The 141,030-nt window shown below is 49.8% G+C and overlaps 2 protein-coding genes across 10 annotated transcripts; both read left to right on the top strand.

Moving 5' to 3' along the window:
* Positions 1-1,055: 1,055 nt before the first annotated feature.
* On the top strand, positions 1,056-76,417 carry TRAF3IP1 (TRAF3 interacting protein 1). 9 transcript variants are annotated; one of them, XM_064587374.1, is made up of 17 exons: positions 1,056-1,260; positions 4,952-5,020; positions 5,415-5,576; positions 7,398-7,541; positions 7,644-8,066; positions 11,059-11,130; positions 12,070-12,145; positions 16,586-16,681; positions 21,430-21,531; positions 23,830-23,850; positions 24,814-24,898; positions 25,357-25,440; positions 28,032-28,155; positions 28,356-28,392; positions 31,240-31,316; positions 61,663-61,886; positions 63,838-67,988. In XM_064587374.1, the coding sequence occupies exons 1-17, from the start codon at positions 1,138-1,140 to the stop codon at positions 64,001-64,003; spliced, it is 2,085 nt and encodes a 694-aa protein (XP_064443444.1). In that variant the 5' UTR covers positions 1,056-1,137; the 3' UTR covers positions 64,004-67,988. The 9 variants fall into 9 exon arrangements, with proteins under 9 accessions (XP_064443444.1, XP_064443438.1, XP_064443436.1 ...); XM_064587368.1 differs by lacking the exons at positions 16,586-16,681; positions 63,838-67,988 and adding an exon at positions 76,250-76,417 and having other exon boundaries at positions 23,830-23,880; XM_064587366.1 differs by lacking the exon at positions 16,586-16,681 and having other exon boundaries at positions 1,057-1,260; positions 23,830-23,880.
* Positions 76,418-81,864: 5,447 nt separating this feature from the next.
* ASB1 (ankyrin repeat and SOCS box containing 1) lies at positions 81,865-102,635 on the top strand. The gene is made up of 5 exons (XM_045867619.3): positions 81,865-82,205; positions 85,807-85,948; positions 87,999-88,301; positions 95,682-96,067; positions 97,304-102,635. The coding sequence occupies exons 1-5, from the start codon at positions 82,157-82,159 to the stop codon at positions 97,429-97,431; spliced, it is 1,008 nt and encodes a 335-aa protein (XP_045723575.1). The 5' UTR covers positions 81,865-82,156; the 3' UTR covers positions 97,432-102,635.
* The last annotated feature ends 38,395 nt before the right edge of the window (positions 102,636-141,030 follow it).

The following is a 141,030-nucleotide window of genomic DNA, read 5'->3' on the forward strand; positions in this document are numbered from 1 at the left end:
TATAAAAACCAATGATAAGAACATCTTGATACAGGCAGATACAGATACAACCAGATACATAGAACAAAGGACTAGAGCAGACTTCCCTTCGGAAACTATGTAATCCGGACGCCGGTGGAGAAAAATCTGTAAAGTACCGAAAGAAAAAAAAAAGTTAACCCAGGCTTGCATACTCTGTGAAACAATCTTTCAAGTGTGAAGGTGAAATAAACACTTTCAGACAAGGGGAAGGTGACAGCACTCATCACCAGCTGACCTTTGCTAAAAGAAAGGAAGTTCTTCAGACCGAGGAACATTTGGAGTCTATGCAAAGACTCCAAATTCGAGTCTATGGAAATTCGAGTCTATGCAAAGAATGAAGAGCACTGAAAACGGTAAAAATAAATGTAAATAAAAGTTACAAAGATGCAATTACCAGAGCGAAATGGATGAAGGGGGTCAAAAGGTGCGAATTTCCAGTTACAAGGTAAGCAAGTCACGGGGCGATGAGGTACAGCGTGGTGACTGTAGTTAACACTATTGTGTTACATATTTGAGAGCTGCTACGAGTGCACCTTGGAAGTTCTCATTGCAGTAAAAACTCCTTGCAGCCGTGGCGGTGCATGTTAACTCGACTTACTGCGGTCGTCACTTTGCAATATATACAAATATCAAATAATTGTGTCGTACCCTTGAAGCTGATGTTCCGCATATCAATTGTCTGTCAGTAAAAAAAGACTTGAAAATGCAGGGGCGATCAGCACCTTTCTATAAAAAAAGAACCAGCAGCAGGTCACAGAGCTTCCGAACTGCTGCGAGGATTTCCGCGGTGGAGTCGCGGCCGCCGCGGAGCCGGTAAGGGCGTGGCTTGGTCCCGGTTGCCAGGCGCGGGCAGGACGCGCGGTCCGGACCTCCCGCAGCCGGCGCCGCGCCGCGTCCGTTGCTAAGGCCGCGCCGCCCTGGCGACGGGCGCCGGCCGCCCCGCGCACGCGCCGTGGCCGACTCCGGTGCACTGTGGGATGGGAGCCCGAGCGGCGCGTCGAGGCGGGGCGGGCGGCGGCGGCTGCGGGCCGGCGGCGGCCGGGGACGGCGGCTCAGGCTCTGCGGGCCGGCGGGGGCGCGGGCGCGGGCGCGGGCGCGGGCGCGGGCGGCGCCGCCATGAACGCCGCGGTGGTGAAGCGGACGCAGGAGGCCCTGGGGAGGGTGATCCGGAGGCCGCCGCTGACGGAGAAGCTGCTGAGCAAGCCGCCGTTCCGCTACCTGCACGACATCATCACGGAGGTGGGCGCCGGGCCGGAGGCCGGGTGCGGGCCGAGGGCAGCGACCCGGGGGGGGTCGGGGCCCAGGTGGGGGTCGGGGCCCCGGGTGGGGGTCGGGGCCCGGGTGCGGGCCGGGGGCGGCGCTGCGGCCAAGGGTCGGGGCCCCGGGTGGGGGTCGGGGCCCTGGTGCGGGGGTCGGGGCCCCGGGTGGGGGTCGGGGCCCGGGTGCGGGCCGGGGGCGGCGCTGCGGCCAAGGGTCGGGGCCCCGGGTGGGGGTCGGGGCCCTGGTGCGGGGGTCGGGGCCCCGGGTGGGGGTCGGGGCCCAGGTGCGGGCCGGGGGCGGCGCTGCGGCCAAGGGTCGGGGCCCCGGGTGGGGGTCGGGGCCCTGGTGCGGGGGTCGGGGCCCCGGGTGGGGGTCGGGGCCCTGGTGCGGGGGTCGGGGCCCCGGGTGGGGGTCGGGGCCCAGGTGCGGGCCGGGGGCGGCGCTGCGGCCAAGGGTCGGGGCCCCGGGTGGGGGTCGGGGCCCTGGTGCGGGGGTCGGGGCCCCGGGTGGGGGTCGGGGCCCGGGTGCGGGCCGGGGGCGGCGCTGCGGCCAAGGGTCGGGGCCCCGGGTGGGGGTCGGGGCCCTGGTGCGGGGGTTGGGGCCCCGGGTGGGGGTCGGGGCCCGGGTGGGGGTCGGGGCCCTGGTGCGGGCCGGGGGCCGCGCTGCGGCCAAGGGTCGGGGCCCCGGGTGGGGGTCGGGGCCCCGGGTGGGGGTCGGGGCCCAGGTGGAGGCAGGGCCCAGGTGCGGGGTGCAGGCCGGGCCGGGATCGCGGCTGGCGTTCGAATCGGACCTCCATAGCCTAGCGCAGGCCCTGACAGAGGAGCCCCCGCCGGGCCCAGTTTCGCGGTGCCTCTGCGTGGAGTTCCTCGCCCCCAGCCCTGCTCCTTCTTTCTCACCCTCCTGCTGGGCCGCCTCTTCCGGCCCCTCAGGGAACATTCTTCTTTCCACACCGCTCTTGGATCTGTTAGCACACCTTCCACGCTGCCCGGCGGAGTCGTTTCTGTGAGTCCCCCCCCCCCCCCTTCAGTGCCTAGCTCGTGAAAGGTGATCAGAAATCGCTGGAGAATTACTGTGGTTTTTTGCGCCCCCCCCCCCCGCCCACTTTTTCTCCACACTACTCTGCATGGTGATCACGTTTGGGTGCTTAATAAATACCTGTGGATAAATGTACCGAAGGCGGTTGTGGTGGGACCCCCAGGGGAAAGCTATGAAAGAGCAGGTTGGTATTGGCTGATGAAGGGCACAACCTCACCTCCGTTGAGACTGGTTGTAACTTTTCCCCATGGGTGGCGAATTACCGAATGATGGAGGCAGTTACTTGTTTGTTGCCATATCCTGGGTGAGTGCACAGAAGGTGCACAGCACACATTCGTTGTTGAAGGACGCTGTCTAGGCTCCTGGTAACTCATCTCCATGGTGCTCCTAAGAAGGGTATTGAACTCAGGAACATGGGTGTGGTCTTTGGGACTTAGGAATCCGGTTGAACTTGCAGACTTCCGAGGGCTTTGCATATCGGTCCTCAAACTTCATTTCTTAACTCTTTCCAACAGGTTGGGTGTATTATTCTCCACAAGCTTTGTGTAATCATTTGCTGTCTCAACTTAGTTTATAATGTGTGCCTCTGTGTTGAAAACCCTAATTGTGCTTAGAACTCTCTGCAATCCCACGCACATCCCAGCGCTGTCTTGTCCAGCCTCCACCTCCTCCTGTAGCTGGGGCAACACTTCCACCTGTCTTGGACAGTGTTTGGGGAAGGGACACGGCTGTGAGAAGAGCCCGGTGGGAGCTGGGCTGTGCACTGCCTTACCCATGAAGTAGGCAGGTAGCGCCCCCAAACCCAGAATGGAAGAAGTGAGTTAGCCAGCAGGTGAGCCTGCCTGACTATAGCAGTTGTTACCATACCCTCACACTTGTATCTTCTGTGTTAGTCCTGTCTCCCCACTGAAGTGGAGAGCCCGGGAAGAGGTAGCGGGGATAGGCCTCCTCCTTTGGGTCTTGGTGTGGCACTGGGCTCCTGGAAGGTCAGAGTGCCTCAGGATGGGGAAGGAGAGGGACATTCAAGCAGAAATTGACTTGGTGGACCAGTAGCCAGGCTGTGTGGAAGCAGTTGCAGGTTCCCAATCAGGAACCAGTGTTTTCTTCCTAATCTAATTCTGAAATTAATTTCTCTGCCTCTGTAAAGGTAAATATATTAATTGTCACCTACTTGTTAGAATGATTGGCATATTGGAAAGCATTTTCAGGTAAGAGGTGAAGAGCCTCCTGAAAATTCTTAACTCTCTGAGTATTATTGTCACAAGTCACCATATTAGTAATTTAGCTACGGCTAAACTAACTCTCTTTTTCATAAATCAAAGCATTGATCTTATAAGGTTAATGTTTCTTGTCCCTTAAAAGTATTGTTCACAGTTTTAACTGCCAGCAAAGTAGGAAAACCCCAGAAGAGACAAAATGAAAAGGCTCTAGGAATATTCAGTGCGGGATACTCTTAATAGTCCATCTGTCTTCTCAGGAGAAATAATAGCACAACTCTTAGGTAGTTGATGAGGAATGAGAGCCAGTTTAATTAGTAGTGAGGTGTGCTTGGTCTCAGAGAAATAGCCTGATGTTAGCATGGGACTGTCTTTTTTCCAACAAACATGTCTTGCACTAGTACATATGCTTTATATCCATCCAGGACATACACGTGTAGGTGTATTCATGCTTCCTATATACAATGCAGCTGACGTTTTCTTTTTTGAAAAAAAAAAAAAAAAAAAAAAAAAAAAAAGCTTATTGCTACCCATTATGTTGATTTTACAGCAACTTCTTGCATTTTGAAAAACTCTGGTCTGAGAGAACGAGGAGCCTGGCTGTGTGTGGGTGCGGGGAGGAACAGGGAAAATCACTACCCCTAAAGCTGATTCAGGGTAATGGGGAGCTACAGGTTGACTGAGGGGAAGGACAGGCAGGGAGAGAACAAAAGTGACAGTTGCACAGAGCACCCCCCTGTTGTAGCAAGTGAGTGAGGAGAAAGACCTTTCCATCCAGGTTCAGAAACCCAGGCTGAGAAATTTCTGTTCTTTCCAGAATCCATTCTCTCCACTGGGCTTGAGTGACCCTTGTAAGATGCTGTCCCCCTGCCTCTGAACCTTTCAGGGCCTCCTCGTAGTCCTTAGGCCAAAGTCCGTATTCCTGAGCATCTTTGAAGGCCATCTGGGTCAGGCCCTGCCTGCTCTGGCCCCGCCGGACTCTGGCCTCAGGCTCCTCCTGCCCTGAACTTTTTTTGCTCCCTTGAATGGAACCCTCTGGGCCCAGGACCTTTTGCAGGGATGGTTTAGCCTGGGACATGGGTCCCAAACACCCCCGCCCCCCACTCAGCCTGTGGTCTCGGTGTAGATACCATGTCTTCTGGGAAACTTCCTCGGACACCCTCGCCCCTCCTGTGTTTGGATTAGGAACTTAGCACCCCGCAAGTCTTTGAGATGTTTACCCGTCTGCACCTCCAGGCTGGCTTCTGCCTGGTAAAAGGCCTCCCATATAGTAGACACTCAGAAGCTTGTTGAGTAAGTGAAGGAATTAAATCCTGGGTATGGACGGACTCCGACAGCTCCTGACTGTGGGGTTCAGGGAGTGAGGGTGATGAAGAGGCTGCCCTGTGAGGTGCTGACCACGGCCTTGATCTTTTCAGGTGATTAGGATGACCGGTTTCATGAAGGGTCTCTACACAGACGCCGAGCTGAAGTCCGATAACGTTAAGGTAGGCTCGGGGGTGGCTGCCCCTCACCCTAACAAGTGGGTTTTCTGTAAGCTGTGAACTGGATGTGTGTCATTTATATGCTGATGTGTGTTGAAATACAAGGTTGATTAATTCGTGAATTGTGGTATACCCTTTCTCATTTCATTTTCTTATTTTTGCCAACTGCATATCATGCTAATTTTATCCACTGAGAAATGGAACTAGTGTTTTAGAGGTTTCTGCTAGCCTACTACCAACTAAAATTAAAAGCTTAATTTTTTTTTTTGTTACAAAGAGTTAGTATTTCCAAATCTGACATGATATAAATAGTAACTGTGCCTGTTGAGCATACTGAAGATGGTGGAAACTTTTTTGGAAGTACTTTTTATTTGTATTTTAAATGGAAATCTTTCAGGATAAAGATGCAAAAATTAGCTTCCTTCAGAAGGCCATAGACGTGGTGGTGATGGTTTCAGGAGAGCCACTGTCCGCAAAACCAGCGCGGATCGTGGCCGGGCACGAGCCTGAAAGAACAAACGAGCTGCTCCAGAGAATTGGAAAATGCTGTCTCAGCAAGGTAATGCGGAGGTGCCAGAGTTTAGACCCAGCAGCCCTGAAAGACAAGACGGGGTGGTAGGCGACCGCAGGGTAGTGGGCAGTGTCTCAGGCAGGAGTGTTTGGTGGTGTCTGCCAAGCGCTGTGCTTTGGAACCTCAGAGTCCCAGAAGGGGTGGTTGAAACTATACAGTAAAACGAGGGTACGCCAAGTATGAACGAGGGAACTTCACAGACACTGGCTCTTGGGGCGGGGGCGGGGGCAGGGGCGGCATGCCCGGCAGCAAGCCCTGCCTGCCTTCTCCTTGTGGGCCTCCTTGCAGGGTAGGGCCTGGGGCTGGAGGACCTGCTGTGCTGTTGCTTTGGGGCTTATGGGACGCTCCTGTTCTCCGCCTGCCTTTCCAGCCTCCAGGGTCTGCTTCTCTCCTTCCATTCCTTCCTCCCACTCTCCTCCCTCCCCCTTGCACTCTGTGCTTCTGGTCCTCTTTCCCTCCTGGCTGTTGACCGCAGAGCTGTGCCACCTTCAAAGTAATCCTGAGTCTCTTGTGTAGGGACTGATTCGCTACTTCCTGAGATCCTCACTGTGGGTTGGAAGCTTGGCGTCTCTGCTTAGATCCAGCCCAGGCTGTCCTCGCTAGGGACGCCAGAGGGCATCTAGGTTTGGCGGTGCCGACAGGGCGTCCCCAGGGCCTTTCTCCTTTGTGGGAGCCGCATCGCCCCCGAGGGCAGAGGGCATAGCTGATAGAGCCCTTCGTGTACTGTTGGGTGGTGGGCTGGGGCTAACTTTCCATGGTACCAAAATGGGAAAGGGGGTGGGTTTCCGCTCACATGGCAGGGGTGGGGGTGGGAGGTGGTGGCCCCAAGGAGGCCTCGAGAGAGCCTTGCCCTGGTCTGCATCCAGATCTCGGGCTCGGAGGCACGCAGCTGATTTTGCCAGTGCCCTGGCCTCTGTACCCGAGTCCCCACCCCTGCATCCTTCCTGTTACTTCTCTGTCAAAGCACATTTGACTCCTGTCTTCCCTGCTGAATCCTTTGCCAGCTTCCTGTTGCCTCTGGGCCCAGCCAGCTCCGTGGCATGGCTCACAAGCGTCCTCAAGAGCTGTGGCTACGCCCTCCCCTCCGGTTCTTTCTCAGCTCCCGCACCCGTGCCTGCACCCTGAGGCCCCTTGCACTGGTCAGGAGCCCTCATTTCTTTGTCTGGCAGCAGTGGGGGATCGGTTGCTGGTCTGGGAGCCCTGGCCTTTCCTCTCTCCCAGGCTGGCTTAGGCACACCGATGTTTAACTGCTGCATCTGGCCTCTCCCCCGATACACAGCGTGTCCTCAACCTGGCGTCTAGTGCCTGGCGAGTGATGGTCACTCAGTGCGTCCTCGTGGAATGAGTGTGTGAGCGAGTGGGATTCCTGCCTGGAGGTGTTCAAAGCTTCTGTGCAGAGTCAGAGATGCTGCAGAAGGGTTTTGGCGTGTGATGGAGCTTGAGTTAGATCATTCTGTGAGGCCCTGTCAGTGCCGGCCTCTGACCTTGTGAGAGGTGTAAGGCGTTTGTGGGGTCGCGCACAGCGCTAGGCTGTCCTTGAACGACACACACGTCCACACTCGACAGCTCAGGGGATTGAAGTGCGATTTGCTTAGCTAGGGTCTGCTCTGCTGTTCACGTGTAAAGTGTTGGAGGTGATGCTGTACTTGGTGATGACAGCATTTCCTTCTAATATTTTATCCTTTGACTTTCATGTCCACGTGTTTAACGTGTTTAGTGAACCTTCTATGAATGCAGATGCTCGCATTTGTCACTTGTGTTGATCTCATTTTCACTGTGTGTTTAATTTCCTCCCACTCGGACTGCAAGCTCTCCAGCGACGAAGCGGTGAAGAGAGTGTTGGCTGGAGAGAAGGGGGACCTGAAGGGAAGGACCTCACTGACGTCAAAAGCTCAGGACTTGGACAATAAGAATGCACGAGAAGAAGAGCCCAGAGTTCATAAAGATAAAGAGGTGACTTGCAAATTGCACATATTCAAAAATGAAATAATGAGTCTTTTTATAGTTCAGATGAAGACATTCGTAAGTGATATTGTTGTTTGACCTTCTTTCCAGGATAAAAGGAACTCTGAAATAAACGAGAGAAGTACAAGCAGAGATCGAAAAGAGAAAGAAGAAGTGAAGGAAGAAAGCAAAGGAAGAGAGAAGGACAAGGAGAAGGAGAAGACGAAGGAGACCGACCGTGATAGACATAAAGATCCTGAGCGAGACAAGCACCGAGAGGGGGAGAGAGAACGAGTCAGAAACCGGGCCAAGCAGGACAGAGACCGAGGCAACAGGGACCGTGACAAAGACCTGGACCGCGCAAGAGAGAAAAGGAACGAGGGAGGAAAGGAGAAAGAGAGGTGGAAAGACCGGGAGAGGGAGCGCGAGCAGGACAAGGCCCGGGACAGGGACAGGCGGAGGGTGAAGGACGGGGAGCACTCCAGAGACCCCGACAGGGAGAAGACCAGAGAGCACGACAAACCTGACAAAAAGGTAAAGTCCTGCTTGAAAACCTCTGTCTTTAAGAAGAGTTTGTGGTGTTCTCGAACGTGTTTCCCGTCTTTGTCGCAGTGTGATTGGGACTCTGCTTCTCTCCAGCACTGCGGTAAGGTGAAGCCACTCGGGCATTCCCAGTAGAAACCCAAACCGACACCAGTTTTTGCTGGGGTTCCGAGGTGCACTGTTCTCGCCTCGGGCTGAGTGTGTGCATTTGGGTGTTTTTTGAAGACAGGGGGCCCACCCCGTAGCTGCGTGAGCGGTCCTTCCGAGCCGCCTCGGTCGTGTGCGTGCTCCTGGGCACGGCTGAATTTACCAAGGCTCAGGGCTCCTCTCTAAGTCTTGTGGGCGTTAGCAGATACGTACCAGGCCTCTGTTACTGTAATTTTTGTTTAATTAAATTTTCAGGTAAATTTATGATTGGCCGGAAAATGTGTTTGGTTTCAGTGTTTCCTAAGTGTGCAAGTTACTTTTGGGGTCACTACAGCTAGTTCAGGTCCCCGTCAGGGCTGGCGCTGCTCATGCCTGTTCTCGTGGGGACAGCACATTAGGAAGTGTCTCCGGAAGGCTGTGGGAATCTCTTGGTCCCCAGCTGCTAGGAGGGAGGGAGCGGAGGTCTGGGGAGGTTCAAGATGTGCCCACGGGGCGCGGCGGCGTGGGGAGGGGCGAGGCCTGCGCCGGCGCTCGGGGCTCGTGCACCTGGCTCTGTGGCATATTGTGTCTCAGGCTGCGGCAGTACCGGGGTGAGGGCCGCGGGTCGGACCCTTCGAGAGCCTCGTGGTCTGCCGTGAACGCCCTAGAGTACTGGGCCCCGTGAGACAGGTCACAGAAACCCGGCTTCCCTCAGGAGTTTTAGGAGTAACAAGGGCGTTCCCCACCCCTTGCCTCGTTGTCGAGGTCTGAGGAAAGGTGTTTCTCACCAGCCTGAGTCCTCTGAGGCACTAGCGTGCTCCCGCGTGTCTGCCTGGCGTGAGGCGGCCGCCGAGGGGCATGGCCCCAGCCCTCCAGGTTTTCCGGCGAAGTTTCCCATGCTTCACGTTCACGAAAATTGCTGGTGCCGTGAGGAGCGTTCTTAATAGAAAGCTAATTCCAAAGAGAAGTTTTTATGGGGGGTCTGTGGGATTCTGGAGCCCAGCGGCAGTGACGGCTTGGCTGCGAGCGCGTGGGGCCAGGGCGCAGGGTCCGGGCCTCTGCCCCGGGCTGGTCCGCGTCCCCCCGAAGTCGGCCTTGCGTAGAACTTCCGTGGTGGTTTTGCTGGGTCAGCTCTTCTGGGGGGCAGCGCTTGCCCGTGGCAAGGACACCCCGTGTGGGCCACCTCCCAAGGAGGCTCTGGGGAGGCAGAGACTCCCTTCTGACCCGCCTCTGCTGGTCTTCACCCTGCGTCAGATCCCTTGATTCTCCTCCATTCGATTCCCGTCTGGAAGAGACACTGCTGGGACCTTCTCAAGCCCCTCAGGCGGTGTATGAAGAGAAGGCGAAGTAGTAGGTGTGTGCAGAGTGTCAGGTGTGGCGGTAAAGGACCAGGTATCCAGGCGGTGTGCGCGGCGCCCCTCACCCTCAAGGGGACAGCCTGGCGCCTCCAGCAGGAAGTTAGGGAAACGCATCAGGGTTGAACTCGACAGTCAGCCCTTGCTTTTCAGTCTTCATGGGGCACAGGGTCTGAGGTCTAGTCTCTTCTAGTCCTTACATTAGGATGTGTCGGTCAGAGACTTGACTGTAGCTATGAGCTGGGGTTCCCAGGTTTCCTGTACTTCCTTTCGGGAGGATTTCCCTTTTTTTTTTTTTTTTAACACCTCAAAATTTATTTATTTATTTATTTTAATTTTTCTATTAACAAATAATGTATTATTTGTTTCAGGGGTACAGGTCTGTGATTCATCAGTCTTACACAATACACAATGCTCTCCACAATACATACCCTCCCCAGTGTCCACCACCCAGCCACCCATCCCTCCCACCCCCTTCCACTCCAGCAACCCTCAGTTTGTTTCCTGAGATTGAGAGTCCTTATGGTTTGTCTCCCTCTCTGATTTTGTCTTGTTTCATTTTTCCCGCCCTTCCCCTATGATCCTCTGTCTTGTTTCTCAAATTCCTTATATCAATGAGATCATATGATAATTGCCTTTCTCTGATTGACTTATTTCGCTCAGCATAACACCCTCCAGTTCCATCCACGTCGTTGCAAGTGGCAAATCTCATTCCTTTTGATGGCTGCATAACATTCCATTGTGTATATATACCACATCTTCTTTATCCATTCATCTGTCGATGGACATCTTGGCTCTTTCCACAGTTTGGCTATTGTGGACATTGCTGCTATAAACATCGGGGTGCACGTACCCCTTCGGATCCCTACATTTGTATCTTTGGGGTAAATACCCAGTAGTGCAATTGCTGGATCGTAGGGTAGCTCTATTTTCAACTTTCTGAGGAACCTCCATACTGTTTTCCAGAGTGGCTGCACCAGCTTGCATTCCCACCAACAGTGTAGGAGGGTTCCCCTTTCCTGCACCCTTGGGAGTATTTCCTGAGGGAGAGTCTGAAGCTTTTGCTTGACGAGAACCCTCCATTGGAAAGTGCCCCGCCCCCACCGGCCCCAGAATGAGCAGGGGCCGTGTTTCCATGGTGGCTGGTAGTTTCTCCTGTTCACTCCTTCCCACATTTCCAGATTCCCCATGTTTTACTGAGCGTTTCCAAGAGGTTTGGCCTTGGGTGGGCATCCCACGTGTCCCACTATTCCATAGCTTCCTGGGAGGCGCCGCCCCAACCCCCTGTGCCCCCGGTCTGCCCCACCTGGAATGATCCGGACGGCCCTTTGGGATGAGGGCTGCATGCCAGCCGCAGATACTCAGGCCTGGAGTGGGATGGACGCTCTTAAGGGAAGGGTGATCTTGCTGCTGCTCAGCTAGAAACATCTGGCACCTTGATGTGTTTTTGGATGTAGCAGATTTGAATAATTCTAGAATGTGACGATTTTTTTTCTTAACAGTCCTCAAGCTCAGGGGAGGTGTCTAAAAAGCTGCCAGATGGATCTTTGAAAGATTCCAAAGCTGAAACAGAGGTAAACTTTAAAAAATAATTTCAAGGGACATAAACCGTGGCTGTGTTGACGTGGCGACTGCCATGCTGCGGTCTCTTCTAGTCTGTGGAGACCGGCGGCTGGGGACGTGGCGCAGGCTCACGCATGAGTCCCGGCTTCTGTGCTCGGCTCCTGGCTTTCCTCATACAGTTGTTTGACAGGTGTGACGTATGGGGTACAAAGGGATGGGGGAGTCATTTGGGAGAGGGTCTGGTGGAGCTTCAGGTGAGTCTGGGAGAAGATCCAGTCACCAGGCAGACTGGGACAGCTGAGATGCTGGAGGGATCCCTCTGAGCTCTGCTTGGCCTGTGTGGGGCCCCGTGGTGCGTGTCCTGTGGCTGGGGCGCAGCCGAGGCTGGGCCACATCATCTCCTCGTCTCCAGGCCATGGAGGTTAGACTCAGCCCAACTTTCCTAAAGCACTTTGCATTTTAGAGAACGCGTCCAGGCAGCTGCAGGGAAGACGGACCAGGTGCGGTGTGGAGGCTGAGAGGCCAGCTAGGAGGGCATTATGGCAGGCTGAGCAAAACCTTATGGCTGGTGTGTGCTCTGTTTAAACATGTGTATGTTTGCACTCAGAATTGTCACAGATGCATGCGAGTAATTAGCATATAGCAAAGGAGATGGAGTTCTCATAAACACATCTGATAAGACGGTGCTTCTCAGTGTGGTTGGCGGATTGCTGGGCTTTGGAGAGCTTTGCAGAAAGATGGATTTCCGAATTTAGAGTGAAGGAGGTCTGAGTGTCCTCTGTTCACCCTCAGGTCTGGGGTGCTGAGCTCTGGTATCCATTCCTCTTTAGGGGATGGTGGTGTTCTGTTTCCTCTTTGTTCTTCCTTGAGCAGAGCTTGACTAGTAAATCTACTCAAGGCATTGCTGTGTCATGCACCAACTAATTCTTTTCCATTCTCTTTTCTTTAAGACTGAGATTTCCACTAGAGCATCCAGGTCGGTGACAACAAAACCATCAAAACGGCGATCCGAAAATTCCATGGAAGGTACTGCAGATTTATCATACTAGGAGCTGAAAATATGGATATTAATCACAGTATCTGGTAGAAAAAACATCCTGTGGCTAGAAGGCAGATCTGCCATTGGGGGGGATAAACAAAGACTGTGTGAAAAGGATGCAGATATGTCTCTCTCTCTCTCTCTCACGCACGCACACGCATGCACACGCACGCACACGTCTGCGCGTACGTGTGTGAGCCCAAGACACCAGTGGCCGGTAGTAGCACCTCTTTGCTGGAGATCTGTTGCAATCTAAAAGATGCGATCGAATTTTAACTTTCCGGAAACGGTTATCAGTCACCCATGTTTCACTGACTCTTGTCATTTGAAGTGGTAGGCTTGAAAGTAATCCCGACTCGGTGGCCAGCAAGAGCATCCTGCTCGTGGGTGACGTTCGTGCATTTAAAAAACAGCAGGACCGCTCCCCGGGAGCCGTGCTACTGGGAGCTGAGGTTGAAGCGAACAGGCCTAGCCGGGGGTTTGCCCAAGGGTGGCACCGGTTGAGCCCGACCAACAAGCCAGACGGGGGTCCGTCCAGGGCGGGCAGGTGCTGCTGGGGGCTGGTAGTGTTGCAGGTTTTCAGGTGAAGTGTGAGGTTACTTTGAGTAGCGGTAGTGTCTGAAACATCGTCCTTTCCCTAAGTGGTAAGAGTTGGAGCTGCACGGCAGGAGTGCCGCAGTTGGAGTTTCTCAAGTGGACGTTGCGCTGAGACAGAAAGCCCCACTTCAGAATAGTACGTGAGACTTTCGCGAGCTTGTCCCTCCGCGGGCGTCTCTGGGGACAGGGCTGTTGGCGGGGTCGGCTGCGGGGTGAGCCGACCGTGCCCCCAGCCCTACACCTTTTCCACGGTGTCCAAGGCTTGCTGCTGAGTCTGGGAGGGGAAAAACGAACAGTGCTGTCTCTTTTGAATTGCTAGTGCAGTTGTGCATTTTTATGTGTGTGAGTCATTTGTATCGGCTCCTCGGGCTTGTCTGTTCTCGGTGGGATTCCTCACGGCTGTGATGGCTGTTTCAGTGTTGTTCTTAATTGGCACAAGCTCACTGTATGTTAAGGACATCCGCCAGTTTGTCTCTCCCCCCCCCCCACCAGTTCATTTCTGTTCATTATGTTAGTTCCTGATTTGCCTGAGTGTTTAATTTTTATGCACTGGAAATGGCCAGTCTTTTTTTTTTTTTTTTGTAGTTTGTCCAGAGATTTGAGAGATGAAGATTTGTGTTTTGTCATGCGTTTTTATATTTAATCTTTTTAGTTATTTCTTATTTTAATTCATGGTGTAAGGTGATGCTCTCCATTTCAGAGTAACTCACGAGGTGTTCCAGAATCGTTAATTTTAAGCCCTTTTATGTGCTTACTCTTCCAGATTATTTTAAAACCATTGAGTCAAAGAATCTCCCCATCCACAAACAGAACTAATAAATTTACCAGGATTGAGTTGGACTCTAAGTTAAACTTATGCTTTCATTATTTGGGGAAGGTTGGATACTTCTGATTCCAAGTTAGTATGGGAGTCTCCCTATGCATGTGCTGGGCTGTGTCAGTCACGGGTCACGACAGTTTGTTTTTAGTTTGTTTAGAGATGGCATCTTCTTAGTGGTGCCAGTGATGATTGCTGGAGTGTAGAAGTGTCACGGACTGTGGTCACTGCACCGCAAACCTCACCTTGTGTTCAATCTTAGCCCGCAGTTCTTCTGTTGAATTGTGATTTTTTTGTGAGCTGACAGTTGTTACCGTCTTCTTTTCTAGTAACTTGGGGCGTGTGCATCTGAGTTTGCGCCATAGGGCTCCTTTTCTGTGGCCTCTTAGAGAATTACAGAGGTTTGCCGGCTTTCTGAGACTAGCTTTCCCCAGCTGTCGATAAGCTCATTGACTCTTTCCTTCCCTGCCGGTGAGCTGGGCATGGACCTCACTGCACATCCTCCCCCAGCACGGCTGGTGCTCCACCCTGACCTTCTGCCTTACTTAAATGGGCCGCATTTGGGCGAACGTCCAGCATTCAGAAGGTGTAGGAGGCACAGGACCTCCATGTTCTGCCCGAGGGGAGAAGCCTTGCATTTACTAGAGTGTGGGGTATCATGTTTGTTAAACATATTTAGAATCTTAAAGCTATTGTAGAATCTCTATAGAATCCAAAAAAGTTTCTTCATAAGAATATGATACTTTTGGCTTATTATTAGGTAGCACATTATAGCAGAATAACGTACTATGAGTGGGTATACTATGCAGAATTACAAATTAAGCTTAATACAAACTTTAATTATGCAATTTCATGTCAGGAAGAAGGGACTCTAGAACGAGTGAAAATAGTCTTTCCCCTGAAAAAGAACGTAACTCTTCCTACAGCGAAGCTAAGAAGGGACTCTAGAGCGAGTGAAAATAGTCTTTCCCCTGAAAAAGAACGTAACTCTTCCTACAGCGAAGCTAAGAAGGGACTCTAGAACGAGTGAAAATAGTCTTTCCCCTGAAAAAGAACGTAACTCTTCCTACAGCGAAGCTAAGAAGGGACTCTAGAACGAGTGAAAATAGTCTTTCCCCTGAAAAAGAACGTAACTCTTCCTACAGCGAAGCTAAGAAGGGACTCTAGAACGAGTGAAAATAGTCTTTCCCCTGAAAAAGAACGTAACTCTTCCTACAGCGAAGCTAAGAAGGGACTCTAGAACGAGTGAAAATAGTCTTTCCCCTGAAAAAGAACGTAACTCTTCCTACAGCGAAGCTAAGAAGGGACTCTAGAACGAGTGAAAATAGTCTTTCCCCTGAAAAAGAACGTAACTCTTCCTACAGCGAAGCTAAGAAGGGACTCTAGAGCGAGTGAAAATAGTCTTTCCCCTGAAAAAGAACGTAACTCTTCCTACAGCGAAGCTAAGAAGGGACTCTAGAACGAGTGAAAATAGTCTTTCCCCTGAAAAAGAACATAACTCTTCCTACAGCGAAGCTAAGAAGGGACTCTAGAACGAGTGAAAATAGTCTTTCCCCTGAAAAAGAACGTAACTCTTCCTACAGCGAAGCTAAGGAGCATGCCGTGAAACAGCTCGGTAAGGCGACACAAGCCCCAGTGGAGGCTGCGAATGTCGGGGAGTCGGAACCTTTGCTTCCCTTTGACCACCGAGCTGGGGGAGCCCTGTGGGTGGAGCCCTGCTGGACACGGGGCCTGGGCCCAGAGCGGAGCAGGGGCAGAAGGGCACGTAAGCCCTGCCTGCTGAGCTCTGGGGTCACCCCAGCTACCTGCCCATTTCCTCCAAGTCAGTCACAGGCTGGGATTGTCCCCTTGAGTCTTCCTTTATTCGTTCTGCAGATATTTATGGCGTACCCGCCCTTCTGGGGCACATAATGTGGAGGGACAAGTCAGATAATCAGGAGACCACAGGGTGTACACTTTCATGTTAGTGATGAGTCTTCTGATGGAAAACGTAGCCGAGAAGGGTGGGGATGTAGGGGCGGGTGCACAGGCAGAGAGGCTCTGAGGAGGGGACGTCTGGACAGGGAGTTGACTCGGGTGAAGGAGGACATGCAGGTGTCCAGGAATGGGCAGAGGCCCTGAGCTGGGGACAGGCTTGCCTGTTTGAGTGGCAGGAGGCCCAGCAGTGAGGCTGGGCGGGGGGGGGGGGACACGACACAAAGAGATAGAAGAGGCTGCACGAATAGGCAGGCCCGAGGTGTTGGGCCACGGAGGCCGAGAGTTTTGTAGTGAGTGTGAGCAGAAGTCCTTGGAGGACAGTAAGCAGGACAGAGGCGTGATTTGACAGGTGTTAGAATCATCCCCTGTTCAGAGTGGAGAGAGGCAAGTACAGAGGCTGGACAGCAGTTCCTGTCCAGGTGAGACTGATGGCCGGGACCCGAGTGTCACTGGTTGAGGACGTGTTTGATGGAAGGGATGACAGAGTGGCTGGGTGACTGGGTGGCCCTTGTTAGGAGAGGGCACAGCGAAAAGATCCATGGAGGGGTCTGGGCAGCCACGTGGTGCTGTTGCTGGAGTGCGAAGGCTTTGGGAAAAGCCAGTTGCTGGGATGGGGGACAACGCCACGCATTCTCTTTCCCACAGGTGGGATTTGAGGTGCCTGCAGTGCAGCCCAGTAGTGTGTCAGGACAAGAGCGGAGCCATTTGGGGAGGGAGTTGGGGCGACTGAAGGTGAAATCAAAGAAGTTGGGGTTTTTTACATGGTGGTCGTTCCTGCCGTCACATGAAGATCCATGTGAAATTAGTGTAGGGGAGTGTGGAGATAAAGATGGTGAACCCCAGAGCCGGCCAGGACCCACGGGGTCCTGCTCGGAGAGCACTGGGAGGGAGGAGTGGCGGTGGGGGGGGCCTCCTGTGACCCCGGAGGGGACGAGGTAGTGTGAGCCTGGTGTAAACCCCTGTTTGTCCCGACCAGAGCACCCGCATATAAAAACTTCTACAATGTTTTAATCTGTCGTTAACCATTTTACGTCAGGAAGAAAGGAAGATACTATTTCAGCTAAAATGTTAGATCCCATAGTGTCTGGATTAAATCATGAAGCAGATCAGGAAACTGCCACTTCAGAAATCGGTAAGAAAAAGGTATTCTTTAGTTTACATTCCTCACCACCTTGATATGAAATATTTACCTCTCAACATAGTTACATATTTTATTCTTCTAACCAAGAGAAAGTGAAGATCAGAAATCACTTATATGCCACTTGCTTTAACTTTCTGAATTATATGATAAAGAATATTAACTCAGTTTTAGTTAACTTTTACATGCTTTTCTATATGTAACTTACTTTTGCATCTAGATCAAGATGCTTGCTTTATCTTGCTGTTGGAATTTTACAAAATGATGTGGGTGGTCAGAAATGGTCATTCAGCTCTCCCATCCTGCTTTGCTGTGTTGTGTTGAGAAAATGCCCCATAATAAAGATTTTAAGGTGCTTGCCAGGGCGCACTGGGGAGGTTGTTCCCTGGGGCTTTGCCCTCTTCTGTTGCGGTGTGTGCATGCATCCTCGCCTGCTGGGGTGGAGCAATGAGACCTGTGAATTGGGAATTTCAATGGGGTAATCCTGGGTGAAGATCAGTATTTGCTGTCTGTGATGTTAAACTAAATTCTTCAGAAATATTAAAAATCTTGAGTGACACTTAAGGGAAAATATAGTGTAAATCTTCGCTCCAGGAAAAGACAAAAATTTGTCTAGTCTAGGCTGAACTTGTATCGCTTTGATTTTTGAAAATTCTGCGCCTGTAGCTAGAATAATGGTAAGTGCATCTTTGAATGCAAGCGAGCGCTTTCCCTTTAAGAAGTCGAGCTCGAGAGCAGGTGCGTTTGCAGGCAGCTGCTGCATCCTTGGCTCAGCAGGGGCGCAGCGTAAAAGGGGTCCTCTTAGAAGGCGGTCTTGACTGGTCTTACTCCAAGCAGGTCAGCCTTCCGTGGTTTATCTAGTTCCTCAGCGGTGTGGGGTGACCGACTGGGAGGTGCTGAAGGGAGCGGGGTGGGTTCTCAGGAACCCCCACCGCGGGCTCGCAGGGTGCGGTTCACCTGCATCCTGTGAGAGTGTACGTGTTCCCTCCCTGCGGGAGCCTCTCCCGGCTGGGGGCCCGTCCAGCCTGGTCGGAGCAGGGAAGCACCGGGCAGTCCCTGTGCGGCAGGAGAGGCCTGGGTGGTGCTGCCCCTGTGGGCAGATCTGCCCTGTCCCAGACCAGCGGGAAGATCCGTTCCCCCCGTTGCCCGCCTCTTGGCCGTGAGCTAGCTTCATGGGTACGTTCTCTGAGCCACAGTGACCTCGTGGTAGGTGGGTCTAGAAACACCTGCCTTGAGACTCAGGGAGGTGGCTCCATACAGTGGCTGGTGTGTCCCAGGTGTGCCTACGGATCTGCTTTGTAGATCCCACTGTAGTGACCGCGAGCCCTACGTCAGGTGAGGCGTGTCGCGCTGAGATGGTATCACGGACTTAAAATGAAGTGCACTGGTTGTTCAGACATGTATCCTCACTTTGTAGACACTAGGTACACCTCAGCGTCCAGGGAGCGGGAGCCCTGCCACACCCGTGGTTCTCGGTGGAGAGCCGGGCGGACGTTCGAGCGGAGCCTGGCGCCACCTAGTGGCCAGGGAGGGGCCCTGCACCCCGGCCCCGGCTGGTCCTGGGACCCCTGGCGCCCCCTCCCCTCCCCCGCCCCGGTCTTCGCTGTGCTGCCAGCCCTTTGACTTCTGGGATTCAGGGTTTGTCAGCGGTTGTCACAGCTGCTGGTTTTCTCGGCGAGTGTGATTTCCAGATGCAGGGCCTGGGTGGTCAGGGAGCCCTTCCTCACGCTTGCCCTGCACCTTGAGCTTGTAGGCCCCACCCGCTGGGCCTGCAGACCTGGGCCAGCCTGCGCCTGATGGCGGCCGTGCGCTTTGTCTTTCAGGGATGCTGGAGAGCTCAACAAGGAAATTACCCACAGCTTTCTCAGACACGAACCATTTCTTCCCTGCCCCCTCGGAATGCCCGCTGTGTGATGAGCCTCGTTCTCTTTGCAGTCGTTTGACGGTCCGGGTTCTCCTGGAACCCTGTGCCTCCATGTGTCTTCACCTTGCTTGGGTCCCGTCACTCATGTCTGTTTTATCGTGTAAAGTTTTTTATTACGAAAAATGCAGAGGAGTAGGAAGAGTGATGAGCACCCTTCGACCTCTCACACAGATTCAGTGGTTCTAATGTCTCGTCATATGTGCTTCATCTAGAGCCATGTATTTTTATGAATGATTTCAAAGTGTATCAAAACACCCTAACACTTTAAATACTTCAGCCTGCAGCTCAAAAAACAAAAAAGACCTGCTCAGACACAGCCACAACATTATTGTTGTCTCTAGCAGGATGACTGTTCCCCAATAGTACCGAAATCTTAGTGACTCAAAAGTGTTATTTTTCAAAAAAAAAAAAAACAATTCCATTAAGATGAACACACTGTATATTTTTTATTCTGTCTTTTTAAATGACTCGAATCTCAACAGCCCCCCCACCCTCTGTGCTCCCCCACCTTGCCCTTTTAGTCTCGCACACTGGCTTTGGAAGAGATGAGGTTGCTTGTCTTGTAGAATGTTCCACTCTCTGGACACGTCCATTTCCTTGTAATGTCGCTTCACTTACGACATTGCTCTCCCCCCCGCTTCTCCCCGTGTTTCTGTTTGATCTAAAATCCTCATTAGATTTGGGTTGGAACATCTGGCTTCGCTCTGACCCCTACATAGGCAACGCTGTGCCTTTATCTTGTGTCCTATCTGGATACACTAGTGTTTCTGCGTCCCATTAACAGGGTGCTGGGACTGATCGCTGGGCCAGGTGGAGCCCCTTACTTTAAGGCCTGGTTATTTGTTCGCATTTACACTTGGATGTAGTTAGCAGCTCTGTGCTGCTAAAATTTGCGCAGCTCACGGGCACAGTGGGAAGCTGCCTGGGGCTGTGTTGTGGGCCGTACCTGGTGAGTCTCAGGGATGGTAACTGACAGATGGGCGCTTGGCCAGGCACAGCGCTCCCTGCTTTGTGAAGCACAGGATCTCTTTACCAGAGCACCGTAAGCTGGGGCAAACTGGCTCGGAAGAGGCGAGGAGCCTGCTCAAGGTGCAGCCTTGGGGCCCTGGAACTTAGGAAATCAGGACGCCAAGGCCCACATCCTTACCTACCAGGTTCATTCATTACTGATAATTCAGACAACAGATTTTTTTGCCAGTTCATAATAATTTTTATATTTTGTGGGTGTATTATTTATTTTCTTTAAAGCTGTTATTTGGCAGACTGGTTAGTCTGTTCTCTATGATTAAGAATTGATTGTATATTATTAAAATTATTATTATCGTATGTATTATTATTAGTATTATTGGTTGTAGCTTGTTTTTCTGTTGTGTTTGTGTATCAGAGTTTTAGTAAAGTTTAAAAATATTAGGAAAGATGTTAAAACAACCATCATAGGCCTCTCAAAAAAAAAAAAATGCCACTAGACATTTGAAGAGAGGAAATGGGGCAGAGTGTCATCAGTCCCCTCCAGCTCTGGACAGAAGTTGTTGCATTTGGAAGTTACTTATTGCGCTGGTAGGTTTTGAACAGTGTAGGAAATTTTTGACATTTTCAAATAAAATGTAACAATCTGAAATTCTTGCATGTTTTCTTTAAAAATAGATAATCTACAATTGCCAAGCTTATTTTATTTTTACATTTGTTTTAGTATTTCATATTGATTCTTTGGCTACCTTAGATATCATAAATAATTACTTGAATCGGGCTGTTTAAATTATCATTTTTATAGATTGAAAAAAATTTCCTGGGGCGCCTGGGTGGCTCAGTCGTTAGCGTCTGCCTTCGGCTCAGGTCACGATCCCAGGGTCCTGGGATTGAGCCCCGCGTCGGGCTCTCTGCTCTGTGGGGAACCTGCTTCTCCCTCTCCCACTGCCCCTGCTTATGTTCCCTCTCTCGCTGTGTCTCTCTCTGTCAAATAAATAAATAAAATCTTCAAAAAAAAAAAGAAAAAAAATTTCCTTAGAAAATTATGTCATCTACTGTATGAAGTTCTATTACATAAATTCAGTTCTTTGATGGCTAATGATAGGTTGATTCTGATATAAACTGTTTATTTGAATACTTTTAAGAAATTATAAGATTGTATTTCAGGAAAGGGAACATTTATCTAACTTTATTTTTGTCTCCTGGTTTCATTTTAGAGTGGGGGTCCTTTAGTGATGGGTTAGTTTTCTACCCTGAGTCCTACCACATTAAAAATCTTTTCCTTCAGCACCTCCCTGCCCCCCCTTTATTTTTAATATAAAAAATGTTTTATTTCTTGGGTATTTGATATTTTTTCTATTTTTATAGACATTGGCCCATTAGTCAGTAGTTTCATGAGGTTTCGGGAGCTTTGAATATGTCTAGGATTGTGGACTATGCCAGAGGTAGTTTTTTTCCTCTTGCTTTGCTGCACTTGTCACCTATCTGCAGCTTCTCAGCTGGGCCTGGCCGCAGTGGGGAGGTGGGTGGAGACAGGTAGTGTCAGGAAGGTTCTGGAAATGGGGGTGCAGGGGCCAGTTTGCTTTGGCTGTGGGGACCCCATCCTCCTCCTGGGCTGAGTGAGCATGGGGCTTTCTCATATTCCGGGCACCCCTTCCCTCTCCTGATCCCACAGCCGCAGCTGGGAGGAACATTCTTGGTGTGAGTTCTCAAAAGCTGCCTTTGGCCAGTGTTCTGTAAGCTCGCGTGTGGGAGAGCGTGGATGAGTGTGTGTGCTCCCTGTTAATGAAGCCATAGAGGACCAGCCTGCCGTGCACATCATAATGACTCATTTTAAACTGTTTTCTGTCAGGAACAAAAGAAGCTAATACTAACTCAGCTAGTGTTTCAGATGATAATTCAGCTAGTCTGTGGCGTGAGAACGTCGAGGCAGAACCAGCAGTGAAGCAGAAAGGTAAGCAGGACACCCTCTCTCCACTCCTTTCCTGGTGAGGGAGCCTGAGCCGCTCCACACGCACAGGGGGGCACCTCTCTCCCCAGAGGGCGGCGGCCAGAGCCGCGGGGTCCCTTCGGCTCTCGGACGCACACGGGGTCCAGTCCCTGGTCCTTCACGCCAGCAGGACCGGATGTGGTGAAGGACCCCTTTTGCATCAGCTAGGGTAGGGCACGCTGTCCTTGTGTGGCGGCACTGGCGTCTCCCGGGTCCCCAGCGCTCTTTCGGAGGTAACGTGCGGAGCCCAGGTGGCGTCGGAAGGCCCGGAAACCAGCTTCAGAGTCCGTGCTGGGGAGTCCCACGGGCCGAGCCGCACGCCACTCAGACTTCACCCAGATCTCACGTTCAAAGAGGACTTTGAAGCGCCGTCCTGACCCGGTGTTTCTGTCTGTCATGTTTTCTGGGTGTCTGAAGTTGTGCGTCGGTGAGATTCTGCTTTTGGCCTAATATTCTCAGCACTTACGCTGTGGTGAAGCACACATTCGGCGTTTGTCGGGGCCCGGAGCTCCTTGCAGGCTTGGCGGGGCGCTGGCGCCCCAGAGCCCCGCTCATGGGGAAGGCTGGTGCCTGTCAGTGTGCGTGCACCAAAATGCGTGCCGACGGCCTGCCGGGTGCAGTGGTGCCCCGCTGAGCAGAGCCCGCCTGGAGGACGCCCTGTGCCCGGTCTGGGCCGCCAGGGGCTCAGCCCCCGGGTGGGGTTGGACAGAGCCTTCGGGCGGGGGGCCGAGCAAGGGGGCCAGCCCCGCGGGAGGCCCATGCCGCTGTGGGCGCGAGCGGCTCAGTCACGTGTGGGCCACGTCAGTTTGGGAGGCTTAGTGAGCGGTCCAGGAGAGAGCGGCCTGGGCTGGAGTGGGCGGTCGGGGGACGGGCAGGTTCCAGGGTGCTTCAGGCAAGGTCTGCACCGGAGATGGCGTGTGAGTGGCCAGGGGTCTGGTCGCCAGGGCGAGGGAAAGAGGCTGAGCTGGTGACGGGTCCAGAGGAGACCTGAGTGTCTGTGAGGCAGGAGCCCCCGCCGAGGGGTGGGAGACGCCATCTGCGAAGGGGGGGCCTGCTGCGTGCACTGTCCATCTGGGTGTCGGCCTTGAGATCCAGCAGCTGCACATGAACCCGCAGTCTGTCCCCAACACTGATGCTGTGAGACTGGAGGAGAGCCCAGGGGTCTGGAATCCAGGGCCCCAGGCTGCACAGCGGCTGCCACACGCTGGGCTCTGCCAAGCGCACTCCAGGTGGCAAGACGTCAAGGAGAGGCTCTGCTGCCCAGGGTCAGGCCCAAGCCCCCACTGCTGTCACCCCATCCTTCTAGTGGCGCTGTCCGGAAACATGATTTCCAGGCCCCTCCTAACCCGCAGTTCGTCGGGCTCTGTGGGAGCGGGGCCTGTCCTCTGCTCTGTGCAGTGTGACCCCTGGGAGGTTCCTGTGTTCCGTACACATAGGTCCTGTAGGGCCCCCCGCTTCCCCTTGCCCAGAAGGGCCAGAGTTCTGAAGTCTGCCCCAGCAGACAGACTGAGGTGTCTGAGGAGCGCCGTGTGTCCTCAGGGTAACCCGGGCCCAGTCCTCGTGCGTGTGAAGGGTCCCTGTGTGGAGGTGGGGCTGTGGTTTATGGGGGGCTGCACGGCAGCTCCCGGGGGTCCTTGGCTCCGACTTGGACCGTGCTGTTTTGTCGCTTCTGCAGATGTGGTCCTGTGTCTCAGGTGTGTCGGGCAGAGAGTATCTTCTGTGACCTCGAGTCTCCCCTCCCTACAGTGCTCCCGCTCATTTCCTGGGGGCCACATAGGTCCCATTTGTCCCTAAAACGCAGCACTGGAAGGAGGAGGTAGGCCCATGGGGAGCTGGAGAAATGTCCTCGTTCAGGAGCTGATGGAAGAGCCGTTGCTGACGAGCTAGGGAGGGAGGGCCCTGGTTGCTGTGACCCTGTCACGAAAAGGGCATCACACCTTCTCGTCCCTCACGCTCCCTGGCTTATCCGCTATTGCCTCATCTTGAATCTCTCTCATTTATGTCTGTGACCTGCTTTCTTCGTACTCCTGTTGCCTCTTTTCATTAATAGCATTTTAGAATTCAAAGTGCGCTTTGTTCTTTGTCTTTCGATCTTTGAAAATAAAGTGATGGCAGTGGGACCCTAGGAAAGGCTCTGTGTTCCCTGACGGGTGTCCCATTACTTAGTGTTTGGCCCTAGTCCTGCTACTTAATACACTGAGCTTTACCAACACAGAAGTCGGTCTTCCGATGTCCTTTTTTTTCTTTTCTTTTTTTTTGCAGGTGGCTCCCCGAGTGATGCAGGTGAGGAACGGCCTGAACTGCGTGTATTTGGTATAAATTGTGTGCGTGTGCGTGTAGACACTAACATGTACTGTCAGATTTGTTTTACACTGTGAGTTAGTGAAGGTAATTGAAGGAAACGTAACTCTACCACTGTAAGATTTAATTTATATATTTTATGTTCTGGAAGAATGTATTACGGTTCTTTCCAGAATAAAAAGTATATTTCTAAATTCAAAGTCTGATTTTTCTAAATTACAAAGTCTGATTTCTAAAACACAAAGCCCTTTTACTTAAAATGCAGGAATAAATTTAATTGCCTTAATAGTTAGGGGTTGTTACTTACTGATTAAATCTTTTTATTAAAATGAAGAAAGCTTTATTCAGATTATAAAAACAATTGGATGTATACCCAAAGTAGAAAGTTTTTTAAATGCAGAAAAATATCAAGAAGGAAATGAAAAACACTGTTTCTAACCTAAATGAATGTCCTTCTAGAACACCCATTGTGTGTGTGTGTGTGTGTGTGTGTTATTAGATACGTTACTGTCCTCAGTTATGTGTTAGGATGGTGACACTGTTTTATGCAAAAGGTCTGGCGAGTGACTGCCATAGTCTGCTCGCGTGACCCCCCACCGTCACTAACACAAGTGGTGGTTGGTGAACATCTTGACACACAGGATCACACGCGTCCATCCCTCTCGGGTTGTATTTCCTTTATGTTAAATTGCTTGACTGGATCAGCCTACCTCTTGAATTCTGTTTCTTAAGAAATTGAACCAGTTTGTATTTCCAGGGTTTGAGTGCACCCATCTCCCCAGATCTTACCGAATCTAGATAAGAAATGTGTTTTATCTTCATGAAAATGATAGATGAATAAAGCTCATTTATATTTGCGATTATTTAATTGCTGTCTTTTCAAATACTCATTACCTGTTTGTGTTTCTTCCTTTGTGAATTGCTCACTGGATTGTCATGGTTCAGAAGGAGAAGTGGGACCTTCTGGCCCAGAGAAGCCCGAGGTGTCTGAGAGTTCTGAGCTGCCGAGTGAGCTCCCGGCCAACATCAGGTCCGTGGGCTCCTGTCCAATGCCCAGGCCGCTGCCTGCTTCTCTCTGCACCTTCTGCAGTTTGTTTAGTGCTTGAGTTCAATTATGAGGAAATACTTGTACAAAGAAAGCAGAAACCATTTATTTAATTTTCCTATACTGGGTATAAGTTATTACACGTAGGACATTTTAAAGGTTTAGGGAAATTCATAATTATGGTAAATTATGTTTTGATTACTGAGAGTTACATGATTCCTTTTTGAGCCTTAAAATTAATGAAAACATAAGATTAAGAGACGGATACTTTTAAACCTGTCAGATTAATGGAATGTTCTTAACATTCTGCAGACTGTGTCCCGATTAGCATGTTGATGGTGGGAAATTAGCAGTAACATTGACCTGGGTTTTCTGTCGTGCACTTTTAATAAATGTGCAAGTGTGTCATATCCCCTTTTTGGTTTTCCCATGTTTGGGTTTAGAAGAATACCTCGGCCTGGGAGCGCGAGACCAGCACCTCCCCGGGTGAAGCACCAAGACAGTGTGGAGGCGCTGACACCAGACAGGTGAGGCCTCCTTTGGGAGCTGTGCTGGGGGTGGGGTGCAGGGGCAGGGGCAGGGCCGCTGCCAGCTGAGAAGGAGAGGAAAGCCGGGTCAGGCCCTGACTTCAGGCCACACGCCGACCACACACTTCAGTTAGCTGAAGAGAAAACGTGCTTTACAGCACATGGGGAAATTATTCTTTGAGAGAAGGTGGGGGTGGATTTTCTGAGCATAAAAGCGATGAGGGAAAATTAGGAAAAAAAGATTTCAAGGTTTAATTGTACAAAAATGTAAAACAAAAGGTCAGAAAGTCCTAAACGATATAAAAGCAAGCCACAGACAGGGTTCTCTAAGTGTTACAAATATCCCTGTGGATGTAGTGTGATCTTTAGAGGAAAATACAGATAATCAAACCCAAAAAATAGGAAAATAAAGCGGGCTGGACCAGAGTGGTTTGTGATAGAGCAGAGACAGGAATTGGAGACAGGTGTGGCCTTGTTGTCAGGGACATGAAGGAAGGACACCGTAGGTGGCGGGAGGGATGGTGTCGGGAATGTGACTCGCTCCTGTTTTTGCGATGAGGAGACTGGTGACGGGACCGATCCACTGGAGACGGGGGATTGGTGCTGTAGGGGCCGCGGGGTGGGAGGGTTGTTGGAACAGTGTCCCCGAGTGGTGAGGGGACGCAGACGGACTGGCTTTGGAGAAGATGGTGGAGACTTGGCGTGTGGGTGAGTTCGGGAAGCTGAGTGCCCCCTGGAGCCCCACTTGTCTTGTGAGCCCAGAGCGAGTGTGGCCGGGGAGGCCTGGAGCTGCGCTCCCAGAGAGCGGGCATCTGCCTGGGCTGGAGCAGAGGGTCCTCATCTGGGGTCGTGTCCCCCCCACCCCCAGCCTCCTGTGGGGCTGTGTCTGGAGACCCTGAGTAGCATCAGGACCGGGAGGGTCTAGAGGGAAGGTTCTTGGCATCTAGCTAGGGAGTGGGGCAGGGATGCCGCCAGACATCCCCAGTGGACAGGCAGCCCCACCGAGAGGACCGCAGGCCCCGAGGTCTGTGGTGCGGCGTGCGGAAGCAGGACGCTGGGCCGCCTCCGGTGCACGTCGGGTGAAGTGACGGGAGTCGGTGTTGCTGTGGACTCTGTTCTCCAGCTGTGGGCGGCTGCTGGGTGCAGACACTGGGCGGGCACAGAGATGGAAATGCGGGCAGTGGTGGTGCACGAGTGGGGTGCTCGGATTTGAGATTGGGGCTTGCTGCCGGTGGCAGCGCCCCAGGGTGACCCTGGGTGTGTGGCTGTGATGGAAGCAGGATGGTGGCAGGAAGGCTTGGGGGTCCTAGAGCCAGGCTTTGGGAAGGGCCACTTCTCAGTTCGATCAGCGGCAGTGTTGGCAGCCGGGAGTGCAGAGGGATGCCTGGTGGCTGACAGGGGATGGCAGTAACAATGGGGTTGAGGGCCAGAGAGGCTGGTGGTGTGGCTTCAGAGTTGGCAGACGTTAGAGGGAATAATCTGGAAGACACAGTAAGCACAAGGAGAACGCTGGCCCTCCCTCTGGGCCTGGCCACGGGAGGGTGCTGCTTGAGGCGGGGGAGAATGGAGAGGGCTTGCTGATGAGGGATGGTGGTGGGAGGGGCTCGAGGGGCGCAGGGCGTGGGAGAGGTACGGGGTGCGGTGAGGCTGGCCCTGGTGGAGGCAGGACGTTGCTCGTGAGGGTTGAAGGGCCCGGCAGAGGAGCCGAGGGTGTTTGGGACAAACGTGCACTGTTTTGAGAGCTTATACGCAAGTGCAGTTTTCCTCCTGACCTTATGTATTGTCCTGAAGCAAGGGAAAGGGTGTGCGTGTGTGCGTGCGCACGTGTGGCCTGTGTGCTAGAGCGATCGTAGGGCAGGGGAGTTAAGGGCACTTGGTAAAGCGTGGTTATGCTAAGCTGGTAGGAAAGAAGTGAAGGCAGGTGGGGCTGATGGGAGCTGGTGGGTATTTGGGTCTGGAGCCTTGTGACCCAGGCACAGTGTGGTGGGCGTGAGGGCCTGATAAGCAGAGGGCAGCTGGCAGTGGCCTGCAGTGGGGTGACAGTGGGTGGGGCAGTTCCAGCGGGTGGCCACAGGAGGTCCCCTCGGATGGAGGTAGTCACCTGGGAGGACAGGGCCAGGCCTGGTGGCCAGGCAGTTGGGTGTTGGACTGGCGCAGAGCGATGGTAGGACTTGGTGGAGAGGAGGTGCTGGGCAGGGATTGGCAGCCAGGAGGAGGCCGCTGTGTTGGAGCAGGGGTCTGGGGCCACATCGCCACCCCTGCCCTGATGTTAGCGATGTGGAAGAATAGGGCCCTCCAGGTGAGGGGCTGCAGGTGGAGGGCTGGTGTCCAGAGAGTGCAGCCAGGGGAGGAGTGAGGCTCGGAGGGCCCTTGTGAGGTCCGGGCGTGGGGTGGGGGCTGGGTGTGGTGGAGAGAGGCCACCGGGGGCGGGGGCCAGGCCTGGGTCTTCACTCAGCTTCTGCCTGTATTTTGTGACGTTCTAGAGGTAGGTGGTGGTTAAACTCCTCCCATGGAGCCTGGGATGCAGGGGATTGATGCAGACATGCGACCAGCAGCCCTTCTCTTGTAACCTAATTTCTTTTTCTTCTTAGGACAGGGAGTGGTAAACTCGTTGCCAATGTGATTGTAGATGCGCAGAACTCTGACAATGAGGAAGACGGTCAGTTTGTGGTGGAGGCTGCCCCCCAGCTTCCTGAGATGTCAGAACTGGAAATGGTGAGCTAACAGGAGCTTCGGTTTCTGTCATTGCCCTTGGACGGCCCTGGAACTCCTACTCCAGCATTTAGGTGCACGTAGACAAAACGTCTGATTGTTCAGTCAGATTTCTGCCTTCTTTAATTTTGTCATTGCTTTGAGGAGATCCATGGAAGCAGCATATCGAGAATCAGCTTTTTCCTCCTTGCTTTCCTGCCCAGGTCCCTGTAGTAGACGTGGAGGCTGAGGAGAAGCACGGTGAGTGCCGGACGTGGCGGGCGCGACTGTGGGTGGGGCGCCCCGTGTTGCTCAGGGGTCTGATGAGCATCGGTGGGACACCGGGGCACGGATGGGCTCCTCCTCGCTTGGTGGGTTTAGCCTGGGAGACCATGGGCACTGGGCCCCGGGACCCTGGGGCTTGCTGTCAGCAGCTTCCGACGTGGTGTGCAGTTAGATTAGAGGTTTGACCTCTGGGGTCGTTCCCAAATCGACAACACTTGTAATAGTACTTGTCCTCTTCCCAAGTATCTTCTTTGATTTCAAACATCTCCAGAAGCAGAGAGAGTAGTCCAATGAACCCCTTCGTCACCCGGTGTCAATGGTGATCGGCTCGCGTTTTCTCTAAGCCTCTGCCTGCCGCCGACCCCTGTTCCCCTAGACTGTTCTCAAGTCCTAGAGAAGATCGTTTCTTCGCTTAACGTGTCCGGTGTAGCTCTAGAAGATAAGGGCTCTCTTTCAAAAAAACATAACCATGATTCTGTTGTTGTATATTAAAAAACAAAACAAAAACAAAACAATTTCTTGATATCATCAGTTTTTCCAGTTACTTTGTATATTTTTTTCTAGTTTGATTCAGAATCCAAATAAGGTCCCTGCTTTGGAGTCAATCGATCTAACTCTTAGGTCTCTCTTAACCTGTACGGCCGTCCCTCCCTTTTCCCTTGTAATGTATTTGCACAGGAAGCTGGTTGCTTGTCCTTTAGAGTTTCCCATAGTGGAGTGTTGCTCATTACATGCGCGTGGTATGGTTTTTTACATATTCTTCTATTCTTGTAACTTGGTTCCAGAGACTTGATCAGATGCAGATTTGGGGCAGGAATACTAGTAGGTGGTGTTGGTTCTTCCTGACGTCTGCTTGTGACGTTAGCCTGGATCATTAAGGGTTGCAAGATGGCGACATTCTCATCCCACCCTCCCTTCCTCGAGGTTTGGCTGGATGACACGGTGGTGCAGGGCTTCCCCCCGCCCCCAGCCTCTGCCTGTGCCGTGGCGTAGCCCCTAGGAGGAGGGATTTCCTCAGAGTGAGTCTGTGTCCCGGTGCCATCAACGCTGACTGAAGAGGGCGTGTGGGGTGGTGGTTGCTGGTATCTGTACGATATCTGTATGAGATCATGGGCTTTCCTCTAACGTGTTCGATGGGCCTCGTTTCACGCCAGATCAGTTCTTGTCAGCGACGTTCAGACTGTCTAGTATGTAATCAGTGGGAGCCTGTTGGAGCAGTTCTCTGGGGCCTTTTGACACATCCTGGGAGACTTTGCAGCTTCCTTGTTTTCTGAGAGGACCAGATGTTTCAGGCTCATTTTGCGTATTTCCTGCTCCAAGGCTGGAACCCTCCATTTCTCCAAGGAGCCTGGCTGCGTGTTGCTTCTGGGTTGGTCGTTGTTTCTAGGGGTTTTCTTACCTTTTTTTTTTTTTTTTTACATGAGAACACATATCCAAGCTCATACTGGTATTTCCAGTGCAGCTTTACTGTTCTAGAGTCTTTCCTAAATTTTTGAGTTTATACATGCATGTCTGTCTCATGCCAAAAGTCCTGGCTCCCAGCGTCAGTCGTCTGTTTGCTTCGCCCTGTGGCTGGCACGCACTCACAGCACCTCTAGAACACCACCGGCTATTAGTGACAACAGATTACTGGGGACACTGTAGGGTTTTTCTCGGGGTCTGTCTGTTCTCAGGTATGTTCCCATCAGGGATGGACAACCAATTACCCTGTTGTAAAGTTACAGAACAATTCTTTGTTAGGCTATGCTTGCCAGTTTGATGTTGTTAAGTTTATTAGTTTCATTTTGGTTTCAGTTTTTAGGCACTGAAAAATCTAATTTAATTTTGTTTTATTTATGTAAAATAGACACATTTCCATGGTCAAATGTACCAAACAAGATATATTCTGAGATTAGGGGCCTCCACCCTGTCCTCTCCCTCCCCTCTCCCCCTGTAGGTAACAGTAAGAAATATGGCTTATACTTTGATTTAAAAACTTACAAGTTAATACGTGTGCGTGTGTGTTCTTACCAGTACCTCCACGTCTCCCTCGTGCTTTTGCGACTTGGCGGCGTGTACTGACGCCCGTCCCTTAGCGGTGCGGACGAGTCTTCACTGCTGCTCACGGCGCGCCCTCCTCCGTCCAGGTGCTGCGAGGCTGTGCGCGGCCAGCTTCATGTGGATGCGCATTTGGATGAGACAGTAGTCTAAAGAAAATGTTTTGTGTGGCATTTACCCCACAGGCAATTCTTTTTTTCTTTTTTTTTTTAAAGGACGTTGAAGACTCTTACCCTAGTATAAAAGGAGTATTTGTGCTTAGAAACAGCTCAGAATTGTCACACCTGTTTGTGACGGATGCTTATCTTTTAGAATGTTAATCTACATTTCCTCATAATTGTTTTCTTTTTTTTTTTTTTTTTTTTTTTTTTTTTTTTTAAAGATTTTATTTACTTATTCATGAGAGAGAGAGAGGCAGAGGGAGAAGCAGACTTCCCACAGAGCGGGGAGCCCGATGCGGGACTCGATCCCAGGACCCCGGGATCATGACCTGAGCCGAAGGCAGACGCTTAACCATCTGAGCCACCCAGGCGCCCTCATAATTGTTTTCTATTTCCAAAGTTGTTTTTTTTTTTTTTTTACCTTTCAGGAGCTGATTTCTTTGAAACACTCTAAGATTTTATGGTTAATTTCCACCACCAGCTATATCAGTCTCTTGTAGACTCTTTTATCAAATAAAGATTATTTGAAGCTGTGTTCAGTATAGAAAGAGGAAGAATACCCCTCTACCCATTTAGAATAGAATAGATCCTTAGAGAATAACATAAAACCACTGATTCTCAACAGGAGGACTTGTGAAAAAAATTCTGGAGACCAAGAAAGATTATGAGAAGTTGCAGCGGGCGCCCAGACCTGGAGAGAAGGTAAGGAGTGAGTTATGCACATGTGCTGATCAGCAGAGTCTGCTGACGGACTTCAAAGTTCCCTCCCACCTCCTCGTTTGGGAGGATAGAAAACTCAGGGCTCCTCCAGTGTGTCCTGGGTGGGGGCTCAGGAATCAAGGCCAGAGGCCTGTTCTGCTCTGACCCCGTGGCTGTCGCCATCCTGCCTTGTCCAGTCCCTTCCCCCTGCTTGCGGAGTTGGGAGGCTGGGCGCCTGGCCCTGGCTGATTGCAAAATTAGAGACTGGGGAGTTTTCAAGTCTGGCTTTTAGATCCGGGTGCTTTTGGAACCTGGCCTCCCAGCCGTCTTCCTTGCAGCTGTGGGATGTGGTTTTGTTGGGACACACAGCTTCCTGCCAGCCACCGCCCCTGAGCATGTGACCCTGGGGTGAATACCTGCAGGCCACATAGCATGCCTCAAATGTCATGGCTAGGTTTGCTATAGCCACTTCCAAAAATGAGAATATATCCTCACTTACTGATTTTGTAACAGAAGACATTTCTTGGATAGTTTTATCGGCAGCTGACAGACACATACACAGATAATTCTGCCTAAAATGTCCTAGTTTTTCATGAAGACGTGGCCGGAAACAGCCAGTGAGGGGACTGGACAGTTGCGAACGACATCGGAGGGGCGCGGGAACAGTCCCAGGAGAAGAGTGTTGTGCAGGCCTTTGCCTGACGGCGCCCCCGCTGCCTCGTCCGGAAGGAGGACCGCCTTTATGCAGGCTGTTGTCTCGCTGTGGCATTTTAACCTAGTCCTTTTCGTAGGGTTGTCCTGTGTCCCTGGTATTTTGGGACCCACTCGGAAACCTTGAGTGTGTCCCTCCAGGCTGTTGATGTGGGCAACCTTCGAGGCTTCAGTTGGTGTAAATTTTATAGCCCTGCTTTCCATGCAGAGCACACGAGGGCTGTGCTTCGGGCTGTGTACTGAAGAGTACATTTCAGAGTGGGTACTCTGACTTTAGAAGATAAAAGGAAACAGTGTCCTTGTTTGGTGAACACGTGCTGCCTTAAAAGAGCACAGTGTTTCAGAGTTGGGGCGCTGTCTGTTACAGATGCTCAGAAACATCGGAGTTGAATTTCACTGACTGGTCTTCTAAAAACATCTTAGAGTTTTTAAAATAAAAGAAATGAAAATGTAAGGAAAAGGTGATGTCCTTTCTGCCTCGGCCCCAACCCCGCCGGCCCTCGAGCAGTCAGTCACCTGCTTTAAACGCAGCTGCCTCTGTTCTGCGGGTTTTCATCTTGCCCTGTTGCGGATACGTTAGGCGAGGTGCTTTCTTCGGGCAGCATCCTGTTCTGAGACCCTCCCTGTGGGGAGACCTGGGCATCTGGGTCATTCATCTGAACTGATGACTGGTTTTCCAGTATCTCTTCATTAATTCCTGTGCTGGTGGGCGTAGGTTCAGTGGCCTTCCCCTGTCACAAACTCTCACGGGCTCCTTCACTGTCAGCCGGCGCGTGGGGGCCAGACAGGACATATTTTAGGCTAAGGAGCCATACGATCTGTCGCAGCTTCTCAGCTCTGCTGATAGAACCTGAGAGCAGTCACAGCGTAGACAGCAGTAAACACCTGTGTGTGGCTCCGTTCCAATGAGGCTTGATTCACAGCAACAGGACCCAGCCTGGGGCTGGAGTTTTCGATCCTGCTTTAGAGTCCACGCCCAGACTCAGAATTGTGCCAGAGCGTGTGCGGAGCTTCGATTTCACCAGCTACGGCCAAATTACTCCCCCAGTGGCTGGGCCGTGGAATGAGAGTCTGTTTCCACGTGTCTGGGCCATCCACGGTCAGCACGGTGGATGTGTGCATTGCCCCCCACAGTGGCCTGTGCCCTGTGGGACCCCTTCCGGCCACGGCTCCCCATGCCCCCCCTCCCGCCAGGGCCCAGCGGCTGCTGCTCTGCTTTTGGTCCCTCTGGTCTGTGTTTCCCAGGAATGTATGTGCTCCTGTTTGCTCAGGCTGCTCTCAGTTGTCATGATTATTTTGATGATATGTTATTTTTGTAACAGTATTCCTTTTTATTGCTGGGTCGTGCACTGTATGGACGTACCACAGGGTGTGTGTCCATTTGTCAGGTAAGGAGCGTTTGGGCTGTCTCTAGTTTGGGTCCTTTGCAAGTAAAGCTATGGAGAACATTCACATGTGAGTCCCGTGCGGACAGAGATTTTCTTTCCTTTGGGTCAATACCGAGGAGCGAGACTGCTGGCTCACACAGTCAGCATATGTTCGTCTTTCTAAGAAACTGCCCAGTGTTTTCCAAAGTGGTTGCATTGTTTACATTTCCACCACAGCATCTGCGAGTCCCAGTTCCTCCACGTCCTCATCAACACTTGGAATGCTCAGTCTTTCTAATTTTTGGTGTTTTAATTTGCATTTCCTTAATGGCTGATGATTATTCTATCCTGACTGCTGGTTTCTCCTCTTGCTCTTTTCTTAGTGTTGACAACTTGCTATAGCTTTTCTGTTCCTTTGAACTAGTCATTTCTGTTTGTTTTACCAGGTCAATTTCTTGAGTGGGTATATTCCATTTTTCTATTTCTTTTTGAGTTTCTTTTGGTAATCTCTAAGAATCAGTTAAGATTGGGTTGACCTGTGAGTGAAGGAGCGATCTAAGGCATTAGTGGCTTAACTGAGGTGGTAAGTGCTTTGGCGCCTGAGTCAGAGTCTGGAGGTGGCTGTGGCCCAGATGCCTTCTGCCTCGTCACCCCACAGCTGTGACCCTTGTGCCTCAGGGCCCCTCAGGGCACCTCATGGCCCAAGGAGGCTGTCCAGGTGCAGCCAGCAGGAAGGGAGGGGAGGGGTAGAGAAGAGGAGGAGAGGAGCACACCCCTTTCCTTGGAGATGACTTCTTGGAAGTTGTGCATCCCACTGCCACTTCCATGGTACTGGCCAGATCTTTGCCACGAAGGGACCATGAAGTGAAATAGTTACTCCAGGCCTCGGTTCGCTTAGCTAATGATCAGGGCTTCCACACAGACTAGAATTTGCCAAGTTTTCTCCCTGTCTGGCACGCTCCAAAAACGATAATATTTGCAAGGCACATGGGTGAGTGGAGGAGGCTGGCTGCCTGGCCGGGGGCCAAGGGATTCTGGAAGTGGCACATCCCCCACGTGTGGGCTGCACACGGGACAGGAAGCTTTGCTGTGGGAGGGAGAGCCTGGCCGAGCCCTCCCCAGCCTTTCTCCAGGGAACTGTGTCCTTCACATTTTACAAAGCCGTGGCACCAAGATGTTTCAGCGGTGCTTTTACGAGTTTAAAAATATATCTATAGTTAACAGTTTCCCTTTTCTTCCAAAAATTTTGGTTTTTTTTTCCTTTGATGAGACTTTAAAGAAACTACTGAAACAGGCATCATCTAGCAAAGACTCAACTTCTGGTTTTGTAGATACTCACTTTTGTTTTCATTTCATTGATTTCTTTATTTTTCCTTTTAATTTCTTTGGTTATTTACGTTTTTATTCTCTTGTGTAAAATACTTAGCTCGTTCATTTTTAGTCTTTGTCATTTTAAACGAATATGTTTAAGGCTATACATTTTTTTTTTTATTTTAAAATTTATTTTAGAGTGCACGCATGGGGTGCATGTGAGCGGGGGGTGGGCAGAGGGGAGAGAGAGAATCTCTAGCCGACTCTGTGTTGAGCACAGAGCCCAACATGGGCATAATCTCAGGACCCTGAGATCATGACCTGAGCTGAAATCAAGAGTCGGATGCTCGACTGAGCCACCCTGGTGCCCCAAGGCTATACATTTCTCTTTAAGCGTGCTTTATTTAAATTTATTAAATACTAATATTAAAAATTTCTTGAATTTTAATCTGAAATGCTTTATTTTTTTTTTATCATGTGGGCTATTTAGGAGCCTGTTCTTTAGTTTTGAAACATAAGGGTTTTTAGAAAGTCTTTTTATGGACAATTTGTAATGAAATTTCATGTTCAAGGAATATGGTCTGTATGGTATCGATTATTTGGAATTAAGCCTTTCTTTGTGGCCTAGTCTGAGGTCAGTTTTTACAGGTGTTTCAGAGTCCTTGCACAGTGTGTCTGCTTTCTGTGCTTTGGATCCAGACTTCAATGCCTCTGGTGGATTTTGCAAAGAGGTGGTGGTAAGACTATGTGCTCAAAATGCACAGGCCATGTCTGCCTGTTGTCATAATTGCTATCTTCTCTCTGTCTCACTTAAAAATTCAGATGGTAGATGTTTTCTCTGCTTTTCATTTAAATTGTGTGCCTCTAGTCTCGGGCTTCCCCTTGTTTTGGGGGGAGCATTGCTTTTTCAGTGCTAAGGAGGTAGGAGCTTGCGGTTGAGCCGTCCCTCAGGCCAGCCTTTGGCGTTGCATTGGGGGGAAAACTATTTCTTATCGTACTGACGGACGTGAATAATACATTATAGAATAAATATGTGCCTCAGACTGAGCATTTTCTTCATTATCCTGGCCGACTTGCTGTCTTTTCAAGAGGAAATATAAACTTTGTTAGTAGTAAGATACTAGCTCATGCCAGCATTTTTTTCCTTCAGATTTATGAAGCAGGTTTTGAAAAACAACCAGAAAAGCAGTTTTATTAGAGCTTCCTCTGCCTTAAAAGCACTTGCTTTTTGAACTTTATAAACGAAGATGCTTTAGATGGTAGCCAGCCGTTTCAGAGATGGTGCCCTCACTTCTCATTCCTGATCTGCTGTCCCCGTTTGCATTCTCCTCTGTCAGGCTTCTCCATGTTGGGTCACTTCTAATCGAGTGTCAATTTTAGATGCTTTTTCTTTTCATTGAAATTCTTTATTTTGAAATAGAGTATTTCTCTTAGTGGGTTTCTTTTTTTAGTTCATTTTTAAAGTTTTTGTGATTTTACTCCCTCCCTTCTTGGTCATGTAAACCGCATCTTCTGGAGGTCGTACATCTCTTCAGGTGAGACCTTGGCGTGCGTTTACTTTGACGTGAATGTGTGTATTTTACTGCCCTTCTCAGTGAAGGCTGTAACCCAGGCCTAATGTAGCAGCCATGTGGCTGTAGAGATTAGGGACAGTCATCTGAAAGAATTAGGTATTTGGGAATGTGCGTCTTGAAAGGACTCTTGATGGGTAAAATGACCTTATCCTGAACATGTTCGCTTTCAGTTACAGTAAGTCGTATGTAGTGAACAACTGTCAGCTCAATTCTTATGTGAAAGTCAGGGATTTCGATTTTATTCCCTTACTTTGGTGATCTGAATAGATCTTTAAGTTATTTCTTATTTTGGTCACTAGGTGGTGAAATTTCATCACAAATACTTGAACCCTGTTAGAAAAAGGCTCCTCAGAATCACTCTTTAACTGAAAGTCTGCACCTGATAAAAGTATTTTTAGTTTGGATGTTTGTGGTCCTAGTATTATTGGATGGATGTTCTTTTGCTAGAAGTACTGTTTCCATTTAAATTGCTGTGAAAGAAAGAAAAGGGACATATGCTACGACATTCTTCACTGGTGAGACTTCAGTAGCAAAACCAGGCTGCTGCTGACACTGACTTTAGTCATAAAGAGTGAGTTAGTTATTTTAGGAAATAAGGTGATTCTTTTATTTTAAAGGAAACACAGTTCCCAAGTAGTGCAAAGTCTTCCAATATGCTGGCGGAGGATTTTAGGTTTTGGATATAAAATTGTTGCCAGCATATAATCAACAATACCACTTAAGAATATGCACAGAGGGGCGCCTGGGTGGCTCAGTTGGTTAAGCGACTGCCTTCGGCTCAGGTCGTGATCCTGGAGTCCCGGGATCGAGTCCCGCATCGGGCTCCCTGCTCAGCAGGGGGTCTGCTTCTCTCTCTGACCCTCCTCTCTCTCATGCTCTCTCTCTGTCTCTCTCAATAAAAAAAAAAAAAAAAAAAAAAAAAAAAGAATATGCACAGAAATCAGTTGCATTTCTATACACCAACAACAAGACAGAAGAAGGAGAAATTAAGGAGTCAATCCCATTTACAATTGCACCCAAAGCTGTAAGATACAAAGGAATAAATCTAACCAAAGAGGCAAAGGATCTGTACTCAGAAAACTATAAAATACTCATGAAAGAAATTGAGGAAGACACAAAGAAATGGAAAAACGTTCCATGCTCATGGATTGGAAGAACAAATATTGTGAAGATGTCAGTGCTACCTAGAGCAATCTACACATTCAATGCAATCCCCATCAAAATACCATCCACTTTTTTCAAAGAAATGGAACAAATAATCCTAAAATTTGTATGGAACCAGAAAAGACCCCGCATAGCCAGAGGAATGTTGAAAAAGAAAAGCAAAGCCGGCGGCATCACAATTCCGGATTTCAAGCTCTATTACAAAGCTGTCATCATCAAGACAGTATGGTACTGGCACAAAAACAGACACTTAGATTGATGGAACAGAATAGAGAGCCCAGAAATGGACCCTCAAAACTATGGTCAACTAATCTTCGACAAAGCAGGAAAGAATGTCCAATGGAAAAAAGACAGTCTCTTCAACAAAGTGTGTTGGGAAAATTAGACAGCCACATGCAGAAGAATGAAACTGGACCATTTCCTTACACCATACACAAAAATAGACTCCAAATGGTTGAAAGACCTAAATGTGAGACAGGAGTCCATCAAAATCCTAAAGGAGAACACAGGCAGCAACCTCTTAGACCTCAGCTGCAGCAACTTCTTCCTAGAAACATCGCCAAAGGCAAGGGAAGTAAGGGCAAAAATAAACTACTGGGACTTGATCAGGATAAAAAGCTTTTGCACAGCAAAGGAAACAGTCAACAAAACCAAAAGACAGAATGGGAGAAGATATTTGCAAATGACATATCAGATAAAGGGCTAGTATCCAAAATCTATAAAGAACTTAACCAAACTCAACACCCAGAGAACAAAGAATCCAACCAAGAAATGGGCAGAAGACACGAACAGACATTTCTGCAAAGAAGACAAACAAATGGCCAACAGACACATGAAAAATACTCAACATCACTGGGCATCAGGGAAATCCAAATCAAAACCTCAATGAGATACCACCTCACACCAGTCAGAATGGCTAAAATTAACAAGTCAGGAAACGACAGATGTTGGCGGGGATGCGGAGAAAGGGGAACCCTCCTACACTGTTGGTGGGAATGCAAGCTGGTGCATCCACTCTGGAAAACAGTATGGAGGTTCCTCAAAAAGTTGAAAATAGAGCTACCGTATGACCCAGCAATTGCACTACTGGGTATTTACCCCAAAGATACAAATGTAGGGATCCAAAGGGGTACGTGCACCCCGATGTTTATAGCAGCAATGTCCACAAGAACCCAGATGTCCATCGACAGATGAATGGATAAAGAAGATGTGGTGTGTATGTATGTGTGTGTGTGTGTGTGTATATGTATATGTATACACACGACAATGGAATATTATGCGGCCATCAGAAAATGAAATCTTGCCATTTGCAACGATGTGGATGGAAATAGAGGATATTATGCTAAGCGAAAAAAGTCAATCATAGGCAAGTATCATATGATCTCACTGATATGAGGAATTTGAGAAACAAGGCAGAGGATCCTAGGGGAAGGGAGGGAAAAATGAAACAAGACGAAACCATAAGAGACTCTTAATCTCAGGAAGCAAACTGAGGGTTGCTGGAGGGGAGGGGGGTGGGAGGGATGGGGTGGCTGGGTGATAGACAATGGGGAGGGTATGTATTGTGGGGAGCACTGTGTATTGTGTAAGACTGATGATTCACAGACCTGTACCCTGAAAAAATGCATATTAAAAAAAATTTTAAAAAGAATATTTACAGATATATGCCACAGATATAGACTGTGAAAATGGTTTGGAAACCATCAAAACATCACATGAATATGAACTTTGTGGAGATAATTATGAGTAAATAGGCCTTCTTTGTATATACAAGGGTCATGATATGGATAAAATATCAGAATACTTTCTCTGAAGGAAAACGTATATATGACTTAAGAAAATTGGATCACAAAAATGTGATTAGCTCTGGTCTGACAAACATTTCCAAACTGAATGGTCATTACCTTCTGGTTAATATGTTTACTCAGTGAGTGATAATATGATGAATAAAGATTTTATTCTTAGCATCGGGCTCCACACTGAGCGTGGAGCTGCTCTGAGCCTACCCCCCCCCCCCGCTTGTGCACGTTCTCTCTCAAAAAAAAAAAAGATTTTATTTTTACCCAAAATGTCAGCTTAACATTCATATCATTTTATATTTATCACTTTTCTAGATTTAGTTGGTTTGGCCTGGCAATCATTTTGGCCTTCTTTCCATCAGTATCCTCTTTGCTTTGCACGGACACCAGCCTGGGTCCGTGGCTGTAAATGCAGGTTCAGCGGTGAGGGTGTGAGCACAGTCTGGGCGGCGCATTGATGAGGTAGGAGGGTCGATGCTCTGGTGGCCTCAGGATCAGCAGATAAGGATTAGAATTCAGATCCAAGTCAGTCGGGGCGGAAACAAACACAGGTTGTGCGGAGAGCAGTAAGGGAACAGAGGGGACTCTGCCAGGAGTTCTGGAAGCTACAGCTGCCCGGTGAGTGCGGCCCCCGCCCCCGGCAGGGAAAGACTGAGGATGCCCCTGCCCTGCCGAACCTTTCTCACTGGTTTGTAGAAGCATGAAGACTTACGAAAGTAGCTGGTGAGACTTGAGGAGGGCATGTAAGGGAAAAGGACCCTGGAAAGGAGAGGCGTCCCCGTGGTCTGGCTTCCTTCTCCGCTGGGAGTGGCGCCGCTGGGCTGGGCCTCCGGGGTCCCTGCTCGCCCAGGTGATTCGCAGGTGACGGCGGTGAGGGGAGCCACAGCGGCTTTCCTCTCTCGGCCACGTTCCTGCGTGTGACCTCGCGCTCCAGGCCTGCGTCCCACCGCTCCCCCGGCTTCCGGGCACCCAGGCTCCTTGGGGACGCATGTGCCTGTTGGCACACAGGCCCTGTCCCACGTGGAGCAGGCACACAGGGATTCTCTTGGCGTTAGGTGGAGCATTTGCTTCCAGAATTATTTTAGTCCTGAAATTCCACGTTTCTTTGGCTTCTCTTGAAACAAAGAAATTTATTTCCTGGTAACTTTTTTTCTTATTTCTTAGTTATTTTTTGTCCTTTCTAAAACATACCTGTGTGTGCTCATTGTTTGAAGTGAGAAATGCATTTATTTTATTTTCCTAGTTCCTGTCTCTGGGTCGTTCCTGTCTGTTGACTTCTGACTTAAGAGCAGCGCCAGTGAAGGGTGCTGCTGCTGAGTCAGGCTTCCTTGGCTGTAGCTGAACCTGGGGAAACAGGCTCAGAAGGGGCTGACGTGGGCAAACCGGGGACGCAGCTTTGTCCTTTTTCTCCAGGAGATGGGTTTCAAGGGGCTTTTTACAGTAAAGAAAAACTGAAACACTTGAATTTAAAATATTTTGATTTCCTACTTGTAGCAGTGATGCATGTATGATTTTTCATATTGGTTTCCTGACGGAATTCTCCAAACCTTTCTTTCTGGCTGAAGACCCCTCCCCACCAGCTGGGACCCTTTTACTAATTAACAGAGCCCGAGGCCAGGACTGACAGCCACTTAGTGAGGAGCTTGCACTATGTCAGGGTTTTGCTAGAGGTAAGCTTTAAATTTCACAGAATATTCTTAAATCCCTTACAGGAAAAAAAAGACATTAAAATAAAATAGAAGTGTGCTTATTTTAGACATTACGTTATTTAGACATTGTAAATAAAACACACTGTGTGTGGACACGTGGTCTGAATTATGTTGTTACGTGTATACTCCATGTTACAAACACGATGATCGTCATTCTGAAAGTTTGGTTAGATTTTGAAACTCAGGAGTAATTTACAAATATTTGTATTTTTGGTACCGATTAAGTTTCCAGGTAGCTTATGAAAGCTTTGTTGTACTACAGAGAGTTCGTTTGCAGTGAAAAATGATAGAAAATCATGCTGTAAAACTAACAGTAAAGTTTGTAATTTTACACAACGTTAAAAGCAACTTTTGAAGACAAGCAGGTTCAGAAGCAGGTCAGACATGTAATGTTGTGAAGGGCACTTTTGAGAACTCTCACATACTTCGGAGATGACTGATGACGACGTTCAAGGTGCAGAGGGAGCGCGTCCCGCCGGCCGCCTCGCGGGATCTGTGCTGCTGGGCCCCTGTGGGCCGCAGTGCGGTTCGGCCCGTCAGCCCCGTGGGCGGGGCGGCTCAGGCTCGGGGAAGGATGGCCTGTCACAGGGCGTGTGTTCCCACCTGTCCTGCGACTGGGGCTGCGCGCTCGGATCTCTCGAGGGAGGAGGATTTCTGCCAGGCTTCTCCAGTGTCTCGCGCCTCGTTTTCTCTTCGTAATTACTAGCATTTTCTGGGGAGGTACTGGGAAGTGGAAGTTTCCTGCTCTCCACTCGCTGTCCACTTCGTCACTTATTTCAGTCGTCCTGGGCTCAGTTTCCAGTTTTATTCAGGGGGTTACCCTCTCTGCCTGGTGCTCAGACTGCCCCAGATTTGTTGGTGCTCAGACTGCCCCAGATTTGTCCGCTGGAGCTCCTTCAAATTGGCATCTGTGTCCTTAGTTTGTTGTTCGAGTTCTTCCTTTCTTTCTGGCTCACCAAGATGTTCCAGGCTCATCTTGACTTTCCCCGTCCCAGCCCCGGAACCAGCCATTTCTCCTGGTTCCTTTTAGTGGAGAATGGTGTTTCAGAAGCAAGATCTGCTGCTGGGCGTGCTCAGTCGTCTGCAGTGGTCGGCTCTCAGGCGCTCTTGGTGGTCAGAGCTACAGGAAAATGTGCGTGCTTTGTGTGTGTGTGCACGCGCGTGTGTGTGTGCATGCTCGCACGCACCATAGGGATCATGCCAGTTTTCTCCCTTTCTGTATGTATAATTTCCTTCTCCAGCCATGAGGAGCAAGGCTGTCCTTGTCCTTGTACGTTGACTTAGTGAACGAATCCCCTGTCGCTGCTGTTCCCCTGGCCCGTGTGCATGCCCTCTTCACCCACCTCAGGCTCTGACAACCCCTGCCCCGTGCGTGGGCTCCCGATCCCTCCTGGGCTAGCCATTTCCCCGCATGGGACTCCTTCCGCCCTGTGAAGGCTGCTCCTCCCCTCCCCCACATGGATGTCCTCACTCTGGGCCCCGTGGCTCCCTGTCCCCACCCTGCTGCAGGTGCTTCCTTGCTTGGCCCACGTAAAGGCTTTAGGACTGAATGGTTCAGGAGGAAAAGACCAGCCACTGACTTTCCCCTGCAATGGAATCTTGTAAGGTGGAGACCCAGGTCTCCCGTGGCTAGCACGGCACTAGACATAAGTTATCTTCAGCGTGTTGACTAGATGAATTTCAGCTCATGGAACAGAAGTTAGAAGAGACAGAGGGAGATGGAAAGGAACAAATGATCAGATATGAGGCAGCACTTGGCAGAACGAAATAAACAGAACTGCAGTTGGAAGGTTAGTGGATGTTCTCACGATGCTTCTGGAGAAGAGGACGTGGGGGGCGCAGTGCCATAGCCTCAGTGAGCCCCTTGCTGACCAGCAGGTGCTGTTGGCAGCCCCTCACACTGTGACTCGTGACCGCAGACCGGGGAGCAGGCACAGCCCTCTGGCCGCGTGGCTTTCTGCCCCAATGTGGAGACTGCAGTTCGGACAGTAAGACAGATTTCAAAGTAAAGTGTGATAAGAATGATGAGCTTTCTGGGCGCATGGGTGGCTCATTTGGTTGGGCGACTGCCTTCGGCTCGGGTCATGATCCCGGAGTCCTGGGATCAAGTCCCACGTCGGGCTCCCGGCTTAGCGGAGAGCCTGCTTCTTCGAACTCTCCCCTCTCATGCTGTTTCTCTCTCTCTCAAATAAATAAATAAATAAAATCTTTAAAAAAAATGATCAGCTTTCTGACCTAGATTAATGGGATGTTAAGCAAAGTCTGTTTTTTTTAGAGGCACTTTGGTACTTTCACGGAGAGCAAGAGCTTAACCCGCTATGGGTCTGCGCTTAAAGTTAAGGGCTTCATGTTCCAGTTCCAGGAAAGAACATATTGTAAGAAACAGTGGGTTCTTTTCAAAAGAGCCAAAGTTGGATTTGCTTTTAGATTTGCTCTGCAGCCCTAAATGCCCGAAGAAGAGGGGACAGTAGCCACAGCCTTTGTGAGAAGCAGGTTGACTCAGGACTCCTGTTATTTAGTCAGGTTGGCATTACGTATGTAGAAATAAAGAAAGGTGTATCTGGATGGTGCAAGGGCTCAAAAACATACTGCTCTTGGATTCTTAGGGGAAAAGATGGCCTACGATGTAGTCTACTTAGATAACTGGGAAAAGTAAGCTTGAAAAGAAGCCTCAGGCCCACAGCTCTGGAGATGAGTGCAGACACCGCTTGTCCCCTGGGCGTGTGAGCATGTGGAAAGCGGCCAGGCCGGACTGAACACAGGGTGAGGATAAAATATGCAGCAGATTTGGAAGACTCAGAAAAACAAAACAAAACAACATATGAAGTGTCTCAGTAATTTTTATGTTGAGTGCATATTGAAACAGTATTTTAGATATATTGAGTTAGATCAAATGTATCGAAATTAATTTCACTTCTTAGTTTTTAACGAAGCTAGTAGAAACTAGTAGGAAATAAAACCAGTTAAGCAAATAGAATTGAGCGTAACCATCACTATGGAACTGAGCGCAGAAGCCCTGAACCAGTTTCTGAAAAATCGGTTTTATGGAAAAAATAACACAATAAGTCTCGGTGGTGTGGCAAGGGGCAAGGGAGGTAAAATAATGTTAAAATCATTGCCCAAAACTTTTTCCCTTCGCTTTCTTTAAAGTGTCTTTTGATGGCTGAGTTCTTAATTTTAATGTAACTAAAATTTCTCAGTCTTAACTCTTAAGATTAGTGTTTTTTTTGTGTCTTAGTTAAGAAATCTGTCTTCTAAGGCCGGAAAGATATTTATTCTTTTTAAATGTTTGAAAATGTTTAAAGCTTTGTTTGGACATTTCTGTCCTTAATCCACCTGGAGTTGATTTTCCGCTGTCCTGTGAGATCGAGGTGCAGTTTTTCTGTTATGAATAACCAGTTTTTCCTCCTTTCCATGTTGCTCTGCTGTGTGTGAAAGTGACGTGTGCCCGCAGTGCTTTCTGGATTCTGTGTGCCAGAGGTTATTAGACTTTTTCTAGAAAGGGTCAGAAAGCACGTATTTTCAGCTGTGAGAGCCATGCATGCTCGGTCACCGGTATTCAGCTTTGAAGAAGCTAGACAACAACCAGATGAACGAGTGTGGCTGGACTCAAGTAAGTTTTTTTTTTTGTGTGTGTGTGTGGATACCAAAATGCAGATTTTATAGAACTTCCATGTATCATAAAATATTACCCTTTAAATATTGTTTTCAACTCTTTATTTAGTAAAAGCCATTCTGAGCTCATGGGCTGTACAAACGCCTAGGTGGTGGGCCATCCTGTGGTCTGTGGTCTGTCTCACTGGCCCTGCCCAGTTCTGCACTGCTCTGATTAGCTTTATAAACAGGCCTCGTATCGGGTGATTGGGCTATTTTTGGTCCTTTCTGCTTCCGTAGAAATACAGTAGGCAGCTGATTGAGCACCATGGGAAGCCGTCTCGGGAACTAAGTAGGAGTGTTGATGAGCAGGGATCTCTCCATGTGTTCGGTCTTCAGTGCCTCTCAGGAAACGTTTGTGGTTTGTTTCTGTAGTGACTGCACCCGTTGTTTGTTGGATTTGTGTGGGGGCACTCCAGAGGTTATTCTGGTATTGGAAGTCCCCTGTTTTAAATTTCTTTTCTAGTGGTTGGTGGGTAGGAATGCTGCGGACTTATAACCACTTCTTTGATAAACGGTTGTTTTAAAATATGTGTTGATTCTTTTGTGTTTTCTCTGCCATAGTAGCTTCTGGATACTAACACCCCAGAGAATATAGTGAGATACAAATACTGTTGTCACCCCCGTTTGGGGGATCAGGACGTGAAGGGACTCGTCTGGGGCCTCGGGACTGGTGAGCACCAGAGCTGGGATGTGAACGTAGGCGCCTGGCCGAGGCTATGCTCTTCCCCCTGAGCTGCGTCCTCATTCCTGTTGCCCCGAGTCCCCATGGCCGTGTTCCTCCTGTCCAGGCCTTGTGCTTCCCGTGCTGTTGTCTAATCGCTCCCACAGGGCCTCCAGGATCCCTCTCCCAGAGGCGTAGTAACAGTGATAGTGGGCCACCTTCTTCCTTTCTGATTTTTAATGACAGTTCTTCTAGACTTTACCCTTTTTTTAAAAAAACTTTATTTTTTGACAGAGAGACACAGCGAGAGAGGGAACACAAGCAGGGGGAGTGGGAGAGGGAGAAGCAGGCTTCCCGCCGAGCAGGGAGCCCAACGTGGGGCTCGATCGCAGGACCTTGGGATCAGCAGACGCTTAACGACTGAGCCACCCAGGTGCCCCTAGACTTTACCCTTTTCTGATGATACTTATTGTAGCACTTAATAAACAGATTAAGAAAGTTTGATTTTTTTTTCCCACTATGGGGCTTTATCATGAATGGGTGTTGAATTTTATGAAATGCTTTTTCTCCATTGGGATGATTCCATTATACTTCTTTAATTCACTAAATGACATTTGTAGCTTTTAAGTGGTCGTTTCTGAGATGAAACCAACTTTGTTATACTATATTATCTTTTCCATCCACTAGTAGATTCTGTTTGCTAATTAGAATTTTTCCATTTATATTCATGGATGAAATGGACCTGTGGTTTTCTTTTCCTCGTACGATCCTTGTCTTGTGTTAGTCCCAAGGTTAAGAGGGAGCTGGGGAGGGTTCTTTCTCTCTTTTCCAGAAGAGATGGTGGACAAGGGAATGGTATGTCTCTTGATAGTTTGTGGGACTGAGCATGATGTTTCCTCAATGGAAAACCTTTAGGGCACTGCTGTTACTTTTATATTATGGGAGCATTCAGGCTTTCTCTTTCTTCTTGAGTCAGTTTTGGTGGTCAGTGTCTTTTAAATTTTCAAGTTTCCTGGCAAAAGTTCTTGATAGAATTTTTTTTGTTGATAGAATTCTTTAAACGTGCTTTATTTGTAGTTTAGTTTTGTTCTGTTTTTATTAATAGTACTGCTAATTTGTCCTTTTTCTTCTTTTTTTGAAGCAGTGTTTTCAGAAGTTTGTTAGCCTTTTTAAACCATCAGCTTTTGGCTTCATTGGTCTTCTCTTTTGTATCTTTGTTCTTTTCACTGATTTCTCCTGTTTTCTTCATTTCCTTCCTCTACTCTTTTTGTGCTTATTGTTGTTCTTTTAATTTCTTAAGTTGGACCCTCACATTACTGGTGTTTATTTAGCATTTTTTTAACCTTAATATAAACTTGTTTTGTGATTATAAGTTACCGTGTTTTTTAAGTCAGGATTTATTCATCACCTGTCACACACTGGGCACTGTTCCAGGACTCTGATCAGAAATGGATGTCAAAGTTATCAAACATTATCTTCTTGGCAGCTGTTGAGATTACTGTATATTAATAGAACTCCTAATGTTGAGCAATTCTTACGTTCCTAAAGTAACCTTTGCTTGCTCATGGTCTATTATTTATCCAGTGCAAAACCATATTCAATTTACTAATATTTTACTTATTTATTTATAAGATTTATTTATTTTTTAGCAATGTATATACCCATTGTGGGGCTCGAACTTGCAACCCCGAGATCAAGAGTTATATGCTCTTCTGACTGAGCCAGCCAGGCGCCCCAATTTACTAATCTTTGAAAATAGAAGTCCATAGTCAACTGATACTGTCCTGGAGTTTTCATGCACATCTGTGCTGTTGTTGTTAGGTGTTAGAATCAAGATTATGTTAGTTTTATATACTTAATTCTTATAAAAATACTTCCTGTGCCCTAGAACAGTTGAAGTTAGAGGAGTGATCTGGTTCATGGAAGTTGTGGAGCCTTGGGGCTGGATGCCCTTCCCTCCCTCTTGGAAGAAGTTGGTCCTCTCTGGGGGCTTGTCTTCCCAGGACTGCTGGTCAGAAGCAAGAGCTTACTTGGTATTCGGTGGTGGCTTGAGATCCCGGTAGCTCGGAGCCCACATGGTTCCATGGTCAACTGTTGCTGATTCGTCCCAGGTTCCTTCCCTCTTGCCTGCAGGGCACATGGGTCTGAGGCCTGGAGCCCTGGGAGGGTCCTTCTCCAGCATGCTCTCCTGTGATTCCTTGTGCTGTCCGCATCCCATCCTCACCCCAGAAGTCCTGGGATGATTGAGTCCAGCTGCCCCATGGACATGAGTCCAGCAGGATCCCAGACTCGTGCAGTTTGTTTCTTCCCCAATTACTCTTTGGTTGTCTGTGGGAAGTAGGGAGGAGCAGGTGTTTGTACAGAATTATGGGCCTGTTTTCCTATAGGCCAGGTCTCTTCCTGCCCTTGTTTATGCTGATAGTCCAAAGTTATCTGGAGGCGGGCTGCCGGTCTCTTAGGCCTGGTGGACCGTAGTAGGACCCATCAGAGAAAGCTCCCATTTTGCTTAGTCAGAGATTCTTCTGTCACCACAAGTCCCTGCTCACATACCACCTCTTCAGAGACCCCTCCCCACCTCCAGCCAGCTTCGTTAGTCCTCCACCCCATCGCCCACCAGGCTCCTACCCTACTTCATTTTCTTCCTGGCCTCAGCCACTCACTGAAATTGTCTGTGTGTTTTGGGATTGACTTTTCGGCAGCTGGAGGAGCAAGGCATGGTGAGCACAAGCTTAGCGAAAGCTCCTCCCCATATCTGCATCAACATGTCAGAGCACCGTCTGCAACATATCATTGCCATCTTGGCCTCACTACTGGCAAAGGGTATTTGGGATCTGACTGTCCTCATTTGAATTTTCCTCTGCTCTTCCAGTCTTTGGACTCACGCCTTCTACTCATCGTTAATTCTGTGGAATGTATTTTCTGTGGAAGACCTCTGATATCCTGACTTCTATTACAGGTTTGAGCATCTTTTCTTCAGTTCACATGCCAACCAGAAAGTGGGTTTCATGTTGCCCAGAAACTGCCTTGTAGGATTAATGGTAAATTTGGGTGTGATTATTTTGTCTGGTATTTTTATTTTATTTTATTTATTTATATTTTTAAAAAGAATTTTAATTTATTTATTTGACAGCACAAGCAGGTGGAATAGCACGTAGAGGGAGAGGAAGAAGCAGGCTCCCTGCTGAGCAAGAAGCCAGATGTGGGGGGGCGCCTGGGTGGCTCGGTCGGTTCAGCGACTGCCTTCGGCTCGGGTCATGATCCCAGGGTCCTGGGATCGAGTCCTGCATTGGGCTCCCTGCTCCATGGGGAGCCTGCTTCTCCCTCTCCCACTCCCCCTGGTGTGTTCCCTCTCTCGCTGTGTCTCTGTCAAATAAATAAACAAAATCTTTAAAAAAAGGGGGGGCACCTGGGTGGCTCAGTTGGTTCAGCGACTGCCTTCGGCTCGGGTCATGGTCCCAGGGTCCTGGGATTGAGCCCCACATCAGGTTCCCTGCTCGGTGGGAGGCCTGCTTCTCCCTCTCCCACTCCCCCTGCTTGTGTTCCCTCTCCTGCTGTGTTTGTCTCTGTCAAATAAATAAAATCTTAAAAAAAAAAAAGCCTGACATGGGGCTTGATCCCAGGACCCCGGGATCATGACCTGAGCCAAAGGCAGTCGCTGAACCAACTGAGCCACCCAGGGGCCCTTAAAGTATATTTTAAAACTTAGATTCTTTTGCCGTCACTGCCTATAGCATGGAAAATGTTATAAAATGTAAAGCAGGTGAACTTTAGAATCTTACGTCCTTTGAAAGGTGCTTGAAGGTGCATCTGCTTAGAGCTGCTGGTGCGTTAGAACCATCCAGAGAGTTTTTATTAAATACTGGTGCCTGGCTCCTTCTCAGACCCAGTAGATCCATCTTTGGGCAGGGTCCTGGCCTTGGTAGCTTAAAAAGTTCCCCAGGTGATTCTGATGCACAGCCAGGAATCAGAAGTTGCCACAGAACTTCTGGTCTGGATGGTTGCTGACCCTGGAGGAGCAGGGTGGGGAGCTGCCTACCCTGTCCTTCGGTTTCTGTGCACAAGGGCTGGTCCTATTAACCCCTTGGAAGACCTGGAGTCTTAATGCATGGGGAGGAAAGAGCCTGTGCCCACCTCGGTCCCTGGGTGGTGGGAGCGTCCCCTTGGACCTGGCTCACTTGAGCTGGAAGCTGCGGAGTTGAGGCAGATCTTGAGGCGTCTTCCCGACCAGTAGGAAATGTGCACTGCTGCCCTGCCCAGTGGCCCGGATGTGGGCCAGTTACGCTTCTTCCTCTTGCTCCCAGGAATGGACAGGGGGCCTGGACAGATCCCTCGCTGACCCATCTGCCCCGGTTGCTGTGTCAGCAGCAGGGGTGAGGCCAGTCGCTCCCTGAGCGCACCCCCTGACCTCATGGCGCTCCGCTCCCCAGGTAGCAGCACAGTGGGAGGGATGCCTGCAAGTGCCTGGTGATCTTTGAGCCCCTGAAACCTGCGTGACCAGTACGCAGTTGTGAGGAGACCAGGGGAACGCCCAATGGGATGGCAGTGCAATAAAGGCGTCAGTGACTTGGGCTTGGGCTGCGCACGGATGTGTGGTTGATGCTTCAGTGGGAATTGCTGCAGTGGGCCCGTGATTTCAACTCTGGCCCGTGCTTGATTCCGTTTTCCCAGTCTGTTGGTCTTCCGAGGGCACCCCGGAGTCAGCTGTCCTGTTCGCAAGATGCCACTGGTTTTCTTGCCAGCACGTCAGCACTCAGGAGGGTGCGCGGTACCTCGGGGCTCTGTTTGCCTGGAGCTTCGAGGTCAGGACAGCGGGAGTCCAGAGCGCTCTTCCTCCCCCAGGCGGTACTTGCGTGATGTGTGCAGGCGCGCTGATGCAGGGCGCTGACCGTTTCCAGGGCTCATGTGCTCTTGACAAGTTGACCCTCATCAGCAAATAATGACAGGACCTTTCTTGTCTCTTATCACAGTTTTTGGCTAAAAGTCTGTTTTGCCTGGTATAATGTGTGTAGCCACTGCTGCTCTCTTTTGGTTTCCGTGTGCATTGAATATCTTTTTCCATCCCTTTGAGCCAGTTTGTATGTCTGTAAAGGGAAAATGAGTCTTGTCAGAAGCATACGGCTGGGTCTCGCTTTTTTATCCTTTCAGCAGCTCTGCCTTTTGACTGGGGGTCCGAATCCACTTGTATTTAGAGTAATTACTGATAGGTAAGGACTTGCTCATTCTATCGTACTGTTTTCTCCTCTTGCCCTGCCCTTTGTGATAATGATTTTCCCCAGCCGTCTGCTCTGATTCCCTTCTCTCTGTCTTTTGGGAATCGACTGTGGGTTTTTGCTTTGTTGTTACCATGAGGCTCACATAAAACGTCTTATAGGTAAAGGTCTGGTTCACACTGGTAACAAGTTAACTTCAGAAGCTCTGCCCTTTTACTCCCTTAAATGTTTTTGATGTCAGAGTTTACCTCTTTATGTTGTGTGCATTAACAAACTATTGTGGCGGTTATTTTAAGTCCTTTCACCTTTGTACAGAGTTGAGTGGCTTACGGCCCTCCCTCCTCCCGGGGGGTGGGGGGACGCCAACTCAGATGGTGCTCCCCTCTGCCACTGTGTTCCCTGACCGCACCTGCACCCCTGCCCCATCCGCGCCTTTCACTGCAGCATGCGGACTCCCCTCGGGGTTTTCTGGGAGGCAGGTCACTGCTGGCCGACTCCTCCTCAGCGCCGTTCGCCTGGGAGCAGCTTTACCTTGCCTTCTTTCTGAAGGCCAGCTTTGCTGGGTCGTGTTCTCCTGGGCACTTGGTTTCCCTCAGCCTTTGAGTGCATGGTCCCGCCCCCTCCTGGCCAGAAATCCGCTGCGGTCTTACGGGGTTCCTTGGGACGTGCAAGCTCTTCTCCTGCTGCCTTGAAGATTCTCTCTTTGCCTGTGATTATCTTTTTTTTTTTTTAATATTTTATTTACTTGAGAGAGAGCAAATGTAAGAGAAAGAGAGAGAGGGATAGAAAGCACTGAGGGAGAGGGAGAAGCAGACTCCCCGCTAAAGCAGGGAGCCCGATGCGGGGCTCGATCCCAGACCTCTGAGATCATGACCTGAGCTGAAGGCAGACGCTTAACCGCCTGAGCCACCCAGTCGTCCCTGTTTGCCTGTGATTTTCCAGTTCTGTTCTAATGTGTCTGAATGGGGTCTCCCGAAGTTGAGTTTGTTTGGTGAACTTTGTGAACATCATGAACTTGGATACCCAGACTCTACCCAGACTTGGGACGTGTTCAGCTGTTATTTCTTTAAATAAGCTTTCTGCCTCTTCTCCCCCTCTCCTCCGTCCAGCTCCAGTAAGTCACCGATTGCTTCATTTGATGGTATCCCTCAGATCACCTGGGCTTTCTTTACCCCCTTCACTCTTGTTTTTTTGTTTGGTTTTCCTTGGGCTGGATAACTTGGAGGTCTGTTCTGGAACTCACACATTCTTTCTTCCCGATCCATTGTGCTGTCGGTGCTCTCTGTTGTGTTGTTCATTTTGTTCATAGTATCTTCAGCTCCAGAATTTGTTTGGTTCTTCTTTATGATTTCTGTCTCTCTGTTAAACTACTTATTTTTTTTCATGTATGATTTCCCCAATTTATTGGGTTGTCTTTCTGTGTTTTCTTGTAGCTCATTGAGCTTCCTTAAAACACCTGTTCTGAGTTCCTCACCAGGGAAACGTGTAGATCTCCATGTTTGGGGGGTCAGTTACTGGAAGGTTACCGAGATATTTTGGTGGTGCCAATGTTTCCCTGATTGTCATGTTCCTTGGAGTCTTGAGTTGCTGTGTTCGTCTTGAAGTACCAGTGACCTCGTCCATCTTTACTCTCTGACTTCGGGAGACACGTAACCTTCTGTCAGCCCTGCTGGGGATTCTGAAGCTTTTCAGACCTTCTGTGGACATACCTGCCCTGAGTTTCTTGCTCCCTCTTGGGGCAGAATGCTTAAGCTTGTGTGCCTTCTCTCAATCCTGCAGCACCCCAAGGTGGGTGCTGACAGCCCTCCTTTTGCTTTTCCAAGGGCCGAGCTAAAGCTCTTGTTTGTGGTCTCTCCCTGGCCTGCAGATTCAGGCTGGCTTTGTTCATGTGCTCACTGGCTATCTGTCAAAGCTCGCTCTTGCCGCCATCACACAGGGAGCCAGCCCCAGGTGGGAGTGCGTGTGGGTGAGGCGTGCTGAGCACTGGGGGTACTGTGGGCTGGCAGGGGTAGGGATCCATGGGCAAGATGTCCCTAGCAGCTGGTGGGTGGACTTCTTGATGGGGTCTTCAGTGCAGTAGGACCCGAGTCCCTTTGATGTCCTCCAAGAGTCCTGTCTGCCTCTCTCCCAGCTGCTCCCTGCCCCTGAGTCCTATGGCTCAAGACACCGTAGTCTGAAGAGGGCGAGAAAGATGTAGGTCTCTTCGGCAGCATCCTGCACAGCTGGGGAGGCCAGGGGCTCCCCCACATGCTATCACTTAGCCCCGTAGGAGAAATCACGAGCTGAGGTCTCTCTTGGCCCTGCACTGGGCCCCCTTGGAGAGGTGATGGGGGTACAGTCAGACTGTTCTCTTGCCCTCATCAGTGCGTCCAAGCTCGTCGCTCCAGTGGTGTGCTGGAACTTCTCCTGTGAACAGGCTCTCTCAGCCGTGGTGGTTGTCTCAGACGGTTCTCCGGGACCTCCTGGAGTCTGGCCCGCCCTGTCTGCGGGTTCCAGCCTGTCAGCTGCCCCACGGAGGGACCTCCACCTCCTCACGCTCTGAGCAGAGCCAGGAGGTCGTCCCCACACAGCGAGTGAGGGTCGGGGTGGGCTGGCCCCTGTCCTTCTCAGACCCTCAGATGCGGCCTGGAAATAGCAGCCCCCGATGGTTTGCTCCGTTTTGTGGTTGTTTCCTAGCTGGGTTCCTGTTTTCCTCTTCTGGCCGGAATCTACTTAGTATATTTTAAAAGAATTATAGACCTTTAAAAATCTGTAGCTGGAATGGGTTTTAGAGATTTAAAGAAAGAGAAGAACCGAAAGTTCATGGTTAGGAACTAAAGCACATATTTTATTATATAATTAATAGTAAACTGGAGTATATCCTAGGAGCGAAGATCTACCTCTGTTAGATAAGTATGGTTCTGTTTCCGTGAATAGTCTCTGCTTCCTGCTCATCTTGCCGCCGCATCCAGGCAGGAGGCAGCCTTCTCAGCTAAAAACAAACCGAGCTCAGTGGTTGCGGCCCCCTCTAAACAGGGCTTACTTCTCTTCTCGTTAACCAAGAAACTGTTCTTGAACCAAATAAAGTCACCGGTAGGTGTGTTTTCTCTTAAGGGTAAATGGCGAATGTAGAATTCAATTTCCCTTATGACTAGAAACGTGCAGTGACGAGGATGGGGGGAGCGCGTGTCTGCACGGGGCCGTCTACATCCTGGCAGCAGCGGGCGGCTGCGCAGGGGTGAGGCTGTCAAACAGTCCTGTCCGGGGTGGCGGGGGGCTGCAGCCAGCGCAGAGACGAGTGAGGTGCGAAGTTCTCCTCCTGAGGAGGGGACAGGATCACCGTCATTCCAAGAGGACAGCAGTCCCCCAGGTGAACTGATCCCCAGAGGGCCAACTGTTCGAAACAAATGTGTGTGAAGCCCAGTGTCAACACAGATATACAAAGTCAGTATTTTTCCTACGTGTCAGCAATAGCCCATTGAAAATAATGCGCATAACGTTCCCCTTCAGAACTGGAAACAAAAATATAACTTACAGAGCCATGCATTTAACAAGAAATTTATAGCAACTATTTTGAGAAGCCACAGAATTTTACCAAGAAATATAAAAGGCCTGGAAAAAGTCGAGAGAGTGTTTCTGGATGGGAAACTCAATATGATAGAGATATTATTTCCCTCAGCTTAGTTTATAAATTTAATGGAATTCCAATAAATATTCAGTGGATGTTTTGGAGCTTGGCAAGGAATATTCTAAAGTTCCTCTGAGAGAATAAATATATGAGAATAGCCTCACATAAAAATGTTTGAAAGGACCGTTTTAGGCCAGTACAATCGTATTCCTGACTTACTTCCGTGACTTTAAGTCGAGGAAGGGTCGTTGTGGCTGGGAATTTGAGTTCTGCGTTTCCCTGTTGCCTGCCGGCTTCGTTAGTGTCCATCCGACTCACTCTCTGTGTGATCAAAGGTGGTCTTTAAACTACTTCCGATTCTTGGGGCAGTCCGAGAGGCCGATGTGAAGAGATGTCTTTTCTGCGCTGCACTGCCCTTTGGCTACCGCTTCAGTCACCTGCCGCCTCCCTCGAACTCCCAGCCCCCCGTCCGGAGACACTCCTGTCCGTGCAAGGAGCTAACATGCAGTGATCTTTCGCCCTGCACCACGTGCTCGGAGGTGCCTGGCATGCGTTTTTCCTCCCGTGGAAGCCTGCCAGGCAGTTCTTAGTTGTGTGGACGGTCATCACAGCAGCTACGGCTTCTGCAGGACTCCTTATGACGAAGCAGTTGTAAACATCACCCTTCTGCACGGTAATTAATTAGATAAGTACCATCCCTGTGTCCTAGGTTCGGAAACGGAGGCACGGACTTACTTTGTCTGATGTAGCCCGTCAGTGGCAGAGGTGGGACATCTCCCCAGGTCCGGGTGTCTGGGTGGCCCAGCCCGGGCACATGGCCCTCGTACTGCATCCCTTCGTAGACGTGCGCTCCAGCTGCGTCCTGCTCGCACCTCCGCCCTGGTCTGTAGGCGCTGCAGGGAGCCCGTCTCTCACCGGGAAGGTTTCGTGTCACAGTTAACTACCTGCAGCTGTCAGATCATGGCGATGCCGGAGGAGTGGTGTTCTTGTATTTTATGCATAGAAATAAAACATTGGTTCGTGAAAACTATTTGATGTCGCTTGGTACAACCATTTTGGAAAACCGTTTGACGCTGGGTCACAGCGTTGGAGACTTAGACAGCCTTTGGCCCACGGTGCCACTTCTCATTGCGTATCCCGGAGAATCCTGCGCCCGCGTGTACTGGGACAGAGAGGTTATTCACGGTTGTGCCGCCTGTTTCTAGCTATTGTTACCTACGACTTAGCTGTTCAGAGTACTCACGTTTCGTAAACAGTTGTTGTAATAGCCCCAGACCAAAAATAACCCGAACGTCCAGCAGTAGAGTGGGTAAATAACTCCTGGTGTATTCCTGTAACGAAGTACCTCCCGTTCAGCAGTGCAGATGAGTGGTGTATGTGCGCTTGAGCAGAAGGGGCAGACACACATGGACGTGCGCCATGTGGTTCTGTCCGTGCCGAACGAGTGGGTCAGGCACGCAGGCTCGGCACTTGCGCACACGGAGGGCAGCGTGGCGGTGGCCTTGGGCTTTCGGGACCCTGGCTGAGTTTGCTTTCTTGAGCCAGGCGAAGGCTGCCCGAGTCACTTTATCATTTTGTTACACCACACATTTATGTTTTCTGTGCCTTTCTGTGTGTGCGCAAAAAGGTTAATGTACTTGATGACACACGGTTTTATTTTACTGTGCGTTTAAGGGATCTGGTTTGACCCACTTGAGAGATGCATGTTTGGTTTACAGAATTGGGTGATTGAATATTTCTGGATGAGCAAGACACTCAGAATAGTTACTCTGTCAGTCTCTGTTTCTCCTGTAACTTGGATGCTGGCATTCCTCGGTTTATGAAGAAAATGAACTTTTGGCAGGCTGTATGTAAATCAGTTCCTGAGGTCATGGGAGAGAATGTTATTTAAAGCAAATACTTTGATTTTGTATGCCCTCCCCCTACCCTGCATTAATCAGGCCTTTGTTTATTGGGTTTGCTCAATGTAGGGTCGAGTGCTGCTCAGCGGTGTTGGTGACCCCTCGGATCCAGCGACCGGGGGGAGGGCAGCATGCAGATGCCACGGCCCTCCGCTTGTACGCTGAAGTCTGCTTCGGAGGGACTTCTGGCGGGGACGGAGGGTCAGGCTTCTAAGGTATTATCTTAAAAACAGTACTTTCTTATGAAGCACTGCGATTGGACTTTAAGGAAACAAACTTTTTAGTTCAGAGTTTTTATTTAAATGACTTAGAATAAATCACTGTCAACTCAAAATTCACCATAAACACAAATGCTCACATTTCTGGGGACAAGTATGTGTGTGGTAAATGCAAATCATATTAAGTCCCAGAAGTAAGTAACTGTTCACCTGAAAAGTCTTGGAAAATCACTTTTTCTAAAGCACATGTGTGAAGCGGCCAGCCTAACGCCGGAACACTTTGTCGGAGGCCTTCCTGCAGAAAGCAGCTGAGTAAGTAGCCTGCAGCCTGCTCGAGACGCAAGGCCCCTCAGGTAGGAGGCAGGAGGCCCCGGGCCGGTGGCGGTGTGTCCCCGTGAGCCGCACTCTGCTGCCACCCCTGCGTGTCCCCCATGGGGAGGGGGGCCGTGGCCAGGGCGCCGCAGCTGGTTGTGCCCGGAGCCGAATCCCAGGTCTTCCAGGAAGGAGTTTTGAGATCGAATTTCACGGGAGTGGGTCATCTATGTTTATAAAGTGGAGATGGGGTTGAGGAAGGGGTGTTTTTGGTGGCAGAACCCGTCTGTCAGAAGCTGGACGTAACAGCTTCTAGTTGGTGCCGACACTGCACAAAGGCATTTTTCGGAACGCACCGGAGTCGTCCGAACATGCCTGGCCTGGAGTGTCTTGTCGCGGACGAGTCCGCTGGTGGTAAAGGAGTAGTGTCGCCACCCTGCAGGAGGAGCGCGCCTGCTCCCTCCTGCCCGGCCCGCGGTTTGGCTCTGCGTGTCCGAGAAATTTATGGTAATGGCTAACGTTTATTGAGGGTTTACTGTGTGCGAGGCACCGAGCTGCTTATTTCATATTATCCCATTTAATCTCACCTGCAGGATAAATATTATGATTTCCATTTTATTGTGATGAAACCGAGGTACAGAGAGGTCAGGTCAGGCTCCCAGGGCCATAAAGTTAGGAGGTGGCGAAGCCGGATTGGCACCAGCTTCGCACCTGCCGAGCACATGTTCCAGACCCCTCGCCCCGTTTCCCCAGTGTCCTCCTGCATTCTAGGTTGTTGTAGGTCCTACAGTTTCATTATTTTTTGCTCTTCTGTTTCCAGAAATTAAGCGTATTTCATATGACTCATTCCTGGGTGGTGGATATAGTAGTAGATTCTCATATTTTATTATACGTATTAAAAGTCTATAAAACAAGGGTTTGTAATGGTTATGTTTGCCTGAAAATTTGCTGATATAGCTCTGTGAGCCTATTGCCAGAGAGGTGTGCTTTTAAAGTGAACAATCACTGACTTACCCACTCCACCCTGCCATGTTCATTTAAGTGAAAGGGTTTTTTTTGTTTGTTTTTGTTTTAAAACACCAGAATTTTCGTGCTTTGTGGCAGTGTGCTTTAAGTAGTAATGAAAGTCTCTCCTGACTGTCATAACCCCAGCCCAAATGCATTTTGCTTTGAATTCTTAATCCCTTAAAAATAAAGTTATAAATGTAAGGTTAGTGTATCCGATTCTGCTTGGTGCTGTGATACAGAACGATGAGGGAGTTTGACAAGGTGACCTAGGATAGGAGGGAGCTGGGCCACATAGCTCCTCTGTGTCTTGGTCTACCTTGTAACTCACCAGTTCTCTTGGACTTTTGCATGTTTCTGCCTCCCATCCTAAGTTCCGGATCCTGAACAGTTCTGTATCAGACTCAACACAATGCCAAATGCATAGGAACTACTTAATAAGCATTGTGAATGGGTTTTAGTATAGAATTGCATTTACTTATTTTTTAAAGGTTTATTTATTAGAGAGCACAAGTGTGGGGGTGGGAGGGGCAGAGGGAGAGAGAGAACCTCAAGCAGACTCCCTGTGAGCACAGAGCCGGATGCAGGACTCGATCCCACAGCTCCGAGATCGTGACCCGAGCTGAAATCCATAGTCGGGTGCTCAATCGAATGAGCCAACCAGGTGGCCCCTGAATGGGTTTTAGAATTTTAAATTGTTCAGCTAAGTTAATGAGAGATTCACTGATCTGTGTAAAGACAACACTTTTTTTTCTTGAGAAGTAGTTTTTTATTGTCTGGAATTCATTTTAGTCATTTAGCATTTTATTTTAAAGGCATTTGTATGGCCACTAACTCTTCTTCAGCTAAACTTATTTTGGGATAACTGTAGATTCACATGTGGCTGTGAGAAATGATGGCGATTTCCCGTGTCCTCCATTTTCCCCACCGGTAACATCCCGTAAAAGCCCCAGTACAGCATCAGCCCAGAATACTGAGCTTGATGTAGTCGAGATACACAACGGTACCGTCGCTACAAGGGTCCTTCTTCTTGCCCTTCACAGCTACGCCTCCTCCCTCCCTCCCACCTCACCCCTCCTTAACCCGTGGCAACCACTAACGGTTCTCCGTCTTTGTAATATTGTCATTTCAAGAATGTTCTGCAAATGGCATCATAGAGCATGTCTTCAGAGATCGGCTGATTTCATCCAGCCTAACTGTCTGGAGATGCATCCAGGCGGTCGCGTGACTCAGCACTTCAGTCCTTTTTATTGCCGAGCAGCCTCCAGGGTGTAAGTGTAGCACACGGTTCATTTAACTGTTTACCTGCTGAAGGGCATCTGGGCTGTTTCCGGTTTGGGGCTGCTCTGAATACAGCTTCTGTAAACATCCATGCACAGACTCCGTGGGAATGTGACTTCTCATTCCCCTGGGGTAAGTGTCCAGGAGTAGAGTTGCTAGGTCAGATGCTAGCTGCATGTTAGTTTTTGAAGAAACTGCCAAACTGTTTTCCACAGGCGCTGTACTGTCTTACACGCCTACGAGCCGTGTAAAAGTAATCAAGTTTCTCTGCATGCTCACCAGCATGTGGCGCTGGCACTATTTTTTTTTTTTTTTAAGCCATCCTGGTAGTGATCTCATTGTGGCTTTAATTTGAATTGCCCTGATAAAATGATTTTGAACACCTTTTCATGTGTTCATTGGCCATTGTGTATCCTCTTTGATGGATTGTTTGTGTCTTTTGCTCATGTCTAATGGGAGTGTTTGCTTTTTGCTGTTGAGTTTTGAGAGTTTATATATTGTAGATACTAGTCCTTTGTCAGATACATGGTTTGAAAATATGTACTCTCACTCTCTAATTTATCTTTCAGCCTCTCAACAGGGTCTTTTCCACAACAAAAGCTTTTAGTTGTGATGGAGTCTATAAGTTTTTTCTTTAACGAATCATGCTTTTTGGTAACAGTGTGAGAACTCTTTGCTTGGCCTTAAATTCCAAAGATTTTCTCCCAGGTTTTTTCCTAAAAGTTTTATAGTTTTACATTTTATATTTAGGTCAATGATCCATTTTGAATTAATTTTTGTATAAGATAGGAGACTTAGGTCAAGATCCCTTTTTTCTCCTGTGGATATCCAATTGTTCCAGTGCCACACGTTGAAAGATTCTATTTCCTTCATTGAATTGCTTTTATACCTTTGGCAAAAATCAGTTGGGCAGGGGCGCCTGGGTGGCTTAGTCGGTTAAGCAGCTGACTTCAGCTCAGGTCATGATCTTGGGGTCCTGAAATCGAGCCCCATGTCGGGCTCCCTACTCAGGGGGGGTTGTCTGATTGTCCCTCTCCTTCTCCCTCTGCCCCACACTCTGCTCATGCTCTCTGTCTCTCTTTCAAATAAATAAAAATCTTTAAAAAAAAAATCAGTTGGGTATATTTGTGAGGGTCTTTTTCTGGATTCTTCATTCTGTTCCATTGGTCTATGTATGTCTGTCCTGCCAATACCACACAGTCTTGATTACTGTAACTATATAATAAGTCCTGAAATTGGATAGACTGATTCCTCCCTCTTTATTCTTTTCTAAAAAGATGTTTTAGCTATTCTAGTTCCTTTGCCTTCCATATAAATTTTAGGATAATCTTGTCTACATTTCCAAAAAATTTGGTTGGGATTTTGATAGGAATTTTGTTAAACTTGTACATCAATTTGGGGAGAATTGGCATCTTTACAATATTTGAATCTTGCAGTTGGGGAACATGGTATGTCTCTCCATTTATTTAGGTCTGCTTTGATTTCTTTCATCCACATTATGTAATTTTCAGTACACAAGTTCTATACGTATTTTGTTATATTTACACCTAGGTATTTCTCTCTTTTGTTTACATATACAATTGTAAATGACACTGTTTTTAATTTCAGTATCCATGTGTTGACAGTATGTAGAAATATAATTGATTTTTATATGTTTATCTTGTATCCTGCAACCTTGATGAACTCTTACTAGTTTATGAATTTTACATTTCTACTCCTGTTTATTTAACAGTTTCTGTGTGCCAGGCATCACATTAAGGCTTTCCATATGCTTGCCAAAGCCCAGTAGCTAGTGGAGCTAGAATCTTGACAGGTAGATTATTTCCTCACTTCATTTGTTCGTTTGATAAATGTCTAAGGAGAACCTGTGTGGGCCACGGTGGATCCAGACACAGGGTTCCTGCCCTCCTGGAGCCTACAGTCTGAACCTGACGTTAGAAGTAACACAAATGGTTGTGAACTTAATAAAACAAGTTAATTATAATTTAATTAACAGCATTCGACTCATACTGTAAGTGGCTAAAGCAGTGACACCTTAACCAGCCTAATGGAGTGGGAGCCTCCAGGGAGGGCCTCCTAAACGATGTCCATTTACTAGGAAAGGTTTTCCAAGAAGCCAAACTACTCATTGCTTCTTATCAACTTACATCAGTTTTTGAAGTTCAGAGGTCTGTGATAAAAGCTCATGTGAAGAGAATTCCTGGCCAAAACTGAATGAAGTTCTCAGTTGCCTCTTTCTCCTTACCGCACCCCTCCGGCCCCCTTGCCAGTGGTTCCCGCCGAGGGCACCAGGCCTCCTCGCCCTCCAGACCAGCCGGCTCCGTCCAGCTCTTCCTATTCAGTGGGCCCTCTGCCCGGCTTGGTGTTGTCCACCATGTCCTCCTTTGCGAACCTCTCGTCCCTTCACTCCCACATCGCTCTGGAGGGTTTCTTTCCCCCTTTTGCAGGTGAGATGGGTTGCAGAGTCCTTTGAGATGGAAAGGAGGTCCATTCAAGGAGTGAGATACAGGGTCAGGGCCCCTTTCGGCCAGTCTGTCTGGGAAAATCATCAGTGTCCCTCAGCTTTGGTAACAGTAACTACAATAAGTTTCTGGTCAGTTGGGAAATAGATCTTACTGTATAGAAATGTGCCTCTCCGACAGCCTTCCAGGTGAAGACCCCTCTACCTCTGAGAAGGGAAGGGATGGACCGTCACTGGGCACCGTGTACGTTCCCGCACAGTGCTTGGCACCTTGGGGCTGCTGCTGGCCCGAGCCAGTTCTGTCCCCACTCCCATGTCTTTCCACCCTCAGGAAGTCCCGGTCCTGCCTTAGGGCTGAGGATGCTTCTTCCTTCTCTTCCCGTTTTCCCCACTGACTGTAGGAGAAATCGCTTGTCTTTGAGTCAGCGTGGAAGAAGGAGAAGGACATCGTTTCCAAGGAGATCGAGAAGTTACGTGTGTCCATCCAGACCCTGTGCAAGAGCGCGCTCCCCCTGGGGAAGATCATGGACTACATCCAGGAGGACGTGGACGCCATGCAGAACGAGCTGCAGCTGTGGCACAGTGAGAACAAGCAGCACAGGGAGGCCCTGCAGCAGGAGCAGAGGTGGGCGGGGCCGGGGCGGGGGCTCTGCAGCAGGTGCGGAGGTGGGCGGGGGCGGGGCCAGGGCAGGGGCTCTGCAGGAGGAGCGGAGGGGGCGGGGCCAGGGTGGAGGGCGGGGCCAGGGCGGGGGCGGGCCTCTGCGGGAGGAGAGGTGGGCGGGGCCGGGGCGGGGGCTCTGCAGCAGGTGCAGAGGGGGCGGGGCCAGGGCGGGGCGGCTCTGCGGAAGAAGGAGAGGTGGGGTGGGGGGGCGGGGCCGGGGGGTGCTCTGCAGAAGGAGGAGAGGTGGGCGTGGGCGTGGACGGGGGGCGCAGGGAGCCCAGCGGGGACACCTCCCCAAAGGAAGTGTTTTCCTTCCTCAGTCGTCCGCACAGGGCACATCTTTGCATCAGTTAGGAAAGATTTGGAGTTAATGTTCACGCAAGTAGATACAGGCAGTAAACAATACGGAGAACTTTGTTTTATGTGTCTTATCAAAATCCCCAAAGTTTGGTAACTGTACTTGAAAGTATTTTAGTTTTTTACTCTGAAAAGAAATAAATGCTGATGAGCCCATTTTGAAATTGCTACTGTAAAGGAAATATAATACCCACTAAAAAGAGATTTACTTTAGGGAAATGATTGATGTTCTTTGTTTATAATCAGGGAATCTGGAATGCATGAAACTATCAGTTGTTAAGGGTTTGTCAGAAAACGACGTGAGCGGACAGGGTGCTCGGTCTGTAAGCCCAACGGGAAAACACTGTGATAATGAAGCGGCTATCTTATTAGCCTGCTTGCTCCCAAAACGTCCCTTAAAAGCGTAAGTGTCCAGCAGAAGAGGAGTTAGGAAATCGCCGTGAACTTTTTGGGGCCAAGCCCAGCACGGTGATTTGTTGGCACTTCCTACAGTTGATTTAAGGTACTGAAAAGTAGCACCCAGATGGTTCTTCCTTACAGAACCTGAGTTTGCTTTGTGGCAGGATGGTTGGAAACTGTCACTCTTCTTCGTTTTTTTTGTTTGTTTTGTTTTTTATGTAGAGTCTTTTAAAAAATACTTATTAGAGCGCCCACGAGCAGGGGGAGCGGTAGGCAGAGACAGAGGGAGAAGCAGGCTCCCCGCTGAGCAGGGAGCCCAATGTGGGGCTCCATCCCAGGACCCTGGGATCATGACCTGAGCTGAAGGCAGACGCTTAACGACTGAGCCACCCAGGCGCCCCATCACTCTTCTTTGTATTTATTTTGTATTTATATGCTTAAAAAAACTAAAGAAAAGGCCAGTTTGACCTCTGCTTTCCCAAATACGTTCTAGATTTTTCCTGGCAGGTAACCTAGCACTGAAAGGCCTCACACCTCGAACTCGTGAGTTGGAGGAGCCTGGGTGGAGCGCCCTGGCAGCTGGAGGAGCCTCCCTGAGGAAGGTGGGGGGCATGTCGGGCTGCTGGGCCCGTGGCCCTTGTTGGTGGCCGTGCTGCTCGCCTCCCGAGGGCTCTGTGACATGTGATGTGGGGCTTTAGGAATAGTAGGCTCCTTTGTGTGATGCATGTTTGGCTTCACTTTTGGCTGTGGGGCGGTAAAATAACGTTTTTCCCAGGTGTGAGGTCCTTGTCCCTTTATATCATTATCCGAGTATGTTTATATTTTTACCCTTTTTCTTTGGATGCTGTGAATAACTTGCTTTTGTCTTCTTTATTTGTTTCAATCAAGAAGCAAATCTAGGGGCCCCTGGGTGGCTCAGTCGTTAAGCGTCTGCCTTCGGCTCAGGTCATGATCCCAGAGTCCTGGGATCGAGCCCCGCATCGGGCTCCCTGCTCGCTGGGAAGCCTGCTTCTCCCTCTCCCGCTCCCCCTGCTTGTGTTCCCTCTCTCGCTGTGTCTCTCCGACTGTCAAATAAATAAGTAAAATCTTTTTAAAAAAAAGCAGCAGCAAATGTAAGCCGAGGCTGGTGCTCACAAGGCCCCGTGTTGTGTCCCGCCAGCATCACGGATTGTGCGGTGGAGCCCTTGAAGGCCGAGCTGGCCGAGCTGGAGCAGCTGATCAAGGACCAGCAGGACAAGATCTGTGCTGTCAAGGCCAACATCCTGAAGAACGAAGAGAAGATTCAGAAAATGGTGTACAGTATCAACCTGAGTTCGAGAAGGTGAAAGCTCACACGTTTCCAAAGCTGGAAGTCCTCCTCGGTCTGAAAATAAAAAGGAAGATAGAACGTCACTATTCTCTAAGTTCAGTTTCCTAAGAAAATGAAGTTCTCCGTGTCCTCCGTCCGAAGTGCAGAGCTTTGAAAGCGCAGGCACGTCTCTGTGTAGAGGGGCCGGGTTCTCTCCCCTTCCTCCAGCGGGAGCTTTGCCTGCCGTGCAGCGTGTTCTCTGCGTCTCGAGGCGGCCTGTCCTGCTCAGGTCTGTGCCAGAATTCGCTAGCAGGCACGTGCAGGTGGCACGCAAGGGATGCGACACCCTCGGTTTCAGGTTTTAGGTCTGGTGACGGGACCCTGAGGGGAGCAGAGTGAAGGATGGCTCCCTTCTGATGGGCACTTACAAACAGAATGGGGCCTGAATATGAGTCTGCTCTATTTTGAGTTCATTTCCCCTCCGAAAGGGTTCATTTCAGTCTGTATCTTGATAAGGTTCACCTGAGGCTTTTTTTTTTTAAAGCTCTTTGCAACTGTGTATGTCTCTTTGTCATTTTCTCATTGGTCCCTACGGCCTCTTGCTTGTGTTTGCAGCCTTAAAGTTCATAAATTGAAGGAGATTTCAGTATGTCCTTCAGGGACATTCGGCCCCAGGGTTTTCCCCATGTGGGTAGCAGTGAGCTGCCCCAGGCCCGCGCTCGCCTTCCCCCAGTGGCCTGCGTGTCTTTCCTAATCCTTCCCATTAGATGTGCATTCCCGAGAGGTGGGCGGCTTGGGGCAAACAGCTGAAGGAAGACTTTGGGGGACGCACCAATTTGCAACATTTTTTTGATGTTACTGTTTTTTTGGAAATTGTTTTTTACAGCAAGGTTTTTTTTAGAACATGGTTTAAGTTTTTCACTCACATATGATACTGTAAATACTTAATGAAAGTCTTAAGTTTGTATATAAAGGAACCCAGTGTTTGGAGACATACAGATCATAAGGTCTGGGTCCTGATACTGTTATTTCTAGATATTTATGGTGTGAACCACGCCGTGCCATTTAAATGTTAGAATTGCCTGAGAAAGTTCTGCTTCTTTAAGGCTTAGCACAAATGTACAGGTTAGGTTTCCTTACTGTAATTTCCAAAAGAAATCCTTTTCTAAGGTGGTTATATGATTCTTCCAAGCTGAGTAAGTTCAGGATCAGATTATGAAGCTCTGCCATTTTGACACATTGGCCATTTTGTCATTTCTACCACTCAGCATAAAATTTTTGATAGATTGCACTAAACGCATTATTGGAGGTGGGAGGGGTGTCCATTAACTAGCCCTCCATGTACTTGTCTCTTTTCTTCTGAGTTGAATGACTTAGCCACAACCCAATGGACTGTTTTTGCTTCAAGGTGTATTTGCTTTTTATGAATTTGTACATACGAATAGGATTTTTGTGTTGCAAAAAAAAAATTGCATACATTTTATGTGAGTAAAATTTTGTACGAAGTAGTTTATTAAATTGTATCATAAAATTTATTTTTATTTTATACATAAATCATTAAAAACAATCACATATTTTTTCTATAAGTGTATGGGTTGTGCAGTTCAGTTCACAGCTGGAGAAAACATAAGCATTTGGATTTTTGTATTTTCAAACGTGTATATTTTGTTTTCCTTGTGAAGAAAGTTCAGGGAAATTTATCTTTTCATTCATATCGTGACATTTATCCATCTTCTGTATAAAGTGAAGTTTTATAAGACATAAGCATTTGTCAGAAACTTCAAGATCATTCATGAAGTTTTAGGCAGTCTCTCTGATTATTATGGTATCTTTATCAGATACACGATGAGTCCTGATGTTATGTATTACTTTGAGAAAATACACAAGGGGGTTATTAAACCTTTACCTCTACTTTGGCTTGGACATTTCCAGGAAGTACTGAAGTCTCCCTGCAGGAATTTTAATTTAAAAGTTGAGCTGACATTAATTTATATTCAAAGAAAATGTGTAAACCTTAGGGAAAAAAAAATTCAGGACTAAAATGTGAGCTTTCTGCTTTGATATTCATGCTTATTTTTCTTTTCAGTAAACAACTTAAACAATGTTCATGACCAATCTGTGATGAGAAATGATATCACTCTGTGACACGGAGTGCGGTTAGGATGTTGGGTGGTCCAGAGTCCCATCCTGCGCCCCGACAGGCGCCCCCGAAGCATGCTTGCGCTTCTTGGCTGAGCTGCACCGAGCTGACTGCATCTGTCTGCTGTTGGTGTGTGGGGTCAGGGCGCGTGACTGGGAGCAAGGGCAGCAGGGCCTGGACCAGCCTGTGAGCAAACACATGGATGTCCGTGGTCACGGGGATGACCGGTTGCTGGAGCTTCCACGAGAATCGGCTTCAAAGGAGGCCTGTACAACAAGACCATGCCCACTGCGAGGGAGGATATTCCACACAGACTCTGCGCCCAGCTCCAGAATCTTCCACACACACCCAGGATGCCTCCCGAGGAGCCAACCACAGCCTCGTGGGCAGGCTTCCGTGCGGTCCACCGTAGCAGAGGGTGGGAGTGAGATGGGCAGTTGTGTGAGCTGCTGAGGCGGGGCAGAGGGCAGCGCCCCTGTCAGGACCAGAGGGGAAATGCGTCCTGCCCTTGGGCTCTGAGTTGAACTGTCCCATGATGCACTTTATTAATAAACGTTTTCTATTTTCCCAAAAGGTGTTCTGATAGGTATAGTTTTACCAGCCTTGCAGTAGGGCAGAAGTGAGGCCCATACACGAGTCCCTGTTTTGCCTGTTTCAGGTGTTTTCATAAAGGAAGATTGGGAAGGACTTTTTTTTTCCCCCCCGGCTAGTAAAAAGAAATTTAAATGGTTTTTAAACTGTAACTTTTTTAAGTCCATATTTAGAGCTGAGTTCCAGATTGATGATCGGCTTCTTAAACCAAGCAAGTGGGTCTTCCTGGTAAGAAAACGGGGTTCAAACAGTGAAGTCCATAAACCACAAGGAGGCCGTGCACCATTAGGCAGGGGGGGTCGGGGCTTTGTGAGCGGCCGTGGTCCCGACACCCGCTGCTCCTCCAGGGCCTGAGCCCCCAGCGCCGCCCGCCAGCCCGTCGGGAGGCCGCGGGACAGGAGGGCCTGCCGCCAGACCTTCGCAGCGCTTGTGCTGGTTCCCGTGGTGCTCTCATGTCTCCCGTGCACGTCTCAGGACAAGCTTTGTGATGCTGCCGTCACCACGACCTCGCACTTAAATCCCAGAGCACTCAAGGTTCCCCATCAAAACCTGCGTGAAAGCCAGTATTTTAGTGGACGACACCAGCTGGTGTGTGCGGGGCTCGCGTCCTGGTGGACGCTCGTGTGCACACGTGCGGTGCTTACTGTCCCCGCCCAGGCTCTGGGGGCGCTGGCCCTCCCCCAGGGGGTGGTCACCGTCCTGATCTGCTCAGACTTTCCTCGAGGCGAAATTTTAGCAGCATCCCTCTGCCACCCCCAGCCGGGTCCTGGTTTGGACAGCCGACGACGTGGCCCTCTTCCTCTCGGAAACCTGCCGTCGGGGTCAGCCAGGGCGCTCGGGTGTCCGGTGCCCACCGAGCGCCAGCGTGGGCAGCAGCTGGGCCCGCCGGTGACGTTAGTAAGCTGGGTCGGGGGATGTGCTGTCGAGACCGTGGACATCTGACGAGGCTTCTGCTTCCCTGGGGACAGACGTGGGGATGCGTTTGCATTCAGCACTGGTGGAAGGACCTTGGCGTAAAGGCCCCTGTCGCTGAACTGATGTTGCCCTGAAGGGGGTTCCTGGCGGGCCTCTTCTCTCGGACGTCTTTACCGATGATTTGGAGGAAGCTGGGGGAAGTGGGTCTGTGTAATTCACAACTGCATGAACGAGTGCGCAGGCCCTGGGCACTGAAGAATCGACTCAGGACATGGGAACGTGAAACCGGGCCAGCCCTGATTGGGTGAAAGAACAGGAAGAACCGTGAGGGCGGTTCCAGGCGGGTGACCAGGCGGCGCCGCACTTGGGATGTCGTGGGGGGGTGCGGAAACCCCCCGGGGTTCCCTGATGAAGCCAGCGCTTCGACCTTGGGAGGTCGCCTGCTGGTCCGGGTGCCCCCAGAGCCCAGCAGGACACCCTGGTGACAGTGTTATATGTAAAAAATCTTTTTTTTTTTTTTTAAAGAAACTTACCCTTTCTGGGGCGCCTGAGTGGCTCAGTCAATTAAGCGTCTGCCTTTAGCTCAGGTCATGATCTCTGGTTCATGGGGGGCTCCCTGCTCAGTGGGGAGTCTGCTTCTCCCACTCCCTCTGCTGCTTCCCCTGCTTGTGCTCACTCTCTCTGTCAAATAAATAAGTAAAATATTTAAAAATATAAATTAATGAAACAGCATTAACTTCTGACTAGATACGTAAATCTGGGAATTTAGTGTCTGATAAATACGGTATTTCAAAGCAGAAGCATTTCATATTGTTGTCCAAATAAATGGTATTGGAGCATATGGTCATCCACATGGCAAAAATAAAATATTCTTGCCTCATACCACATACAAAAATAAGTTTCCAAAACATTAAAGAACTTAAAAAATATGAGAATACTAGAATGATCGAAGACCACTTTGTATTTATCATGTTTGTAGATATATTTTTATTATTTATTGATATATTATCATACTAATACATTTATGTTATTTATTATAGTTTTATTTTGTGAGCGGTAACAATATATAGGAACAAAGCACCTAGGAGAGAGCATAGTAAGTGCTAAATATGTTTTGGGGTGAAGAAGAACTTCCTAAAAAAGACAATTTCCAGAAGCCATAGATGAAAAAAAAAACCCTTGGCTCATAAAAATTAAACGTTTCTAGCCAAGCAAACGTAAAAAATACAGATAGCCCATTGGGAGAAATATTTGCAACATCTCTAGCAGAGGTAATATTCATAGTAGACAGAGACTTATAATAATAAGAAAAATACTTATGGCCCAGTTGGATGCTGGAAGAAAGATACAGTCAGTTCACAGAAGATGCCAGTGATCGAGAAGCGCATGAGACCCATGTTTAACCTTACCGGGGAGAAATAACGTGGCCCGGAGTCTGGAATCCAAATAGGAGAGAGTTACCTGGGTTGGAATCCCAGCAGGTCAGGCGCCCTGCCCTCCACCTGTGGAGGGCTCGTGTACTAGCTTGTGACTTTGGGCAAGTGGCCGAAACTTCTTGCCTCCCTTTCCCACATGGCACTTACTTTATGGTTTATTGTCAGAGGACAGATGCTTTACTGATTGTAAAGTACAAAGATCAGTAATCGGCACCCAGTACGCTCTACACAAATATTGGCTGTTACTCATGATCTGTGTTAATACCACGCTGACACAATTTTCAACCGGCAAAAGTTTAAAAGATTATATTAATACATGGGGTGATTGAGGATGTGGTGGTATAAATTGTTTAGTACTTTTAAAGGGTGTCTTGAAATTACTTCTCAAAATTAAAGACGGGAATATTCTCCTGTCCCAGGAGAAAGCTGAAGCAGAGACATGACCGTTGTCTTCAACTATAAGGGCTGGTGGGGAGAGGAGGAACCTGTGCTCTGGGGCTGGAGGACTGACCCATGGGTGAGATATATGGAGTGGTAGACTTTGGGTCTGAATAAGGAAGGAGTCTCCCCTCCTACAGAATGGTTCCAAGATGATGTGGATCGTCCAGGTAGATAGTGAGCTCCCCATCACAGGAGGTGTGCAAGCAGAACCAGTTGACCACTTCTCAGGGATGCTGTTGAGGATTCCACTGGGTGCCCCCACGGCTACTACCAGACCTCGCCTACCCCCAATAAGGAATAAACCACCCTGCCATCCCAGGTCTCCACCCCAGCCCCTTACTGCCCTAGCTGCTGCCCCAGCATGCTCACCCTCTCAGGTACATGGGCTTGAGCTTCATGAACCCCCTGTAAGCCGAGCCCAGCTGTGGTCGCTGCCCCCGCCCCTCCCCGCCCCGAGGCCCCTCTCACTTCTCACAATTTCCCTGGAGAGGCCTGTCTGGCCCCTGACGTGCCCCCCTCCAGCCAGGGAGCCTACTGTCCTCCTTCTCCCCTGAACAGACACTGCCTCTTGGGACCTTTGTCACAGCCCTGGGAAGCCGGGGGAACGTTGCAGGACCGGGTGTACCTCCCCTGGAGCAGATACTGATTGGGACAAGTTCATTCGCCAGTTTTCCTGCCTCACTCACAAGCAGCCTGTTTGAGATCCTTCCGGGATTTTCCAAAATTGTCGTTTAAACTCCGGGGCAACGCTGTCCTTTGTGATCGCGTGCCTGGCACTGCCTGGGGGGCCTGTAGGTTTATAGCGCTTTGAACCTCAGGGCTAGAAATTCCCTGTCCCGGATGCCTCTCTGCTGTTTTTTGGGGGCTGCAGGGGAAAAGAACCTTCCCGGTGGGAAACTGTTTACAAAGACCCTTCGCTCCCACTTTGTCCTGTGAGCCTCTCCAGGGCTGGGAGTCAGGCCTTCTACCCACTTCACGGTTGAGAAACTGAGGCTGTGGGAGCAAGTGGGCGGCCTCTGCCAGCTCTAAGTCCCAGGCACCTTCGAGGTAAGTGGGCCGGCGCCGAGCCGCAGAGCGTGGGGCTGGCCTCAGGGCCCTGGCGAGCGGTCTGCAGGGGGCTGCTGGCTGTTGGCCTGGTTGGTTCTGTCGTCTGAGCGAGCACAGAGCTAAGAAAGGGCGAGGCAGTGACTTAAGTCCCTGTTTGTTTTGTTTGCTGCCACAGCAGGGGGCCCGCCAACCCGAGCCGGGCATCTCTGACAGGTGACAGCGGGCTGCGGGGCACCCCCACCCTGCTCCAAACCCCGCACCGGGGCTAGACCTTGGGACTCAGCACAGCCACCGAGCGCACAGCTGCCACATCTGGGCCAGTCCGTGGCGCCCCCAGTACCGTGGGGACCCATGAACGTGTTTTAACTTCTTTTTTTTTAAGATTTTTTTTTTAAAAGATTTTATTTATTTATTTGAGACAGAATGAGAGAGAGAGAGAGAGAGCACATCAGAGGGGGGAGGGTCAGAGGGAGAAGCAGACTCCCCACCGAGCAGGGAGCCCGATGCAGGACTCGATCCTGGGACTCCAGGATCATGACCTGAGCCGAAGGCAGTCGCTCAACCAACTGAGCCACCCAGGCGCCCCGAACGTGTTTTAACTTCTTTTATAGTCCGAAAAAACAATGAACTTTTGGGTCAGAGTAGATGTTTTAATATATGCTATTAATATATTCATCTTTACATAGACACGGTTGTATACTTTTCAATGATTTTGTGGAGGAAGGGCCCACAAAGGCACGAGAGCGTGGGGCCGTAGTGTGGGCTCCCGTGTGGCTGGACCCACCTCACAGCTGCCCTCACTCTGCTCCCGGCCCAGGGACGCGCCCAGGGAGCCGAGAGAGCCGCCTTCTCGGGTGGGTTTCCCTTTCCAGGGATTATGGCTCTGAAGGAAGGTGTCTCTGGGGCGATTTCAATACAAACACTGGGATGTGTTTAAAAATGGAACGCTCGATGCAAATCTCCTGAGCCACGGATTTTAAGCGCGCAGCTCGTTCGGATAGTTGTGAAATCAGAGCCTCGGCCGTGGGCTTGGCTGTGGCAGCCTGAGGCGCTGTGTGCGCCCCTCCCCGGTGCCCCCAGCTGCCGTGGCCCCTGTGGCCTCCGTGCCCCCCGTGGCTTGCGCACCCAGCCCGACTCCTCTCCTGCAAAACCATTGTGTGTCCCCATCTTTACACCTGCCCAAACAACTGTGTGTGGCTAAAACTGGATCCCTTGGCCGTGGAATGAGGAAGGTCACAGCTTGTAAAGGGCACGGTGGTCTCTGGGGTGAGGTGGACCGTGTGTGTTGGGGTTCCCCTCACTAGCCCGTCAGCCGTGGGGCGCCTCCTGTGCTCGCCGGGCCGCCCCTCCGACGCCCAGACACCGACACCCCGAGGGCCTGAGCTCCGGTCACCCTGGTCGCCTGCGCAGGGCGGGCTGGAGCTGTTCTACCCGCGAGTGTTACCCTTCGGGAAGTTTGCGGGACCTTATGGTAAAAACAAGGGCAGTCAATCCTGGAAATTCATCACTTAATGACCTCTCACATTTTACGCTTTCGGCCCCGGCGGGAGTCTGGACACCGTGGAGACGGGCACACGGAACAGAGACACGGACGACGGTGCGCGTTGGCTTGGAATGCGCTCTGCAGCCATCGCAACGTGAACAGCACAAAGCCAGGGAGGGGATTTTCAGGACTTGCAGGACTCAAGACTACTGTCCAGTCCAGCAAGGAGCTTGCTCATGTCGCGGCTGGGCAAGCGACGCCTGTCCGCAGGTCTTTCTGGCTTCGCTCTCATCTTGCTTATTAAATACCTGAAAATATCAGCCCACATTCACATCAGAACCACGCTTGTGAATCGCAGCCAGAGGCTGGCTGTGGGTACAGGAGTTCAGCAAAAATCAGCAAGAGCCTTCTCTGAGGATGATTGTATGGGATTGATGGTAAAGAGTACTGTGTATGATTTCTGAGTTGTGTGCTGCACATCTTTGTATCGATCATATTTTTAAAATACATAGGTATTACATCACTGTTAGTCTTTATAATTCACCTCCCCTGGACCAGGAGAGGAGACGGTCTCCAGTTTTGGTCCTCTCCGTTCTGACGGGGATTTGGGGGGCAGGAGGGTCTCCTCCTCCCAGTTCTGGGCCCCTCCCACTTCAGGGCAGCCCCCGGAAATCTCCCCTTGTGAGTGGGGGTTTTCCTCCCTTCCCAGACCATCTCCTTCCATACTGGTTCTTCAAGTGGCATTTCCCCGGCAGCCCAGCAAAACCGCCTCTTGAGGTCACAGCTCCCTCAGGCCCTGTTTTCTGGAACAGGTGCATCCGGGGGCTTTGGATGTGGCCTCCTTCCCCTTGACTGAGCGGGCTCCAGGTCCAGACCTAGGGGTCTGGCGCATCGCATGGGGGCTCCAGAGTCAGAAGGAGCCGGAGGACTGCGGGAGATAGGAGGAGGTGGGGGGGCATTGCGCACTGAGCAGAACGTGCCTCGTCAATCCAGGGAAGATCCAGGCTGCCTCCACCCAGGGACCCGCCACCGATAACTTTGTTGACCCTGTGTGGCGGGCGTCGGGCCACCAGGAGCACTGAGCGGATCAAAAGGTGGATGGGTGGTGGTTTCCAGTCCTTCGCCCCACTCCCCACAGCGACTGCGGCTTCTGTCTCAAAGACCTTTGTGGTTCCAGCTTTCTGCTTTGCTTAATACTTGTTCGGTTGGAAAGCAGCACCCAGAAGGAAATAAACATGGCTCATCATCCCACGTCCCGAAGCTAACCACCACCCACGGGCCGCCAGCTGCTGTGTATCTGTCACCTCATCGTTAAAAAAACGTGTTTTGCAATCTCATCTATTTTTTTTTTAAAGATTTTATTTATTTATTTGACAGAGAGACACAGCGAGAGAGGGAACACAAGCAAGGGGAGTGTGAGAGGGAGAAGCAGGCCCCCCGCTGAGCAGGGAGCCCGATGTGGGGCTGGATCCCAGGACCCTGAGATCATGACCTGAGCCGAAGGCAGACGCTTAACAACTGAGCCACCCAGGTGCCCCTCATCTATTTTTTATGCATATACAACACATCCACAAAAGCACACATTTACACTATTGGGATTGTATAGTTTCTATTGCTATGTAACATTGTCGTCTTACTGTAAACAGTGGTTACATTGCTCCCTTGTTACCAAGTGTTCTCCTCGCCACAGTTCGAATGGCCGCATACTATTTCATTGAGTGGAGACTTTATCCTGGTTCCCTTGCAAATACTTTCTCAGCCCGTAGTGATTTATTCTTTGGCCCATTGACAAATACACCCCCGCCCCCCGCCCCGCTCCCGGTCACCCTGTTCTTGGCTTCTGCTTTGGCCGCATCGCGGTGAGGCGAGGAGTCCCACCTGCTCCCCACCCTCTGAGCCCTGTGCACATCGCTCTGACAGCTTCACACACAGTCCAGTTCATAAAAGCTCCAAATAGTTTTTTTCCCCGCAGTTTTTCACTTTAAAGGGTTTAACAAACATTTGACGTGTCATCGTCTTTTAGGTAAAATACACATAAAATGCACATTTTCATCATTTTTAAGTGTTAGTGCAGTGGTATTAACCGCACACGCTGTGCAACCATCACCACCGTCCGTCCCTAGAGCTTTCTCGTGTCCCCATGAAACACGGACTCCACAGCCCGCCCGCAGCCCCTGGCGCCCGCCCTTCTGCTCCCCGTCTCCAGGAGTGTGGCTGCGCTAGGTCCCACGTGTAAGTGCAGACAGACAGTCCTCGTCCTTCTGTGGCTGGCTTGTTTCGGGGGGCAGGGCCTTCCAGCTTCATCCTTGTCGCCCCATGGGTCAGGATCTCACTTCTTTTCAAGGCTGACAAGTATTTCTTTGTGCGGATGGACCACATTTTGTATCTGTCACCTCATCGTTTGGCCGCATACTCTTTCATTGTATGACGGCGATGTTACATAGCAGTAGAAACTATATAATCCCAATAGTGTAAATGTGTGCACTAACACTCTTCACACCCAGGCTGCTCTCGCCTTTCGGCTATTGTAAATAATGCTGCTGTGAACATGGGTGTGCAAAGATCTGCTTGTGTCCTCGCCTTCCATTCTTCTGGAGACGCACGTGGCATTGGAGTTGCTGGATTGTACGGGGGACTCTCTGTTTTCCATAGCGGCCGCACCATTTTGGGGTCTCCCCAGCAGTGCACAGGGTCTCCCCACATCCTCGGCCACACTGCTTAGTGTTGTGTTCTGCATGCCTCGGAAAGGAATCTTGGGCCCAGTGTTGGATGTAATATGCCCGTTCCGTCAAGCCTGTTGGTTGTCTTATCCAAAGTCATCCTCTTGTAGATGCTTTTCCTACTTGACTCTTCACTTCCTGAGAGGGGTATTTTAAAGTCTCCCACCCACTGTGATAATTAATTGATTTCTCCTGGATATGTGCTTTCATCCTTTGCCTTTAAATCTCTCTGAATTTTCATGTTTTAATTGTGTCTCTCGTAAACATTCCGTCGGGCAGTCTGTTTTCACCTGGAGAATTTATTCCATTTGGACGTACTATACCATCTTATAATGTGGGCTCTATTTTTCCCACTTTTTGTATTTTCTCAGCTTCACTTTTTTTTTTTGCCTTGTTTTGAAAAAAGGAAAGTTTTTATCCTATTTTTCTTACCTCATTTTCCTAGATTTGTCTAGTTTGAAAGCATAACTTTCAAACTATGGTTGTTATTTTTTTTTAAAGATTTTATTTATTTGAGAGAGAGAGAGAGAGAGAGAGAGAGCACAAGCGGGGGGAGGGGCAGAGGGAGAAGCAGGCTCCCGGCTGAGCAGGGAGTCCAATGCGGGACTCGATCCCAGGACCCTGGGATCATGACTTCAGCTGAAGGCATATGCTTAACCAGTTGAGCCATCTAGGTGCCCAAACCATGGTTGTTATTTTAATGGTTACTTTAGCTACTTTGAACTCCTTACAGTTTACAAGGTCTATGATTAATCCGTGTCTTTAGCTTTCTTCCAACAATACTAGCACAACCCCAACTGATATGCTGTAGTGTCTGGTCTTTTAATTTTACCTTGTTTTTTTAGCTCACGATTTGTTTTATTGTTGCTTAGGCAGCCACGTTTTGTCCAAATTAATTCACATATTTACCAATATCCGCTCATCATTCTGTCATGCATTTCAGACCTTCCATCTGGGATCCGATTCCTTCCTTGTAAAATTGATCCCTTAGAATTGTTTCTAAGGAATGCATGAAGCAGCCGGCAGAGTGGGGTGAACATAAACTTGCAAGCTCCCGAGGGTTGCTGGAGCCCGTGGAAGCCATCCTGTCCTCGGCCAGCGTGCCTACCTTCAGTGGCAGGGGTCATGTGCCCAGCTCACCCTGGGGCCCCAGGCCATGACATTCCCATCCCCGGGGCTGTGGGCAGCCTTCACCATCCCCCTGCCTCTGTAAAACATCATGCTAAAGCTGACCTTAAACTCAACAGACTTCCTACAGGAAACACACACAGAAGATCACACGGCTGCTAAAGTTGCTTTTATGGACATTTCCCCGCGAACTAGTTCTCTCTGGAAAAATAAATTCACAGGATGTAATTAAAACCACTGTATGTGTATGTTGGCCTGGGCACTTCTTAAGTGCTTCACCAAATGGGCCACCAAATAAAGAAAGGAAGCCCGGCTTTGTTCACGTCCAGGAACAATGATCTTTATTAATTGTAACCCAGGGCATTCTTCTGTTACTTTACAGATTCAGAAGCAGCCAGCATGCGCCCTTGGTCATGACCCCAGTGTGGCCACTGCTGTGGAGAAATGTCCGGGGGCGGCCCTGGGTCACCTGGATCAAGACAACTGAAGGTGGAGGGGCTTGTGTTTTCTGGCCATGACCTTTGAGAAAATAAAATAAATTCATCTCGTCTTCAAGCGGCGGAAAAATTAATTTCTGAGAAAACTTACCAAAGCAACGTGCTTGTGAGCAACATGGCGGAGAGGAGCTATGTTGGCTTCTCTGGCCCTCTTCCTGTTCCCCCTTGTCCAGTTCTTTCGGGGGGAACTGGCAAGCTGTGGTGGGTACAGGGCCACAGCAGGTCACTCACAGCTCTCCCTGGCGTGGATATGGCGTGCGGGCTGAGAGGTGGTTTCTTCCGCAGCTGCTGAGCTGGGCCCTTGAAGGTCTGTGATGATGCCACACAGAGCAAAGTGTCCCAGTGGAGGCTGCATACGGAGGAAAGCAAGTCTAACAATGGATGAGACCGAGGGCCAGACTTGGAATTCCGGGATCCAGCTGTGCCCGAACACCATCCCATCCTGGCCATCCCCGTTCTGTAGATGTCTTAGGGGGTGTGATGGTTCAGTTTTATGTCAGCCTGGCCAGGTCATGGTGCCCAGTTATTTGGTCAAACACCAGTCTAGATGTTGCAGGGAAGGTATTTCGCCCATGCGATTAGCATCTACAATCAGTTGACTTTAAATTAAGATTACCCTTAATAATCTGGGTGGGCCTCATCTAATCAGTTGAAGGCCTCAACGTCAAAGAGAGGTTTCTCTGAGAAAAAGCAGTTCTGCCTCCAGACAGCAGCATACAAACTCACCCGCCAGCCTGGAAAGAGATCAAGCAAGTGCTCCCAGGGGAGAGGAGAGGGCAGTGGCAGGGGACAGGGAAGGGTGGAGACACGTGGAATGTGATTTCAGGCATCAGCAGGAACCAAACCATGGGGGGCCGTGAGTGTGACTCCTGCCTGAGGCGAGGGATGTAACTCCCAGGTACTTCTTTCTCTTTTGCCTCCTTGTGTAGTGGTTCTAGAGCTTGTGGGCACCAGCAGCATCTGTTACCACAGGCTGATAGATGCTTTTTGTCTCTACTGGTTTGAGTTGAGACCCTCCTTAGCAATGGCGAGTCCTGACCAATCACCCACCTACTGGGTGAGTGACAGAAACCTCCTTCTCCGGACCATGGCAGAGGCTCTTAATTATCCCAGTGGCCAGTCTCTGCCGGTCGATACAGGCTTGGAGCAGGGGCCCCTGGGCCAGAGGAGCCTAACGCTGGCCGACTGGCTGGCCGGGGCTGTGTCTCCAGAGCGTAAACTGAGAGCCCCATGCTGGACATGGATGCCTGAGCTGATGATGGTCACGCGGGGTCAGGCTGGAGTTTCTGACTCCATGAGACCAATGGCCAGTCACAGAGGCGATGGCTGATGCTCAGAGAGGGCCAAGGAAGTCCATCTGCCAGATGAGGGAGACTGGTGAGCTGTGAGAGGGAGAGCAGGACGGACAGGGTGCCAAAGAGAGAGTGAGACATCGGGACAGAGCCAGACCAAGGTTCAGGGAAACAGAAGCAGAGATGGACGGACAGAGTGGCAGGGAGGGGTCAGCAGAAAGGCAGAGAGAGATTGAATTATCCAAAGCCACAGCAACGTATGTCCTTCGCCCACTGAGATCCTGGGAACGACATCGACGGTCCTGACGGACAGGTGGGCAAGCTACGTGCGCCCCTTGAGTCTGCAGAATTGGGTGACTTCTCTGACCACCAGAACGTAGTGGCTCCCACCTGGCTCTCTCCCTCTCTCGGACACTCCCCTGGGAAGCCGGCTGCCACGTTGTGAGGAACCCAAGCCCACAGGGAGGCCACGCATGGAGTCCTGACTGACAGTACTGACAGCCTGTGGGCCAGCCTTCGAACTCAGATGTCCTGAGGCACAGACAAGCCTTTCCTGCTGGGCCCCATCCTAATTCCCTGGGAGAGGACACGTGATCACTGTCCTTGGAAGCCACTAAGTTCTTGTTCACCTGGTAACTGATGAGGAGAAAGAGGGAGAGAGGGAGACACAAAGAGAAAGAGATTGTGCCTCAGAGGTAGGCAGAGGTAGAGACAGAGACATGCACATAGCTGAGCAGGGTCAAAGAGACACTGCGAGAGCCAGAGAAGCTTCTGGGTCCAGTGCAGCCTGTTTTTCTAGGCCACCTGCTGTCCCCGAACCAAACTGAAGACTACTTTTTAAAAAATCTTTAAAAAAAAAATACTAATTTTTAAGAGAGAGTGAGCTCACGAGCAGGAGGGAGAGGGAGAAGCAGACGCCCCGCTGAGCAGGGAGCCTGATGCAGGACTCGATCCCAGGACCCTGGGATCATGACCTGAGCCGAAGGCAGATGCTTAACCGACTGAGCCACCCAGGCGCCCCTGAAGACTCCTTTTGACTGAGACCAGCTTCCGTGGGTCTGGCCCCCTCACAGGAACGAATACAACCTTCAAGTGCCCGACGCTACTGGGAGGAGGGTGTTTCCTGTCCTCTGGGCCTCAGCTGGGCTGGTGGGGGTAGCAGGGGGGGGTCACCCTGGGTCTCCTTGGAGTCCCGCATCTTTTTCCTCCTTCCTGCACACAGCAGACAGTGTGCCCCTTCCCCAACCTGATCCTATCAGTGCGCCCCGACTACTTCCCCGTAACACGGGGACAGGCTCTGTGAGTAAGCAGGCCCACCGGGCCTCCCCTCCATGGCCCGCAGAGAGGCCTTCGTCCAACCATCCAACTGTCTGTCCCCTGGGCCTCGATGTTTCCTGTCTCTTTGTGGTGAACTTCACACCCTTCTCTGACTCCTGCCGAAACCCCCCAGCCCCGCTCTGTCCCTCCCAGCCCTGGCTCAGCCAGTGGTCTGTGATTCTGGCTCCATGACTGGGTATATGCGTTTCCTGCGGCTGCCCCCATAAGTTACCATGCACTTGGTGGCTTAAACACGGAAATGTTTTCTCGCACGGTTTAGAGGGCAGAGGTCTAAAATCAATCGAGGTGTCTGCCCAACCGTGTTCCCCCTGGAGGTTGTAGGGGCACGTCCTTCCAGTCTCTTCCTGCTCCCGATGGCCCCTGACTTCCTTAGCTGGGGCCACATCCTCCATTCTCTGCCTCCTTCTCACATGGCTTCTCCCTGTGTGTCTCAGTCTCAAATCTTCCTCTGCCTTTCTCTTACCAACACACCTGTCATTGGATTTAGGGCCTCGCCTGAGTCCAGGGTGCCTGAGATCATTACCCTAATTACATCTGCAAACCCCCTTTTCCCAACAAGATCACACTCACAGGTTTCAGGGGTTAGGAGGTGGACTTATCCTCCTGGGGAGCCACCATGCACCTGGCTGCCTTGGACCATGGGTTCCGTGGACAGGGTCCAGGTTGGCTCACGCCTGCGCTCGGGACCGGGCACAGTGCCTGGATGAGGAACCTTGTCAGTTCTGGTTGATGAATGGCTTTATCCATTTGTTCAATAACAAGTCCTGTGAGAGAATAAAAATATCCATTGGACCAGAGGCAGCTTTTGAGGAACGCACGCATCTGCAAGCAGAGAGCGCAGCTCCGCCCAGGGCTCTAAGTCCAGGTGGGAAGAGAGAAACGTGGCGGGTGTGTGCGCGGAGGCAGGCAGAGAGCGCAGGCGCCGAGCTGCTCCGGTGGGGGCGGGGATCTGGGGAGCCAAGGCACAAGTCCCCCCGGGCGGCTGACGTGGGGATGGGAGGGCCTGAGGTGTGCAGACACCCAGTTCTGGATGTGTCTTGGGAGTGCAGGAGGGAGGACGTTGGAGCGTGTGTAGGAAGGGCCCCACGTGTCCAGCTAAGGAACACGTGGGATTTCCGAGGATCGCTTAGGAATCGTCAGCCCGGTGACAGAGGCTGAATCTCAGCGAGTGGCTCTGCAGGAAAAATTAACCTGGTGGGGAGGGGGGGAGGGGGCTAGTGGGAGGCAGGCTGGTGGGGAGCAACCTGAGGGCTGGGGTAGGGTCCCAACTCACTGGTTTTAAAACTGGGAGTCCTGTGTTAGGGAACCCCTCGGTCTGGGGCAAAGCGGGAAGGTTGGTCTCCTAGGAGAGGGTGAGTCGTGAGGCCCAGGCCACGCCCCAGCCCAACTGCATCAGGACCTCTGCGGTGGGGGTGGGGTGGGGCCAGGCTTCCTTTTTTTTTTTTTTTCTTTTCAATTGTGGTATGATATACATAATAAACTTTACTACTTTAACTTTATTATTTTTAATTTTAACCTTTTAAAAGTGTACAATTCAGTAGTGTTAAGTACATTCACACCATTGTACGTTGGTCAATCTCCAGAACTTTATCATCTTCCAGACTGAAACTCTGTGTCCTTTAAACAACTCCCCATTCTCCCCTTCCCCAGCCTTGGGCACGCATGCTATTTTCTGTCTCTATGAATCTGACTCCTTCAGGTGCCTCATAAGTTGAATCATATAGTATTTGTCCTTTTGTGACTGGCTTATTTCACTTAGCATGATGTCCTCAAGGTTCATCCATGTTGTAGCAGGTGTCAGAATATCCTTCCTTTTTTTTTTTTTAAAGATTTTATTTATTTGAGAGAGAGCGAGAGCATGAGCGCACAAGCAGGCGGAGGGGCAGAGGGAGAGGGAAAAGCAGACTCCCCACTGAGCCGGGACCCCATCTAGGGACCCTGAGATCACAACCCCAGTTGAAGTCAGACGTTTAAGGGACTGAGACACCCAGATGCCCCTTCCTTTTTGAGGCTGAGTATCATTCCCCTGGATGACCAGACCACACTCTGTTTATCTATTGCACCGCTGAGGGGCACTTCGGTTGTTTCCGTGCTTGGGTGTTTTGGAAGCTCCCAGGGGTTCCCCGCCTGCAGCTGTGATGGAGGACCTGCGAGCTGGGCACGCCCCTGGCTCCCTGCCCTGTGGCACCAAGGGCGTCACCCCCAAGCCTCTGCCAGGGGTGCTCTCTGCTGTTATCAAGTCCAAACAGCATTGCAGGAAGCCCTCTTCCCCCCACCAAACACCCTCGCAGGGCCGGCCAGGTCTGTAGCCAAGGGAATCCGAGCTCAAGAATGCAAACTCAATACACACAGTTTGGACATTTAAGAAGCCAGAGTGCAGGAAAATGTATGCCTTTGTTCCCTAATTTATTCAATAAATGCTTTGTGTGAGGCACTGGGCTATAATTTAATAGACGAGATCCCCGCCCTCATGGAAGGAATTCGGGGGCGCACTCATCTCTTAGCACGGAGATACATGCCCACGGCAGCGGTGCCCAGCCCGCCGAACCTGCTGCGGGGCCAGGGCTGGACGTCCGGCACCTTCGCATCCACGCTTTCCCGGGGCTGCTCCAGGATGAGCGTGGGGACCACCAGAGCTGCCCACTGTGCCCGGCGCAGTCCCCCTTCACCCGGGACTCCCCAGACGCGCCGCCCGCCGGGCTGGAGACCGGTTCCAATCGGCCTCCCGAGCCGCCCGCGGCCCCGCCCACACCCGCAAGGCACTGGGCCACGCCTCCCTCGCGGGGGCGGGCGCGGGCCCGGCCAACCAGAGCTCCCGGCTAAGAGTTAGGCTCCGCCCCCCAGGTGAGCTTGTTTTCCCAGACTCCTCCACTCCCGTGGAGAAACCGTCGCCCTGCCGGCGCGCGCCCCCGACACGGCGCGCCTCCGCACAGCTCGCGCCCGGCTCGTTGGGCCTCTCGTCCGGACCGGAGGCCGGGGGTGGACGCGCTGGCAGCCCGCGCGGGGCCCCGTAGGCCCTTGAGGGAGGTGCGCGCGCCGGAAGTCGCGCCCCCGACGCGGCCCACCTGCCCGCGGCGCCGGAAGTGGACGCTGCCGCGCTGCTTCCGGTCGGCGGGGCGCGCACGGGCCGGGGCTGCGGGCCGGGGCGAGTCCGGGGCGCCCATGGCGGAGGGTGGCGGCCCCCACGGGCGGGCCGGGCCGGGGCCCGCAGGTAACGTGCGCGCAGCCGTCGGGCCGCGGGGCGGCAGGGCGGCGGGGCGGCGGAGGGCGCGGTCCAGCGCCCTGGCCGAGGGGCCCCGGCGGCGGCTCCCGGGCCGGGGCCGTGCTTCCTCGTCCCCGGCGGGCCAGGCCCACGGAGCCGCGCCCTGCCGCCGGGGTCGGGTCCGCGCGGCGCGCCGCACGGGGCGGCCCCGGCTGCTGCGTGTGCCCGCTCCTCGCCTCGCGTGGACATCGTCGCGCTGGGTTTCCTCTCCTGTGGACCTTGCTTTCTTTTTTTTTTTTTTTAGATTTTTATTTATTTATTCATGAGAGACAGAGAGAGAGAGAGGCAGAGGGAGAAGGAGGCTCCCAAGGAGCAGGGAGCCCGATGCGGGACTCGATCCCAGGACCCCGGGATCGTGACCTGAGCCGAAGGCAGACGCTTAACCATCTGAGCCACCCAGGCGCCCTGGACCTTGCTTTCTAACTGCCGGTCCACGAGCGGGCGGGGATTTGCTGGGGCCCTTCCTGTGAGAACAGGACACGGGTCGTCTTCCGGCTCTGAGCGCACGGGTCGGGAGAGCCCCCAGGGGCCAGTCCCTCGGGACGGCAGGGGTCTTTTCTCCGCCCTGCCACCTACGGCTTGCCTGGGGTGCTACCGCACATGCACGAGCAAGGGACAGCGATAACGGCGTCCCCGGCGAGCTGCCCGTGACACAGCATGTCCAGGGGCCTGTGGCCCACCCGCGGAGGAGGCGGCCACAGAGCCTCACGCTCACCACCCAAAGTAGCCATCCGACGCAGGGTTTCCACCCTGGACCCCCCTACTAAGCGGATGTGAGGTTGCAGGGCAAGTGAGTTGTTTGCTGTGCTCGGAGGAGGTTCCCTCTTACCCTGTGGTGGGGTTTCCCCTGTGTTCGTTGCTGAATTTGCCCTGTGCACCTAATGTGGAGAAGCTGATCAGAGAAGCGCAGACCTTAAGTTGCGTTTGCGTCTGAAGCTGGTTGTAGAGGAGGCTGCGCTGAGCTGGGCCAGGGAGCGGGTTGAAAAGAGGCCGGCAAAGGGAGGCCCAGAGGAGAACTTAGTAAAAATCTGTGGCTCCCACTTACCCGTCGGCCTTTGCTCTACACTTTCTGAAGCTTACTGGCTCCTGCTTTGGGAGCTTTTTCACTCTGTGGGGTGACACTGCAGGGCTACCGCTGTGGGGGAGGACAGCTGAAGGAAGATCGGGTGGCGGCCCTAAGGGTTCCTTGAGGCCTGCCCGTTGATCGGCTGCAGGTGTGGTTGTGGGATCAGCTTGAGTGACACGTGTGTGTGTGTGTGTGTGTGTGTGTGTGTGTGAACGCGGGCTGCCCTGCCCACCTGCCAGTGAGCTGCTGAGTCTTGAAGGGCAAGGAGGCTTACTCATCAGCCCCCTTGTACTTGGTCAAGTCTTGTCTGCAGTACGTATTCAAGAGATTGGATTTGAATGTAAAAGCAACTTTATCATTGGAAAGCGTCCACCTGTGGAGGGGTGTACTTTCCATCTGTGCCTGGTCCCATGCTGGGAGCCCGCATTCATGCTCGTTCCTTGTGCCCCTGTCTGTAAGGATGTCTGCAGAACTCTTGATTATCAGGAGATTATTTCTGGGCTCCAGTGTGAGGGGAAAAACTCGATAATTTGCAAATAGGTATCTGATGTTACAAATGTGTTGACTACTTATTTTTCATAACTCTGAAGGCTGGGAAGTCCAAGACCAAGGCCCAGCACATTCTTTGTCCGACAGGGCCCTGCTTCCTGGTTCCCAGGTGGCAGTATTCTTGCTTTGTCCTCACATGTGGAGGGTGTGTGGGAGCTCTCTGGGGTCTCTTTCATAAGGACGTAATCCCATTCGTGAAGGCTCTTCTCTCATGATCTGTGCAATCACCTACCAAAGTCACTACCTCTTAATACCATCACCTTGGAGGGTTAAGATTCCGACATATTTTGTGGGGGAGACACAAACATTCAGTCTGTAGCAACTACTCTTTCTGTTCCTCACTGATTTTGATACCCATTTATACTAAGGTCTTTTCTGGGCAATTGATTGTTTGATTTATTTTTTTATTCTGATAAGAGATAATAAGTTCTGGGGCGCCTGGGTGGCTCAGTTGGTTAAGTGACTGCCTTTGGCTCAGGTCCTGATCCTGGGGTCCTGGGATCGAGCCCCACAGCTGGCTTCTTGCTCAGTGGGGAGCCTGCTTCTCCCTCTTCCCCTGCCTGCTATTCCACCTGCTTGTATGCCCTCTTTCTGTCAAATAAATAAAATCCTAAAAAAAAAAAATCTGTTAACTGGTAAGGTCGTTTTTTTCTCATATGTACTAAAAAACAGGTGATTTTTCTTTTTCTTTTTTTTTTTTTTTAAGATTTTATTTATTTATTTGACAGAGAGAGACACAGCGGGAGAAGGGAACACAAGCAGGGGGAGTGGGAGAGGGAGAAGCAGGCTCCCCGCCGAGCAGGGAGCCCGATGCGGGGCTCGATCCCAGGACCCTGGGATCATGACCTGAGCCGAAGGCAGACGCTTAAGGACTGAGCCACCCAGGCGTCCCAAAACAGGTGATTTTTCACTTATATTTCCAGATAAACTTTTTTTTAAGTAAGTTCCACGCCAAGCATGGAGCCCAGTGGGGGGCTTGAGTCAACAGGACTCAACTTAAGTCAAGGTTAAGATAAGCTCAAGACCTGAGCTGAGAGATCAAGAGTCAGACGCTTAACTGAGCCACCCAGGTGCCCCTCCAGATAGACTTTTATAATATTTTTGTCACATCTCATATAAAAACTCTGAAGAGATTTATTAAACCACTTAATTTGTTACCACTTAAAATCTTTTTAGCATTGACTCATCCTGTCCAAGCACATGGTACGGTTTACTGTAGTCATCTTTATTGTTTTCCAGTTTTATAGTCTTCATTATGTGAAGCTGGCTTTCTATTTATATGCATATATTTTAACATTTTCCTTCTTAACTGAGGTGTAACTTACATTCAGTAAAGTGCACCCATCTTAGGTTGCCGTCTTATGAGTTAAGCATGGAGACTCCTGTGAGGTCATGGCCCAGGTCGGCTTGCTACAGTCATCCCTGTTGCAAGTAGCAGCATTTGTTTGGCTGTTGAATTTTGCCAAATCCAGGTGTCTTTTTGTAATATAGGAGATGATTATATGGTTTTCCCCAATATTAAGACACTGCTACATTCTTGGGATAAATAGAGTAATATTATGGTGGATTGTTTTTTTTTTTAATATTTTATGGTGGATTTTTGATACGTATTTTAAGTTGCAGCTTGCCAATATTTTATTTAGGATCTTCCATATTCTTCAGTAGGGTTGATGCATTGCCTCCTGTCCCACCAATGTTTTAAAAATTATTACCCTTGTCAGATTTGGTGTCAGGATTGTGCTTGTTTCACTAAGGGAAACTTTTCTGTATTTTTCTAAGCCCTGGGCATTTCTGGAGCATGGGAATGATTTATTCTTGCGTGTTTGAGGTACCCAGGTAGACTGAAGACAAAGGGTTTGTTGCAGACGGCGCCCCCTATTGGTTGGTGTTGGCAAGGTTTCCCCTAGCTGACAGGAGCCCCTCTCTTCAGTGCAGGTCCTAATCTGAAGGAGTGGCTGAGGGAGCAGTTTTGTGACCATCCGCTGGAGCACTGTGAGGACACGAGGCTCCATGATGCAGCCTACGTGGGGGACCTCCAGACCCTCAGGAACCTGCTGCAAGAGGAGAGCTACCGGAGGTGAGCGTCACTGTCCTGGGGCTGGCCCAGTGCTGCCCGAAGCTGAGGTGCGTGATCCGTGAGGGCACTATGTCTCCCTGGTGAGCAGGTGAAGACCCTGATGCTTTACGGTGTTAGAGGACAGGGGAGAAAAGGAGACCGAGGGAGCATGGCCAGACTTGTAGGAGATAGCCAGGTAGTGAGGGTAGGGAGACCTGAATTCAAGTCCAGATCGGTCATTGACCATTATATTTTCTGGAAACTTCTGGCCCTCTCTGGTGTCAGCTTTCTTGATGTTAGTCCTGATGGCAGCACTGTTACTGTCTTCAAGAGTGGTCCTGCCCCCTTCCAAGTCTCTTGTGGCTCTTTACCCTAAGCTGTATACGTGAGTTCACCTAACTTTGTTATTTTCATGTGGTTACCCCCCTGTGGGTGCAGATTTCCTGATGTACCCTCCTCTGGCATCTCTGATCCCCAGCTGTCTGCCTCCCGGGCCTGGGGCTCAGCCTCAGACTGGCCGTCTCATCACCCGGGGATATGCTGTGTGTTCACCTTCTTATTCCCTTTGTCTGTAGTGCCCAGCCTGCTGCCCGCCAGATCCTGCCCATTCCTCCACACCGGCTCAGGCTCTTCCTTCGAAGCAGTGGGTGTTGATACTCCTTTTTTCCCACCAGGAACCCCTGGGAGAGCACGGAGTCTTCCTTCCCTCTGGGTGTTCTCTGATTGCTTTGTGGGTCGAAGGTTGGAGTCCCAGCTAGATTAGCAACTGACCTGCAACCAGAAACTCCTTCCTGCTTTGTGTTTCTTTCCCCTTCAGGGTTAAGATGGCAGTGAATTGATAGAAGAAATGTCTTCGGGTCAATATTGAAATGAATGCCGCTTTTTATGAATAGCTCCCAAGAGAAGGATTTATAACAACTTAAGAATAGGGTTCTTTTTTTTTTAACTTCTGATGTCTTAGCATTATTTCATCAGAATAGATACTAGTATTTAAAAAAAAAAAAAAAGCTCTAAATACCCAGAAAGGATTGTCATACAAAGATGGCAAATGGATTCTGCATGAATATTTAATGCAAATGACTCAGGCCCAAAGGAAATCTTAAATTTGCAGATGCCACAGTAGAATAAAAACAATATGCAACAGTAGAATAAAAACAATAGAATAAAGTAGAGTTCAACTAGGTATTTTCATATTGCTTTTCCAAGTACTTTTTTTTTCTTTCTTCTTCTATCTGGCTTGAATAAATCTGTTTCTCAATGATCTGTTTCTGTTGCTCTGTACTTTGATCATGAGTCCTTGGAGTGTTCCTTGGTCTTCTTGGCTAGTGGGAGCCAGAGCTCAGCTGAAGGAGGAAGCCCTGGCCAACTGTGTATCTCTGTGTCACTCTTCAGTGGGCTGGATGGCCACGCTTTGTTCACTGGGAGCTGCACTGGGAGCCTGAAGTGAACTGTGTCTTGGTTGATGACGTGGTGGGTCAGTGGGCTGCATGGCCACGGCATTCCTTGACAGGGAGTCACAGTCTGATCGTCAATTTCTGATGAGAGCTGAGCGTAGCCCGTTGCCCTCTGCTGCTGGCCGGGAGTGGAGCGCTGCATGGCCTTGGCCACTTCTGCAGGCTGTCATTTGTGCCGTGTCACAGGGAGAAGGACCACAGGGGTCACCCGGTCCCAGTGGGGATGCCAAGGCCCAACCTCAGGCCTCCACAGCGAGTGGCTGGTGAGAAGGGCCTCAGGACCCTGGCGGGTTGCCAGCACGTGCGCTGCTCTCCATCCTGCGCTGCCTCCCTGGGCACACCCTTCCACCCTTTGGGAGATCTGAGATCTTAGCTCTGCGCCTCAGTGTCCTCCGCTGTGGAATGGGCTCTCCAGATCTGCTCTGCTCCACGCCCAGACCCAGCATCTCATAGAACAGAGCACACGCGGAGGCGTTCTTGAGGCCTGGGAGTCCCCGTTTGAAGAGGTTGCCCTCCCGTTCTCTGTTGCCAGCGTGGACCAGTATGGGAGGAAGCAGGGCAGCTTGTGGGCTTCCCAGCTGCCCCCCACAGCCTGGCTCCCCTGTGTTCTCTCTTAGCCGCATCAATGAGAAGTCTGTCTGGTGCTGCGGCTGGCTCCCCTGCACACCGCTGAGAATCGCGGCCACCGCAGGCCACGGGAACTGTGTGGACTTCCTTATCCGGAAAGGGGCCGAGGTGGATCTCGTGGACGTAAAAGGACAGACCGCTCTGTACGTGGCTGTGGTGAACGGACACCTGGAGAGCGCCCAGATCCTGCTGGAAGCTGGCGCCGACCCCAATGGAAGCCGGCATCACCGCAGCACCCCCGTCTACCACGCGTCGCGTGTGGGCAGGGCCGACATTCTGAAGGCCCTCATCAGGTCAGTGCTGCCGAGGCCTGGCCGCCCTCGCCCCGTGGCCGCGGCTTCCTATGGCCACGTCCTCTTTCCCTGTTGTCTGTATTTACTCCTCTGTCTGTGAAGTTAGGTGTGTTGGAAGAATTGTCTGTTAGTCTTTTTGAAGAGCTGTTTCTTAGCTCTGCCAGTTCTCTTATTTTTCTGCTTACTAATTTTTTCCCCCATTTTCCTTAATTTTTCTCTTTTTTCAGTTGAATGATTGATTATTCATTTTTGTTCTCAAAGTGTCAGCTTTCAGGGTTATTATTACCTTTGCCTTTAGCTTTGGTCTTATCTGCTAAGCTTTTACCCTGTATTTAAGTATTATTGAAGTTGATTTCCTCCTTGTTCTTATGGAGGAGAAAGGTTTAATATACATTTTTTATGAACTACTTTTATTGTATTGTGCTCAGATAGTGTGGAGCGTATAATTTGCATTTTGGGGCTTCTTTTGAGTTTTTCATTTTTTTTAATGTCACACGATGTTGTTGTGGGTTATGCTCATTATTAAACCAGAGGGAAGCTGTAGGTCTCATTGAAGGCTCGTTTACACAGCATTCTGTCACATTTAGTTTTTAATCTTTTTGGGCTTAAGTAGTTCTTTGGGTGCTCACCTTTCTTATTTGACTGTACAGGATTCTTTGTTTTTTTTTTTTTTTTTTTAAAGATTTTATTTATTTATTTGAGAGAGAGAATGAGACACAGAGAGAGCATGAGAGGGGGGAGGGTCAGAGGGAGAAGCAGGCTCCTTGCTGAGCAAGGAGCCCGATGTGGGACTCGATCCCGGGACTCCGGGATCACGACCTGAGCCGAAGGCAGTCGCTTAACCAACTGAGCCACCCAGGCGCCCCCAGGATTCTTTGTTTTTTAAACACAGTTAACACTGTTGTCATAGCTGATGTTAGGTCTATGTCTCTCTTTTGGTTTCTTAGCTGTTCCTTATTGTGTATGTTTGTTCCATGATCTAGATTTTCTTTGCTTTTCCTTTCTATTATTTTAGATGGTTTATGGTCTTATTTTAATTGTACGAATGGTTACATTTTAAAAAAATTTGAACCAGATTACATTTTCATTTTCTGTGTCTCCAGTGACTTCTTTCTACCAGAGATGCTTTTTTTCTGTGCCTTGCTCTGGAGGTGTTTCCTGTGGTTGGACAGAGTATAGTTTAGGTAGCTAGTTTTCAGTGTGGGAAGGATTGGGTAAGGCTCCTATTGTTACGGGCTGCAGTGTGGATGGTTCTCAGGAGCAGGAGACCTGGCATTCCCTTGCCCAGCGCAAGGTGTGGTTTTTGAATTAGGTACTGAGAATATATTTATTACATTAAAAGTTTTTTTTTTTTAATTTTTTATTTTTTTTATGACTATGGAATTGGCTTTTAGAAAGACGGACGAGGGTATTATGGTATTTCCCTTCTCTTTAAAAATCTTTAGCCTGATCATCTAAGCCACCTCAGTCCTATATCTTTGCATCTTAGAGAATGTAAGTCATTAATTTGGAAATATTTTTGAATAGGATCAGTCAATGAAATTTCATCTTGGTTCCAGAAATCCCTTTAGGCATTTCAGTCAGTTCATGATGCACAACTGCTTTGAATTAACTGCAGGCTTGACTTTCAGAAGTACATATACAGATGCCTTGTTTGAGAAGGTGTCAGTGTTATTAAGAGATCTCATTCCCTCACTGGTGTACAGGACATTACTATTACAATGAGATACCAAGAACACATACTAAAAAGTTTTCTATTTTCTGAATTACCAGGTAAGTGACTTATTGACCTTTGGAAAAGGGAGTGGTATGGTTGAGTTATTGAACAAATAATACGATCTAAATATAATGTCAGGTCCTGTCTTCCTAGGTCATTGTTCCTTATACGCAGGGCTCTCTGCTGTCACGCTGTAATTTGCTGTTTCTCTGCAAGTAAATTCCATTTTGTTACTTGTAAATTCCCTTGATAGGTGTTGCTGATTTTTTTTTTTTTTTTAAAAAAAGGTAAGGAGTGGTGTTTCTGTATGTGCAAAATTTATATTGATTCACTGAGTTGTCCCAGCGGTTCCTTGGCAGAGATATTAAAAGCAGGAGGGGAATTTTGGAAAATATTCAGGATTAAAATTAACTGGATCCTATCCAGCATATTTTTATGATTGGATGAAGGGCTGTCTTTCCCATAGCTCAGCTAATACCAGATTGTCATATTGCCCCAAATTACAAACATTTTGAAAGACCTATCCCTAACAAAAGGAGGAAAAAAAAAAATCACTGCTTAAAATCTAGTTCTCTTTTTCTTTATTGGTTGAGTGTGTGAAATGAAATGGCAGTTTCTGCTTGGTTTGGTGTGTGTTGTAGAATGTTTCTCCTGTCACTGCTGGAGTGTCTGGGAGGCTGGGCGATGTTTGCATCTGACGATGCTGCGTGGCTTCAGTGGGGAAAGGACTGTCCTGGGAGCACATCGGTCGGTGTGCCCCTCCCTTCTCCTCCTTAGGCCTGTGCTTCCTGCAAGCAGAAGTATGGGTTTCAGGGAGAAGTTCCTTCGGACACTCAGAATGTGCTGAAGAGACAGGCGATGGACTATGGCTGCTGGCCAGCCGTTTATGTCATGGCCTGGAGAATGGTGCTGTTTCCTGTGCCCTAGGCCCCTGCCTGTCCGCCCGTCTTCTCTGCTTCTACACGCCGTCATTTCCTAATTCCAAGAACCCCGTGCCGACAAAACGTGTGTGGCATTGTAGGTCTGTCTGGGGTGATGGAAGCTCTGGGAGGCGGGTGCTGGTGGTCGAGTGTTGACTCCGAGCAGAGTCGGTAACGTGCGCCAGGCAGGGGATCTCAAGGGAGCGAGACTGCGCTCTTCTCCACATCTGTCCAGTTGCACAGGATTGCACTTGGGCCCGCTACTGCTGATGTTCACTTTGATCTTTTGATTAAGGTGGTGTCTGTCAGGTTTCTCCAATGTAAAGCTATTCTTTTTCCTCTCTGTAATTATTTAATTCGTATTTTGTGGAGAGGTACCGTGCAACACGTATATATCATATTTCTCATCAGATTTTTAATTTATTCTTTTATTTGTGTTAGACTTATAGTTTCGTGTATTATCCAAGGAGTTATACTCCCTTATTATTACTTATTTTGATGCTCAGATTGTCTCAGATTTGGCTGCAGGGAGCCCTGTCATACTGGAGGCCAGCTCTGGCCTTACGACATGTCCCCCGCATCCTTTGAACAGTTCCTTACTTTCTCTTATAACAATATAGTCTAGGCTCATCCAGCACTGTGTCTGTCTTAGCCCTGGAATTAGTCATTTCTCCAAAGAGTCCTGGTTTCTCTTAGTGGAGAATGGTGGTTAGAACAGCCAAGATTTTTGCTTATGGGCTATTGTTGTTTTCAGGCCCTCTGATGGGACAGAGCTAAGGTTACATATACACATTTTTATCTATATTTCTGTATCTACATACATTGACAGTGGAGTTCACCCTGATACTTCTAATCCAGTCTGGTACACAGGGGTCATCCTACTTTTTCTTCCTTTCTTCCTTTCCGAATTTATTATTTGCTTTTCCAGCAGAGACCTGGTTCCCCTTCTCAACATATTTACTTATTTTGCCAATCCCCCACCTGTAACCAGACTAGTGTTGCTGTCCCCTCTCACACGACTCCTCACCCGATGTGGGCTGTAATACCCCACGCCAGACAGCATTTTTAGCAAGCACCCTCTTAACTTTGCCAGCACTCTGATACCCTGAGCCAGGCCGCCCTCTGTGCTTGCGTCCGTGGCCTCTGCTTAGATTAAAGGGACCTAGATTAGTAGTTTGCATTTGGGAGAACTCCAAATTCCTGATAGTAAGTCTGTATTTGGACTTCCCTGGGGGCAGGGACAAGGGCACGTCCCTTGTGGGGACCCTGAAGCCTCTGCCTTTTTAGAGTCATTTAGAGGTTGGCTCTGCTGAACAATGTGGCTTCCAGTTCAGGCTGCTCCTGCACCCATGCTGTGAGAGATGCATTTCCTCGTGTCTGGGCTGTCACTGGGCCTCTCGGACACCCGTAGGGATTATCTCAGGGACTGCAGTGAGCGTGCCCCTCTGCGTGAAGCTCCCTGCTGGCAAGCTCTGCTTCCTGTCTCAGGTCCTTCTAGGGGAATCTGGTGCTCTGGTGTTTAGTGCACCCAGAAAGAGGAGCCGCTCTGCAGGCAGGACATCATGGCACCATCTGGATACACGGTTGGGCTAAAGTGGGTTTTTTTTTGCTTTTAGTTTATGGGGATTGCCTTTAATTTGTTTTATGACCTTTATGTGGTTCCAAAGTCAAATCTATAAAACAAAGTATATTAAAAGAAGTCTAGCTTCTGTGTTGGTCTTCTTCAACTCCCCTATAGATGACCATTTAAAAACTTTAACGTTTTATCTCTCCATTGTTAAAACATAAGCATAACGTGTATATGTCTAGGTATGTGTCATATACATGTATGTATCGTAACCACTTTCCCTCTGATAAACAGTAGCATACTACACACTTTCACTGTCCTGCCTTTCTTACCTGTTAAATGTGTTCTGAGGTCATTCCAGAGCAGTATTTAGCGATACTCCTCATGCCTTTTCATAGCGGTTCATTGCTGCTTTATATGGATGGACCACGGTTTGTTCAACCAGTCTCCTGTTGAGGGACCTCTGGGTTGTTTCTTGCCTTCAGCTGTTACGGATAACGTTTTAATGAATTGTCGTGTGCATGCATCTTTTCAGAATTTTGCAAATGTAACTTGGGAAGAGAGTCCAAGAGTGTGATTGGTGGGTCAGAGGGTAAATGCATATGTAATTTTGCCCCTTCTTGCCAAATTTCCTGCTAGTGGGATTGTTCCATTTTGCATTGCCCCCAGAACTAAATGAGACTTCTTGTTTCTTTAAAGCTTGGTCAATAAAATTTTGATTTTCTCCATTGTGATAGGTGAGAAGTAGTATCTCAGGGTAGTTTTTTTTTAATTAAAAAAATATAATGTTAGTTTCAGGTGTAAAGGTAGTTTTAATTTGCATTTGTGTTATGAGTGGGGCTGAGCATCCTTTCAAATGGCTGAGAGATGCTTGCCAGTGTCAGCGTCTCTAGCTCATTTTCCTGTAGAACAGTTGATCTTTTCCTTTTTTTAAAAAAAGATTTTATTTATTTATTTGAGAGAGAGAGAGGGAGCATGCGCGAGCAGGGGGGGAGGGGCAGAGGAGAGTCGCAAGCAGATCCCGTGCACAGCATGGACCCCAACACGGGGCTAGATCCCAGGATCATGACCCTGAGATCACAGCCCCAGCTGAAACCAAGAATCGGATGCTTAACTGACTGTGCCACCCAGATGCCCCGATCTTTTCCTTTTATTAGCTCTTTCTGTATTAAGGATATTAATCCTTTGTAACATTCCCCCAACTTTTCCACTTACTGTTTTACTTTGCTTATGCTGCTTTTTGCCATGCAAACATTTTTCTTTGTTTAATTTTTTTAGAATTTTTAAAAAAGATTATTTATTTACTCATTTGTCAGAGAGAGAGTGCGCACTCGCACAAGCAGGGGGAGCGGCAGGCAGAGGGAGAAGCAGGCTCCCCCTTGAGCAGGGAGCCCGATGCTCGCGGGTCAGTCCCAGGACTGTGGGATCATGACCTGAGCTGAAGGCAGACGCTTAACCGGCTGAGCCACCCAGGCGTCCCTCTTTGTTTAATTTTCATGTTAAAAAGCTTTCCTGTTATATCTTTTCTTGTTTGATATTCCAAATAGATGTTATAATCAACTTCTGTAACTCCAGAGATGTTAGTTTTGTTTATTTGTATTTATAATCAAGTTCTTTTTTTTTAAGATTTTATTTATTTATTCATAAGAGACAGAGAGAAAGAGAGAGGCAGAGGCAGAGGAAGAAGCAGGCTCCCTGCTGAGCGGGGAGCCTGATGCGGGACTCAATCCCAGGACCCAGGGATCATGACCTGAGCCGAAGGCAGACGCTTAACCATCTGAGCCACCCAGGCGCCCTATAATCAAGTTACTCTAAGAATGGGATTTTCATTTTTATAACAGACTTCAGGAAACTGATCTATTAATAGTGTTGAGCCCTCCTCTCCAAGGTGGGGGTGGGGCTTTCCATTTCCAAAGTCTGCTTGTATGACTTCAGGAGTATTTTGTAAACTTCCCTCATGCAAATTTTGGACATGTACTGTTAAGTTTATGCTTAGATATCTCATTTTAAAATTTATTTTGCTTTCATAAATGAGGTCTTTTCCATTTTGTCTTTGAACTTATTTTTGTATGTATGAAGGCTGTTGATTTTATAATTTTATTAAGGTAATAAATTCTCTCATTGCTTATTGTATTTTCATTAATTATTCAGGGCTTTCCAGACGTAGTCATATCCTTTGAAAATAGGGAAAGTTTTTTCTCTTCCTTTATGATCTTAATCAGCTAATTGCTTTCTCTTGTCTGATTGCACTAAAATACCCTTATTTAAAATGCCTGAATTAGGGGCACCTGGGTGGCTCAGTTGGTTGATTGTCCGACTCTTGATTCCGGCTCAGGTCATGATCTCAGGGTGTTGAGATCAAGTTGCGCACCCTCTCTCTCTCAAATAAATAAATACATCTTTAAAATGTCTGAGTAATAGTGGGCTGGAGAATGGGTGTAGGCAGCTTGCTCTGGCTTCCATAGGAGAGCTGCCCCTCTCCCCATTAGGTGAGACGCCAACATCTGGGTTTTACCTTGTGAAGGAAATGTCTATCACTTCTTATTTTATTGAGTATTTATAAACCTGCATTAGTGTTGAGTTTTGTCTCATGCCTTCTTTTTTTCATCTATAGAGGTAATCATGATTTTCCCCTTAGTTCTGTGAATATGATGGACTGTGTTCTTAGGATTTCTAATATTGGAACTAGCCTTGCATTCTTGGAATAACCCGCATGAGGTCATGGTATATTGCTTTCTTAATATACTTTGGATTTGCTTTGCTAACATTTTATTGAAGGTGGTTAAGTTGATACTCATAAGTGAAATCAGTTGGTAGTTATTTTTTTTAATGCTGTGGCTTTTGTCAGGTTTTGGGATTGTTTTACTAATTTCATAAGATGAATTTGGAATTTTTCCTTTTTTCCCCCCTTTTTTTGAAGTATTTTGAATAGCCGTAAGATTGTCAGCTCTTCAAAGGGTTTGAAGAGTTCCCCGATGAACTTGTTGTGTGGGTGGTTTCCAAGTTCTTAAGTACGATCTTACCTTCCTGGAAGTCATGAGACTGCTGTGATCTGTGGCGTCTCCTCAGCGGCTCCCCGGTGCTCATGGAGGTCAGGCCTGTCTCTGGTGCTGTGGGGATCTGTTGACTTTGGTCAGTCTACTGCAAGGTCTCACTGTCCCTGTGTCTCCCTGTAGGTATGGGGCTGACGTCGACGTCAACCACCACCTGACTCCTGACATCCGGCCCCCTTTCTCCCGGCGCCTCACCTCCTTGGTGGTCTGCCCCTTGTATATCAGCGCAGCCTACCACAACCTCCAGTGCTTCAGGCTGCTTCTCCAGGCGGGGGCGAACCCCGACTTCAACTGCAATGGTCCTGTCAACACGCAGGGCTTCTACAGGGGCTCCCCCGGGTGTGTCATGGATGCCGTCCTGCGTCATGGCTGTGAAGCGGCCTTCGTGAGCCTGCTCGTAGAGTTCGGAGCCAACCTGAGCCTGGTGAAGTGGGAATCCTTGGGCCCAGAGTCAAGAGGCAGAAGGAAGGTGGACCCTGAGGCGTTGCAGGTCTTTAAAGAGGCCAGAAGTAAGTGGCCTGAGTTCCCTTCTGACTTGCAGTCTGTGTGGGTTACTTGAAGGAATTGAGCTGTAGTGATTAAAACAAACTCTTCCAACAAAGCACTTAGTCAGAATCTGCAGTAGGGCTAGGAAGTTTCTAGAATACTCCCAGATTGGTCTTTTCAAATTCCTAGACACCAAGAGTTGATATAAAGAAATATATAAAAGTACATGTTCAAAGTTCCTGGAATTATAGTCGACTGCTTTACCTCTTTGCTCTGCTTTGTGACCCCAAAGTCATTCACTTACGCGTGGTTTTTAAATGTTTGACAATAAATTGCAAGCCCTTCCTCCTCTAGGGGTCCTCATGCCCTTTCTTTAGTTCCACTCAAATACCGTTACTTTTATTGTGTGATACGTCTGGTTTTTGTTAGAATCAACTCCATAGCTTGCTTATTTATGAAGAAAGATTTTGCTAATGAATTAATAAATCAATAGCCAGATTGTTTGCTGTTGATCTGGAGCTTGGTCTTCGTGTCCGAGGCTCACTCTGGGGCTCAGAAGTGGACCTTGTGCACCTCCTGCTGGCTGCTGTGGGCCCTCTATGACCTGCCCACGCCTGGCCTCCTTCTCGCCTGGGTCTCGAAGACATCTGAGTTGAAAACCTTTTCCCTAACCCTTGCCTCTCACAGAACTTGACTTCATTGTGTTTCTGTTGTTGGAGTTTCCTAAGCCGGTCATTAAAAATGTGCTCCCGGTGAGCCTTCCCCCACAGAGCTGGTTAGTGGTCAGTTGGAGTTGTTCTGAGAGAGGCTGCCTGCCTCGTGCCTGCTTCACAAGGCAGAGACGTGGTTAGGCTTTTGACCCACCACAAAACTGTGAGCCTGCACTCCTCACAGACTGCTCGGCCTATCTGTCCGGGGTCCCCCGGGAGCTCCTGGGATTGACCAAGAGCAGAGGCTGACGGAGGGTTAGGGTCCGTCATTCACACCTGTCCGGGCCTTCAGTGGTCAGCTCTTGTTTCTGTCTAGGAAGTTAAACCCGGTCAAGGAGGTGCCATCCCGGTGGGCAGGTGCCCCAGGTGAAGATTGCACTCCTTGTGCAGGCGGGAGGAGCGGATGACAGACCTTCCTCCCCGGGGGCCACTCTCTCTACTGTAAAATTGGGAAGTTGGCAGTGAGCACTCAGGGCAGGTCTGTCAGTCTCAGCCAGCCTCTGGCTAACCTCCCTCCCTCTGTCTCCCTTTCTTCCCTCGGCGTTCCAGGTGTCCCCAGGACCTTGCTGAGTCTGTGCCGTGTGGCCGTGAGAAGAGCTCTTGGCAAATACCGACTCCATCTGATTCCCTCGCTGCCTCTGCCAGACCCCATAAAAAAGTTTCTGCTTTATGAGTAGAATGCAAGTGCAGCAGTTGATTGCTGTGAGGAGGAAGGTGATCTGCAGTGAAAGTCGACACCGATTCTTGCCCCGGTGAGCCACATCCTGTCTGTGCTGCTGACGGAATCCCATTTGGCTGTTGGTAAAGCAGAAACGGCCTTGTTCTCATGGATTGTAATTCCATCTCAGGTGCTCGGGGCATTGGACAGTCCTGGGGTCATTGTCAGCTGAAAAGTTCATACAAAACTTCATTTTGTTCTTCCTCAGTATCTCTGTTTTGGATTCTCTCGGTAGCAAATTCACGAAGTGGGCCTTGCGGTGTGTGTAAGTACGGGCTGAGGTTGGAGGTCTGCTAATAGCTGCAGTGGGGAAGACTCCTAGCACTTTCCAGAACTGTGCTTCTGTTTATATTTTTACTTCTTGATTTCATTGTAAAGCCTTCTAATACCTAAATGAAAAGAGAGTTTTGGTTAAAAAAAAAAAAAAAAAAAGAGTACAGAAATGCAGTTCATGAATTTGCTGGTTTGTTTTCCCTGCTCCTGGGGGTGACGTGGCATTTGTCTGCACTCACCCCTTCCTTGCCACTTCCGTGTACTCTTCTTGTGGTAGTGTCCTCTGTTAATTGTCTTCCTTCCAGGATGGTTTCTTGGCTGCGTGGATCGGCTGTGTTAGCTCAGTCAGGACCTGCGTTTGTTCAGAGTCTAGAGGGAGGACCTTCTGCAGTGCTGCACCTGTTCTTACACCTAACCGCGCTCGCGTCACGCCAGCAGGTCCCACGAACTCTCTGCCCTTTCCCTTTGAGGAGCTTCCAGACATGGATTGATTTTAGGAGGGCCGCACTGAAGAACTAGCCAGTAAAATGACTGCCTACATTTGGACCAAGGACCGCCCCAACAGCATTCACTGCCAGTTCTAACCGAAGGGAACACCTGTGGCGCTGCCTTCTAGTCCTTGCACACTCCAGGGCGGGGGGATTCACTTGTCCTCTGGATGGTTCCAGGCTTTCTGTTGCTTGGTCCAGTGGACAAAACATCTGGCATTTGGTTGATTGCTCTTTGCCTATTTTGGACCCCATGTCTTGGTAGTTGCTCCTAGAAGCCGAGGACGGGGGCAGCAGCGAGGTCAGAAGTCTTCACCTGGCCTGCTGGGGGTGCTGGTAGGTGAGACGAGCTGAGTTCTCATCCGAGTCTGTGGCCGTGGGCAGGGCTCTCTCCCACCCGGGCTCCGCAGCTCAGTACGTGGCTGTGTCCGCAGAGGTGGGCCATCGGCTGCCTCTTCAGAGCTCTCCAGGTGATGCTGTTTCCTCGGAAACCACATCTGGTAGTTTGCAGCCTCCGATGACCGTTGTGTGGAATCGTGGTGATTCTCACCTTCAGAAGTGTTTAGGAATGGGCAGATTCCAAATCTGTGTTTGGAGGTTTTCTGTCATAAGAGCTGTCTAATTTGTAATAATTGAATTAATGATACAGGTTTACTTATTTACTAACAGCATGTAGGTTTTAGCCGAGGAGACAGGCAGTGTCTGTCATTGTCTTATGCAGCTTGAGGATAGAATTCTCAGCCCCACTTCGTGTATCCTGGACGGCTCGGCCAGAACGCCAGGCTGTCACCTGTAGGTGTGTGTGTGAGGTCCCAGGGGGAAGGGGCTTGGATGGTTCAGAGGGAAGACACAATCACGGGAGGCTCCACGTGGCTACAGTGACCCTATCACAAGCTGTGGCCATAGTGTATGTGTGGGATGGCTGGCGGAGCCCAAAATTGGGCTTGTGCTGCTGCTGAAGGCCTGGGCCCCTGGCCAGCTGGGCTTATGCAGAGCTGGGGGCCTCTCAGAGTGAGGCTGTGAGCTGTGGGGTGTGGGTAGCTGATGAGGGTCCTTAGAGCCTGAGCCAAGTGCCGCAAGGGCTTCAGCCGGGAAGGGCTTCGGGGTGTTCTTTGTGGCGTTCAGGGTGGGACCAAGACCACAGTTAGGCTGTGGCAGGAGCTGTGGGGAGGTAGGGCTCCCCGGATATAGGGAAGTTGGACTGGGCCACTGGCAGGGGCTTCATGTCACTGGAGGTGGGAAAGCAGCGGCTGGTCACCTTCTCAGGAGGGCTGAAAGAGGAGTTCTGGAGTGGGTGGTGGTTCACCTTATTTTTCAGCTTTTCCGACTCTGGGTCCCCCTGCCTCGGCCCTTTTGGCTCAGGGTCTCTCCAGGTGGGCCCTGTTACAGACACGTGGCACGCTCTGAGTCTGCCCCACTGGGTGCTTTCGGCAGAGGCGTGTTAGGACAGGGCCTCCCCGGCCCTGCCCAGGGTAGGAGGGTAGCTCTGTTCCTGGACCTTCTGGAAAGCCGTGCTGGGGACGCTGCTGGTGCAGAAGTCTCGCACATTTGGCATGACCTTTGGGTCGCACGAGCCAAGGCCCAGTGTAGGGCGGTGTCGGGGTCTGCTGCCCGGCGAGGCGAGTGCCGGGCTTCATTCTGGGGGATTGAACAGTTTTCCCAGGGTCTCTCTAAAAGGAATGGGCGGAGTTGATTCTCGTAGTTGGGTCTCCCCCAGACCTGGCCAGGGAGGTAGTGTGAATCAGGAGAGGATGAGCCCAGGAGCAGGAATGTGCACAGGACCGGGGCCTCTCCTCTTCCTTTGCAGAGCACAGGTTTGATTGTTCAGCCAGACTCTGCTGATGCTTTCGGAATCCTGAGAACTGTGAGGTTCAGCCTCTGGTTTGAAACTTCATAGCTGCCAAACATGAATCTGAAAACGGTGTAGATAGTTGTTTAAGGTCATTCCTACTTGTTTGAGTGACACTTAACTTTACTACAGCTCCCTTTCCTTCTGTTGGCCAGGATAGGATACTGAAGAGGAAAGAGTAACTCGGTCACAACACTTTATGAAATCATGTTTCTGAGGCATGTGGCCCCCAAGACCCCTGTAAAAGGAAACGTGGTGGTACTCGAGGAGGCTGCTGCCCAGCGGGCCCCGGAGCTCTCCCTAGGGACGGGCACAGCAGACCAACAGGAGTGAGCTGGAGTGTCCCCCCCAGCCTGGTCCCAGGAGTGTCCCGACTGTTTCCACTCGTGGGGCACCTCCTGGCCATTGAAGAGCGTCCGGCTGTGGGCCTTGGCTGCTGTGGACAGATGGGCAGGGATTGGGGTTGGGGGCAGTGTTGATAACCTCTAAGAATTCCGCTCTGGCGTCCTGCCTGCCAGAGCTGAGTCTGTTTCCGAGAGCCATCGTGTCACGCCTGGCTGTGCCTTTTCATATTACTTACGTTATTTATATATTTATTTATGTCCTGCCTTGTTCCAGAAAAGGGTTTAGGGCAGCGATGCTTGGTTTTTGATGTTCTGTTTGACATTTGGTAAGTTTCTGTCAGCATGTTCCTGTTAGGTGAGTTTAAAAAGAGGACAATTAGCAGTTTCCTATTGTTGACTTTTTTTCTGTTCTCAGGCTTAAGTGCCATCCTTTTTTCCTCTTTCCCCTCTTCTCTGAATTGATTTTTTAAATCAAAGGTTCCTGTGGAAGTAGAAGGGGAGGAATGTGCAGCAAGCAGAGGTCTGAGTGAAGGAAACAGCCTGAGAGAGAAGTGCTTTGCCCGCGCTTTTCCGTGCGCAGGCCCCAGGATCAGGGAGGCCGCGCTCACGCTGTCAGTCCTCCGTCCGTGCCCGCCCACAGGACGTGTGGGGGACACTAAACTGAGCAGTCCCTGTGGCTGTGAACTGCCAGGTGACCTTGTCCCTCCTCTTGGTGGATATGCATTGGAGGTGGTGACGGTGCTGGAAGAGCCTGTGACCTTGGGGACCCCACGGGGCAGTCAGAGGGCTCTGTGCAGGTCCGTAGGACAAGGACACATATTAAATACATATGAAATCAAGTTTATTCAACCTGAAGATTTATGTTTTATTCTGAGATAATGTCCTTCCTCATTTGGATGATAAAATGGACTTTTACGTAATGAAGGTGATAATAGAGGGCAATATTTTTATTTTTTAAAATGCTCTTGGTTGGAAGATAAAATGTTGGCTGCTCTTTGTCAGGCCCCAGAATTTAACTTTGCCAGTCTCTGAAGTTGCGGAGTCCGGGAACCCCAGTCTAGCTACGGTGTATGTTTACGTAATGATGAGAAATTCCTCTTGGATTCTTAAAGCAGCCTGTATGTTGTTGCATTTCTGCTGCTCATAGTCTAAGAGCAAGCTCCGAGGTCACCATGTGTGGTGTCAGCAAGAACGTGCTTACAGTCTGGCATGACAGAGCCTCCCTGTGGTGACAGGCCTCTAGCCATGCCTGAATCCCTGAGAAACGCTCCCCAGAAGCGTTGTGTGGCTTCTCAGTGAGGGCTGCCCTTATCTCAGGCCTTGGGGACCCGTGGCTCCCCTGAGCGCCGGTGGCTCTGTGGCGTGTTGGTGATGGCGCTTGTAGTGGGTCTTCTGGAACTGAGACTTCAGCTTCCACTTCTGTCCCTTTGGCTGCCCGCCAGGCACTCAGTGAGCAGCCCTGAGTGGTCTGGATTCCGCACCAACTCGGAAGTGCCTCGTTTGGCCATGTGACCTCTTTCTCCCTGGCTTACTTATCACTCCCTCCAACCCCCCAGAACCTGACCCCTCGGTGTGGAATAAAATAACCGATGGTGAACTCATGAATGGTTAGTGGGACGGTGTCCCAGGAGAATTCCATGGGAGGGACGTGCAGATTTTGGGGTGTAGTGATGTACAGAATATATACTCTACATTCTGGGCAGACAGTCAGATGGAGAAGTGAGGCGGGGAGAAGGGGTGACTTCTGTGGCCTTAACATGAAATTGTGCAGTGTCTGGAATGGGTGGGCATCCTTTTTTTTTTTCTTAAGTTGGTTTGGTTTCAGATCTCTCCCGAGTAATGTGTGAATGTGCGTCAGTGCAGTTTGAGTGTGGTGTTTATGAACGTGTGAAGTCCGCTCACTGCCGTCGTTTAGCCGGCCGTGTCCCTGCTCTGCCCTGCAGTGTTTGCACAGCTCCCGGGGCCTGTGTGCTCGGCCCAACAGTGTGACCCGCAGTGGGCCTATGGGCCTGGAGACACGCTGATGGCAGCGGTCACCGTAGACCCTGTTTGCCCCTACTGCTTTGGGAATGAAGGCGTGTTTGCCCTCAGCAGCTGGGGCCGTGACTGTTCTCGCACTTGTGCCTGGTTCAGCGTTTCCAAAAGTATGATGGACGTCTTTGATATGCTGTTGTAACTTTAATAAATGCTTTATTACCCTTTAATTCAACCCCCTTCCCCAATGCCTTAATTTTTTGGACTGTTTATCTCAATGGGTAGAAATTGGTCTTGTGAAATCTTTGAATACACATTTCAGCCAAGTGACTGGCTCTCTGGAAAATTTCTAATGATATGGAGAGAGGAACTTTTTTGAATTGCTCCAAGGGATCTTAGTGTTCTAGAGGGGCACTCAGAATGTGGCATAGATTTAAATTTCTGGCCGAGCCTGTTTTACTTAGTGGGGTTTCCAGTTTGAAGAGAATGTGCCTCTAAAGTGTCTGAAACCCATGGCTTTCAAGCAAGGTGAATCATCCCTGCAGTGCTCTGCAGGGGGGAGGTGGTGGAGAGCTGTGGGCAGAACCATTGTTTCTGGGTCTCTGTTTTTGACAGTGGGAAGGTGAGGTATGAAGCCTTGGGATGAACCCAGGACTGAAGGAACTAAATAAAGACATTTATTCCTGTCTCAGCGACACTAGCATGTTCTCTGTGTCTGCTTTAAAGATAATCTTCTTCATTCCTCACACCCTGACCACCCCCCGACCCCTGCCTGCACACACACCTCTCCTGCTCTGCTGGAAAGGTGGCCTCACTTTCTTTCTGTCTCAAAACCTGCGTAATTTGTGTGGTCGAGATTGGGTGGCTTTCCACCCAATTGGGTGGCGTATCCAGTATTCATCTGTGATAACAGAGGCCACAGTTTTAGCTGGACACTTAAATTCCCAGAAGAGTCTTCATTTCCCAGCCTTCTGTGCAGTAGGTGTGGCCATTTGCTATAACTCCTTTCTGAAATCCCATTAAAACGACAGTGGAATTTTACTTTTTAAAAAATGTACAAATCCACTAAGATGACTGAATAGCAACAAAATTTAGGAGCGAACCTCTCAAGAAAACAGATGAATGGTAACTGATCTAGAAACATCTGAGAAAACCACCTTGTAAAAAGAAGTCTCTGAGAATCTGGCTTCACTGCAAAGCTCCCAGAGGCTCTGACATCGGCAGCTCAGGTACCTTCGAAGTGGCTGTGGATGAGAGTGGGAGGACTGGCGGAGAGCCAGGTTAAGACGTAGTCCTGACTCTGCTGCACACAGCTGGGCAGCCTGTGTCTGCCCCAACCCAGTAGAAGACCTGCCACACTCAGCCTTCCGTGTGCCGACTCTTCAGCTGGGACTCAGGCTCATATCCTGCAGGCAGGAATAGAGCAGAAGAGGCTTCTTGGGGAATCTCACCAGCCTAAGGTGTAGGACCAGAGAAAACGGAGTCCCTTATGTCAGGGATGAAATGGAGATCATTTCATCTCCATTGGTGTGTAAAGGAAACAATCTTACAGGAATTGAAGGCCCTTCTCAGAAGTCAGCAGGGGATGCCGGCCAGTCCCCAAATACTGGGTCTGTTATGCCCAACTCTGGACTTCTTGTTCCCTGACTCAACTACCCTCCCATCTAAATAAGAAAGAACACCAGTAGGCAACCAGACAGCTGAAAAACCAAAATAACTTGTATTTGTCCCATTAAAGCCCCATAGTCTGTGAGCAACTCAGAACTCATTGCTTTTGTAGCCCTGAGTTACCTGGTTTGCAGGCTGAAAACCTTGCAATAGACTCATCTCTCTGTTTTGTTTAATTCAGTATACAGTTTGGTTTTTGACAAAGGAAAGACCTAACATACCAATACTGAATGTGGCCAAACAAATGGTCACATGTCTTACAGTAGATTCCAGCAAATCAAGACAATTCTGAGAACAAAGGGCAGAGTTTCCAGATTACAAGAGCCAATGTAGTGCTAACACAACGGAAGACGACTTGCCAGCACACATCACTGAAATTTCCATACTAGAGAAAGATCCTACAGGACATGTACAAAGTATCAGGTATCAGAATAGCTCTAGAGTCCTCAAATGCCACACTGGGCCATAGAGGAGGGTGGTATAATACTGGCCTTCACTTTCATAATTCTGACGGCAATATTTTCAGCTAGATTAAAAGCCAAGCTAAAGACTTGAAGTGTCTTTAAAGCATTTATGTCCCACATACCCTTAGGAAGCCATAAGAGGATGTACCCCTCCAAAATGAGGGAGTACACCAAGAAGGGAAAACATGGGACGCAGGAAATGGGGGACCCGACAGCAGGAGGCGAGGTGGACGCTTGCATAGGGAAAGCCTCCGGGAAGGCGGCTGTGCACCAGACATAGAAGGTACCAAGTCTGGAGGGGAAGTGGGGAAGCCCCAGGGAGGTCTTCGTCCTCAGCCAGCCTCCTGCCTCTGAACATAGTTGGATAGGAATTGGGATTCAGTTATTGACAAGTTCCCAGGAAACCAAGGGACGTAACTGGAAGGAGAAGAAAACGGTGGGCAGGAAACAAAAAGTTACCCCAGTAATACTAGCCGACGCAGCGGTGGTTAGTATGGACACGGCCCTGGTGGCATCAACGCCGAGTGTGAACCCTACAGCCGTGAGACTTCTCAGGATGGAGGTGGGCAGTGTGGGAGTGAAAGCGGTCTAATCCTCATTTTCCGTGGGGAGAGGTCAAGAGGTAAAGCCAAAATGGAAGAAAGGCTGCCGTACGAGGTCAGACAGGAACAGCAAGATGAACCCAAAGAGTAGAAGGGGGGGAGTAAGAAGGAGCAGAAATTCATTAAAAAACAAAAGCAAGAGGGCAGCAACAAAGCCCAAAGTCGCTGCTTCCCAGATTAAAATACGTACACCTCCAGAGAGACTAGCCAAAGAGGTACACAGCTTGCTATGAAAAAGGGCAATTTACAGACCACGTTGATTCCCAGTGGTAAGGGTACCATCAACAAGCTTGTGATAGGAAATGTGAAAATCAAATTTCTAGAAAAACAACTTCCTAGCTCCAGGGAGGGGCTCCGGCAGTAGCCACACCCACTGCTCTGCAGGAGGGGCCTTGGAGGACCGCCTGGTAGATCTCGGCGCGTCTCCTTTAAGAAGAAGCGAAGCCCCGCCTCGTGTGGAAGTGTCATTTCCCGGCGCCCATTTGATGGTGTCGCGCGGTGCCGGGCCAATGAGCGCCCAGGAGGGGTGTTCCCCTGCGCGCGGACCGGGTGGGGGCGGGGCTTCTGGAGCCGAACTCTCGGCGCTGGTGCGGTCTCGCGGTGCTGCGGAGGGCGCCCGGCCGGCGTCCCGGGGGTGTGGCCACGGGCTTTTCCCCGGAGGCCGGTGCGGAGGCGGCGGGGGTGGCTCCTTGGGCGGGGTGTTCTGTAAGAGCGTCCCGGGTCGGGACCCCCGGGCAGGTCCGTGCGCCGCGTGCTCGGCCGGAGTCCCCGGCTGAGTCCCCGGCGCCGCGGCGGGCAGAACCCGCCTGTGCCGAGGCGTGCGGGAGAGGTTGCTGCCGGCGCGGCGGAGCAGCAGCTGGGAGAAGCCCCGCAGAAGAGCCGCGGAGGCCGCGCGTCGGAGAGGCCCTCCGTGCGCCCTCCTCCACACCCGGCCGTTCGCTGGGGGGAAGCCCGGCAGCCGCGCGGCCCGCCCCCGGGGACGCCTTTCCCTCGGGAAGGCACGGCGAACGAGGGTGCTGCCCGCAGCCACGCCGGACGCCGGGGTGAGGGCAGTGAGTGCGGGAGGTTCTGTAGCCACGGCTCTGGCCTCGCTCGGCAACGCGGGTCACGCTGGAGAACGGCCTTGAGAGCGCAGCCAGAGCGGGCAGGATGCATTCAGGGCCGGGTCCACGCTCGCGGGGCACGAGGAGGCTCGCGGGGGCGGGGCTCATAGAGGCCACATCTCCGAGCTCATTCCGCAGCCGATGCTCACACCTGGGGCAGTTCCTTTTCAAGGCACAGAATGAAGCACTGCTCTGATTCAGCATGGAAAATTCAGAGCCTAGAAAGATGTTAGGAGTACAGCAGATGTGGAAAACCTGCTCAAACTTCAGATTTGTGCTGCCCAAGAGCCTTTTTAAGTATGACTAGTGGGAGGAAGCATTAAGCTGCAGATCCAACCTCATTCACCCCTAGCAAATTCACACTCGGTGAAGGCTATGAAGGCAGAGAGGCTCGAAGTGCCTTACACCAGAGAGTCTTCCCAGTTCAGCACCGGCAAATTCACCATAGAGGAAGGCCTTCTGAGCACAGCCAGTGCGAGAAAACCTTCAGCCTCATTCAGCATCACACTGGAGAAAGGCCCTAAGTGTGCAGGGCATGTGTTCTCTCGTTCACTGTAACAGGACGTGCATGGAGAGAAGTTCTGAGAATAGTGTCTGAGGATGCCATCAGCCAGAAGTTGAACACTCACCTTGGGGATACTGATGAGTGCCAGGTGTGTGGGAGGCTCTTAGGGGCTATGCTGCACTTTCTAACCTGCCCGGGACCCTTGCCAAAGTTACCTCTGTCAGTGCCTGTGGTGGAGGCCATCTCACGAACTCTGCCAGCTGGGAGGGACTCACCAGCAGCCTGAGCCCACTGGTGGACCTCATTCTCTTCTTACTAGTTATGGCATGGGTGTGACTCAGCTTTGGCTAGGAGAACTCAGCTGGGGTCTTTTTGTGGCTTCCAGGGATGGTTTACCTTTTTTCAGAGATAATTGTTGGCCTCATGACTCCTGTTGGATTTGTCCAGCTTCCAAGTCAAACTTCCAAAGGAACTGCCTCCCTCCCATTCTGCTGGGTATGGAAATAAAAGCCTTATTGTTCAAACCACCTTTTATCTGGCGGTTTCTGTTTACTCTGTGGGGTGGGTTGAGAGCAGAATTGGGGTCTGCAGCATTGAGGGGATGGGTGGTAGGAGGAGAGTTGATGACAGGGAAGAACTCAGTCCACTTTTGGCTTGATTTGTTCTGCCCAAGACCTTCAGGAAGTAATTGAAGGACTTCGAGACTGGCTCCCCTCCCCGTGCCCCCCGTCAGTGCATCTCCAAGCCGAATGAGTTGGGTCTGTTGTATCTAGGGGATGTCCCACATTCCCAGCACTGCTGAGGGGAAGCTTTCTTCCCAGGACCTACCTAGGAGCCATGTCTCCTGAAATCCAGAACCTAGTAGGCAGGTACCATTGATTGTAAGCCCTACAGGGGCTATGTAGGAGCCATAATTAGTGCAGAAACTAGTAGTAGTAAGTGGGGGAGACTGGCAAAATTAGAGGGGATGTGCCCCTGGTAAGTGGGCATTCACAAATGTTCTAGTAACTAGCTCTGCAAGATGATTCTCAGCATCTTTAGACCTGTATCTTTCCTATAGCTAGCCCACGTTGGAGTTTCTGTCGTTATCATTACCACCATGAAAAGACCAGCTCAGCAGCTCCTGGGGCTCCAAGGCCCTTGCTTTGGTCAGAATCACCATCAACCAAAGGTGATAGCTGATTAGTTCTTATGCCAGTGCAGGCCAGAGATTACTAGCATTCCATTTCCCACTGGTAATGAGCGCAACACTACTTAAGACTAGTAGGAGTACAAAGCACTTCCCACATCCCGTCTGTGCAAGTCTATCCCTTGTGATTACTCCTGGTACCAGGGTCGTATCAGTCAGGGTCAAGTCCAGCAGAGAGTAACCATACCACAATCGGAACAAAGCAGGTTTGGTAAAAGAATATTAACTATTTCCAGGGATTTAATGACAGGGAGCAAATCTGGAAGGGAGGAATCCCTCCCTCAGGGTGTGGGGATTGAGACCTTGTTGGAGATAGTGTGGTTTCAGCTCAACAGATGGCAGAGGAATTTGTTGGGTCGATCTGGACTGGAGATGGTCCATGTTTGTTGGGGTAAGACTGGTGGGCAAGAACTAGAAGCTAGCAGAAGGCAGACCCCCGCCCCCACTGTGGGATGTCTACATGATTCACCTGGAAGCTGCCCATGGGGAAGGGAGGTGCCGTCAGACTTGCTGAGAAGCCCTTTGGGGGCTGGTGAGCTTGCTGGTAAGCTGCTGACAAGCCCTCCACGGGGGTGTCCTTGAACTCTCCAGAAGCTGGCTAGGGTACCTGCAGAACCTACAGGAAGCTGCTTGCGGGGCTGCCACTGAACTCTCCACCAGGAAGCCGCCTCGGGTGCCCTGGCACTCACTGGGAGGCGAGCTTCCCTGGGTGTGCAGCATCCAACCAAGGGCCTTGGGAACCGGGAGGAAGGAAAGCCAAGCAGAACCAGGAAGAGAAACTTCCTCCTCCAGTGTCCCTCCTGCTCCCCCTACAGACAGGGCCTGGCACCGCATCAGCTGGCACGGGTGTGGAAGGTGGAAGTCCTGCTCAGAGGCAATACATTTCCAACGGGCACAACTAAACTCATCTTAGGAGGTTAGCGTAACCTTGACAGCAAAACCCCACAAATAATGGCAGGAGAAAAAATACTGGCCTATCTCAGGCATAGATGCGAAACCCTAAAGAAAACCCAGAAAACTTGGTTGAGAGATATGTAAAATATGGTGCATTAAGACCACCTTGGGTTTATGTCAGCAGCAGCTGCCTCCACCCCGGAGTCCGCGCTCCTCTTTCATAGTGTGCAGGTGTTACTGGGAAGCACGGGGTCGGACCAGCGCCTGCTCTTCCCCAGGGGCATGCCGTCCCCAGCCTGAGGCTCCTCCAGCTCTGTGCCCCCCTGTGCTTGCTCCCTGGATGTGGGTGATGACAGGCTCCCTGGGGACAGCGGAGTCCAAGGCGGGAGAGCTGGAGTGTGAAGAAGCACTTCTTGCCGGTCAGAAACCTCCATCTTGGGCTGTTACACAGGCGATAAACTTGCAATTTTTTGAGCTGGTACACACTTTGGGGTGTGTGTGTGTGTGTTTTGGCCTTCCTTAATAATATTTATGTTATATAGTAAATTATATGTTTCACTATATTTACAGATTAAGGGATAAAAATTATATGATCATATTAGGGGATGCAGAAAACACGTTTAATAAGAAAAAACCCTGACAACTGGAAATGGAAGGTGGTATCTTTGCTCTGACGCAGGTTACTTGTTAAAAAAACCCATGGCAAACATTGTAACAACGTGAAAAATTTAAAGCTTTGCTTTTGAGTTGGGGGCACTTAGGCAATTAACAGAAATAAATAGATGTCGTAAGAATCAGAACGGTGAAAATAAAACTTGTTGTCTGACAATATAAATATAGAAAATCCTGAAGTATATACAGATATATTATTAGAATTAAAAAGTTTATAAAGTTGTTGAGTGCATAATCAACTATAAAATCGGTCTGGGACGCCTGGATGGCTCCGTCAGTTAAGTGTCAGACTCTTGATTTTGGCTCAGGTCGTGATCTCAGGGTTGGGGAGATCGAGCCCCATGTCGGGCTCTGTGCTCCGTATGGAGCCTGCTTAAGATTCTCTCTCTCCCTCCTCCTCTGCCCTCCCCCTCACTAAAAAATCAGTCTAATCCTATGCATCAAAACCAGGAAATTAGAAATTTAAGATTTACAAAGGTCCAGTTTACAGTGGCGTAAAAGGCAAGTACCCAGGATTGTGCGCAGCAGAAAGTGTGCAAGGTATCTTTGAGGGACACCATGATCCAGAGAATATATAAAAATGTCAAATTTCTCCACATCGAGACTTAATGCAATTCCAATTAAAATGTTTCCTGGTTTTGGGACGCCTGGGTGGCTCAGTCGTTAAGCGTCTGCCTTCGGCTCAGGTCATGATCCCAGGGTCCTGGGATTGAACCCCGCATCGGGCTCCCTGCTCAGCGGGGAGCCTGCTTCTCCCTCTCCCACTCCCCCTGCTTGTGTTCCCTCTCTCCCTGTGTCTCTCTCTGTCAAATAAATAAAATCTTAAAAAAAAAAAAATTGTTTCCTGGTTCCTTTTTTGGATTTGAAAGGCAATTCTAATAATTATGCAGTAATGTAAAGGGATGAAGCTAGCCAACTGGTGCTGGAGGAAAAGACCCTGGGAGTCTTGCTCCCCCTGATTTGAGGACTTACCCTAAAGCTGTAGTACAGATGGGTAGTGCTGTTATGTACAGGGACAGACGAACAGACCAGTAAGACCAGTAGGCCAGCAGCATAAGGAGCCGAGAAACAGATCGATGGGTCTGTTTGTGCTTGATGCATGATGGTACCATGGGCTTCAGTGAAAGGGTCAGTGCGTGGTCGTGGTCGTGAGGACGGACGGTGGATCTGCCCCTGCTGGTTTCAGAGAAGGCCTTGGGCGGCCAGCGGAGTCCCGCTCAGCCTGAGGTTGAGCACGGATGCGGAGGCTCAGGGAGGTGAGGAGGTGTGGCCGGCCACAGTCACTCCACCCACATGGTGGGGGCGCCCCCAGAGCCAGATCCTCACCACAGGCCTCTGCTAGAACTTCACCTTTCAGGCTCAAGCCAAGGCTGTTCTTTGGGGAAACAGGTTAGAGTGGGGGCTGGTATTTCCCAGGGAAACCAGTGTCCTTTGATTTGAAGGAGCTTCCTGTTTCATTTGCTCTATCCTGGGCCTGGCTTATAATAGGTACTTCATAAAGCTGTTGAGTGAATGAATGAAAGAAAGAAAGAGAAAGAAAGAAAGAAAGAAAGAAAGAAAGAAAGAAAGAAAGAAAGAAAGAAAGGGAAGAAAGAAAGAAGAAAGAAAGAAAGGAAGGGAAGAAAGAAAGAAAGTGTGTTTTGACAAAAATGAGTTCGTTTTTTGGACTGAAATAGCCTCCAGTGAATGCCTTGCTGCTGTGTTGTTGCCACGAGGGTGACGGTGGGCCGGCGGCTCCCCCCAGGCTCCTTCTCCCCCAGGTCTGTGTCCGGGGTGTCCGGCTTCATGTCCAGGAGCCCCGGGAAGGGCTTTGAAAGATGTGCACTGATGGTTTTGGAATCCCACCGGGGCTCTCCATACTGGTACAGGTGGAACGTGAGCCGAGCCATGGTGAGCCGCGGGCTCCGGGGTGGCCCTGGAGCGCGGTGGGCCCAGTGCCTGGGTCTGCGTGAGTTTCATGGCTTGTAACACCTTACCAGAATTTCAGTTGCGTGAGATACAACTACATGAACGTGCACTGGGCGACTTGGGGCCAGACCTTGAAAAGCTTCATGGATGAGCGTTGCCATGCCCAGCTCAGTGCCCCCTCCCCAATTCACAGCTGTGGCGATGGAAGGAAGACCCAGCCTTATGCCTGGCACGTGGCAGGGGCTCTGAGAACATGTGGAGGGACAGAATCTGCCCAACAGGACTTGGGGCTGGGTGGATGTGGGCTACCCCCTTCTCCTCCCTGTCTTCCCGGTGTCCACTTCTGGGTGCTCCCGCACCAGTGGGGACAGCCTCCTAGCTCCTGTCCGGCCTCCTGTCTGCTCTGCTGGGCGCCACCCTCTGCCCATAGCTGGGAGGAGCTTTGCTGCATGCCATTCCACCTCCCTCCTGCCCTCGTAGACCCCATCACCTCCTGTTCCTCAGGGGCCCCACCAGCCCTCCCTCCACTTCTGGGGGGCCCATGTTTTCCCCTCCCCTCCATGCCATGCTCCTTCCCACAAGCTGTGCTGGGAATCCTCCCACCCTGAAAGGGTTGTGGTCCTCACACCGTGGGGGGTTGGAATAGGTGCTCAGTGAATGCTTGTGGATCAAGCTGGAGGGGGGGTCCGCCTGAGAGACACCCCGCTAGTGTTTGCCTGACAGTACCTTAAAGACTTTCATTTCTTCTCTAAGGTCCCTAAGACCAGATAGTCCTTACCCTGATGAATTCAAACTTTAAAGAACCCAGAACTTCCTGATGTATGGAAATGGGACATTTCTGAACAAGGACGTTATTTATTGTCCTAAGACTGGTGGTACTGAGATGACAGGTCCCTTGCTTCTTGCTGGGAGAGGACGAGGTTCTAGCTTCTACTCAGGAGAGCACCCATTCTGTAGACTCCAATGATTGAAGTCCTATAGGGTTGCCAGACTGAATACAGGAAGCCCAGATAAAATAGAATTTCTGGTAATTTTTAGTATCACTACGTCCCATATAATATTTACATTTTGCCAGACAGCCTGTATTTTTATTTGCTAAACTGGGCAATTCTATTTGGAATAAACCTGGGAATAAAATTAAAGATTTTGTGAATATGTAATTCTGTCAGTGGGAAATCTGACTTATAAATAAGGATGGTGAATATTTTGAAGAGCAAACAAAGTAATCAGACATTGTTTTTTATTTGTGAAATCTGAATGAAACTCTTCCAAATTAGCTTTGAAAAACATCTAGAAAGTATCAGTGACTTCCCAGGTGCCCACCAACCGTGCATCTGATGATGCTATTATAAAGGTCTGAAAAACATGAATGTTAGGCAGAATATTTTTGTAAAACCCAATTTATTGTATTTACCCATATTTTTACATTTTCTATTGTTCTGTTTTCCTTCCTGATGTTCCAAGATCCTTCATTTCTCATTTTCTTTCTATTTCAACAGCTTCCTTTAGCCATTCTTTATGCCAGGTTTGCTGGTGACAGACTCTCTGAGTCTTCCTTCATGTGAGGATGTCTGGGTCCCCCCCTTAAATTTTGAAGATATTTTCACAGATGGTTCTTTTCTTTCAGCACTTGCCAGATATCATGCCACTTCCTTCTGATCTCCATGGTTTTTGATGACAAACCATGTCATTCAAATTGTTTTTCTTATATAGGTAAGATGTATCTGGGGGCATCTGGCTGGCTCAGTTGGTAGGGCATGTGACTCTTGATCCCGGGGTCATGAGTTTGAGCCCCATGTTGGGTGTGGAGATTACTTAAATAAATAAATATACTTTAAAAAAAAAAAGATGTTTCTCTCTTGCTGCTTTCAAGGTGTTTTCTTTGTCCTTAGCTTTTAGGGGTCTCATGATGTGTCTTGGTGCGGATTTTGTTGGATTTATCCTTTTTGGTGTTTGCTTAGCTTCTTGAATCTGTAGGGGTGTGTGTGCGTGTATGTCTCCCTCCCTCTTCCCAGGACTTGGATGACATGAGTGTTGCATCTTTCATTATCATCCCACAAGTCCCCGAGACTGTTAATTGTTGCTAGTCTGTTTTTTCTCTGATGTTCAGATTGGAGATTTCTACTCTCCTCTCTTCCAGTTCACCAGTTCTCCCCTCTGCCTTTCCTGTTCTGCTGTGGAGCCATCCAGTGAGTTTTTAAAAAGCTTTGGTTATGGTATTTTTCAGTTATAAAATGTCCTTTAGTTTCTTTGTATCTCCTGTTTCTTTGCTGAGGCTTCTAGTTTTTCATTTATTTCTAGTGTGTTCATAATTCCCTACTGAAACATAATTATGATGGCTGCTTCAAAATCCTTGTCAGAATTCAAGCATATGTGTCATCTTGGTGTTGGGATCCGTTGACTGTCTTTTTTCATTCAAGTTGAGATTTTTCTGTTTCTTGGTATGATCAGTGATTTTTGGTTGTATCCTGAACATTTTGGGTATTTGGGATTTTATTTAAATCCGTTTTAGCAGGCAACCTCTGATGCCTTGTCACTGAGAGAAGGGGATGTGGCCTTGTTACGGTCAGGTGGGGTGGAAATCCAGGTTCCCTTCCGGGCCACTGTTGATGCCCTGGGGGATGGAGAGGATGAGTTCCCAGAAGCTGTAGGGGGTGGGGTGGCAGGGTGGCCACCTCATTACTACTGGGCAGTGTTGGAAAGTCCTGACTCTCCACCAGGCCTCCTCTGACACCACTATGGTGTGTGTGTGTGTGTGTGTGTGTGTGTGCATGCTGATATCCCTCGGACTAAGTTTATATCTTAACATATCAGCCGTCTCAGGGGAAGCCCTAAACCCAGTGCTATCTTGTCACTGATACTTAAAGGGACCTTAGATTTCAAGCATTATCGTAATCTTTATAGAAAATAGGATGAAAACCAAAAGGCAATAGGTTTTCAGAGCCAGGATAGACAAGCAGAAGGCCACTGGGGGCTGGTGATAGTGTTTGAAGGAGACAAATGCACCTGCCCTAACATGAGTCTTCCTGTGGACAGAGAGCCTACTTGGAGGGCTTGGAGGGCTCTGGGTCTGATGGCAGCTGGGTCTCTAGCCCTGGGCAGGATATCTATGCTCTGGGTCCTATTTTCCTTATTAACAAATCAAGGGGAGAAACTGACAGTCTGTGGTGAGTAACTAAGCATCTTTGGCATTTCCCCTTCTTGTCTGTGATGGCAAAATCAAATTAAGGAAGCCTCAGAGGAGTGGGGAAATTGGACTGACCTGGTGATTAAACATGGGGAGTGTGTGTGGGAGTTTGGATCCAGTGTAATGAACAGTGGAACAGAATGACACCTTGGCGGTCAGCACATCATAATGTCATCATCCATGTCTAGTTTGACTCTAGAAACAATAAACATTTCCCCCCCCAAACCCTTAAAATCTAAATCAACTTTACAAGTCATCCAGCTCTGACACTGGCCTGTTGTGGGTCATTTTGAGGACGGGGACCCTGGGGAGGGCTCGCACCTCATTCTTTGGGTTGGGCCCCAACCTTGTCCTGGACAGGCCTAGAGAGGAGGCAGTGTTCCCAAGGCATTTCCAGAGACCCAGAGCTGGTGCCAGGTGTCCCAAGCCTCTCAGGGACCCTGCACTGTGTTCTAACATCAGACAAGGATAGAAAGTGCTGGTCACTAATAGAACAACAAGGTGCAAATTGGTATTTGGACAGAGGAAGATTTTCAGCTACTCTGGGGAGAGGAGTCTTTAAGTCCTTTCACCTAAATAAAAAAGTTGAAAAAAGTAAAAAAAAAAAAAACAAAACAAAACAAGAAACAAAGAAAGTTGGGAAGCATGAATGGGCTGCTTAATGAAAGAGACAGTATGAGAAAGGCCCTGGTCACTTCTCTGCGCTGGGTGTGGGATTTCTGGATACGTGCAGCGATGGGCCCAGCAGCTCCCGGGTTCCCAGTGTGGCTGTGCTGTCAGCCTGGCTGAACTGCTCCATTTGGGGCGTGCACGATCACAGTCCTGCATTCAGTCCAGCAGGTGCTTTGTGCCCAGTGCAGAGCTAGGGAAGGGATGGCTTCCAGAGCACCAGGGACATTGGGCCCCCAGGGCTTCCACTGGAGGAACTCCAAGTAGGCACAATGCAAACTTTTACTTCTAGCTAGAAGGATAGTTTCTCAGCAATCAACATTGTGAGTTGATCAGAATTTCTCCAGGGTTTGTATCTGCCCTGGCAGGGGAGGAGGCTGGGGAGGGGCTGAGCAGATTGACAGCCACCCCCCCCCCCCCCCCCCGCCGCCATGTACAAAAGTGTTGGAGAATAACAACTTCAGCTACACCACCCACTCCATTTAATACAGACCTCAGCCGGGGGTCCAGCAAGTTAAATGTGGCTCTCATCTTGAGTTTTATTGTTCAGTTGTTGGTCCTTTATTGTGTAATTTGGCCTGATGTAGGGCTGAGAAAATGCATTGTCTTATTTCACCCTTGACATTTTTATTGCAGGGAATTTTCAAATCTGTGGGAAAGACTGTTCAGGCAGCTTCCTTGGGAATTATTTAAGGAGAGACAGGTTAGCTACTGAATGCTGGGTGGGAGGAAAAGAGCGAGGGAGAAGAGAGAAAGAGAACATGCAGGAGGGAAGGAGTTTACAAGTAAGGAATCCCTAATCACAACATTTTACTTCTCTGCTTGTTCTTATTTATCATCATATTCTAAGTGAGAAGTACTTTCCTGATAGTTTTTTTCCCCTCTCTGTTAATCAGATGTGTCCTGAGTCTCCTGTTCCTTCAGTGTCCCCAGCTCTGTGACCTTGGCCGTTTCTCTTCACTCCTCTGGGCCCATGTCTCTTCATGTGTAAGGGGAGACTGAGAATGTCCTCTACTGCTTAGGCTTATTTCAAGGGTTAAATGAACCCAAGCAGGGGATGCCAAGGAAAGGAATATTGTTTAATGGGGCATGTATTAAAGTGTGGGGGGGAGGGCTCCTGGGGGGAAGCCCCCAGCCAAAATCTAGGAGTTTCCTGGGAGAAGGGCCAGTTTTGAGGGTGGAGGGAGAAGGGGATCTTGTGCAGTGGCCAAGTAGAAGGGTGCCCGGTAACCCCAGGGACTGAGAGGAGGCAGGCCAGTGATGCTGGAGGGAGAGAGGAGCAAGGGAGCTGGGGAGGCCGGCAGGTGGAGACTGTGGAGTGTCCACTGGGCAGGTGAGCACTCTGATCCTCATCCCAAGAGCCTCAGAAAGCCATCTAATGGTTTAAGTAGGGAAAGTCACAATGGGACTTGAATTTTGAAAAGAGTGTACTGGCCACAAGAACCAGTCTTGATATCGGGGGTGGGGGTTGGTGGGGGAGCAATGATTTGATCATTTTCTGAGGCAGTGTGGATTCTGCAGCTTGGAGTGTGGTGGTAGTTGGCGACGCAGGAGAGGGGAATGGAGAAAAGTGGGCTGATATTAGAATTGCTTAGGGAGTTGGATCTTTTGGTCTTGGTGACTGATCAGATGATGAGTGGTAAGGAGGAGGAAGGTATCAAGAACCATGCCTCGATTTCTACCTCTTGCAAATGGACAGAGTCTTGTCATTCACTCATATGGAAGCTACTAGACCAGATTTGGTCTTGGAAATGTTCAGTTTGAGGTATCTTTGAGACATCCTAGTGAAAAATGTGGAACAGGTCTAGTTGGATATACAATCTTAGAGTTCAGGGTTGAGATCTGGCCCCATTTTTTCACCTTTTCCTGAGTCTACACTGACTGCCATGTGGCTTTTCAGTTCCTCTGTTGAGAGTGAGAGTAAACTTCCCTGACCCTTGGCTGGAGGCTCAATTCTCTTCCATAACCACCGCCCCCAACTCTTCTCAACCCCTCATTTCCTTGCAGCTGTACCCACCAGATCCTTTTCTTCCTATGCATGGTTCAGACTCCTCCAAGTGTGCTGCGCTCACGAGGCTCGGCAAATTCCAAGTTCTGTAAGGACAGCTCCTTGGGATCGTTCCTCTCCATCCTCAGATCCACGAAACTAGAGATAAGTTATCTGTTCCCTACACCTCATGCACAGTGGTGGGACCGGCATGGCATAGCCACTGTAGATATTCCTCTTTAAAAAAGGAGTCACTGGTCCATAGCAATTCTGTTGTCCAGCTGGGCGAATGTTGGAGGTTCCTTGATTAGGTCTCGAGGCCCAGAAATGATTCTTCAGAGTGCTTGGTTCTGTCCTTTGGCCTCTTCCTTTTTCTGTGAAAGATGGTGCATGTCTGCAGTGGAGTCATTTTCCCAGTCTTATTCCTGTCAGTGGAATTTTGGGATCAAATCAGCTCCTTTAATTTAGTTCTATTTCTATCCCATTCAGTCTAAGTTGGCAGTGTCTTTGCTGGTGTAATTCTGTCTACGGTGTTGTGGCTCACATGTGAATCTCCTGGGGGTTTACTTCATTAGACAGCCACATTCACGTGTCTCTTCTAGATAAGTCTTTAAGCTTTGTTTCTTCCTTCTTTGGGTTTAATTTATTGTTATTTTTAAATTTGTTGAAATGGAGACTTTGATGATTGATTTTTAGCCTTTTTTCTTTTTCTTTTATGTGCATTTAAACTTACAAAATTTCACTCTGAGCATGCCTTTGACTTTAATCTCTTAAGTTTTGATATGTTCTACTTTCATTTTCATTCATTTCAAAATATTTCTAATTTACATTATTGTTTCTTTAACTCATAGGTTATTTAAAAGCATTTTTAATTTTTTTTTCACAGTTACAGGTTAATTCCACTATAATCAGAAAATAGAGAATACAATATGTTTAACTATTTAAAATTGGTGAGATTTCAATACGTTGCTCAAGTCTTCAAAAATTTACTGATATTTTTGGGCGCCTGGGTGGCTCAGTTGGTTAAGTGACTGCCTTCAGCTCAGGTTATGATCCCGGAGTCCTGGGATCAAGTCCCGCATCGGGCTCCCTGCTCAGCGAGGAGCCTGCTTCTCCCTCTGACCCTCCCCCACTCTTGTGCTCTCTCTCTCTCTCTCTCATTCTCGCTCTCTCAAATAAATAAATAAATCTTTAAAAAAAAATTTACTGATATTTTTGTCTGCTTATTTTATCCACTTTGGATAGATGTTTGTTAAAGTATTTCATTTTGATCGTGGATTCATCTATTTTTTCCCCTCTAGCAATTATTTGCTATATATATATATAAAGGTTTATTTATTTACTTTGAGAGAGAGTGTGAATGGGGGAGGGGCTGAGGGAGAGAGAGAGAGAGAGAGAAGCAGACTCCCAGCTGAGCACGGAGCCCGACTTGGGGCTCGATATCACGACTGAGATCATGACGAGCCAAAACCAAGAATCAGACATCTAACTGACTGAGTCACCCAGGCACCCCAATGTGCTTTATATATTTTAAGCCTATATTATTAGATGCATATAAATTTGGAATTGTCAATACTTCCTGACCCTTTTATTATTATGAAAGAGCCCTCTTTACTTATGCTTCTTGCTTTTGAGTTTAATTTGATATCAGTAAACTTCACTGGCTTTCCTTTGGTTAATGTTTGCATAGTATATCTTTTTGAACACTCCTTTTACTTTCACATTCTCCATATTCTTATATTTAAGATGTGTCTCTTGTAAGCTTCAAGCTTCATAGAGTTGAACTTTGTATTTTTATCCAGTCTGATAGGTCTTTTAATTGGCATATTTAACAAAATTACATTTATTATAATTGTGATATATCTGGGCTCAAATCTACCTACCACCTTGTAATTTTTTCTTTGTTCACATGTTAAATGTTCCTTGTCCCTAATTTCCCTTAAAATGATTTTCTGTATTTTCCTTTCTGTATTTAATTTTCTACTGACTTATCTTCCAGTTCTTTAATTCTCTCTTCAGCTATGTATAATCTGCTTTTAAAGTCATATATTGAGTTCTGTTTTTTTTTTTAATATTACTTCCCTCTTTTTTCAATGAGGTATAATTTAGGGGTGCCTGGCTGGCTCAGTCAGGTAGGCAGCTGCCTTTGGCTCAGGTCATGATCCCAGGGTCCTGGGATTGAGCCCCACATTGGGCTCTTGGCTCAGTGGGGAGTCTGCCTCTCCCTCTTCCTTTGCTTGCCACTCCTCTGTTTGTGCTCTCTCTCTCTCTGTCAAATAAATAAATAAAATCTTCGATGAGGTATAATTTATATATGATAAAGTGCACAAATCTTGTGTTTAGCCTGATGAATTGTTACACACACATGCATACACACACACATCTTTATCTGTGTCTCAACCTCTATCTCTATATCATCATTTACCTATATTCATATCCAAATAATCACTTGTATCAGGAGGTTTTATGTTCCTAGCACGCCAGAGTCTCCCTCAGATCCCTTGCATGATATTTCCCTCAGAGATAACCTTTTTTTTTTTTTTTACCTCTATCACAATGGATTAGTTTTGTCTATTTTTGAGTTGCCTATAAATGGATTCCTTAGTATGTGTTCTTATTCCTGAGTTGTTTACTCACCATTATGTCTGATTTCATCCGTGTTGTTTTGTGTAGCAATAGTTTTTTATTGTTATGTAGAAATCCATTATACAAATATACTACATTTTATTGGTTTATTCTACTCTTAATGGACACTTGAATTGTTTTACACTATTATTCTTTTGTGACTTTTTCTCTTGATCCTGTGTCCAATGTGTCTGGTAATTTTTGATCGAATGTTGGGCATTGTATCATAAATTGTTGCAGTGCTGAATGATGTTATCTTCTGTTAGAGAGGGTTTACTTTTGCTTATGACAGGCAGTTAGATTAGGGGCAGACTGATTTAATTTAATCAGGTAGTGAACTGATTTGAGGTGGTTTTTAGTCTTTGTAAGGCCAAATCAATTTCTGGATCATCTTTATTCACAGGTATGCTCCTTGATGTACCCTGAACTCTAATTATTCCACAGCATAGTGACAGTGCCTGAAGCTCTACTTGGCTTTTCAGACTCTTGACTTTTGTTTTCTCCAGGACCTGTCAGCCCATGGGCTGCTGTTTGCATATAAGCAATCACTCTGAGGAGATAAGTGGTGAAGAGTGTTGGGCTCACTTCTGTGCATTCTCCTTGTCTCTTAAGGTCCTCAAGTTTTGGCTGAATTGGTACTTAGAACTATAGTTTTTTTTTTTTTTTTTTTCCTGTTAGACCTGTGAGATTGATGAGAATCTGCTTCTCTCACTTATAGCCACTTTCTGCTTGGCTTCTAATCCTCTCAAATCCATACTGCTTAGGAATTCCCAATACCTGGAGGGTGGGAGCAGCATTCAGTGTCAGACTCACATCAGTCAGTTTTCTTCTCCCTGGGATCTCTGTGTTTTGTCCAGATTTTCTTGTTCTTTTTGGCAGGGAGTTTGGGCTGATACAAGCTGTTCTGTCATGCTAGAGCAGATTGATGGAATAATTCCAGACTACTTGTATCAGCAGCAGTTTGTGTTTTATCAGATGATTTTTAAATTTGATTTTCATAATTGTCCCATGAAGTAGTTAGCAGAGTTATTGTCGCTACTTTACAGATGGGGGACACTGAGGCTCAGAGGGCTAAAGTGGTTGTGGGAGTTTCTATAGTTAATATGTGGTGGGCCATCTTTATCCCTTACTCAGCACTTGAGGCCCACTTGCACTGTACCTGACACCATTTAATAGAACCCAAACTGTGCTCAGGGAACAGGAAACAGCAGTAATCGAAGAAGGGGAACCTGGTGGGTGGTGGTTCAGTCACCGAGTTAAAAGGAAGGTACTCAGTGAAACATGAGTGAAATTCTCTATAAACAAATGCCATGTGGATGCAATTATTTTCACTCTAAGTGACTGGAAAGTCCCAGCAGCAAATAAACCTGCTCCATGTGCAGCGAATGTGGCCATCACCACCTCCTTTGAGCAGAGGTGCTGAGAAGCAGAGCTGGAGACACCAGCCCCTGTTGAACAGAGGTTCGGGGATTGTGGGGTGCCCTCTGCTGGTTGGCTGCTTCAGGATTGCCTCTGCAAATGCAAAGGGCAGCATTGCGGGGTGAATCATGGGGTTTTCTTGGCTGGTGTTAGTGGTTGGCACAATAATTTCATGAGCAGAGTACCATTCGCCCATCTTTCCTGAGAGAAGTACCAACCCACAGGTGTGGAAGTGGAGGCTCTGAAAGGGTGTGGCGCCCCTGAGACACAGAGCCTGGTCTGAGCCACACTGAGCATCCTCTACAGAAAGGCAGCAAAGGGGAATGACCCCGTTTATTGTCCTTGTACATCTGTGAGGGAAAGTAAGCCCCCACAGGTGGCTTCCTGGCAGTTCTCTGAACTTTGCGTATTCCAATGTGGCATGAAGAACAGTCTGGAGGATCTGGAGGCTGATATGGACCTGTCCCCCAGGGATTGTCTGAGGAAAGAAAAGAAGCTGGGTGGACACCTCATATCTGGTATGACGGCCTGATAGAACCCAAGCTCTTCTGCCCATCTCTCACATTTGCTGCATTAGTGCATTTGTTTAATATGGGATAATTATCTCAGGACAGGTGGTGTTAGGTCCCCTAGTCACCATGCCTCGCCCGGAGTCCCCTTGGCTCTGCGCTTCTGTGAGTCTGTGTGTGGTCTCCTGGGAACCCCTCCTTCAGCTCCCTCAGCACATGGTACCAAGGTCACCAGGAATCCTGTGAGGGAGACTGGGGTGCCACTTTCCTCTCAGACACTCACTCTCCACATTCCTCACTTGAGCACTCTGGCCCCTTCAGGGAGCCAGGAAGCTCCAAGTGTTTCTGGTGGGTGCAGCCCCAAGGGTCACACTTCTATGGCCTCACTGGCTGTTCCTGGAGCCCCTCCGAAGCCAACCACACTTCCTGCCTCACGCCTCAGGCTCCTAGGTGAGGATGTGCCATGTTCCACATTCTTTCAGCACCTCTCAGGTGTCCTTTCTCCTCAGTGCTTTATGTCATTCCAAAGAGAAGTGTTGGCACTAATATCTATTTCCTCAAATTATGTCTTGTTATGGATGGAATTGTGTTCTTCAAGATTCATATGTTGAAGCCCTAAACCCCAATGTAACTGTATTTGGAGATAGTGCTTCTAAGGAGGTTATTGAGGCCAAAAGAGGTCATAAGGGTGGCACCTTGATCTAATAGCACTGATGTCCTTATAAGACGAGGAAGAGGCACCGGAGATCTTCCATCCCTCTGAATGCACAGAAGAGAGGCCGTGTGAGCACACAGCAAGAAGGTGGCTGTCTACAAGCCAGGAAGAGACCTCGCCAGCAACTAACCCTAATGGCCCTTGATCTTGGACTTCTGGTTGCTAGGGCTGTGAGGAAATAAATTTCTGTTGTTGAAGCCCCCCACTCCGTGGCCCTTTGTTATAGCAGCCTGAGCTGACTAATACAACTACCACTTACTAAGGACTGCAGCCTGAAAAATATCATTTCTCCCATCTCCCTGCCCCACTGGGGAAACTTCCCCGGTTTCTTGGAAACATTTTTTATCTAATGAAGCATATCAAGTGCATGAAACCTTTCAAGGTAAGCAGAATGAAGCAGACCTTCAGCTGTCCACACATACCCACACGCACCTCACATACATACTTCACATCTCACACACACTCATCACATTCATGCCTCACATCTCACACACACGCGTCACCTCACATACATACTTCACGTCACACACACATACACCACACTCACGCATCTACCCCCACACATATATTCCCACAACTGTGGTGTGGTGTGTGTGTTTGGGATATGGCTATGATTAGTGACTGAGGACTTGCTTCCTTGTTTGGAATTGCAGGTATGGGGACTGGACCGCTCCCTCACTGGGCGGCACTGACAGCCACCTGGTCTCACACAACTCACCTTTCCAAGGGCAGGAAGTGCTCACCACTGTAGGCCTTGGAAAACTGAAGGAGATGGGATGCTTAAGAATACTGCTTTCGGGGCTGGGACTGACCTTCACTCAGGCATTGCTACAGTGGGGTGAATCGTGTCCTGTCCTAACCCCTACTACCCATGGATGTTGGCCTTAATTGGACGTAGGGTCTTTGCAGATATAAACAAGTTAAGATGAGATCATACTGGAAGAAGAGTGGCCCTAAATCCAATGACCAGTATCCTTAAAAGAGGAAGGAGAGGGAGGTTTTGACATGGAGACTTGGAGGAGACCCAGAGAGAATAAGGCCATGTGAAGAGGGAGGCAGAAGTTGGCCTGATGCAAACTCAAGGAGTGCCAAGGTTGCTGGAGTCCTCACAGGCTGGAGGGAGGCCTGTAAGGGATTCTCCCTCACAGCCTTCAGAAGGAACCAACTCCACCCATGCCTCCATCGTGGACTTTGGGCCTCCTGAACTGTGAGAGAATACATCTCTGTTGTGTTAAGCCCCCCAGTCTGTGGTTCTTTGTGACAGCAGCCCCAGGAAACAGACTCAATTCCACGAGCATTTCTCGAGCCCCAGTTCAGTGGCAGCCATTGCTCTTGGTGCCAGGCAAATAGGATGACCTGGTCCTGCCCTCCTGGGACCTTTAGCCCAGTGACCCAAGAAAAAAAATGGGAAAAGTGTCTTTCTGGTTGTCGTGTGGGCCCCAGAGGAGGGATTCCGGCTTACTTGGTGATACGTCCTGGGGTTTGGGGATCTCGTGAGGGGGGGATTTTTCCAGAACAATCTAGTAGATTAAGGATGGGGGGGTAGACAAATGGTGGCCTGTGCAAAGGCCCAGAGGGGTGAAAGGGCATGGTTTAAGTTTCAAGTTTAATGAGAGCATCCTGGACCTGGTCTGAATCAGCTTTCAAATGGCACCGACTGCCCAGGTGCTGCTCAGGAGGCGGGACCGGCTTAGGTGCCTTGCCTACCCCAGCTGCACCTCCGAGTTCTGCCTCCATCCTCACATTCCAAAAGTTGCTTTAATTAGCCTCACCTTTGGCCTACACAGCCCGAGGCCTGAGGTGGAATCCGCATTCTTATAAAGTGTTGAGAATTATTCAAAAGCAGGAGAGGCCGCCCTTTGATCACAGTTTGAGCGTCTTACTGTGTTCTGGCAATCATCAGTCTTGACAAACTTCCCCTCCTCCCCACGTGCTCCCCCCCCACCAAGTCCCGGGTGGAGGGCAAGTGACCTCAGCCCACGTGGCTCCTGCCACAGCCTCGCTGCAGTCGGGCCTCACCCTGGCGCCCGAGCTCCGTTCTGTACCATGACTCCCCCTTTGGCAGGGCCTATCCCCCAGGGGCAATGTTTAGAACTGTTCTGGTTCCTCTCAAAGGAAAAACGCACCAATTGCCAGCAGCATTTTATAGAAGGACTTTGAAATAAGGAATTCCTCAGTCCCAGGGTTGCCGCCCCTCTGAATGGCGTGACCGCCCCCCCCCCCCCCTGCCCCTTCCAGGGGCTGATCCAGCGATGGAGTTGTGTCCATGCCGGAGCCCTGGAATGTTCTCTGAGTCCAGTGACTAGTTTTTGTTTCTCTGCCTCTGCTTTCTGTGGAGCCAGGAGGGGTGTGAATCACGAAAGAATGAAACCTTTCTTCAAAGTCTTTGACCACGGGCTTTGACTCTGAGGGGTTTCTAAGACCCTCCACTACATTCTCACTGCCTGATACCCTGCCTTGAGTGAAGTTCTCCACATTCTCAACCCCCTCCTGCTGTCCCCGGAGATTTGAAGAACGTGCTGTCTCATGGGACCCAAATGACGGTGAAGTCGTGTGGTCAGGCTCTCCGAGGTGATGTCTCCGGTCAGAGGCTTGCTGGGCTCCCTGCAGCTTCCCAGAAAGCAGGGATGACCTACTAGAGCTGCCTGGCATCCATCTTGGGCCCTGTCCTCACAACACATGGCTGGAAGGGTGGAAGGCCGTGGCCTTGTGGCCTTCACATGTGTTCCCGCTCAGGCCTTCCGACTCGTGTGGCACCCATTCTGAGGTATCTATTCATTTGTACCTCTGGGAAGATAGCTGTGGGGTGCGTGTGTGTGTGTGTGTGTGTGTCTGTTTTATAAAGAAAACACAAGTTGTTTTGAAGAAAGTAGCTGAACGCCAAATACTGAACATGACTTAAGTGCTTCCAGAGTGGTGGTTCTGCCCCCTTGGGACAAATGGCCATGGCTGGATGCATTTTTGGTTACCACACCCAAGGGGGTTGCAGCCAGTGGGTAGGAAACAGAGATGCTTCTCCACAGCCTGCAAAGTCCAGGGCAGCCCCTCAACACAGAATGACGTGGCCTGAAATGTCACCAGTGTCGCTGTGGACAGAGCCTGGCCTGCAGCTAGATGCTCTGGAAACAAGCAGTTGGTTCCATGGAGGGCGTTTGCTTTCTTCTCCGTTTCTCTCTAAAGAGCTGGTGGGTGCTGCTGGAGATCTCACTGGTCGGAAGTGCATTCCCATGCTAGGAAGGGCACAAACCGCTTCGCGCTCTTCCATCCTGGCCCCCCGCGCCCCCCTCCACAGAGATGCTCAGATAGCGTGTGGAGCCCGGAGTTCTGCGCCTTCTTCTGCCACCGTGGAGCTGGTCCTCACGGCACTAATGGGGCAGACACCCGGGCTGAAGTCCAGGAGAAAGCCCGCACAGGCTTCCTGTGGCTTTCCCAGTAGCCACACAGACACACTTAATCTTCTCAGCAAGGATGGGTGACAACACGTGTGGAGTGTTGCCAACGGAGGACACTTGGGGCCAGTCACATAGGCATATGCAGTTTCTGTGTGACTGACCCAGTCACTCAGTCCCCAGCCCCCATAGCAGAGACGGGCGTTCACCACTAATCACACTGTTGGCGTAAACGGGCTGGTCTCCCTGGCATGGGCTCTGAGTCATTCTGCTCCATAATCGTCTTTCACTTCTCTGTCCCTGAAATTGTGTCTTCAGAATCTGTCACCAGTCTAGTCTGGATGCTTCAAGATTTAGCCCTCTATCCCCTCTACAAGTGCAGATGCATTTTGCCCCCTTGGTCCCTGTTTGCTGTCTGGATCCCAAAGTTTTTGAAACTGGTCCCACAGGGAAGAGTGGGGGTTTGGAAATCACCTCTCTGATGGCAAGGTGGTGCTCTTGTTTTGCACACAAGCCGGTGGGTGGTTGGGGACCTGTACCTTCTCTCCTTCCCACAGCGGGGAGCCCCTGCCCTCTAGTTCCCCGTGCTCCAGGACCCCCTCTCCTCATGATTGCTCTGGGATCCCTTTAAGACACCTGTGCCCCACACATCGCCCTTCCTCCTCTTGATTATGGGGCAGACTCTTGTTCATTCTCCCACTCTTGTTCTTCCTTTGGATTACCGGGTCACGTTGGCAGCATCTGCACAGGGAGGACTCCGTCTGACTATGCCCTGATCCTCTACCGGAGTGCCGGGACAGCTCCGATGAGTCCAGACAGCAGTTGCTAGTAGTGACATATATATTATGAGCTTTAATATAAGGCTCCCACAGGTAGCGATGACGATAGGAGCCCAAACCTCCTTTGCATGGTTCCCAGTCATTCCCCAGACAGGCCCATCCCTTCAGAGCAGAGGGCAGTTTCAAGTCACTCCAGTCTTTTCAGGTGACATTCAGCAAGAGGCATATGGCTTCCCATCTGGTTGCAAGAGGTGGTGGAAAGGAGAGCCCTCCTCCAGGAAAGGGGAGTCAGTCCAGCAGCCTCCCCTGGTGGACGGGGGCCAATGAGCCCCTCGGGTGCAGATGTTAACCCTCAGTGCAGTCTGGGGGAGGGCACTGGCGCCCTAGAGGCAAAGTTTCAGACAGGTTTGATGGGGTCCCTCTCTGCTGGATGGAAGGAAGTATGGAAACCTTACCTCTCTTTATGTCCCTTTACTATACCCCGTTGATGATAGCATTGTTTTAAATATTTGCTCTAAATATATTTAGAACCACATCACACAGTGTTATAATTGTAAACATCAAGCATAATCTCAAAATCTCAGGAGGAGAAGGAAGGCCTGTGGTAGTTCTCCATGTCTTTTTCTTACGTGTGTTTTTCTCCCTTTCTGATATCCCAGGTTCCTTCTGCTGTTTGCTTTCTGCTCAGAAAACCTCCATAAGGCATTCTTTAGGACACGTCTGCTGGTGACAGATTCTCTTACCAACTTTCCTTCATCTGAGAATATCTCGTTTTCCCCCTCATTCCTACCCAGGGAAACGATTCTGGGCAGATGGTTCTTTCTTCAGCACGTGAACTATTGTGCTGTTTTCTTCTGGACTCTGGTTTCTCATGAGAAATCCACTGCCATTTGCATTGTTCTTTTCTCTGTAGTACGATGTTGTTTTTCTCAGGCTGCTTTCAAGATCTTTTCCTTGTCTTACTTTTAGACATTAGTTATAATGTGTCTTGGTGCAGATTTGTTTGGGTTTATCCTGCTTGGAGCTTGCTTGGCTTCTTGAATCTGTAGGTTTGTGTCTCTTGTCAAATTGGTGAAGTTTCCAGCCACTATATCTCTGAATGTTTTGCAGCTCCTCCTTCTTTCTCCTCTCCTTCCAGGACTCTGATGCCATGGACATTTGATCTTTTGTTACAGTCCAACAGGTCCCCAAGACTCAGTAGTGTCTTTTCCCAGAATATTTTCTCTCCTTATTCAGTTTGGACAATGCCTCTGCTGTTTTGTTTCTCAGTTTACCGTGTCTTTCCTCTGTCCTGTCCATTCTGCTGCTGAACTTATCCACTGAGCTGTCTACTGAACTTTTTAGTTCTTAAATTTCCATTTAGAATATGTTCTATTAATTTGCTGAGGCCTTCAGTTTTTTCATTTGTTGCAGTCATATTTGTAATTGCTTGTTGAAGCTTTTTTTGTCATGCTGCTTTAGAATCTCTGCCAGATAATTCTAACGCCTCTGCCACTTTGCTGTCAGCATCTCTTGGTTGTCTTTTTTCACTCAGTTTGAGATCGGCCTGGTTCTTGGTGTGATGAGTGATTTTGGCCTGAAGTCTGTGACACTCCGTGGGCAGGGGAGGGTGGAAGTAGAGGTCTGGGCCCCACTTGCACTTGCTCTTATGTGGGAGGAGGGACCACAGCTTTCTCTGCTGTGTTTGGCTGGAGTAGAAAATTATTGTCCAAGAGTTTTCTGCCCAGCCTGGCAGCCTCTTTTCTGATCCTCTGGCTAGAAGGAGCAGGTTTTTGTTGGGGCTCTTTTGGGTCTTTGCCCATTGACCTTTCTGGGTTGCAGCCTCATCGATCTCCCAGTCTGGAGTATACTAGGCAAGAGCAAAGCCAGGGATCCCCCCCTCACCCCCACAATGTGTCTCCCTCGGGTCCCTGGGGCCCTACCTAGCCTACCACCTTTTAGGGTGTTTTGTATTTGTTTTGCATATAATGTTCAGAGTTTTCAGCTGTACTTAGTGGGAAAAAGAGGGAAAAAGTAGGTCCACTTCATCTTCCCAGAAGCAGAAGGAATGAGTTCTTTTTATAATCAGAAAAAATAAAATGCAAGAGTGTTTGATCAACTGTTACATGTTAATTGGGTTGAAGGGATTAGAGAATGAACAGAAGACTGCCTTCAAGCTGAAATAAATCTGAGCAAAAACTCAGGGGGCTGGTTGTAACAGAACTGAATAATAAAATCACTCTTTTGCTCATAAATTTTTCTATTTAAATATTTTGACCAGAATTGCCAATGAAATTTTGTATGTTTACATTCATCCATGACAAAAGAAGTTTGCTGCAAGGAGAGACTGCAACCCTGTATAGTTCATAAAATTAATAACTGAGACATTGGAGTTTTGCTTCCCTGTTCTTATTTCTCTCCGGCTTTTAGCTGAGCCAGTGATTACTTTTTGTACCAGAAGTCCTTCCCAAAAGGTCTGCTTAAGTGTTCCAGCAGATCAGGAAAGCAACAGAGGGGGAGCATGCGGGCAGTCTCTGCTAACCCAAACTGTTTCCTCCTTCAGAAAGGAGAGCAGGGATGGGGTTTCCAGATTCAAAAGGAGGCTTAAAACGACCATAGTCCTTTCTCTGGTTCTTCCTTTTCTGGGCAGCACATGAGGGAGAGAGTCCATGGGTCTGAGGGTGGCAGGGGAAGGCAGCAAGCCCCTGTCGTGTCCCCTGAACCCCTGGCCCTCTCTGTGCTCCAGCGATATCTCCCCCTGGTCTCTCAGACCTCATCTGTGCCTTATGGATCCGGGTGAAGAGGATTTCTGTTTTCCTCTTGTCATTACCGTGGTCACAAGGATAGTTGGTGCCGTTTGGTCCTAGCAGTCAATGATATAGTTTGGATCCTTGTATGTTGTCCCTCCTTCCCTTCCTCCCCCCTTCCTTCCTTCCTTCCTTCTTCCAACGTGCTCAGAGTGCTGACTCTCAGACAAACTGTGTGTCTTATTGCACCCTCTTGCTGGGGAAACACATAATTGCCACCTTATTGTGCACACGTGGGGCTTTTCAAAGCTTGGTGGCCAAAGGGAGGCAGAGACTAGATGTGTTATATGAACGGGCCAGGTGAGCACCTGCTCGCACTGGGCCATTCCAGCGAACACTGGTCCCATTCCTGCACTGCATAGATCCTTTGCCTCCCCGTTTATTGTCATACCACTTCTTTTAAAATTGGCAAACTATGTGCCTGGATGTACACCCCTGGTCCCTCACATCTGTATACATCGAAGATCTAGGTTATATTTTGCACTGAAGGATGTCCTCTTCCTTCCCCTTCTTCTCTGTCTCCTTCTCCAACAGGAACAAAAGCAGATTAGCATTATATACCATTTTCTTCCATCTTTCTTTGCACCCACATAGCTTAAAAAGCCTAATAAACTAGGGAAAAAAGGTGAATCACCCTGAACCTCAGCTGTTTCTGGTCTTCCGTGAGGCAGCTGTGCCCCTTGGGGAACGTCAGTCACCTTTCCTGAACTTCAGTTCCTGACCGTCATAACTGAAGGGCTGGGTTCTATGGCATACCCCTCAAAAGGGCGCTCGCTTTGGGCATCAGCCCAGATCTTGTTCTTTTCACCGGCACTCAGACTGAAGGGCGAGGATAACGCTTTTCTTGGGCACAGAAGGTCTTTGCATCCTGAGCTTCACTTCAGACGGGGTTTAAGAATTGCCTCCTGTGTCTCCAAAGGGAAAGGGTGGGAATTCCCAGAGCCAGACTGTCCGTTCTTCGCGGGAGGTGGCAGAGGTCCGGATGGAAGGCGCCAGAGCCTACTGGCTGGTTACTTGCAGGAAACAGCCTCCTCCACCTACGACCCTCATTCCTGGGGCCGTCTGGGTTTACCAAGGCAGACTGTCCAGTGAGACAAGGCTTCTTGATACAGTCAATTTCCTGACCACGAATATGGAGAGACTTGTTTCTTATTCCTTTCTAAACTGTGGCTATGAAATTTAACATTGTATCTACTTCACATTAAAATAGGAAGAAGAAACAGGTGACAGTCATTTTATTTTATTATTGTTATTATTTTTAAAGATTTTATTTATTTATTTGACAGAGAGAGACACAGCGAGAGAGGGAACACAAGCAGGGGGAGTGGGAGAGGGAGAAGCAGGCTTCCCGCCGAGCAGGGAGCCCGATGTGGGACTCGATCCCGGGACCCTGGGATCATGACCTGAGCTGAAGGCAGACGCTTAACCAACTGAGCCACCCAGGCACCCCGACAGCCATTTTAATATATTTTTTAATCTACCCTCTTCAAAATATTATTTCGACACGTAAACCATATACAAATCATCAATGAGATATTGCACGTCCTTGTTTTGTACCGAGTCTTCGACACCAGTGTATATTTGACATGAACCGCACACCTCAGTGGCCTCCTGTGTCCAGTGGGACTGTTTAGCGGCCGAATCACATTTCCTCAGATAAGCCCTCAGTCTCTGGGGAGGTGGGCAGAACACGAGGGAGCCACCTCAGCGACCCGAGCCCACGGCTACATGGGGACCCCTTCCCCATCAGGCCTGGGCTCCTGAATGAGGGTTCTGGTGCATCCTTTGTGGCCCTGGTCAGCATGTCATGGGAAGAGAATGGTTGTCCCTTCAGGACTCCTGCAGGGAGCAGAGGAAGGCTGGTTGGAAGTCAGGAAGGTGGGGTTGGGCTGATGGCCCCGTCTCAGGGAGTCTACTCCCCCAGCGAGGGCACCTGGACTCTTCCTGGACGCCCCCGACTCCCAACTCCACCAACTCCTGCGATGCTGGCGCATTTCCCAGCATCTGCTGTGACCCTTCATACGTGCTAATCACGTCCCAAGTTGCCTCTTTCCGGCCAAACCCAGGAAGAGCCTCACTGCAAACTTGGTAGCTTTGGTAATGTCACATTCTGTCTCAATTCTGGTTGTGTTTGTATTGGTGAGCCATCTCTCGAAAGCCTGGCTCCCTCGCAAAGCTTACTGGCAAGTTCCATTTCTTTCTTGGTGCTTTGTCTCTGTCTTCCTTTGGCATAATCAGGGTCAGAGTGAGGACAGAACGTCACTGCCCGATGGGGTGGCTAGCATGGCCGGGACAGAGAGGGGCCGCTGTGGGTCTCGATGAGTCCTGGGAACCAGGAACGGGGCTGGCCTCACTTTCCTTCCCTGGATGTGGACTGCTCCCAAGCCCAGGCCCCTTGGGACCTCAGGGGACAGCTCACCTGGGGCGGGCGGCAGGACAGAGGCTGAGGCTGGAGCCCCAAGGGCAGGCTGAATGCGCTGGCTGTGCTCTGACCCGCCTGGTCCCCCAGCAGGGGAAAGAACCAAGCCGAGAGCTGAGAAATCATAATAAAATACCACTCCCGGGAAACCACTTAAATGAATCACTGCTAAGGTAATAATAACCCTTTTGGCAAATGCATTTTGTCTCCCCCAAGCCAAAATATTTTCAGTCCTACAAAGGGCCCTGTGACAGGCAGTGGGGCTGGCCCAGCCAAGTGGACGTTCTCGCGGCTCTTAAATTCTGTTCTTTTCACAGGGCTGGGCCTGACGAGGAATTTAGAGGACTCTGATGCTTAATGAAACATTCTGGGGCTGTATGTATTTAACAGATAGATGTATTCATTGGGGTCCCAGTCAGAGCAAAATAAGCTTTAAAAATATCTTTATATTGATCTCATTTATAGTTTCATAGTAAGTGATTTTTTAGGGGGCCAAGAGAATTGAAAATACTCCGAAGAGTGCTGCATTGGCTGCCTAAATAAGTTGAGGCTATTGGAAGAGTTATTGATCATTTTCTCCCCGGTAAACTCAACTCCGCACTGGTTGGGGGAAAGGCCAAAAGCTAAGAAAAATCAATTCACCTCTTCTGCGCGTGCCGAGCTCAGATTGGGGGTGCAGAGAGCAGCCCGGGGGTGGGATGGGGGGGTGCTCCCCCTGCAGCTGCTACCTCTGGCCAAGTGACAGGCCCCAGCCTCACTGCTCAGGATTGCTGGGCGGCAGTCCTGACCCAGGGTCACGTCACACACTCTCCGTCTTCTCTGACTCAAACCCATCTGGGGTGGGGGGGTGGTGTCACCTTGAGGACCTCACTCTCCTCTCTGGCCTCTTTCCCTTATCTTTAAAATTAGGGAGAGCCCCCCGCCCCATCACCTCGCTTTCCCAGCGTGTTGGCAGGCAGCAGGCCCTTTCCTGGCCCCCAGTGTCACCACCCCAACAGTGGCGCATTTCCTCCGCACCCAGGGTGGACCCTCAGCACAAGCTTGGGCGGCTGTATAATTTGTAGGCTTCAGTGCCAAACGAAAACACAGGGCCCCTTGTTTAAAAAGTGGGAACAAAGCTTTTCCTGTGGTTTCTCTTTTGACCTGTCATAGTGTTTTTTATTTGCTATTGAATGTTGTGCAAGAGCAGAATCTCACAGGAGCCTGGGCCCACCCTGTGACTTGGCGCCTGCCCCAAGCCCTCAGGCACAGGTCACTGGTTGGGGAGGTGGCATGATCTATTGTCGCATCGGCCTTCATTTACCAAACATAAATTTATGAAGAATCTCAAGCAAGTGAGCGCCAGGTGCAGGACCCCCCCGAGCATGGGGTGCTCTCTGCCTTTGCTGGCTGCGTGCCCAGGGAGTCGGCCCAATGGCTGAGGGGGCACACTGCCGCCAGGAACTCAGGCCATCGGGCTGACCCCTGTGTGGGCCGAGTGCTGGCCTGGGCTCAGGCCTCTGACCTGAAGGGAGGGTCACAGAGGCCCCTCAAGTCAAGCTTCCGTCACTGGCCTGAGGTGAGGCCCCATTCTAATATGGCGCCCAAAATAAAGCATTTTATCCAAAACACGTGAGGTTCCCTGCTGATCATTTTATTCTGCTAGTCTGCCCTCTTATTATTACTTTTTAAAATCACTTTTGCAAAACTGTAGAGTACAATTTGAGAAGGAAGGAGGGGTGAAGTTTGGTATAAATCTCTCACTTTGTCCACAGATAGTCATGTTATTCTTGCTTGTCATCTGCAGTGGGAGTTAGAAATACCTGATGGTTGCACATAGTTAACCCCGGGGTTCAGTCAATTGATGTGACAGATGAGCTTTCCTGCTAAATCTGCTTTATTTAAAAGACCCAAGAGAGAGCGGTCCCAAGGGGAGGTCCAGCTGGGCCCTGGGACCTGCATGTTTATCCCAAAGCTGTTTAAAAGAAAACGCCTCGGGGCACACATAGCTCCCAGGGAGGAAAATGGCCAGCAGGGCAAATGCAGAGCGACGATACAGATAGGAAACACCTGTTCTCTTGGTGTTGAGACTGGCCAGGCGTTGTTTTATATTTGCATGTTTTCCTTTCAGTTCATTCAAACTCAATATAGTGGTGAAATTAAGTACATCAGCAACCTAAAGCTACCAAACCCAATGCATAAATGGTAGGATTTAAAAAATATGTCCTAATGGGGGTGAGTCTGGCCCCTGGCCAGCCGGGGGCTCGCGTACAATGGGGGCAGTGTGTGCTCTGGCCCTGAGGTGCTGGCCAGACCACAGGCAGGAGGGAGTTTCCTCCCCGGGTGGCCCGGCCAAAGGATCAGGTCCGAGGAAGGCTCCGGGTGGGCCCCAGGGGAGCCGGAGGGCTGCAGAGGGCTCTAACCTGCAGACGTTGAGCCCCTGAAGCCTGCTGTCATCAGGGGGGCGCGGGCTGAGCAATGCGGTGTGGGGAGCAGGGGCGCGGGGACCTGGAGGGGGAAGGTGTGGAAATCTGACACAAACGCGAATGTTTTACCTTCTAAATCACCGTGGTCTTCACAGTTGAAATTCATCCTGAACTTCCCACCCCAGTGTCTCAGGCGGGGGGAGTCCCGGCTGGGGCTGCTTCTCGCTTTCCTCATTCACAAGCCGTAATTCTTTCTCCTCGCTGCAGCAGAGTTCCGCAAGCACGGTGGAGACGCGTGAAAACCTGCAGAATGTCCTGGGGCCTTCCATCTCCTCTGTCTCCCCAGGCTCTGCTCTCTGCAGAGCGGGGCTGAGCCTCAGGCAGACTTTCCAAGGCAGTTCTGTTTGGGTTTTGCTTTTCTGGGGTTCTCCTCTGGCCACAAAAGCCCAAAGCTCGTGCCACCTCAGGTGTGATTCCCCAACCACCGTCAACCTAACAGACTGACTTGTTGACCAAGGCCGTATAGAGTCCTCCTTACTGCCGCCCTCCTGGGTGGTGCCCTGTCCACACCGAGGGGACTGTGGCTTCTGAGCAGCCCGCCTTGAGTGTGGGGTCAGGTGTCCAACACGCCTGGACAGCCCCGGCTGGACTCAGGACCCAGTGCCCACTGCGATGACTTCCATTCTCCCTGGGCTCAGGAGAGAGAAGCACCCACAGGCACTGGCCCCTCAAGCCTCTCTCCTGATTTCTTCTTTGTTCCCAGGTTTCTGCTCATAGTCCACGCCAACTGCTGCAAGGCTGCTTCCCAGGAGCGGCGCATTAGCTTCCTAGGGCTGCTGGGACACTGGGTCAATTATGTATTAATCACTGCTGATCCTGTATTGGCTCTTTGACAACTGTGACTCCCGAGCTCCCCATATGTCTGTGAGTCACAGGGCCAGACTCGCAACCCAAGCCGTGTGTCTTCACGGTAAACTAGCTGTCATGGGCCCATGGTGGTCCTGACTGCTGACCCACAGGGGACGCCTTCCCCGGCTCCTTCCTGCCACCATGATCACAAAGGCGCAGCCCAGGGCCCCCGTCTGATTCCTGACGCTGCGTGTGGCCGGCTGCGCGGGCCCCGCGTGGTGCGCCTCGTCTCTGTCTCCGGGGGACGGGGAGGGCTGAACCTTCTTTCAAGGGCATGAGTCTTTCCATGTCATCACTCAGTCTCCGTTATGAATTAAGACCCGGGCACAGTGCACAAATTGCCACAAATCTGGTGGCTTACAACAACACAAATCTATTCTCATACAGTTCTGGAAGCCCTTCTCAGGCTCTGAGGGAGGACGGGTTTCCTTGATGTTTCCAGCTTCTGGAGACCTCCTGCATCCCTCTGAAGTCCTCCGCTGTGTCCATCACTATCAGACCGAGGCGGGCTGAGAATGGCCCCCAACTATCCACATCCTTGTCCCCAGAGCCTGTGCACACCGCCCCCATGGCAAAAGGGTCTTTGCAGATGTGATAAGTTAAGGATGTTGGGGTGGGAAGAATGTCCTGGATCGCCCTGAATGCGGGCAGCCTCCAGAAGGAACAGAGCCCTGCTGACACCTTGACTTTAGGGCAGAGAGACTGAGGTTGGAGTTCTGAGCTCCAGACTGGAAGGTAATCAATGTGTGTTATTTTAAGCCACTAGAGTTGGGCTAATTTGTTACTGAAGAAGTAGGAAACTAATTGGGCAGCCCCAGAGTTCAGGGGAGGCAGCTTAGTTTTAAAAAAGGATGAGAGGCGAGGGGACTTGGCTTGAAGCTTCCTGGACTGAACGCTCCAACTGCTTTTTCTTTCTTAGGACAGACAGCCATCCTGAGCCCTGGGCCCCTCTGGACACCAGGACCCTGTCTTGGGGCTGCTGCATGGACAGCACGCCGGGGCTGTGAATAGTGCTGCTGAAAACTCCCAGGCTTTACCCCGGTTCTAGCTTGATGCTTGTCTAGATTGAAAACAAAACAAAACTCTATTTTAAAAAAAGTTGAGTTGTTCTTTCTATCAGCTATAAGCACCCAGCATTTAGAGTGAAGACGTGAAGAAGCAGCCCTCCCCTCCGGGGGCAGACACGTTTACTCCTCCAGCCAATCCCGGTGGTGTCCACACAGGTCATGGAACCACTTGGTTATATGGCTACTTTCCAATTTTCAGATCTGCTGTCTTTCTGCCACGTAGCGCCCCCCTCCACCGCATGCACCACACATACATGAGCTTCCTGTCCCTCACCTTTCCACTTCGGTGGTCATAATCTCCCTGAGATGAATAGTCTCTGTTTACTACTCACAGCTTAGCCATACAGAATAGAGATTCTCCTTGCCTGACAAGGAGTTGTGTTGTCTGGGACCAATGATGACTCTCTTCGATCGTTTGCTTCGACCTCCGTGCATTTGCCACGACTGCAATCCCAGGCTCTCTCCCCCAGTGGCGCAAACACCACTTCTCAGTCCATCTTCTGGGGGCAGGCTCCCCTGGAACTGTGGGTGCTGCCCGGGGTGGAGTCGGCCGCTGGTGGTGGCTGCAGGGTCTCCCTGCACCCCTGCCCCATGTCTCCGCGTCTCGTTGTGGTCGGTGGCCTCTGTCCTGCTCCCTGGTGTCCTCGAGGCACATTGACTCCTGGGCCTTTGGTGGAGCATGTGCTCCAGGCATTCTTGAGAAAGGGGTAGAGGTGGTCAGCTGGGAGGATCTTGTCATTCTGAAAATGTCTTTATTTGACACAGTTTAGACTTAGAGTCCCGGGTTGGAAATGGTTCTCCTCAGAGCTTCCATGACACTCCTGCGTCTCTTGCAGCTTCTGGGACTGTGGCGGAAAGGCTCGTGCCATTGTGACGCTTAGTCCGGCATCGAAAACCTTCTGGTTTTCTCCCTAGACACTTCTAGAACCTTCTCTTTGCCCCCAGAGCTCTGAACTGTCACACGATGTGTCTCTTTACAGTACTCCTCTCACGGAGCATGCTTGATGCCAAAGTCTCAGATTTCCTCAGCTCCATCTGCCAGCTTTCTCTTTCTTCTTAGTTGCTTTGCCCTCCCCTGCCCCCCGCTGCCCCGTCCCCAGCACAGGGCTTCCCCAAAAGTGTCGTGATTGGGGCGCCTGGGTGGCTCAGTTGGTTAAGCAACTGCCTTGGGCTCAGGTCATGGTCCTGGAGTCCCGGGATCGAGTCCCGCATCGGACTCCCTGCTCAGCGGGGGATCTGCTTCTCCCTCTGACCCTCTTCCCTCTCATGCTCTCTGTCTCCCATTCTCTCTCTCAGATAAATAAATAAAAAATCTTAAAAAAAAAAAGTGTCGTGGTCTTTGATGGCTCATATCTAAGACGAGATAGTGAAAAAAATGTTTGTGAGCTGTGCACGCGCTTTGGAGGGTGGATGAAGTTGCCCAATTTAACAAATAAAAATACAGGAAGCCCAGTTAAACGTGGGTTTCAGAAAAACAATGAATACATTTTTGGTATAAGCATGTCCCGTTTATTGTGTGGAATAAACTTATGCTAAGAATTCTTTAAATCCTGAAATCCACCTTTAACTGGGCTTCCTGTGTTTTATCTGCATCCTTAGGTGGGAGGTGCTTTCTAATTGTTTCCGGTGCGGCACTGTACTGGGAGATGCAGGTCTTTGCTTTCAGGCTGTGATTTTCCGGCTTTAGGCTGGGGGGTGAGTGTCGCACCAGCCCTGGGGAGCCTGCTGGGAAGAAAGTGCCCGGTCTCCATGCAGAGAGCTTTGTTTACTCCGCGGTGCTCAGTATGGTGCCCGCACCCTCCACTCTGCCCTTGAACCTGAGATTCTCGGTTCTGCCCTCTCCAGGGACTAAAACATCGGTCAGCTAGGGCAGAGGAGGGGACGTGGGGAGCTCAGTGCTTCTTTCAAGACTTGTAACCACTCCTCCCATCTGGCCCCGCCCCTCACCCGCTTCCAGAGACAGCATGCCCCTGCGTGTGCACCCTCTGGGCGCTCCGTGGGGTTGACTGGTTTGCTTCTCGGCTGTCCTGACTCCTGGCTGAGGATCCGGCTTTCTTGGATCTGCAACATCAGTTCCACTCACTGATCTCTTGTTCTTGTTGTCACCTCTTCTGCTTCTCTCTGTCCTTGTGGATTCAGGCCATTAAAAACACTTTGCTGCCATCCATGTTGGGCTTCTGTTTGTTATGTCGTCTTTGACAGGAAGGAGCTCACCCCATTTTCATTTCTAAGGTGACCTGCCCCTTCCAACGAGTGTGCGTCTCCACCAAACAATAGTTAACGGTGGTCACTCATCATATAAAAACTGCCGTTTGGTGCCCGGCTGTGTCCTGGGCATTCGGAACATGTTCCAGATGACTTTGCTTTACTCAGGCACTCTGGGCGGTGCGCCTGGGTCTCTAGTTTTTAGCTAAGAAAAGTGGCCTCTGTGAGTTACTGGCTTAAGTCACACCCCAGGTCCCACAGTGAATGGGCAGAGCTGGGGGCTGGCCATGCCCTTGGCCCCTGATGTAATGCCTCTCAGGGAACCCTACTTAGCCCCTCTGCTTGGAGCACGAGAATGCTTTCCTCTTAGTAACTCCTGCTGCCGGCACTGGGTGTGTGCGTGTTGGGGGCACAGTGGTGGACTGGGAGCACCCCCTCGGCCAGTTAGAAAGGGGTCTTTGGACCGAGGCCCCTCCTGGTCACTTGCTCCTGCGGGGCCGGCTTAGAGGATCCCAGAAGCTGCCCCCACCTGCCTGCCTGTCTTTGTGCATTTCTTCATTTAATTTTTAAAGGGAAGTCCAGATACTTTTTTTTTTTTTAATAAGATTTCTATCTTCTCACTGTTTGGATACCACCAAATGGGTTGGAGTTACTAAAAAAAACTCTCTCAACCATAACTTTCATGTACACGATGGAGAAGACTGATTTTAAAATTGAGTACTCAGGTGATTTTATGTTGTGTGCACTTAGTATAAACAAACGGAACAGTCTGAACAAACCCGAGTGCCCTTTTGTTCTCTATTTATGTCTAATACTGACGGTTTTGTGGAAAAGCTACGTTTTTACGATTCTGAAGTACCTACTTCTTTTCCCCTGGGGAAAATTTAACTGCGTCTTATTTATTGCACTGGGTATTAACACTCATAGTTTATTAAGTAATTTTCTCCAGGGCTTGTTGAACACGAGGCGTTGGGAACGGATGCCCTGGTGTGTGGAAGGAGGTTATATTAAAGTCCAGTCATACACCGGGGAACAAAATAGGACGCCCGGATAACAGGGGGTGCATTGACTCTGGGACCCCATGGATCCCATCTGGGCAGTCCCACCTTCCCAAGCCTACCTGTTTTTATCTTACCCACTTGAAGAGTGAGGTGGGGACTCAAAGCTATTTCTTTTCTGGCCTTTGCTCTGCTGGAAGCGTCTGGGCAGCTGGGGGCCAAGCTCAGGCTCTGAGTGTGGGAAGAGCTGCCACCGCCCTGCGGTGTTCAGATGGGATAGTGCTGGAAGGAGGGCCAGGCCACTGCTCATCCCTAGGGGTGGGGCCCCACGGTGGGGGGGGGGGTCAGTTCCACCTCATCATAGTGCACAGCTTCTCTCTGACCTGAGCTAGGCCAGCAGAGGTCTGGGGGTGGGGAAAATCAGGGACTGCTACGTTAGGCTGGTCTTCTTGGGAAGAGGCCAGGGCCCCAGTCCTGGTGTCCAGGGCAGTGGTGAGGCCGACCCAGTGTGGTGGTTGTTTCAACAACGGGAGGCTCTGGGCAGCGGGTCAAGTGGTCAGGTGGGGGCATGGCTGGATTGTGAGTTCTTTGGAATCTGAAGCAAGACCCTAGGCAGTGGCATGGATGGTAGTAGGGGCCAGGCATGCACCTCCATCTGGAGTTGGGAGGGCTGGGGTGGGTGAAGGGCGCTTTCCTCTGTGGGTGGGGGTGATGACCCCACTGGAGCTGGATGAGTCCTGGTCCCTGGGCACTTTTGGGCTTGGAGGATGCCTTGGCTGGCTCTGGGGTCAGCTTCCATTGCGTTTCTGGCAACATCAGCCCAGGAAAGCAAGGGAGGGGCAGGCTGGGCTCGAGAGCTCTGTCAGGGTGTCTAATGACCATCTTGGAGAGGGTCCCCTTGTCCAGGTTGGTGGCCACCCTATCTGGGTGTTGGCCCCCAGGCTCCCGCCTCCGCTGGGCAGTGGGTGGGCAGCTGCGTTGAGTAGTTGTGAGTGAGCAGTGGACCGTGGGACCACGCCCCCCCTTTGCTCCAAGTCCAGCTGCTGTGCATGTGCTGGGGTGCTGTACATCCACAGCCCCACACACAGGCGCCCTAATACCCAGAACACGAGAGCGTGACTCAATTTGGAAAAAGCATCTCTGCATGTGTAATTAAGTTAAGGATCTTCAGATGGGATCATCTTGGATCCCATCTGGGATCGTCTGGGTGGCCCTAAATTCGGTGATAAATGTCCTGATAAGAGACAGAAGAGGAGAGCCACAGACACAGAAATGATGATGTGAAGACAGTGCCAGGGATTGGAGATTCACTGCCACAGCCCAGGGATGCCGACAACTGCCCGGAGCTGGGAGCGACGAGGAAGGACCCTCCTCTAAGGCCTCTGGAAGGAGCACAGCCCTCCTGACACCTTGATTTCAGACTTCTGGCCTCCAGAAGTGTGAGAGAATACATTTCCATGTTTTAAGCCACTCATTTATGGAACTTTGTTATGGCAGCCCCAGGACACTGATGCAAAAGGCAAGAGAGGAATCTAGAGTGATGCTACGTGGAGGCCA

Source organism: Mirounga angustirostris, unplaced genomic scaffold, assembly GCF_029215605.1.
Source record: "Mirounga angustirostris isolate CCGP_5_RB_7025 unplaced genomic scaffold, mMirAng1.0.hap1 SCAF_3, whole genome shotgun sequence".
NCBI classification, from domain to species: Eukaryota; Metazoa; Chordata; class Mammalia; order Carnivora; family Phocidae; genus Mirounga; species Mirounga angustirostris.

Coding starts and splice junctions, on each gene's coding strand:
- TRAF3IP1 (XM_064587374.1), top strand. CDS start 1,138: ATGAACGCCGCGGTGGTGAAGCGGACGCAGGAGGCCCTGGGGAGGGTG. Junction 7,542..7,643: donor GAGTTCATAAAGATAAAGAG/GTGACTTGCAAA, acceptor CCTTCTTTCCAG/GATAAAAGGAACTCTGAAAT. Junction 21,532..23,829: donor ACCAGCAGTGAAGCAGAAAG/GTAAGCAGGACA, acceptor TTTTTTTTGCAG/GTGGCTCCCCGAGTGATGCA.
- ASB1 (XM_045867619.3), top strand. CDS start 82,157: ATGGCGGAGGGTGGCGGCCCCCACGGGCGGGCCGGGCCGGGGCCCGCA. Junction 82,206..85,806: donor GGCCGGGCCGGGGCCCGCAG/GTAACGTGCGCG, acceptor TCTTCAGTGCAG/GTCCTAATCTGAAGGAGTGG. Junction 88,302..95,681: donor ATTCTGAAGGCCCTCATCAG/GTCAGTGCTGCC, acceptor GTCTCCCTGTAG/GTATGGGGCTGACGTCGACG.